Source organism: Rana temporaria, chromosome 1 (genome assembly GCF_905171775.1).
Source record: "Rana temporaria chromosome 1, aRanTem1.1, whole genome shotgun sequence".
Classification (NCBI taxonomy): Eukaryota; Metazoa; Chordata; class Amphibia; order Anura; family Ranidae; genus Rana; species Rana temporaria.
In genome coordinates this window covers 185,692,544-185,836,722 of record NC_053489.1, presented here as the reverse complement: position 1 = coordinate 185,836,722, position 144,179 = coordinate 185,692,544, and the positions used below count along the sequence as shown (strand labels likewise).

At 43.3% G+C, this 144,179-nt stretch overlaps 1 protein-coding gene across 1 annotated transcript; it reads right to left on the bottom strand.

The window, feature by feature from the left end:
• Window positions 1-31,171: 31,171 nt before the first annotated feature.
• RFLNA (refilin A) lies at window positions 31,172-115,983 on the bottom strand. Its single transcript, XM_040347346.1, has 4 exons — window positions 115,672-115,983; window positions 105,593-105,949; window positions 35,692-35,801; window positions 31,172-32,278 (listed from the first exon to the last, which is right to left on the bottom strand). Exons 2-4 carry the CDS (start codon window positions 105,809-105,811, stop codon window positions 31,945-31,947), a joined length of 663 nt encoding a protein of 220 aa, XP_040203280.1. The 5' UTR covers window positions 105,812-105,949; window positions 115,672-115,983; the 3' UTR covers window positions 31,172-31,944.
• Window positions 115,984-144,179: the final 28,196 nt, after the last annotated feature.

The following is a 144,179-nucleotide window of genomic DNA, read 5'->3' as shown; positions in this document are numbered from 1 at the left end:
GCTTTTTATCTTATTTTTGTGTAAGCATGAGCGGGTAGCAGGGGTTTTATGATTTAAATAAAAGGATTTTACACTATGCAAAGTCTCTCTTGCCTCCCTGCATGACTGCCAAGCTACACTGACTGAAGAGCATACGGATCATCACCATACACCAAAGGAGGAGAACCGATGAGTGATCACCACCAGTGGATGTATCCAATGCCTTTAAAGTACTACATTTTGGTGAGTACAATACCTTAGGGGGAAATCACAGACAGTCTCTATCAGCATTTGAACAGACAAACAGCTATACTGTGAAATTACTCCACACAAAGAACTGCATATCAGAGGAAGTGCACGGACTACTATTAATTGATTCACAAAGAGTGTGGACATATGTTACATAATACTTTTTATGCGATACATACATAGCCTCATAAACTTTTTCCTCAATTAACCATTGCAGTACATGAGTATTGGACTCATAAGCCATTGATAGGCTCTTTTTTTAGCGCTGTTAATGTTTTATTAATATTTTTTAATAATACATCGTTTTTTATGTCACTATTTTATTATAATAGCTGCTTTTCTACTGCACAAAACAATTATACATTTAACTTCCTTTCCATCGAGCGCTGGGATCAGAATAATCCGTAGGTTTTTTCTGATTGTAAAATCTTGCTTTTCTTTCTATTAAAATAACAAACATGTCATACTTACCTGCTCATTGCCATGGTTTTGCATAGGGCAGCCTGGATCCTCCTCTTCTTGGGTAACTGGCTGGAGCTCCTGGCCCCTCCATCCTGTTGAGTGCCCCCACAGCAAGCAGCTTGCTATGGGGGCACCCGAGCCGAGCAGTAGCTCCGTGTATACATTCAGCCGCGGCATCCTCTCTCTCTTGATTGGCTGCTGCTGTCTCTCAACCAATTAGGAGGGAGAGCTCTGGACATCCGAGGCACTCGTGCACGTTGCTGGATAGAAATGGGGCTTAGGTAAGTATTAGAAGGGGCTGCTGCACGCAGAAGGTTTTTTTTATCCTAATGCATAGAATGCATTAAGATAAAAAACCTTTTCCCTTCACAACCACTTTAAAGCTTTGTGGTCTGTATCTCGTCGTGCTTTACAATAAAAATGTGTAATAGCCCTTACAGTAGCTGCTTCTTTTGCAGTAAAGGGTTAAAGTCAAGTTCCACCAAACAATGAGAAGTCAGCATTTACTGGAATCTGGAGAGAAGTGCGCCAGACTTTCAGTGCAAGCAGGTGGTCTAGCAGTGGAAATATTGGTGAGGGTGAAATAATAACTACACTAAACATTTATAATAGGGAAGGACCAAAATCTTATGTGGAAGTTCTTGTGGTTACAGACAAGCAGTGTAGGTTTTAAGCTTTTAGACCACAATGGCTGCTCACTAAGGTAATTGCAGTGAATAAACCAGTTAGGAATTTCTAAGACAATGCAATTTCTGTTATGCAACTTCATGGTACAGAAATAGAACAGTAAAAACAATAGTTTATTTATAGCAGTAGACTGTACCAAGGTTTAGGCATTTTTATATATTTATGTGTGTCCAAAACAATTCAAGGATTGCCGGTGGTGTAAGGAGCATGCAAAAAAAAAAAAGAACAGAGTCTGCTTTCACCACATTGTTTGTTAAATGGCTTTAACGTGGATCTGAAACAAATGTACACGTTTCTTTATTTTGGACTGTAGCTTAGACATAACAAATAATGAGATTATAAAACAAAGTCATGTGAATTAAACAAAATAAAAATAATTAATTTGCAATATTAAAGGCCCCTTGAACCGCCTTTAGGGAAAAGGAGCCTTGACTGTTGGAAGCATGGCATCACTGTTGGTGTGAACCTAAAAGGGAAGTTAAGTAGCTCCCTTACGATTGGCTACAAAAACCTGAGGTGACTGGTTGGAACCTGAACTCTAGGAAAAGGCTATGGTGAGGCACATCTAACTGTTTTGTGAAGATTTAGCGGTCACAAGAGTAGAGCTGGCCTACCGGTTCGCCCGGCGGTCGTTTTGCGACGAACTTTAGTCGATCGCAGTCCGCCGAACCGGCGGACATCTGGCGATGTTCGCGGCGGTCCGCAATGTTACATGGGTAAGAACTTTGACCTATGACACATCCATCAGGTGGTGCAGGACAGCCAATTGAGACATTTCAGCACATGGACATACCCCCTACCTTATAAAAAGACCTGATCTGGCGGCCATCTTACATTCTGCTTTTTGTCAGTGTAGGGAGAGGGTGCTGTTTGGAGCAGGGACAGACTGTCTTCTATCAAATAGCTATCTAAAAGGTCCACAAAAGTATTTTTAAGGACTGGTATAGGTGTGCTACTTGCTCTAGTATATAGGTGTCTAATACATTCATATACTTTTTGTCAGTGTAGGGAGAGGTTGGCGTTTCCAGCAGGGACAGAGTTTAGCGACACGAATCGCTACCTAACAGGTCCACAAAAGTCCTTTCAAGCACTGGTATAGGTGTGCTACTTGCTCTGCAGTACATGATAGTGTGTAATACATTCATATACTTGTTGTCAGTGTAGGGCGAGGTTGGCGTTTCTAGCAGGGACAGAGTTTAGCGACACAAATCGCTACCTAACAGGTCCACAAAAGTCCTTTCAAGCACTGGTATAGGTGTGCTACTTGCTCTGCAGTATATAGGTGTAATATACACTTATAATATACTTTCGAATATACTGTAGAAAGCATATTATAGTGGATTTGTGTTGTGCAGCATTGTGACTGGTGGTGTATTTGGTTACTGATGGATTTTTGCCTCTTTCGTTGCGTTGCCTCTGCCACACACATTAAAAAAAAATCCTGAAAAAAAAGTTTCATAACTGGTGTGATAAACCAGTGGCCTCCCAAAACGACAGATTGAAGCAGGGTGTTATATACCTTCTTCCACATTAACTGCGCTTCTCTAGAGACTTTTGTTGTCACAGGGTCATTTAAAAAATGACAGGCAGAGGAAGAGGCAGGCCCTTCCGCAGGGGTGGTAGGGGTAGGGCAGGAGCACCAGGCCGGAGCCAAAGTGGGAAGTGGCACAAGGTGTGTTCGATTACGTCAAAGGATGCACCAGACTTGGTTGAGTGGCTAATGTACCACCAGCCACAGAATACAAAGTTGTTTGCCGTCCGGTGAACGCCTGTGGCCGTGCGTTAATTTTTCGGGCCTGTAAAGGCCGACACTTACTTCTGTATCCGTTGAATGGCTAATGTACCACCAGCCACAGAATACAAAGTTGTTTGCTGTCCGGTGAACGCCTGTGGCCATGGGCTAATTTTTGGGGCCTGTAATGGCCGACACTTACTTCTGTATCCGTTGAATGCCTAATGTACCACCAGCCACAGAATACAAAGTTGTTTGCTGTCCGGTGAACGCCTGTGGCCATGGGCTAATTTTTGGGGCCTGTAATGGCCGACACTTACTTCTGTATCCGGTGAATGCCTAATGTACCACCAGCCACTGAATACAAGGTTGTTTGCTGTCTGGTGAACGCCTGTGGCCGTGGGCTAATTTTTCGGGCCTGTAATGGCCGACACTTACTTCTGTATCCGGTGAATGCCTAATGTACCAGCAGCCACAGAATACAAAGTTGTTTGCTTTCCGGTGAACGCCTGTGGCCGTGCGTTAATTTTTGGGGCCTGTAATGGCCGACACTTACTTCTGTATCCGGTGAATGCCTAATGTACCACCAGCCACAGAATACAAGGTTGTTTGCTGTCAGGTGAACGCCTGTGGGCTAATTTTTGGGGCCTGTAATGGCCGACACTTACTTCTGTATCCGGTGAAAAGCTTAATGTACCTCCAGCCACAGAATACAAAGTTGTTTGCTGTCAAGTGAACGCCTGTCGGCTAATTTTTGGGGCTTGTAATGGCCGGCACTTACTTATGTATCTGTTTTTTCACTTAATACTTCTGGTAGGTCAGTGTCCATGTTGTGGGACTATTTGTGCACAGCTAGTAAGTATTTTGTGGCTGAAAATATGACCTGAAGGTTTTTAATATTCGCCTGCCATTAAAGTTAATGGGGCCCGCTGCGAACTTGCGGTTCGCGGACATTTGCGAAAGTTTGGGGTTAGCGTTCACGAACATTCCCGTCGGATGTTTGTCCATCACTACACAAGAGTTGCTAGGTGAGTATCCCTCCTCTGTTCCCAGGCCCCTCACTTCAAAAATCTCACAGGTGCTCTGATCCACCATACTGATTGATCCCCAGCCCCTGTAGGGTCCTTGGTACTTCAGTCAGACATTGGATTAGTACTGGAGCCACTGGTAATGAATTTGCTGGCTCCACTCCAACATTCCCCACTCTGCCCTCAGCTCTGCAGGATCAGATATAACAGATCATTTAGCCCTAACCTCTCCTTTAATTCATGGCCCCCTGTTGCTACCCACACCAGAGTGTCTTTCAGCCTTTACATCCCCTGAAAACTGCTGTTCTAACCAGAAAGTGTGTCTCGTTGACACCTAGGGGCAGGGATGGATTGGCCATAGGGACTACAGGGAGTTTCCCGGTGGGCCGATGGCTCAGTGGGCCGTTTTTTAAAACAGAGATGCTACTTGGAGGACTTTTTTTAACGCCCTGGCAGCGCCCCAGTGTGAAAGCACTCAGGCTTTCACACTGTGACTGCAGCGGAAGCGTTTTTCAGTCGCTTTACAGGCGCCCAAAAGCGCCTAAAAAATGCCTCAGTGTAAAAAGGGGTCCTACACTCACCCCCTCTCTTTTACACTCACTCTCTTTTTCTTACACTCACCCCCCTCTCTCACCCACCCCCTCTCACCCCCTTTCCCTCCTCCCTCTTTCTCTCATTCCCCTCTCTCTCACCCTCTCGTGATATACAATAATGGATGTAGGGGCCTTTTGATGGGCGTGATTTTTCGGGGGGTGGGGGCAGCATTTTATTGAATTAAAGTGGGCTGGTCTGGATGAAGTCCAGGGCCAAATTTTTGTCCCAGTCCAGCCATGCCTAGGGGCCTTTCCATATGTTCATTCCTGCATGGGATGAGGCCCTTCACCACAGCTACTAGTACTAATGGCGCTGGCTCATCTCCTACTTTCATCAATCAATCCTCTGCCCACACCCTGTGAAGACTTTTAATACAGCATTTGCCTCTGTTAATGGACACCGCCCTCCCCATCCTAGGATTCCCAGAGCACTGCCATCATATGTGAATGAAGACCTCAGACACGTGCAGCATCTCGCTTCCTGCATTCTGTCAGAGAGACTGAGTTCCCTGTGAAAATGATATATACTGTCAGCTCTCATCCCCTCCAGCATTTCACTCAGGTCCTCTCACTGTTTGTGTGAGGAATAAGGTTTCCATAGAGCAGGAGGCACTGATCATTAAAGTGGTTGTAAATCCTTACAGACCACTTGGACCTACAGGTAAGCCTAGATTAAGGCTTACCTGTAGGTGCAAGAAATATCTCCTAAATCTACACGTTTTAGGAGATATTTCCAAAAGACATGCACCAATGTCTATGGTGCATGCGCCGTAGACAACAGCGCGCAGGCGCACTGAGTGTGCAATTGCCAACGGCGTTCATGCCATTAGTGGCGGCACCCGCGCGCATGCGCGGGAATGATGTCGTTGCAGCTCCAGTCAGTCACAGCGCCGGAGGCGCGATACGAGGAAGACACTCTGGGAAAGATGGCGTCGATGGAGGAGAGGAATGAGCACCGCTGCGGGGGCTTCGATCTCAGGTAAGTAATACATAATGAGCTAGCATGCTATGCATGCTAGCTCATTATGCCTTTTTCTTGCAGGGTTTTTTTTTTCAGAAATTTTTTAAGAGGGTTTACTTCCTCATTAACTCTTTTCATCCCTGCCTCAGCCTGCATGCCAGTCAGCTCTCCTCTTCAGTGACATGTGATTTCAGTGTTACAGCCTCTGCAAGTGACATGCCTCAGATTCTCTGACATGGCTTCTTTGTCACTTGAGGCAGAAGGCTCAAAGGCTCAAAGACTTTTCTTTCCCTGCCGGCTTGTCAGTTAATGGTGGTATTGATCAGGAGAATTCCTGGGACCAATACTCCACTTTAGATACAGCACTTTCTTTAAGTTTTCTGGTGCTTCTACCCTTCTGGTGAAGGCTGACATAGAACCTGCCTTTTCCTTCTTTCCTGCACACTGCGACTGTTCCATCCCAACAACATGGAAGGTCCTGCACATCTTCTGTGCTTTTGGGCATTGAGATTGACATTGTGGGGATGGTCTGCCGACTTCCTGGGGTTAATTAGCTTCTTTCCTTGGTTAAATTCCTAAGGGACTCTAGGAAGCTATGGCTGAAGCAGCTTCAACCTTTTTGGCCCATCTTGTTTTCACATTCCACATACTTCTGATGGGCAGTGCCTTCTGTGGGTATCTATAAAATGTATATCAGATACATATCAGCTCCTATGTGTGATGACTTGGAAATGTGGTTGTCCTTCTTGCACTCCTCTAATGGTCATTCTTTGATGAATGGAGGAATTGTCGAACACACAGCTGGAGTTTTTACAGGGTTGCATTCAGTTCCTGTAGCTTTGGCATTTTATTCCAGGATGACTGGTCTGCCGTTGGCAGAATTCCTTGTTGCAGTTTTCATGGCCAACACTGGCCTCTGGTATTACCTGAGACGATTTGTTTTAGGCCCTTTCATTCTTATCATTCATGTATGGGGTAACACTGTAAGGCATTACCAGCCTGTAGATTCAATCAGCTCTATTAATGTTATTGCTCCAAGTTGTGCCAGTTTTACCAATCTATTGTTTGGTCCAACATTGTTCCCCTTTTCTGATTTTGACCTGTCACATACTTTGTTCTTGTTTCTAGTTCTTGTTTAGAGCTTTTTCGCCATAAGGTGAATGCCTAGGTTTTCAAATTTGCCCACAGGATTGGTGACATTGTTGTCTGCCACTGGGGTCTTGAGGGAGATAACAGGATTTATTAAGTACTGATGGGGTTAATTTAAATGATTGATCTAAAGATGTTAATTCTGCCCTATAATCTGGTGTCGTTCAGGTGCTGGCTGCGTGGGGCGCTCGTCAGTGTACCACTGACTTGCGTGTGGCAGTTTTGACCTTGACAACAATTAATGCTGCTTTATGGGCTATGCCCTCACGTTAAATTCTGGGGTCAGTCTAATGCCTGTCGGGCAGTGATGGTAAGGACAGGCCTCTTAGACTATGTGAGTTTATGGGTGATCATGGTATACTGTGACTGCCATTGTTTGGTACATTTGGAAAGTTGTACTTTTGAAAAGTTCCAACTTAATCAGCTTCCATGTCTTTTTTTTTTGGGGGGGGGGGGGGGGGTAATGGTTTATTAGTTGGTCATAAATGATCCTATGCTTCTCAACAGTCATGTATTTTTTTTTTTTATAAAACTGGTGAAAATGCAATATTGGACTTTTGTTTTGTAGGATATTTCTGTCAGTTGCTTTGGTTTGCCTTTTTCATGAGTACCTTTGTGTATAAGTCTCAATTCACAAAGCATTAGCACAAGATAAGGATCTTTATTTTAGCCATGTTAATATCATTTTCAAATTGAATTGGATTCGCCTGAAATAAACTGTCCTTTTTTTTAAAATAAAGATTCTTATCCTAGTGTGCTTTGTAAATCAATGCTTTTGTGTGTTACTTAAATATATGAAAGTTTACTATCACCGTTGATGTGAAAAAATCTTTCAGCAAATTTCAGGGAGATCACGTTATTTTTTCTTTGAGCTTTTACCATTACATTACAGGAAATTTTCAGAACAGAAAAGTTTTGCGATTCTAAGTCTAGCTGACATGATGGTGGGGTCTTAAGTGAAAATCTGAGTGGATGGAAACGTTAGGGCATTACCCATCTCAAACAGGTCTTCCAAAATGGTGCCCTCCGATCTTTTGAGGACCTGCAGACCACATTCCACCTCCCAGTTCTATAATTTCGAACTCCATCATGCTGTCCACACACAGGGCAAATTCACAGATTGATCTTTGTGTGCTCGGTCCAAGATACCAAAGGGTTCATTTACAGATGTTATACAATGTTACTCCCGTTATTTTAGATGACTATCCTTGCAATGCTAAAGAGAAATGGGATCAGGATATAGGCCCTGTGGAAGATGAACTTTGGGATAATTCTCTTGAATAAGTCGTACAAAGCTTGTTTAACATGCTACATACTACATACAACTATATCTATATATTGTTCTTTGGGCCCATTATACACCTGTGAAACTACATCGTATAGGGATCCTGCAGTCAGCCCTTTGCATTAAATGCACCAGCATGCCAGGTGATCTTATCCATCTTTTATGGCGATGTTCTAAACTACATCATTATTGGACTGGGGTGATCCACACCATTAATACGGTTTTTGACATCACTGTGCCAGTTGAGCCCTCTAGATGTATTCTAGGCATCCCGGATGACCTTTTGCTGACCAAGGCTCAGAAAACTGCTGTTAATAGAGCCCTATTTCAGGCCCGCAAACTCATTTTACAAAAATGGAAATCTGATAGGGTTCCCACTCAGGAAGAACAGGTACTTAGCATGGGTGATACTCTTAGGCCCAGATTCTCCAGATACGCCGTCGTATCTCTGCGTTGAGCCGTCATATCTATGCGACTGATTCTTAGAATCAGTTACGCATAGATATCCATTAGAACCGACAGGCGTAAGTCTCTTACGCCGTCGGATCTTAAAGTGGAGGTTCCCCTAAAAATAAACTTTTAAGATTAGATTCATGCTCATTTTGTCTAGGGGAATCGGCTATTTTTTTTTTAAAACTAAGCAGTACTTACTGTTTTAGAGAGCGATCTTCTCCGCCGCTTCCGGGTATGGTCTTCGGGTCTGGGCGTTCCTTTTTGATTGACAGGCTTCCGACAGGCTTCCGACGGTCGCATCTATCGCGTCACGATTTTCCGAAAGTAGCCGAACGTCGGTGCGCAGGCACCGTATAGAGCCGCACCGACCTTCGGCTTCTTTCGGCTACTCGTGACGCAATAGATGCGACCGTCGGAAGCCTGTCGGAAGCCTGTCAATCGAGAAGGAACGCCCAGACCCGAAGACCATACCCGGAAGCGGCGGAGAAGATCGCTCTCTAAAACGGTAAGTACTGCTTTGTTTTTAAAAAAAACTAGCCGATTCCCCTAGACAAAATGAGCATGAATCTAATCTTAAAAGTTTATTTTTAGGGGAACCTCCGTGAATGGGGCTGGACGTCATTTACGTTCACGTCGAAACCAATGACGTACTTGCGACGTCATTTGGAGCAATGCACACTGGGATATTTTACGGACGGCACATGCGCAGTTCGTTCGGCGCGGGGACTCGCTTCATTTAAATGATACACGCCCCCCTACCCGCCGAATTTGAATTCCGCCGGGTGATTTACGCTACGCCGCCGCAACTTACGGAGCAAGTGCTTTGAGAATACAGCACTTGCCCATGTAAGTTGCGGAGGCTTAACGTAAATGAGATACGTTACGCCCGCACAATTTTGCGACGATCTACGTGAATCTGCCCCTTAGACCCCATACGCACTAATCGATTTTCTGCAGATTTTTGTCTTCAGATTTACCAAAACCATATAATATGAGGTCAAACCTTAAGGCCGCGTACACACGGTCGGACCAAACCGATGAAAACGGACTGAGGTTCAGTTTCGTCGGTCCAAACCGACCGTGTGTACGGCCCATCGGACTTTTGTCCTTCAGACCAAAGTTTTAGAACTTGCGTTTAAATCAGACTGATGGACGCCTGACCGTCAGTCAAAACCGATGGTTAGTACACAAAAGCATCGGTTCAAAACCCGCGCATGCTCAAAATCAAGTCGACGCATGCTTGAAGGAATTGAACTTCGTTTTTTTCAGCACATCGTGTGTTTTACGTCACCGCGTTCTGACCCGATCGGTTTTTGAACTGATGGCACATAAGACCATCAGTCTGCTTCAGCGGTGAACCGATGAAAATGGTCCTTCGGATCCGACAGGTGTACGTCTTCTTACGCCTTCGGATCTAAGATGCAATACTTCGGTGTCCGCTGGGTGGCGTTCACGTCGTTTTCCGCGTCGGGTATGCAAACTAGCGATTTACGACGATCCACGAACGTACGGCTTTTTCCGACGTATAGTTAAAGCTGGTATTTTGCGGCGTATAGATAGAATTGCCATGTTAAGTATGGCCGTCGTTCCTGCATCGAAATTTGAATTTTTTTTTTTTTGCATAAGTCGTCCGTGAATAGGGATGGACGTAACTCACGTCTAAGTTAAAAAAATGACGTCGTTGCGACGTCATTTCACGCAAAGCACGGCGGGAAATTTCTGGACGACGCATTTGCATTTGATTCGGCGTGGGGACGCGCTTCATTTAAATGAAACCCGCCCTCAACCTGCCCAATTTGAAATCCGCCGCCAGAAATGCACTACGCCGACGTAACTTACGGCGCAAACTCGCTGAGGATTCGAATATGCGCCAGGTAAGGTACGGCAGCGTAGCGTATCTCTGATACGCTGCGCGGAACTAAATGTATGTGGATCTGGCCCTATATCTTTAGTTTGATTATGCTCTAAGAGTATGTAGCGGTCTTTTTTTCCCTGTATTATGTATGGGTGGCGGAGTTTGTCGATCCACATTACTGACCCTTATATGTTGGTTGTACTTGTATTCATTGGTAAAAATCAATAAACTTTATTTCTGATTTAAAAAAGAAAATCTGAGTGGAAGGAAATCTGAAATACATTTTGAAATGTGTATTTGATGAAACTTAATTTCATCTAACAGTAAAAAGCCATTATGTTACTTTCTCCTAAATGCTGAACTTTCACAGACCAGCTGTGTTGCACTAGTGTTCAAAATATACATGGTGATTGTTAATGTAAGCTATGAATAAGCACTAAAGTTTGGTCTGAAACGCGTCAGATTTTTACCCCGCTTGCTGTGGCATGTTTTTTGCGTGTTTTTTGATTTTAAAATAAAAGCTATTTATTTTTGGAGTGCGGCTGTCCAGAAAGTTTTTCCTTCATTTTGCGTGATTGTTAATGTACTCCTGCACTGGCTTTTAAATTACCTGTCTGTTTTAAAGAAACAATAATGCTTTGGCTAAATTACATTTTCTTTTTACATTCTCCGCATTCAATTCACAGGAGACAGTGGCAGGAGACTGTGACCAGCTCTCAATGGATTGCACAGGGATCCTGTGCGTCTTTAGCTCAGTTTCAGGTCCGATTTCAGGTAAAAATTTGAGCCTGATTTTCACCTGAAATGGAGAACAGGGACACACGGAACCAAGCCTAAAAGTAGAGACCTAGGGCCAGATCCACATACAATTGCATCGGCGTAGCGTATCAGAGATACACTACGCCGCCGTACCTTACCTGGCGTATATTCGAATCCTCAGCGAGTTCACGCCTTAAGTTACGGTGGCGTAGTGTATTTCTGGCGGCGGATTTGAAATTGGGTGGGTTGGGGGCGGGTTTCATTTAAATGAAGCGCGTCCCCGCGCCGAATGAACTGCGCATGCGTCGTCACGAAATTTACCGCCGTGCATTGCGCTAAATGACGTCGCTAGGACGTAATTTTTTTAACTTAGACGTGAGTTACGTCCATCCCTATTCACGGACGACTTACGCAAAAAAAATTTAAAAATTCAAATTTCGACGTGGGAACGACGGCCATACTTAACATGGCAATTCTATGTATACGCCGCAAAATACCAGCTTTAACTATACGCCGGAAAAACCCGACTACAGACGACGTTCGAAAATGCGACGGCCGCGCGTACGTTCGTGGATCGACGTAAATCGCTAATTTGCATACCCGACACGGAAAACGCCACCCAGCGGACGGCGAAGGATGGCATCTTAGATCCGAAGGCGTACGAAGAAGTACACCTGTAGGATCTAACCCAGAAGCTGTCGTATCTTGTTTTGAGGATTCAAAACACCGATACGACGCGGGAAATTTGAAATTACGCGGCGTATCAAAAGATACGCCGGCGTAATTTCTTTGTAACTCTGGCACTCACAATTCTGGGGTTCTATAGAAGGTGCCACAGAATTATTTTTTTGGTCAGGCTTCAACATGGTATGACAAAAAAAGTGAAATAACACTTTACAAAGCTGCACAGTTTTTTATTACCTACCGGGTCCTCTTGACTGCGTTGCCCATTTTTGAAAAGGTGAACTTAGCCTTTAAGGACTGTAAAATCAGTTCACTAAGCTGTAAAGGTTTTTATAGCTATTCTGTATAAAGGGCTCAAAAAAAATACATCACTCAGAAGCTTAGCCTAGTTCTGGGACTGAAAACTTGGGGCCAAATTCCCAAAAACGTAGCCTAACTTAAATTTCAGCAGTTAAGTTACACTGACTTAAAATCTCTACCTAAGTGCCCGATCTTCAAAGCACTTACCTAGAAATTTCAGGCCGTGTAACTTAAGTGCCGCCGTCGTAAGGCGGTTCTCCTCTCCTGGGGGCGTTTAAAATTTAAATGAGGCGCGCTCCCGCGCCGGCCGTACTGCGCATGCGTGTGACGTCATTTTCCCGACGTGCAGCGCGCGAACGTAATTAACGCCGGGCGGCTTTGAGAATTTCGACGGGACACTAAAGTTGCGACGGGTGAAAAAAAAAAGACGCGCCGGGAAAACAAATAATTATAAAAAAAAATGACAGCGTCGCTCAGCATGCATTCCTGAGAGGGAGAACTCCATGCCAATTTTCAAAGAAAAAACCGGCATGGGTTCCCCCCCCCAGGAGCATACCAGGCCCTTAGGTCTGGTATGGGTTGTAAGGAGACCCCCCCACGCCGAAAAATCGACGTAGGGGGTCCCCCTACAATCCATACCAGACCCGTATCCAAAGCACGCTACCCGGCCGGTCAGGAAGGGAGTGGGGACGAGCGAGCGCCCCCCCCCCCCTCCTGAGCCGTGCCAGGCCGCATGCCCTCAACATGGGGGGGTTGGGTGCTCTGGAGCAGGGGGGCGCACTGCGCACGACCTCTTCCCGACAACCCTTGCCGTTGGTTGTCGGGGTCTGCGGGAGGGGGCTTATCGGAATCTGGGAGTCCCCTTTAATAAGGGGGCCCCCAGATACTGGCCCCCCACCCTAAGTGAATGGATATGGGGTACATCGTACCCCTATCCATTCACCTGGAGGCAAAAAGTAAAAGTTAGTAAACACACAACACAAGGGTTTTTAAAATAATTTATTATTCTGCTCCGGAGGCCCCCCCTGTCTTCTTTATTAGCTCTATTACCAGGGGGGGCTTCTTCTTCCACTCTCCGGGGGTCTTCTTCCACTCTCCGGGGGTCTTCTTCCACTCTCCGGGGGGGTTTCTTCTTCCGCTCTCCGGGGGGGGCTTCTCCGCTCTCCGGGGGTCTTCTTCCATGTTCTCCCCTCTTCCGCTGTTGACTCGGCGAACCCCGGTTCTTCTGCAGATGTCCGGTGCCTTCTTCTTCAGCGCTGGCTGCCTGCTATCTTTGTGTGTTAGCTCAATTAGTAACAGGCAGCCGGCGCGGTCTTCTGTGACGTCAGGGTCTTCTCTTCTGTTCTTCTCCCCTCTTCCGATGTTGCCTCGTCGCCTCTTGTCGCTGTAATGATGGAAGCGCGCCTTGCATCCCATTTATATAGGCATCACCGTCCCATCATGCTCCGGTAGGTACCCACGTGGTGGGTGCACGTGGGTAGGCACCCACCACGTGGGTACCTGCCGGAGCATGATGGGACGGTGATGCCTATATAAATGGGATGCAAGGCGCGCTTCCATCATTACAGTGACAAGAGGCGACGAGGCAACATCGGAAGAGGGGAGAAGAAGAACCTGACGTCACAGAAGACCGCGCCGGGTGCCTGCTAGAAATTGAGCTAACACACAAAGATAGCAGGCAGCCAGCGCTGAAGAAGAAGGCACCGGACATCTGCAGAAGAACCGGGGTTCGCCGAGTCAACAGCGGAGAGCGGCGAAGAGAGATGAAGACCCCCGGTGAGCGGAGAAGCCCCCCCCGGAGAGCGGAGAAGCCCCCCCCCGGAGAGCGGAAGAAGAACCCCCCCCGGAGAGTGGAAGAAGACCCCCGGAGAGTGGAAGACCCCCGGAGAGTGGAAGAAGAAGCCCCCCCTGGTAATAGAGCTAATAAAGAAGACAGGGGGGGCCTCCGGAGCAGAATAATAAATTATTTTAAAAACCCTTGTGTTGTGTGTTTACTAACTTTTACTTTTTGCCTCCAGGTGAATGGATAGGGGTACGATGTACCCCATATCCATTCACTTAGGGTGGGGGGCCGGTATCTGGGGGCCACCTTATTAAAGGGGACTCCCAGATTCCGATAAGCCCCCGCCCGCAGACCCCGACAACCAACGGCAAGGGTTGTCGGGAAGAGGTCCTGTCCTCATCAACATGGGGACAGGGTGCTCTGGGGTGGGGGGGCCCGCAGTGCGCCCCCCTGCCCCAGAGCACCCAACCCCCCCATGTTGAGGGCATGCGGCCTGGCACGGCTCAGGAGGGGGGGGGGGGCGCTCGCTCGTCCCCACTCCCATTCCTGACCGGCCGGGTAGCGTGCTTTGGATACGGGTCTGGTATGGATTGTAGGGGGACCCCCTACGTCGATTTTTCGGTGGAGGGGGGGTCTCCTTACAACCCATACCAGACCTAAGGGCCTGGACCCCGACAACCAACGGCAGCTATGAGTGCCCATCAGTGCCAGCTATAAGTGCCCATCAGTGCCACCTATCAGTGCTGCCTATCAGTGCCGCCTATCAGTGCCCATCATCAGTGCCACCTTATCGGTGCCCGTCAGTTCCACCTTATCAGTGCCTGTCAGTGCCGCCTTATCAGTGCCCGTCAGTGCAGCCATAACAGTGCCCGTCATTGAAGAAGAAGAGGTACTTATTTACAAAATAAATAAACAGAAACAAAGAAAAACATATTTTTTTTCAAAATGTTTGCTTTTTTTATTTGTTGCGCAAAAAATTAAAATTGTAGCGGTGATCAAATACCACCAAAAGAAAGCTCTATTTGTGGGAACAAAATTATAAAAAATGTGTTAGGGTACAGTGTAGCATGACCGCACAATTGTCATTCAAATTGCGACAGCGCCAAAAGCTGAAATTGGCTTGGACAAGAAGGTGTATAAGTGCCTTGTATGGAAGTGGTTAAGGTTATTTGCGACAATATTAACTGCTTTGCAAAGTTTACCCCCCTTCCCATTTATATCGACTGAACTGAAAACTAGGTGAACCACATGATTGTGCTGCAGCTATACAAAATGTGTACAGTATGTCATCCCTTGTAATAATACAGTAAATATCTGGCTACTAAACACTGGTTTGACACGGTCATAACATATGTTGGATAGCATGAGTTAGCTACTGAAGCTGAAGGTTTTGGAGTCAGGTCAAAATGCTGCTAAAAAACATGAATCACTCGGCATCTAAGCAACAAAATAGCTGGAATTGCTATGACATAGTCTTCCACTTACTGCAATGCTTTCTTTGCTAGCAACAAAAAATGTCTGTATGGAAACCACAAGATCCCTTTTTTCACATAAGAATCAATTCAATCATGCACTACCATGTGAAAATAATGTAAAATTCACAAAGGTCTTATACGATAGGTTAGGTTCTATACAGCATTATTACAGCATTACTATATTCCCTTTTTTTTTTTTTACAGAGTAAAATTGAATTAGTAATCAAGGGCCTGATTCTCAAAAGAGATACGCAGACTTAACTGCTGTTCAGTCTGTGCCTAACTTTGGAAACGATTCTCAAAAGGCTTTTTCCAAAGTTAGGCAGAAAATCTGACATGTGTAAGACACTTACACGGTCAGATTTCAGGATGCAGTACCGCATCCGCCACTGGGGGCATTTCTCATTGAAATGTAGCTTTGCGTATGCAAATGAGGACTTAAGCAGATTCTCAAAGCATTTCATCATTGTGATTTCTGCGTAAGTTCCGAATTTGCCTGCGCAAAACTAGGGCTGGTTTTATAATGTGTAAAGTTAGTCACACCTTGTAAAGGCCCATTCAAGCGACGACATTTGGTATGCATTCCTGAGGGAGAACTCCACGGCAATTTTTAAATTCAAAACCGGCATGGGTTCCCCCCCAGCACTGCGGGCCCCCCCACCCCATAGCTGGCACTTATCAACGTACCCATCAGGGTTGAGCGAACCCGAACTGTAAAGTTCGGGTTCGGTACGGACTTTGGGTTTTTCCCGAACCCGGACCCGAACCCGAATAATTGAAAAAAGTTCGGGTCCGGGATCGGAGTTCGGGAAAAAAAATGCGCGGAGGTCCCCGCAAATTCAATAACCAGACCCTTTAGGTCTGGTATGGATATTAAGGGGAACCCCGCCGTCAATTAAAAAAAAAATGATGTGTGGTTCCCCCTAAATATCCATAAATATCCCTTCAGGTCTGGTATGGATATTCAGGGGAACCCCACCGTCAATTTAAAACAAAAATGACGTGCGGTTCCCCCTAAATATCCATAACCAGACCCGTTATCCGAGCACGTTGACCTGGCCGGCCGCAGAAAAGAGGGGGGGACAGAGTGCGCCCCCCCCTCTCCTGAACCGCACCAGGCCACATGCCCTCAACATGGGGAGGATGTCCCCATGTTGATGGGGACAAGGGTCTCATCCCCACAACCCTTGCCCGGTGGTTGTGGGGGTATGCGGGCGGGAGGTTTATCAGAATCTGGAAGACTCCTTTAACAAAGGGGACCCCCAGATCCTGACCCCCCCTGTGTGAAATGGTAATGAAGTACACTGTACCCCTACCATTTCACGAAGGAAGTGTAAAGTATTGCAAAAAAACACACACACACACACCGTAGAATAAAGTCCTTTATTTAAAAAAAAAACAAAAACCTCCAGCGGTGAGAAATCCACTCGTTCCCGGCTTTCTGCGTTGTCCTGATACTGCGACGGCTGCGGGTGATCTCCAGCGATGAGAAGATCCTGCGTCGGGTGATCTCCGCTCCAGCGCTGAGAAGATCCATCCAGCGCAGCAGCATCCCCGACCTCCTCTCACCGCTGGACACAGCCCAGCGAATGACGCGCTACCATTTCACACAGGGGGGGGTCAGGATCTGGGGGTCCCCTTTGTTAAAGGGGTCTTCCAGATTCTGATAAACCTCCCGCCCGCATACCCCCACAACCACCGTGCAAGGGTTGTGGGGATGAGACCCTTGTCCCCATCAACATGGGGACATCCTCCCCATGTTGAGGGCATGTGGCCTGGTGCGGTTCAGGAGAGGGGGGGCGCACTCTGTCCCCCCCTCTTTTTTGTGGCCGGCCAGGTCAACGTGCTCGGATAACGGTTCTGGTTATGGATATTTAGGGGGAACCGCACGTAATTTTTGTTTTAAATTGACGGTGGGGTTCCCCTGAATATCCATACCAGACCTGAAGGGTCTGGTTATGGATATTTAGGGGGAACCGCACGTAATTTTTTTTTTAATTGACGGCGGGGTTCCCCTTAATATCCATACCAGACCTAAAGGGTCTGGTTATTGAATTTGCGGGGACCTCCGCCCATTTTTTTTTCTAAAAGTCCGTGTCCCATTGACTACAATGGGGTTCGGAGTTCGGGTTCGGGTTCCCGAACCCGGACTTTTTTTTTAAAGTTCGGGTTCGGACCCAAACCCGAACATCCAGGTGTCCGCTCAACTCTATCAACGGCCCTTCCTGTTTACATCGTGATCAGCCGTGATTGGACACGGCTGATCACGTGGTAAAGAGCCTCCGCCGGAGGCTCTTTACTGAGATCGGTGTTGCGGTGTGTCAGACTGACACACCACACCACCGATTGCCGCGATGCGCGCCCCCACGGGCGCGCGGCGGCTGTTATCCTGCAGGACGTCAATAGACATCCAGTCAGGATAATACAACCACTTTCCGGACGTCAATATGCTATTGACCAGGCGGAAAGTGGTTAAAGTGGTTCTAAAGGCTGAAGTTTTTTTTTTTAAATCTTCAATGTGCAGCTCCCCCCAAAACCCCCTAATACTTACCTGATCTCGATCCAGTGATGTCTACAGGAGCAGGGGCTCAGGTCTTTCTCTCCTCATTGATTAATATGCAGCAGCAAGAGCCATTAGCTCCTGCTGCTATCAATCACAGCCGATGAGTAGGGAGCTGGGGGCAGGGTTGAGCCAAGCTCTCTGTGTATTATGAATACAGAGCAGGGCTCATGCTCGAGTGCCCCTATAGCAAGCAGCTTTCTATGGGGGCACTCAGCAGGGTAAAGGGTACCCGAGAAGAGGAGGATTGGGGCTGCTTTGTGCAAAACCATTACACAGAGCAGGTAAGTATAGCATATTTGGTATTTTATTCGTTATTTAAAACATTTCCATTACAAACACTTTAGGTTTCATGGTTTTGCCACAGAGAGTAGAGTGGACTATCTGACTATAGGACCACGGTGCTCGGTGCTCAATCAGGACCAAAAGCATCAAGATTTCATTAACTGTTTTAGCTCATGTGTGAAAGTAAAAGCAAACTTTAAATTTTATTTTCTAAATTTTTTTTTTTTAAACTGCAAACATTTACTTTTCATTAAAGAGTATCTTGCAAGATAAGGGGATTTCGTTTAGAAAAATATGTTTGGGTTGTAACATTTTACTATAGAAAACATGTAGCTTTGGGCTCCAAGATTATACAGACAGCCTGTCTGCACGCCAAAATATATCCACCTGCCTTTCTCCCGCTAAATCCTGATGCTAATAAAATTCAGGCAAAGCTTAATCCGAGTTACTCCTTCAACAGAACAAGATGTATAAATAGCAAAAAAAGACAATATCAATAGGCAGCTTAATACTTTGCCCTTCTCTGGACTGTTGTAGGCAAAAACAAGCTTTTCTGCTGGTGCTGGTTACCTGTTGTAACATCTCAGTGCAAGATCGCCCAATCCTTTATATCAGGGGTAGGCAACCTAGGCCCTCCAGCTGTTTTTGAAACTACAAATCCCATCATAACTCTGCCTCTAGAAGTCATGCCTGTGATTGTCAGGGTCTTGCAATGTCTCATGGGATTTGTAGTTTCAAAACAGCTGGAGGCTGCCTACCCCTGCTTTATATGGACCAGAAGAAAGTATCAAAGTCCCAGGTGTGCAATGTTGTTACTGCTGGCTAAGTGCAGATGTGGATTCCAGCTGAATATGGTCAAGATATCTCATCTATTATTATTATTATAAAATATGTATATGGCCTAAGTCTTCCAAATGCAGAAAAAATACCTTTTTCTATCTTATACATAGTTACATAATAGTTGAGGTTGAAAAAAAGTCCAAGGGGGATGGCGCGAGCATGCACGTGAGGACGCGCGCGCACTCGTAAGTGGGGGGAGTGAAGATCTCGGAGCCTGAGGAGGGATGAGGACGGATCGCGCTCAGAGAGGAGCCGACGGCCTCCGTCTGTTTGCCGCACGTGGGACGCGGCTCCCGTAAACCGGCTGCCTGGAGACCGCTGTAGCGGGGGAAGGGGGAAGGCTCCTCGCACAGATCGGATCCATACAGCGGGTAACACGCCATGGGGGCTGTAAGTGTGGAGGGCTGCAGCCGATGAGAGGCGGTGACGGACGGGGATGGAGGAGAGGAGAATGCTGCTGGAGGCTCGGATCCCCAGGGAAGCGGCAGAAACAGCTTAGTATACAAACCACCAGGAATAAGGTTGGATCTCATATTACAACACTGCTCTCTTTGTATGTTCCCTGCCCCATTAAGCACCGTGTGGAGAAGGTAGAGGTAAAGTTACGGACTGTTATGGGGATTAAATGTTTTAAAAGGTCAATGAGGTAAAGTACTACCAGAAACTGTGATGCTGTTTAGTTGCTGTTAATGAATGAACCAGAAGAAGAAATATCTGTGCAAAATGTTATTGGTATCAATGATAAGTGCCTATTAAAAATCCATCCAAGAGAGACTCCCTTACCCAAGGGGCGCTGCAAAAACTGACTTAAGGGGGCCACACTACCTTTTAATAGGGGATACCCCCCTACTAACATATAGAAGCATCTTATATGGGGCTGATAAGGAGATCAAAAGGAACTATATCCACATAAGAACGCCATAGACACCCCCCCATACCTGGCTGTTCAATGGTGCGCAGTGCGCCTGGCTGGGTACAGGCTCACAGCGGGTTAAAGAGGTGAAAATAGAGGGGTGAGGTGAAAACCGGGTCGTGCGACAGGGGAGCTGAACCAGCCCGAAGCACATGAAAGGACGGTAAATTTCTGTACCTGGGGAAAAAAAAAAAAAAAAAAATTTTCACCACTGCAGGGGACAAGGTTGGGTCTCCCCCCCCGCCTATATTGCTCACGATTATACCCGAAAGTACCCCCTGGAAAGGTGGACCCGCGGAAGGTGGGTAAAGGCAGCCTCTAGAGGGCCCTGGAAAACCGCAGTTGGAGGAAGCGCCGGGGGTCTTTTTCTGCAGGATACGAGGGGGAAAGCATAAGGCAGCCGCAGCCTTGTATGCCCCCCTTATTTATTTCTTTTTTATAGGGGATCTCCCGCTTATTCTTTCTATTAACCAATTAACCCCACGTTTTTGAAAGGGGCGAACCCACCTCTGATATAAACGGTCCTTTCTTCACTGAATACATAGAGAGACCTCTAGAGTCTTGAAAGGCGAACACTGAACAGGACCCTAAACTCTCAGAAGACTCCCCCAAATCTCCTAGACCTAGGCAGTAAATCAAACATACAAATACGGGAGGGATTACCCCCCCGGGTCAAGGAGAACTACAAAGTTGCTGGACCTACACCAAATCCGCACCTAGAGTAACTCGCTTATGGTTAGCAATCAAGGGCCACTTAGAAAACTTTGAAGGGCGGAAGGTTAAGGGAAAAGGGGAGAGAAGAAGGGAAGGAGTAAGGGAAGGAAAGGGGACGAGAAGAGAGCAGGCATTCCACCCAGTCTTTCCCTCCTCGCCATTTGGAGGGAAGGGGGGAACTGAGTGGGTGCAGAAAGGAGATTAGGGAGATAGGAGAAGAGGTAGCGGAGAGCCAAACTGGGGAAAAGAATCAGAAAAAGGGAAAAGAATATGAGCAGAATGACGAGCAGGTCTACAAGGGGGGGACCTCCAACAACCCCGAGCAACACATCAACAACAAGTTCTATTAGACCTTTCATGACCAAAGGAGCAAGCCCACAAACACAGGGAGCCCAGGGAGGAACAAAGCAACAACAACTTAATAGAGAACAAAAATCAGTAAATAAAAAACCCCAGGGGGGAAACACTAGTGAAATATCATTAGAATCTAGAGAAGAAAGCAATACAGAGCACGGACCTGAAGGAAGGGGGAACAAGGAACACCGATCAGACATACAGTCCCCGTTAAACGGGGAAATCGCAGAGATGCTGCGAAGGATGGAAATGGCGATTAAGGAGGAAATAAAAGGAGAAATTCAGAACTTACGCACAGACCTTGGACACTTTATGTCCAGAATAGTAACAATAGAAGAACGAACAGAGACGGTAGAACAAGAAGTCAAAGGACTAAAAGACCAGATAGACCAGACACAAAGACAGCAGAGACTTATCCTTTACAAAATAGAAGATCAAGAGAACAGATACCGAAGACAAAACCTGAGGATAAGGTCAATCCCAGAAGAAAGAGGAGAAGATCTCAGGAAAATAATGAGGAAGATTTTCAATCCCCTCTTGGAAAAACCAATAGAAGATCCCATCAGGATTGAAAGGGTCCATAGAGTTGGGAACCCACAAAGAGCCAGCTCAGAACGAACAAGAGATGTTATAGTCAGGTTCCGACTCTATGAGGACAAAGAAAAAGTGTGGAAGAAACTGAGGGGCCAACCCCCGATAACCCTCGAGGGGATTGAGTTACAGATTTTCTCGGACTTATCAGCTGAGACGCTAGCAAGACGACGAGTATTGAAACCACTGTTAAAGCAGATGATCGACCTAAATATAAAATACACTTGGGGTCACCCAGCATGCCTAATTGGCATAAAGGAAGGAAGATCGACGATACTTAGATTCTCGGAGGACCTAGAAGAGTTCTGTAGAAAATTGGGTATTCAGACCCCTGATTTACCAGGGTGGGAATAGAGGAGAGGGAGTAAGGGAGAGACAAGGATGAGGGAATTTGCAATGACCAGGTTTCTATTGAACTTGGTTCTTGATAAATGTTTTCTTCTTTTTTTTCTCCCCCCCCTTTTTACCTTCTTGATTTTTTGGTTTTTCCCTGGGGGGATCTCCGGTGGTTTGGAACCTATCCGTCCCCCCTCTCCCCCGCTCCAGAACTGGAGCGGGGGGAGGGTATCCCGGGACCCCACCTAGAGGAAACTGGACCAGACATGGAGGAAGGTCCAGTGGCCAACAATTGGCCGAAAGGGGAGAGAGGAGGGAGGGGGGAGGGAGTGGGGGGGAGGGGAGGGGATGGGGAGGGGAATGGAAGGGGAGGGGACCTATCTCACCAAAATAACCAGATAAAAGGAAAAAATCAAAGATGCCACAAATCAAATGTATATCTTATAATGTGAAAGGTCTCAATAGCCCAACTAAGAGACACAAGGTGCTCAAGGAATTGAAGGGATATAAAGCAGACATTGCCTTTCTCCAGGAAACACATATCACCCTAGGATCAAATATTAGACTACATGCTCCAGACCTCCCTATTTGGTACTATGGGGACACCATATCTAAAAGAGCTAGAGGGATAGCAATTGGAATATCTAAAAGGATACGGTTTGAAGTGGCCGATAGACTGACAGATCCAGAGGGAAGATTCCTTTTCCTGAGAGGGAGATTGGAGGAACTGGAATGTACCCTAGTAAATATTTACGCCCCGAATGTCTTGCCTATAAAATTCATGTTGGGAATACTAGGGAAACTAACAGATTTTAGGAGAGGAAGAGTAATTATGGGAGGAGACTTAAACATTTGTCTCAACCCAAAAATAGATAAGACATCCCAGACATCGAGTGTTCGGTGCACACAGTTAAGAAAGCTTAGGGAGGCTTTGTTTAGGAGTCAGTTGATTGACACGTGGAGAGTCTTTAACCCTGACCTACGGGACTATACATTCTATTCCCCGGTCCACGGGACATACTCAAGGATCGACCACATATTGGTGGATCACAGGACCTTAGATACAGTGGTAGAGACAAAAATAGAAACTATGACGATCTCTGACCATGCTCCAGTAAGTATCACAATAGACATCTCAGGAACCCCGAGACCTAAACAAAACTGGAGACTAGATGAACACTTATTGCTAGAGGAGACCAGTTTAACAAGGGTAAAAAAGGAGCTGGAAGAGTATTTCACGTTAAACGATATAGAGGGTCTGTCAGCGGCAACACTATGGGACGCCCACAAGGCAGTGATAAGAGGAACCTTGATCTCGGAAGGAGCAAGGAAAAAAAAAGAAAAGAATAGGAAAAAAGAAGAACTAATCAAAGAGATCCTCCTCATAGAACAGGAACACAAAAAAACAGGGAAACAACGCGATCTGCATTTGAAATTAGTCAACAAACGAAATGAACTAAAGGATATCATGGAACAAGAAACCCGAAAGGAATTTAAATTAATTGCTAAGGAAAGATATTTGTGGGGAAATAAAACTAATAAACATTTAGCAAGAATAGTTCAGAAAAAAAAATCAAAAAACTATATAGAAAAAATTAAAAATGAAAAAGGAGAGACGATGCATACAACAAAGGAAATTGCGGAGACCTTCAGGCTTTACTATGAGAGACTTTATTCGGTAGAACAAAAGGAGCAGGAGGGAGAAAAAATAGAGAAAACTGTAAATTTCCTGAGGAAAGCTAGACTGCCAAAAATAAACAGTAGTGAGGCATCTGTCATGGATAGACCAATAACGGAAAAAGAGATTAATACAGCACTAACCGGCACTGCAACAGGTAAAAGTCCGGGGCCTGACGGCTTTACTATCTTGTATTATAAAAAATGCAGGGAGATTCTTCTTCCAAAACTATGTAAATACTTCAATGGGCTGGGTAAAGATTTTTTATTAAGCCGAGAGGCATCAGAAGCTATTATAACCGTTATTCACAAGGAAGGCAAGGATAAAGGGGATTGTTCCGGGTATCGACCAATATCTCTGCTAAATACGGATGTGAAACTGTTTGCAAAGATATTGGCCGCAAGAATAAAACAAGAAATGGCAAAAATGATACACCCAGACCAGACAGGATTCATACAAGGAAGAGAGGGGAAGGATAATGGAGTCAGAGCACTGTTGATAATGCAAAAAATGAAAATGACCGGGGCCCCCAGTCTACTCCTGTCGATAGACGCGGAAAAGGCGTTCGACAGGGTAGACTGGGGATTCATGCTACGCACCCTGGAGGAAATGGGGTTCGGACAAAGGATGAGAGAGTGGATAACAACCCTCTACCAGGAACCGAGGGCAAAAATAAAAATAAATGGGAGTCTATCACAAGATCTGACAATGAAAAACGGCACTAGGCAGGGTTGTCCCCTGTCTCCACTCTTGTTTGTGCTCTCTCTGGAGCCACTATTATCCAGGATACGCAGGTGCTCAGACATAAGAGGAATCAAAATAGGGGAGGAAGAACACAAACTCTCGGCATTCGCCGATTATGTCCTCTTCTATCTGTCGGACCCTAAAACCTCAATACCAAATTTATTAGACCTATGCTCGTTATATGGGAAAATATCAAATTTTAAAATTAATGTTGCCAAAACCGAGATTTTAAGTTTCAATGTTGACAGACGAGAAGAAAGAGATCTAAAACAGAAATACAGATTCTCATGGGTAAAAGCACTCAGGTATCTGAGTATCTTCCTAGTAAAATCAACCAAAAAAATGTATGAGAAAAATTTTATCTCCTTGTTAAACGAAATCAGGGAGGAAATGGGGAGGATAAAAAATAGACCTTTATCCTGGATAGGACGAATACATTTCTGTAAAATGGTAATTCTACCAAAGATTACCTATAAATTCCAGATGATACCTATAAGTTTGCCTGGAATACTCTTCTCAGCTCTCAAAAAACAGATTATGAATTTTATTTGGAGAAATAAAAAACACAGAATATCATTCCAGATCCTAAGACAACCTAAAATAAAGGGAGGATTAGCAGTACCAGACATTAAAACATATTACGAGGCGGCGATCCTGTCAAGGGTTGTTGAGTGGGCTAGGGCCAGCAAGGAAAAGAGGTGGGTTAACATAGAAAATGAATTGTCAAAGGCAAGTCTAAATAAGATTATATGGAATCCCCCTCAATATAGGACACTTGATAAGAACACACATGAGATCACTAAAAATGCACTAAAAATCTGGGACATTAAGTATAAAAAAATTGAAAAGGAATTTAATTCACCACTATTAGCACTAAAAAATAACGACTATTTCGCACCGGGAAAAGCACAGGTTGGAGGAAACTGGATAAAAAAAGACACGACCCAATTAAGAGACGTAATAAAAGATGGGCACATTGCAACTCTGCAAGAATTAAAAGAGAAAAAAAAAATATTTTTAGAAATTGACGAGTGGAGATACCGGCAGCTGGCCCACTTTATACAAAGGCTCCCGCACCCATTGAGGTCAGGGGAGCGGCTTTCGAATTTAGAAAAATTATGTATATCAGAGAAGGTCAAGGGAACCATTTCAAAATTATACAAGATCTTATTAAAGGTGGACGAGCCGATGGTCCCTCCATTCGTCAAAAAATGGGAGAGGGAATTAGGATCAAAACGGGATAGGATCACAATAGAGAAAATGCTGACATTGACCCACTCCTCGGCAGTAGATTGCCGTACAGCTGAGATGAGCTATAAATCCTTGACTGGATGGTACATGACTCCGGATAAATTATCCAAATTCAAGGACGAACAAACGGGAGAGTGTTGGAGGGGATGCAGGACCCTGGGAACCATGGCTCATCTGTGGTGGAAATGCCCTAAAGTAGAGGAATTTTGGAGAAAAATCTTGGGATGCATCGAAGAGATCATAAAAGAGAAAATTAAATTCGATCCTTGGGTGGTACTGTTTCATGGGGGAGGGGAAAATATTAAAAATTACAAAAAAACCCTAGTCCCACATCTCTTAAATGCTGCCAAAAGGATAATACCGAGAAAATGGCAGGAGGTAGAATGCCCCTCAATCTGGGAATGGATTGACTCCGTAGAGGAGACCTATAGAATGGAAGACATGAGAGAAGGAATAGAAGGCAATAACATAGCTCAAGATAAGAAGTGGGATAACTGGAGGAATTTTAAGAGATCTTGGAGTTACGTAGAAAAACTTAGGGCTGAGACCTAAAGAAAATTCTAAAATCAGAAGATGGCATCAGGAGGTACTTTGGATGGTCTATGGTGAGATAGGGGGAGGGGGGGGAGGTTGGGAGGGGGGGGAGGAATTGGGTGATGGAATGGCAATATCACTTTGTGTTTTTCTTTTGGAACCAGACACTTAAAAAAAAAAAAAAAATAATAAAAATATGTAACCTATATATTTTTATAAGAGAAATGGTAACTCAAGAATAATGACCACACTAATGATGCGAAACCAGACTAGAGGCGCTAAGGGCTGGTAAACGGAACATGAGCGCACAAACGCACACTCTACGAGGTTGAAGTCTGAAGTGGAAAAAAAAAAAAAAAAAGTCCAACCTATGTGTGTGATTATATGTCAGTATTACGTTGTATATGCCTGTAGGTTGTGGTCGTTCAGGTGCTTATGTAATAGTTTTTTGAAACTATCAATGCTCCCTGCTGAAACCACCACCTGTGGAAGGGAATTCCACAAGCCTCTCTTACAGTAAAGAACCCTCTACACAGTCTAATCTTATCCCTATTGTGGGGTCACCAGTATGGTATTTGTAAATAGACATCATATCGCCTCTCAAGCGTCTCTTCTCCAGAGAGAATAAGTTCAGTGCTCGTAAACTTTCTTCATAACTAATATCCTCTAGTCCCTTTATTAGCTTTGTTGCACTACTCTGCACTCACTCTATTTCCAGCACATCCTTCCTGAGGACTGGTGCCCAGAACTGGACAGCATACTCCAGGTGAGGCTGGACCAGAGTCTTGTAGAGTCTTGTAGACTGGGAGAATTATTGCTTTTTCGAGTTAATCCCCTTTTTAATGCATGCTGATATTCTGTTTGCTTTGTTAGCAGCAGCTTGGTATTGCATGCCATTGCTGAGCCTACCATCTACTAGGACCATCAGGTCCTTTTCCATCCTTGAGTCCCCCAGAGGTTCTCCCCCAGAGTAGATTTCATTCATATTTTAGCCACCCAAATGCATTATTAAATTTGGAGTTAGTGTAGTCAACGGGGGGTGATACCGATGCAATACACGTTCCGGAACGTGTATTGCATCGGTATCACCCCCCGTTGACCACATTAACTCCAAACATATTGGAAGGGTTGTCTGGTTTGCTTACGACCAGAGCTCCAGACTGACAAGCCTTTTAAGCACTGCTACAATGTAAGTGTGTTTTTGTCTTTATTTTAATACATTTTATCTATGGTTTTACACTATTGCGGCCCTCCTTGTGTTTTCCATGTTACTCTGTAACCAAGTTTTCTACCTACTGGATTGAAATGGTGAATGGCATCAAGCTCAGTCCATATAGACCTCAACTCCTACAGTGTTAATCTACATGCTACCTGGGGTCCTCTTTTGGTTAAGGGACCGCTGGGAATCTGGTAAGCGGATTCATTACTCTAATAGTGGAGGTTCTCTTTCTATCGGATTGTCACTTCAGTCTATGATCAACAATTGTGGACTTTTTTTTCTTTCTATTCACTGGTGAAAGGATCTACGTTGTTCTTCTAAGGACTTTGATCACTTTTTTCCGTTTTCCTTGTTTTATGCATTATTCATGGACAATCATTAATACCATGAGTTTTGGGTACATTTATTTGTTTTTTAATAATCTTTAGCGCGTCTTGTTTTTTCTCTCCCTCTTTTACTGTTTATATACTTAAAGAATTTCTTGGGATTTTCTTTGCTCTCCTCCACTATGTGTTTTTCGTATTCTATCTTAGCCGCCCTAATTGCACCCTTACATTTCTTGTTGCATTCTTTGTAAAGTCTGAATGCTGATGATGACCCCTTGTATTTTTTGAAGGCCTTCTCCTTTGCTTTTATTTGCATTTTTACATTGGAGTTAAACTACCCTGGACTTTTATTAGCTCTTTTAAATGTATTCCCCAATGGGATGCACTGGCTAATGCCCTTATTTAATATGCTTTTAAAGCAAACCCATCTCTCCTCTGTGTTCTTTGTTCCTAAGATTTTATCCCAATTTATTTAGTCTAGCAAGGTTCGGAGTTTAGGGAAGTTGGCTTAAAATTCAATGTATTCCTCTTATGTTTCATATATGTGTGATTTATACTGAAGCTAATTGGCCATGTGATCGCTGTCTGCTGACCCATGAAATTGTCCTGCAAGACATTTCAGAACTGGCGAGCCATAGACGAATGCGCGGTTCCTTTTGCCCAGTCTATGTCTAGATAATTAAAATCCCTCATTATAATTACACTTCCCATTCTTACTACTAATCCAAATTGTGATAGGAGGTCCATCTCCCCCTCCTCCCTCAGGTTAGGGGGCCTATAGCATACTCCCAGTATTTTTTTTACCCCTAGTTTCATCCCTTTGGAGCTCTACCCATAAGGATTCCACCTGCTCCCTAGCACCCTTAAGTGATGTTATCTCTCACATTCACTTGTACATAATTCTTGATATACAGGCATACCCCTCCCCTATTTTTACCCTTTCTACCCCTGCGATAAAGGGAATACCTTTGAATAGTCACCAGCCAATCATGAGAGCTGTTGAACCAAGTCTCTGAAATTCCCACAAAATTTAAATCCTCTTCGTACAACAGTATCTTTAGTCCTCCCATCTTGTCCGCCAGGCTCCTGGCATTGGTGAACATGCCAAGTAGTTTAGACCGGTCGCATACTGCCCTCTTATTGGGTGTTTCGAGATTGCAAATAGGACTTGTTACTATACTTACCTCGGGTTTATGTGCTTTGGTGAACCTACCACTATTGCCCCCAATACTACCCTCTGGAATATGTTCCGTGCTGACTATCTCTACCTCTGGACCCTCCCCCAGTCACCTAGTTTAAAAGCCCCTCTAACTTTTTGACCATTTTTACTCTGTGATCTGATACATCTATGTACAGTATGTGGAAATCAAACATGATAAGCAAAAGGAAGCAAAGTCATTATAAACTGCAACAAATTTTATATAAAGCATCCATATCACAGTTAGAACAGCTTTAACATGCTTAGATTCTTCCAAAATGCAGACCAAAAATTACTAATTATTTGCAATGTATCCTAATATCAAAAATAGAAATGCATTTTAATCACATTTACCCCACATCCTACATATTTGTATTTTACAATATATTTTTTCCACTCGAGAATAAGGAAAATAGCGAACTGTAATTTTATATATGGTGCCTAATCTCACATACTTACAGTGGGATGTTTATCAAAGAATCAACCAAAAGTGCCATATATTCTATTTTTAGGGCACTGTCTACTTGCCTGGCATCACTCTGTGTTATGCTTACATAGGGATTTAAGCCATATAGGGGTTATCCCTTCTATGTACCTTGCAATCACTAAGACAATTGAAATGAAAAGTTCTGTATACACTGATGATATGAACTTCAAAAATGATTGCACACACTGGTTTCTGATGTTTCCAGATGACCAGTGATTAGAGACCTCATCTTGCCATCAACATCATAAATCTTTAAAGGGAAATGTGAGTCAATAATTGTTTACATTCTGTTACATTAATGCTCCACTACATAACCACTCACATTTGGAAAAATACTTATTTTACTCCCTTTGAACCTGAATAACATGATATGATATTATGTTATAGGATTTACCTAAAACATACAATAAAAGGAGTTTCACAAATTTGCCGCCTGCTTGAGCCTGTGTTCAGCCTCATTTATGCACATTACAAAGGACATCGATATTGTAAAGTCATTGACATTAGGCTGAGAAAGCTAATATAGAATTTATAAGCTCAACAATAAAATCTCGCAACAGGCATTTTCAGGAAGCTTCAAAAAGATAGAAAGCTTTAGAAAAATAGACATCAGCTGTATTTAAGGCACATTGGTAACCTTGCACCTAGGAATTTTTCAGCTGTGCACTTCAACCTTAGTGGAATTAAGTGCAGGCATAAAACCTGTACCAGAAGAAATTATTAATATGAAAATAACTATTGAGGTTGGCATAGGATTCAACTGTAAGGAGCTGTCATGACATCGTCCAGCAACCATTCTTCCTTTAGGCATAACATACTTATCTTTCTTATAAATGTTGGTGGTTGTTATATAGCCAAACCACCCATTGCACAGATCCCTCTGTATAAGAGCTGACCACCCGACCTGCTTCTCTGTTACACAATTAAAGGCCCCAAAATAGAACAAAGATTAGCCATACTTTCTGTTTCGGGCATATCTGTTCTTGTGTTATCGATGCTTTAATGTTATCCATGTGTTATCCACTGTTGGATCTGTAATTACCAACAACTCTAACTCTCCAGGTAGGTTAACACATTCACAATTCATGAGACATTAATAGCAGATGATTGATACATTTTCATTTTAGCTAAATATTTTTATGTTAGCCATACATGGCAAGATCTTTTTTTATTTGCAGTTCTTCATCTTGACAGACAAGCATTGGAAATGCTTTGTCTAAATCAAATTATTTTAGCTGCATTATTTTCCTGGAACACAGTTTTTTGATCCAATGAGTGATGTTGCAATCAATGTAACAACAGCTACTGGGGCCATGGTCCTGGAGAGCCCAATTGTAAATCATTCTCACTGCACCAACTGATAGGGTCCAAGGTATCTCTGCTGCACTTCTGAGGCCGCGCACACACGGTCGGTCCAAACCGATGAAAACGGCCTGAAGTCCAGTTTCATCGGTCCAAACCGACCGTGTGTACGGCCCATTGGTCTGTTGTCCTTCGGACAAAAATTATAGAACTTGCTTTAAAATCGAACCGATGGACGGCTGACCATCGGTCAAAACCGATGGTTAGTACACAAAAGCATCGGTTCAAAACCTGTGCATGCTTAGAAGTCGACGCATGCTTGGAAGCATTGAACTTCGTTTTTTTCAGCACGTCGATTGGGTTTTGAACTGATGGTGTGTACGCACATCAGACCATTGGTCTGCTTCAGCGGTGAACCAATGAAAACGGTCCGTCGGACCATTCTCATCGAATGGATCGTCCGTGTGTACGCGGCCTTAGGCAAACATTTGTTATTTTTGCCTCTGCAATGAATCATTTCTGTTTATTAGATATTTTATTTTGAATTGGTATTGTTCTTGAACAATAGATTTTTCCGTGCTATACATTTTCATTGTTTCAATACCATGCTACCATGAAGTGTTAAAGCATTTAAATTAGGGTGATACTCTACCTCAGGGTTGTGCAGACTTATAAAAAAATATATATAGACACAACTAGGTGCCAGCACTTAATTCATGTGCTTACTTTTCAGTGTAATTTTCTAAAGGTATATTTTAGGCCAATGATTTAGTCATTTTCTAAAGGTATACTTTAGGTCAATGATTTAAAGTGATGCTTGAATCTTCATTGCATTGAATAAAGCACTGGATAGTGCCTAGCCAGCTTTAGCTAACATGAGAAAAAGTTACAACAATAAATTTGATAGTGAACTCTCTTGAAACTCTTCCACTTAACAAAAGTATGTACAAAAAAGCATAAAACAAACATGGCATTGTAGCGAACAGATACAATATTCACATAAACGCACTGGAAATCCCAGTGTAGTATACAAGTCTTTCAATCATAAACAGTCAATTTTTAATAATGTTAGTTTTGGGGGATCCAAACCACTTAAGCTGTAGATCCGCCATCTCATATTTGTAAGCCCAAGTGCATTGTGTGTTCTTCAGTAAGGTGGGCATAGTCCTTGATCAGGTTTATAGGGTGTCGGTATATATAATACATGGGCTTGTTTCTTCACACAGTTCCAGTTGCACACTTGATGCAAACCATTTCTTGGCTCCTCCACAATTGTAATTGAGTGTTGTTCTGTAAATGTTCTTGGCATGTTTGGGGAATATGATGGTTGTGCTTTGAAACCTTAAGGGTTTGTTGCGAGGTTCAAAGAGCAGCTGAGATTTGTAATTCCTCCACGTGCAGTTTGGAGTGGAGATTATGGTCTCACTGTAGGAAGTGATGGTAGGAACTGGGGCATAGAATACATGATCTCGGTAATGCTTCTCTGAATCATATTTGATCTCAGAATTGCACCTGTAAGGGAAGTTTAAGAAATTACAAATTTGATTAGTACAGCGGTAAAATTATTTAAACTTGTCATCCACAAATTCAAAGATTAAAAAGTTGTTTGGTATACAATTTGACCAAATACAATATAAGCTTATTTATGAATTGCTGTATACTTTGTAGCATATGGACAGCACTGGGGCTATTGCTTTTGTCCTGCAGTACTGAGGTCCTCAGTTCGAATTCTATCAAACCCACTAGCTACATGACATTTGCATGTTTTCTCTGTGCTTGCATGGGTTTCCCCTAGGTACTCTGGTTTCTTCACATGCACCAAAGGCATGCAGGTAAGTTAATTAGCATCTGTCTAAATTGGCAATAGTATGTCTGTGAGATAGGGACCTTACATTGTAAGCTCTTTGAGAGCAGTGACTGATTTGAATCAATAATATGTAACCAATAATACTATATAAACACCTTAAATAAATGTATTGCTTGATATGTCATGCAAATAAAACTATATATTATTTACTAACTTTTCTGATGATTTTCTCTAATTTTCCAATACAAGCTACACTGTCCATTAAGTTGAAAATCATTCTCTCAATATGTTTGCTAACATTTTATTTATGGGCTTCTTAAACAATTTTGCTACTGTTGCTTTTTAAAATGAGCACTCATGAATATGTGGATTTTGTTACATACTTGCTTTTTCTAGCCATAGACTAAGCTTCTGCTGGTGGACATATTTTAACTTAACACCTAATCTATTTTTTTTTATCAAACTTAGTTTGACTGTTTGAGTCCTTGAGGAGGTAGCACCATAATATACCCATTAAATAATTGTGTTACTTGCAAATAAAGCATTTTGTCAGCATTAGTAGATCTCTAATTAACCTGACCCGATTTGATTGCTATTGTCACATGAACACCTACAACCCTGAATTAGTTATATCTATATATTCCTCCGTAATAGCCACACTGTGCACATCACCACCACCTTATACAGATAAATGACCAAAATCTTTTAGTATTTCCCTAAAATTTGAGGATGAAGGCAAATTTGGGGCACAACCTCCAATGCAGGTGGAACTAATTTTAAATGACTAATGCTATAGTCTGTGGTAGCATCTTGTATGACTTGAGCAATCTCTGGACATAGCTCAAACTGCTTTCGTGGTGTTTCCACAGTACTAGGTTTTCAATGCACCTGGTGAGAGTGTTCTTAAACAAAGATTTCAAATCACATATCATGTTATCATGGGGTTGTTTTACTATAGATGGAGAGTGCAAAATCAGGCTCACTTCTGCACAAAAACCAATGAGCTTCTAACCCCAGCTTGTTTGATTAAGCTTTGGTAATAAAATCTGGAAGCCCACCGATTTCTATGCAGAAGTGAGCCTGATTTTTCACTCTCCAGCTATAGTAAATAAGCCCCATTGTGTACTTAAAAGTGGAGTATGCCTGTAAACCATATCAGGTACTTGGGGGTAAGCTTTACCAAATGTATTAAGAGGTTAGAATCAATTATACAAGTTATTCAAGCCCTAATTAAGGGGAAACCTTTAACCACTTGCTTACCGGGCACATATACCCCCCTCCTGCCCAGGTGAAATTTCAGCTTCCGGCACTGCGTCGCTTTAACTGACAATTGCGCGGTCATGCGACGTAGCTCTCAAACAAAATTGACGCCCTTTTTTTCCCCACAAATAGAGCTTTCTTTTGGTGGTATTTGATCACCTCTGCGGTTTTTATTTTTTGCGCTATAAACAAAAAAAAAGCAACAATTTTGAAAAAAAAATACAATATTTTTTACTTGTTGCTATAATAAATAGCCCAATTTTTTTTTCCAAAAAAACATTTTTTCTACGTTTAGGTCGATACGTATTCTTCTACATATTTTTGGTAAAAAAAAAAAAAAAATCGCAATAAGCGCTTACAAAATATGGGGCAGAATTATTATTATTATTATTTTTTTTACTAGTAATGGCGGTGATCTGCGTTTTTTTTATTGGGACTGCGACATTATGGCGGACACATCGGACACTTTTGACACATTTTTGGCGCCATTCACATTTATACAGCGATCAGTGCTATAAATATGCACTAATTACTGTATAAATGTGACTGGCATTGAAGGGGTTAACACTAGGGGGTGAGGAAGGGGTTAAATGTATACCTGTATTGTGTTCTAACTGTGGGGGGAGGGGGGTGACTGGGGGAGGTGACCGATGCTGTGTCTCTATGTACAAGAGACACAGATCGGTCTCCTCTCTCCCCTGACAGGACGTGGAGCTCTGTGTTTACACACAGAGCTCCACGTCCCTGCTCTGTCATTACCGATCGCGGGTAGCTGGCGGACATCGCGACCACCAGGCACGCGCATCGGCATCTCGGGGACGCGCCGGGCGCGTGTGCACGCCCCCCAGTGGCCGGAGGAATCCAGGACGTCAATAGACCTGTTGGTCCCGTGAAGCTGTCATTTTACAATGACCCGGGGCTCAAGTGGTTAAGCCCCCTGGAAATCATTGGATTGTCCTCTTTGTTGTATTTGGACTTTTGATTTTAAAACAATACACTTTGCATGTTAAAGCATTGCCTAGCCATAGTCATTGCACTCCATCTAATTATCTTCAGATTAGGGAGCTAAATCTATTTCAAATCCAGCGCCACCCACCTTCATGTTTTGCAAGGGAAAAAAAAGCCTGGCAGGGTCTCAATCTATTTTCAACTGTCTACAACAAGAAAAATAAGTTTGGGCTGGAGTGAACAATTACATTTCTTAAAATTAAACTGTTCATCTATGTGCAACAAAATGCTAAGATCAAAATTATTCAATATTCTGTCAGGCTAAATGAAAGTGCTAAAAGCTGACCTCGGTTTGGCTGCTTTCATTATAGCATGCCCCTTTTTTTAGAACTGGGTAACTAATCAGTTAATGCTTTACAAATATAGTTTTATAGTAACAAATTATCTATTTTGAAAAAAGACACATGCAACAGAATCAGTATTTCACAACTTTATCAGTTGTGGTCAAGAGGAAGTCAATATATCCTTCTCCTTGGACTGTCCTAAAAAGGATTGCTTTTTCCTTATATTTGGCGAGAACCTACTATTTGGGTCAGAATAGCCCCTAACTCCTGATCACAGGGAGGTTGAAAGACCTGGACCATGGTCAGTTACAGTCCTATTTTCTTAAATGTGCTGGGCAAAATTATGGGCCTCTTATTTGATACATTAATAATATCAACTGATTAAAAAATGAACACTTGCATTGTTTCAATTTTTTTACATGTAACAGCATAGACATGTATAAAAACTCCCACAAATAAGTAAATTCCATGAAGCAATTCAAATTGCTTCATGGATAAGGTGCAGTTCAGTAAAGTACACTAAACTGGTAGCTTCCAAAGTTGGACATCTCAAAGATCTCATTTACCTGATTTCTTGTACTGGCTCAGGATTCACTTCAATACTCTCTCCAAACACAACTGGTTGCATCCTTGGCCGCACTTCTGGCATGGAGTTGTTGAGGAGGAGGTAAGGGATCTGTAAGGGGGAACACATATTTTTTATGCTCAGCACATATCAGCAAATAAATAAAATCATAAGGGTTTTATTCAGTTACTCATGTTAATTAAAAAAATGAAAAGGAGCTGCGGTGGCTCAACGCGATTGGCACTGCGCTGACAAGCCATTCGCCTCTGCAGCTAGGGGTTCGGATCCCAGTCTCAGCTACATGTGAATTGAGTTTGGTGGTCTCAGCCCGGCTCCCGGTGGGTGTGCTATGCGAGGTAAGCCTGCGCTTAGTACGCCCACCCCCTCCCACAAAAACCACCACACTTACACGCACTCGAAATTGGGTTAACATGCACGCACTTTGACCACGCAGTCTCTAAAAAGAGAGGCGAAGGACTAACGGGCTGGTTGAGCGGGCTAGATCCTCTCACTCCCTTATAGGGAGTCCCTCTGCCCCGTTGGGCTTCAAAGCGGAGCAGGTAGGGCGGGCTGTGTGGGAGGACCCCCTCACACACCCACCATTGCCACCCGGGGCATGGAGAAAGGTGGCAGATTGCCTCTGGGGGAAGCCTGCCTACTCCCAACTCCTGCAGTCCAGCTCCTCTCTCGAGTACACGCACAAAATACACTTAAAAAAAAAAAAAAAAAAAAAAAGAACTGGCATCTAGTGATGAGCTCTCAGCTCTGAACCTAGTTTAAGAAATTTAAGGAAAAATAAAAAATTTAAAAAATGAAAACCAGGCAGTAAATCTGTGGAAAATCATAAACTGTAATTTATGCACCACAATTTCCTTGATTCCTTAATTAAATAGTAATGTTCCGATCAAGTAGATATGCATGCAAATATCCAACCCTTAGTACTTTTGTTTGCAGCCTTTGAAGTACACTCTAATGTACACTTACTAGTAGTCTTGCTGACAACTAGTACTTTTTGAGACACAGACCCAGAAGAACCATAAATATTAGAAAAGTGACAGGCATGTCAGAGTTCCAAATATGCATACTTGTTATAGAGACTGGAAAAGTAGCAAAGCCATTGGTTCATTGTTATGTGTAGGGAACCAGTATTTTCATTGGCGGATGTCAAAAATTACAGACTCCTTACTTCATCAGTACAGGCTTCCTATAAATGTGACTTTTATTACCTGAAATTGAACATTTCCATTAAGAAAATATAAAAACAATGATTGACACCAAACACTGGTAATTATTAATACTTCAGGTTCCCCCACATCTGAATGGGTTAAGTCTTTCTAATTGAAGGCAAGCAGTAGCAGCTTAGTTTAATGACAGACGCTGCTCTAAATAACTGTATGCATAAATTTCAGGCTAACTTCTTTCAGAGTGACAGTTTGAGTTATAGTCTGCTTTTCCACATTCAAAATTACTGCCAAAAGATTTATAACATAACTAAACTAACATAATAATGGTTGACACTCACTTTGCCGAAAATTACATTTATCTATTTTAACTGCTCAAGCATGAAATATGGTACATAAGCCTCCAATAATGGTGGTTTAAGACAGAAACGGCGATCTACACCCTTGTTGTAATTTTCTTATTAGAACATTACTGATGTTCTAAGCTTTCCATTATAAAATATGATAGAGAAAGTAAAAATGGCTATATTTCATAACTACCTGACATAGCTCCTAAGAGATTACGAAGATATTTTATAAAAATAAAAGAAACAAAATGAGCCTGTGTGAACCAGATTCCATCAACCGGTACTACAGTGCAGCTAGAAATTGAAGGTCATTAAGTGACTGACTTGTATGGACAACAATTTTATGTCCCATTAGAAAGATGTCAATAACACTCGTATGGTATTTCTTTCAATCAAATATTAAATATTACTTCCAATTATTATGAATATTACTATTGAAAAATTATACTTTCATATTCATTGTAATCATTTATTTTTATTTTTTAATTACTGTGTCCAGGTTTTCTTTTAAATATTTTTTAAATACAAGACTCTTTTTAAGCTGGCCGTAGGTGGATTGAAATTCAATCGGTTCAGTAGGTACCAGCTGAAATTTGATCCATATCTGACCATTTCTGTTCCAATGACTTCTCTCGAACTAGCTGGCTGGAAAATTCTCTATTGATCAGCACTGCAGCCAGTACCCAGCCCAGCCCTGTTTTCTCAAGTGGGTTTTTTTAAACTTCCGTTACTGAACAGACTTCATCATAGAGAAATCAAAATATGCCTTTTGGCTCCTGCTCTTTGAAGAGTGATTGGTCAGTTACCTGCACCAAAATACACAACTTGCTTGACCCAAAGCAGTATTTTTCCAACCTTTGGTTTGATAAGACTGCTTGAGATAAAACTGCAAAGTGCCCAGGACAGCACTGGATTTCTAGCATGATCACCAGATATTTGTTTTCAATTACAGATATAAACTAACAGCATTTCCATTATATATTTAATGAACAGAAGGGAGCAAAGAAAATACGTTTATTTTTTGGATTTACATACACTTTAACCATGTGACCACCTATTCCATCTCTGCACAGAAATCACCATAATGTACTGTCGTTTTCACCAGTATCATTATACCCCTAAAAAAATTCTGACTGTATACTGCTGTATACTAAAAGTCACAATTAGATGAAGGACAAATGTAACTGCCAAAAGATTTATCAACTAAGCATACCTACAGTATACTGTATACCAAAGGTTTATGTACTGTATGTCAATGAGGCCAACTGTGCCAGTCTTTGGGGGAACATCTGGAAGATATCTGCCCTGGCTGTAGGTGACTTGTAGACATCCTTATTACTTTACAAACATGTATACAAAATGTAGGTTTTGCAAAACGTATGTGAAATCTAGATATGCTAGGTAGTAATTAGCCTTGCTAATTGGTAGTTTTATCCACTGACTTTCTGCTCTAAACCTGAATGCAGTGCATTTTTCTCTTCTGTCAATAGGTGGCACTGCTGCATTTGGCATTAGAAGGACAATACCACAGTGAGTTCAGGTTGGGAATAGACATAACTTCTCAGCTAATCATATTTGTGGCTAATCATGCTGGAACAGTCTATTTAAGAGGAATGAGTCAGGTGATCACTGTTTTTTTAGCTGAGGCCTGGGGGCTGTATGTGAAGCAGCAGTTGAAGGTTAGGTCTAAGCCTGAAGCTTAGCTACGTGTGTAGAGGCTCAGCCTGAGGGGAGCCTGATCGTTGCAGAGGTTTAGCCAAACCGAGTGTTGCCAGAGGTGAAGGAGAAGCAGTTGCCACATGGGACGACCACTCATGTTACCAAAGGTAAGTGAGAACCAAAGGTCAGAGATAAAGGGGACAACGTCACCAGTAGGGGACAACTACTCATGTTATCAGAGGCCAGGTTTGTGAAGTCCGAAGAAGTAACAGAGCAGCCTTTTTCACTAGCCGGGGATGGTGAACAAGTTGGGAAAGCTTCAGCATTCAAGGCAGGGACCCAGCGCGTGAGCGTGGGTGACACTTGGAGTGTATATAGGGTTAGCTGTAGATGTGGAAGAGCTCAGGGGATCCAGCGGGCGGCCTGATGGTCTGGTGAGAATACTGGGAGCTCAGCGAGAAAAGCTACAGCTGTGAGATGGAGGCCAGATCCTACACAACAGGGATACCAAGTCTGATATGTGTACAGATCTGTGTTGAAGTTAACCTACATCTTCAGTTGCCATAGGAGACCGCAGTTTTACAAATAGTGCTGCAAACAGCTTAAAGGCCCTCAATCTGTATATCTGTCTGCCAATGTTGTCTCAGAGTCTGCCAATTGCTATTGCATCTGGCTAAAGGGGTTGCAAAGGTACATTTTTTTTTCTAAATAGCTTCCTTTACCTTAGTGCAGTCCTCCTTCACTTACTTCATCCTTCGATTTTGCTTTTAAATGTCCTTATTTCTTCTGAGAAATTCTCACTTCCTGTTCTTCTGTCTGTAACTCCACACAGTAATGCAAGGCTTTCTCCCTGGTGTGGAGTGTCACGCTCCCCCCTCCCTTGGACTACATAAGAGTCAGCACGCTCTCTATGTTTCAGATATAGAAAGGAGCTGTTTGTTAGTGGGCGTCCTGACTCTCCTGTAGTCCAAGGGAGGGGGCGAGCATGACACTCCACACCAGGGAGAAAGCCTTGCATTACTGTGTGAAGTTACAGACAGAAGAACAGGAAGTGAGGATTTCTCAGAAGAAACAAGGACATTTAAAAGCAAAATGGAAGGATGAGGTAAGTGAAGGAGGACTGCACTAAGGAAAAGGAGGCTATTTAGGAAAAAAATTGTACCTTTACAACCCCTTAAGGGTGTTCAGGCCCCAACCCTCTCTCCCCCAGTTCTTGTTAAGAGACAATAAATATCTTGCATTACACCCACTATGCATAGTAACCCACTCTACAAACAAGGATGTCAGCTCCCCCTGACTCTGGAGGTCACCATTAGGCCTCTAGGGTCTGGGCCCTTGCTACACACTTAACCAAGAACACTGGAAATTCTTTAGAATAAATTGTTAAATTGGCCATAGACAGATCAAAATCCATCCAGTTCAGCAGAGAGCGGTTGAATTTTAATTTGTACGTTGCGAGGGGGATTTCTCTATCCACCATCTATGGCCAGCTTTACTGTACCAGTATAAAAAAGCAATGTGTGCAAACATATATGCAGTATTTACTGGATGTGATATGTATCTGGCACAGAATTACCATTTCGTTTAACTCACATACAAGGACCAGTTTTTCACTCAATTATCTTCAGCATATTTTCTCTAACAAGCAGAAGTCTAGATAAAATCATTTCAGGATTTCAGTTTTATGCTCCTATACATGGTCCACCATAAACTGGATGCAAATTATAATTATTGGGTTTATGTATACTTTAAAGGGGTTGTAAAGGTTCGTCTTTTATTTTCTAAATTGGTTCCTTTAAGCTAGTGCATTGTTGGTTCACTTACCTTTTCCTTCGATTTCCCTTCTAAATGTTTTTATTCTTTGTTTGAATTTCTCACTACCTGTTTCTCCTCAGTAAGCTTTCCACCATCATCCGAGCGGTGGAAAGTCATTTAGAACAGCTTAAAGCGGGGGTTCACCCTAAAAAAAAAAAAAAAATTCTAGCATGCCATCAAGCATACTAGCGCGATCTACAGTATGCCTTTATTTTATTTTTTGGCGCCGTACTCACAGTTTACTGCCGTAGTGAAGTTTCAGACTCTTCGCGGGGAATGGGCGTTCCTATGCAGAGGGAAGGTGAGTGACGGCTGGCTATTGCGCGTCACGCTTCCCGAAGATAGCCGAAATAGGACTTGCCTCTTCACGGCGCCTGCGCAGTCAGCTTCGATGTCTGTGCGCAGGCGCCGTATAGCGCCGTGAAGAGGCAAGTCCTATTTCGGCTATCTTCGGGAAGCGTGACGCGCCATAGCCGGCCGTCAATCATCTTCCCTCTGCATAGGAACGCCCATTTCCCGCGGGGAGTCTGAAACTTAACTACGGGATTAAACTGTGAGTACGGCGGAAAAAAAAAGAAAGGCATACTGTAGCTCGTGCTAGTATGCTTGATGGCATGCTAGAAACTTGTTTTTTAGGGTGAAACACCGCTTTAATGAACACCTTACTGAGGAGGAAAAGGAAGTGAGAAATTCAGACAAAGAAAACAAATAAAAAAATCCATTTAGAAGGGAAATGAAAGGAAAAGGTAGGTGAACCAACAATGCACTAGCTTAAAGGAACCTATTTAGAAAATAAAAAACAAACCTTTACAACCCCTTTAATCTTACACCTGCAAGCATCTTCTGAAACCGTGGTAAAATTTCTTTCCCATCTCCCTTGTTAATATAGGAAAAAAATGGCCTAAACGTTGCTAACCTATATACCTTTCCACCATCAGCCTGTAATTGGACATCATCCCTGCACTCTCCCCTCCTACATATTCAGTGTTACAGGAAATCCAATTGATGCTGAGCAGGAGGATTACAGGAAACATATATCAAGGTAGATCCAGGTACAACATTTAACTGTATGTGAAAATATATTTAAAGATTTTTATAACTTCTTTAAACCTAGCGTCTTTTCCTTCTGTTCGTTCCTTGAAGTGGACCTTTCACCTAAAATGATATACTTTCTTTTTTGTTTCTTCCTCCCTCTGCAGTACTAAAAATCAAACCTGTTTTATAATTCAGGGCTTGTAAATCCTATAATCTTTTTGTTGCCCTCACCTTTCTCAGTTCTTGCCTAGGCAACATTTCATGATACTGCAGCCTGCCAAGATACCCACATCTCATATATCAGGAGGCAGCAGTTTCATTCAGCTGCAGAACTCTCTCTTGTTTGAAGACAATGACAATATAAACTATAAGTCCCGCCACCAAATCTGGAGCTACATTATCACCCACACATTACCAGACACACAGCAGCAGAAGACAATTTAGATTAGAGACCAAATGGATCCCCTGAGCTTGTAACTATGCTTTTTCGGGCAAAAATGGTAAAAGAAGAACTGAAAAAATGTTACCGCTGGACACAGAAGGTCCTCTGACATTAAGTCCATAGCCTTTTAATTTTTGAAGATGTGTTGGTTCTAAATTTTATAAATGTCTGCATTTGTAGTCAACCCTAACTAATTATACTTACTTACTTTGGGAATAGATAGAGTTTCCCAACAAATTTTGCGTAGATATATTTTTATTTCTTATGCCGCGTACACACGACCATTTTTCAGGTTCTAAAAAATTAATTTTTTTTTATGTCATTAAAAACGATCGTGTGTGGGCTCCAGAGCATTTTTCACAATGTAAAAATTGGGCATTAAAAAATTTCAAACATGCTCTATTTTTTCACAAAGTTTTTTACGTTGTAAAAAATGGTCGTGTGTGGTCTTTAATGATGTGAAAATGCTCAGAAGCAAGTTATGAGACGGGAGCGCTCGTTCTGGTAAAACTAGCGTTTGTAATGGAGTAAGCACATTCATCACGCTGTAACAGACTGAAAAGCGCAAATCGTCCTTTACTAACACGGAATCAGCTAAAGCAGCTCAAAGGGTAGTTCCATCCGCATGGAACTTCCCCTTTTTAGTGCCGTCGTACGTGTTGTACGTCGCCACGCTTTGCTAGAGCATTTTTTTTTCACGATCGTGTGTAAGCAAGGCTGTTTTAATGATTGGGTTGAAAAAAACTTTGTTTTTTCTAGACCCTTAAAAACGTCATTTTTTACAACCCGAAAAACAGTCATGTGTACGCGGCATCCCTAATTTGACCAACATCAGAAATTTAGCATAGGATATAAGTAAAAACCTCATCCGACAAAAAAATATGTCAAATACATTTAGTATAGCTGAATAATAAAGCTTAAAGGTAAAGTATGCCTTTTACAGTAGAAAAGTTTTTTGTCACAGCTTTTTTTTGGTGACACAGACAGGGTGGGCTTAGTGCTAGACCATAGTTATTACTGACAGCTGATATTTAAACAAATAACCCCTACTGGGATCCACCTGCTGAGACTGGGTGCTATTTTAAATTGATGCAGGGGCAAATAAAAGTAATCGCAATACTGCTTTAAAATGGTACCCAGGGCTCAAATGGTTAGTGAGTGCATAACTGGATTAAATGGTGTTTTTAAAGTATATGTCTGAATCACTACTTTAAATTTTATGCAATGCTAACTTTAAAATTCTTGCATGTGAAAAAAAAAATGGGGGTTACACTATTAATACACCATGCTTTCCTGCAGTTTTAATTCAAAAGAAACAAACATGTTCAGCTCCTTGTTGCTTGTAGTTGAAAAAAAGCTTCAAGTCCAGACAATTCCCATGTCTGTACAGTTCAGAAATTAGAACCAGGCTGACATGTTTTAGCATTTCAATGTTCTTGAACCAGCACACATCAGTGGCCTCCAGCCTATCTTGCAAAACATCCATACAAATGAATGCAGTGTTTCATGGTGACTTGGCTCACATGGAAGGAAATGCCGCTAGCTCTGTTTGTCAAAGAGAGATGTGCTGCAACAAAATGAGTAACCACGCCTTGGGCAATAATGACTGGAGGAATAACATACGGTTTGGTACATGAATGGTATCCTATAGAAATCAATCAGAATTTTCAAGTTCTGAGAATTTACAACATGGGACATTCTTGGTTAATTGGTTGCTGGAAATTATTTTACTTTGCATTTTGCTCTTTTGCCTAAAAGAAAGATGTTTAAAGCTCCAGGCAGATATAAAAAAAAAACACCTACTGTATTAACCTGTTAGCGCTGTAATTATTAATACATCATTAAATCTATTTTAAATACAAGCAGTACAAGTACCTGAACTCAACCTGCTATCAACCTTTATCCCTTTATCCCGAAAGAGGACATTGCAGTCGTGGTGGGAACAATCATCAATTCCAGACTCGACTACGCAAATGCCCTCTATCTAGGACTCCCCAAATACCAAATCACTCGTCTGCAAGTCGTTAAAAATACGGCCGCCAGATTAGTGACTGGAAAAAAACCATGGGAATCAATCTCACCTTCACTGAGATCCCTTCATTGGTTGCCAGTAAAAGACAGAATCACTTTCAAGGCACTCTGCCTAATACATAAGTGTATTCAAGGAAACGCCCCCCAATATCTATGCGAAAAAATAAAAGCCCATAACCCCAATCGCATTCTGCGATCCACCAATCAAAACCTCCTCCAGATACCCAAGGCCAGATACAAGTCCAAAGGAGATCGAAGATTTGCAGTCCAGGGACCTCGCCTGTGGAATGCACTACCAACCACCATCCGACTGGAGTCGGACCACTTGGCCTTCAGGAGAAAGATTAAAACCCATCTCTTCTGAGGTCAAGGGGTTCCTTACCCATGAAATGGATACAGCGCCCAGAGGCGATTCAGTTCGCATGCGTTGTGCTTTACAAGTCTCTCACTTACTCACTCAACCTCTTGCAGTCCCTGTACAGCAGATCTGGAGTGTAATAGGAAGGAGCAGTACAAGCAACCAATCAGTTCATGTGCTGACAGAAGCAATCTGATAGGAGGAGAGAACAAAATACGTTCACTGTGCTGCTTTTCCTTTCACGGTTCTGTCCCAGGCTGGAGGTGGGTCCACCTACTTGTGCTCTCCTGTGACCCAGAATCATCTGACAGTGGGCAGCAGCTAACTCAGCCTCTCAGTGCCCTGCTCTACAGCCTGAAGCTCTAGTGAGCGTGGAAGGGGCAGAGCACAGAGTGATGACTTACAGTCACTGATCTCAGCTCTGCACAGACTGAGAACTATGTGATCAGCGGTCATGTGATCGCTCAGTTCTCGGGCTTGGAGTCGACTGGGCACAGGGAAGTGAGTATGTTTTTTTCTTCCCACACATCTTTAACCACTTGCCGACCAGCGCACGCACATTTACGCCGGCAGAATGACACGGACAGGTAAATGGTCGTATATATACGTCCCTTTAAATTTGCCGCCATGTGGGCAAATTTGGATATTCCTGCGGGACGCGCGGACTCGATGTCTGCCGGTGTCCAGCAATCATGTCACAGAGTTGCAGAACGGGGGGAAGTCTGTGTAAACAAGGCATCTCCCTGTTCTGCCTAGTGACAGGACACTGATTGTCTGCTCCCTGTCATCGGGAGCAGCGATCAGTGTCGTGTCACAGTAAGCCCAGCCACCACACAGTTAGAATTACTCCCTAGGACACACTTAACCCCTTCCTAGCCCCCTAGTGGTTAACCCCTTCCCTGCCAGTGTCATTTACACAGTAATCAGTGCATTTTTATAGCACTGATCGCTGTATAAATGACAATGGTCCCAAAATAGCATCAAAAGTGTTCGATGTGTCCGCCATAATGTCGCAATCACGATAAAAATCGCTCATCGCCACCATTACTAGTAATAAAAAAAACTATTAATAAAAATGCCATAAAACTATCCCCTATTTTGTAGACACTATGGCCCAGATTCACAAAGCACTTACACCGACGTATAACAAGATACGCCAACGTAAGTGCAAATGTGCGCCGTCGTATCTGTGTGGCGGACCCACAAACTAAGATGCGCCTAAAAACAGACTAAGTCCCGCCGACGTAACTTGCCTACGCCGGCGTAGGGTGTGCGCACATTTAGGCTGGGTGCATGGTGCCGCTCCCATTGATTAGCCATTCAAATATGCAAATGAGTGAAATACGGCGATTCACAAACATACGTGCGCCCGACGCAGTTCGCGTAAGTTGTACGTCCGGCGTAAAGTTATTCCCCATAAAGGAGGTGTAACCCAGCAGCAGACATGCAAAGGTCTGTGCCAGGGAACACAAGCCGGCGGATTTTACGTTGGACGTGTCTGGCTGGGCGTAGGTTACGTTCACGCCGTATGCAGTGATCCGGCGTAGTTTAGGCAGTTTTTCCGACATGGTTGTGAGCATGCGCAGGGGGATGCGTCCACGTCTCGGCGCATGCGCAGTTCGAGATACGTATCTGTCTGGCGCTCGGCCCATCATTTGCATGGGGTTACGCCTCATTTGCATGGCTCACGCTCACTTCCACCTATGCCGGCGTACGCCTTCGGAACCCAGCTCAGCGTTGGGAGCACTGGCTTGGTGAATTCCATGCTTGCCTCTCTGCGCTGTGTTGGCGTAGCGTACATTGTTTGTGCTACGGTTGTGTAATGTGCGCCCGCTCTCTGTGAATCTGGGCCTATAACTTTTGTGCAAACCAATCAATAAGCGCTTATTGCGATTTTTTTTTACCAAAAATATGTAGAAGAATACGTATGGGGCTTAAACTGAGGAAAATTGAATATATTTTTTGGGGTTTTAAGTATAGCAAAAAGTAAAAAATATTGCTTTTTTTTCAAAATTGTCGCTCTATTTTTGTTTATAGCGCACGTCGCACGACTGCGCAATTGTCAGTTAAAGCGACGCAGTGCCGAATCGCAAAAAGTGGCCCGGTCATTTGGCAGCCAAATCCTCCTGGGCTGAAGTGGTTAATAGATGCCTAAACACCCTGAAGAAATACAGCATCAAGAACCTTCAGACAGAACACAACATCACGTCTTACTGTACATGAATTACTACATTGTTATACAGATCATATCAGTATACTGTGTGAATATAGGCAGTAACAATTATTTTCCTGTGTAGAATGTATTGCAGAACCTTTTGAGCCCATAAGTATGCACATTAAAATTTACACTGCCCAATCTGTTGAAGGAAAGAGGTGTTTTGTTAAGCCAAAAGAAACTCTGCATGAAAACTTTCACTCCACATTTGCATACTGTTATTCTCAATTTAAAATCAGCAGGGTTTATGGCATGAGAAACTGCCAGTTTTTTTTCTCTTTTATTTAAAGTGGGCAATAGGTCTCTTGGTGACAGCCAAGAAAGAAAATGTCTTGGCACTGAAAATTCACTTTCCAACCAGAATGGAACTGTAGCTCTTGTGAGGTGTCACATTTCTCCTGAAATCAGCAATACACCTCGAAATTGTAACATTTGGTTCCTCCAGGCTTTTCTTTCAAGATACAAATAATATGGAGAGGGGAGAGGATGGATGTGGCAGCACAAAGGATTTCATTTATCAAAGTATCTAAATGAATACATTAATGACTTGCCTATAATCCCCAATCAGATTTATACTATCTTTTTCCAATATAGATGTGCAAATGAAATGAAAGGCTGTGTACAACACTGTGGTTTTAGACACGTGTATAAATGCAGCCTTTGTCTGTCATTTCTTTGACCACTTATGTTTGGAATTTTGGGAAGACAATTATTCAGTTAGGGTTTGCAAAGGCTTAAAGGGGTTGTAAAGGATCCCCCCCCCCTAAATAGCTTCCTTTACCTTAGTGCAGTCCTCCTTCACTTACCTCATCCTTCGATTTTGCTTTTAAATGTCCTTATTTCTTCTGAGAAATCCTCACTTCCTGTTCTTCTGTCTGTAACTCCACACAGTAATGCAAGGCTTTCTCCCTGGTGTGATGAAAGCCTCTTGAGGGGGTGAGCAGGCAAGTCAGGACACTCTCTACTTTGCAGATAGAGAAAGGAGCTGTGTGTTAGTGGGCGTCCTGACACTCCTGCTTGCCCCCTTCCCCCTCAAGAGGCTTTCTCCACACCAGGAAGAAAGCCTCGCATTACGGTGTGTAGTTACAGACAGAAGAACAGGAAGTGAGCATTTCTCAGAAGAAATGAATGAGGACATTTAAAAGCAAAATGGAAGGATGAGGTAAGTGAAGGAGGACTGCACTATGGTAAAGGAAGCTATTTTGGCAAAAAAAATGTTGGCGAGAAATGCTGATGTACAGAATAGAAAAATTTCCCAAAATAAGGAAAAAAGTTCTTCCTAACTCTGAATGACAAACCCTGGTTTACAAATCACAGGTGGGATGTTTCAAAAACTCTGCATGATGTTACTATATTGCAAACAAGGAGAAAGCTGGAGAACATATTGTACAAGCTCACATCAGGGATGGTTCAGGCAATCTTAAAGTAGTGCTAATTAAAGGGTCACTAAAGGAATTTTTTTTTTTAGCTAAATAGCTTCCTTTACCTTACTGCAGCACTGGTTTCATGTCCTTATTGTTCGTTTTTGCTTTGAAGTTGCTGTAATTCTGCTGTGATCTCCACACTTCCTGCTTGTCTGGCTCCTTATAACCACAGTACTGGGAGCTTTTCACAGTGGTCTGAGCTGTCATTACTATGTGTCTAAAACTTAACAGAACCAAATAGATTCATTTTAAAAACAAAACACTGCCCTGGATTTGTTTGTTTTTGTTCTGTGTGTCTCTCTAGTTCACAGGAACATGAAACCAGTTTAAAACCGAAAGTGAAACTAGAGGCACATTATATGATTGAATTTAATCTATTTTTAATCATTTTTAAAAGGAATCAGTTAACTTTTATGTCTCTATACCCTGTAAACAGTCATTTCAGCAAAAAAAAAAATTTCCTTTAGTGACCCTTTAAAGTGTCTACTTTTTTCAACACGACACCGCTTAGGGAGCCTATAAAACAGCCTGCGGAACATATTTTCTTGATTTGTGTTACAAAATAATTTTTTTCTTTCTTTATTGCTGCTGGCTCCAAGTCTAAGAGCACTGCTTCTCTGAACTTCCATATAGAGGAGCGCACACCATGATTTCATTACAACATCCCTTTACTAGGGACAGCGAAGGCTAAAGCTGCACTGTCAATCGCTCGCTGGGAGGAGGAATGAGCAGGGGAGTGGTTTTACACCTTATGGATGCAACTAGGTGATGGAAAGGAGTGTGCATGCAAAGGTGTCACCTATGCAACTCTGTTGTAAGAAACAACATTGTATGGATGAAAGACGCAAAGGATTCATGGTATTTGCTGAGGCTAGCAGCACTATTATGCAATTTATTTTGAGGGTTTTATCACTTTAAAGGAATTTTGTGGGCTCAGGCTCCTTGATAAATTGGCCACAAGCAACTGGAAAATGCATTTTTTTATGATCACACCTTGACCCAGCTCCTCCTATCCTCACTCCTTCCTATTGGCCAGTAAGACTGTCTAATGACCTTTAGTAGTCACAGGGAAGTTGCATGCTGTGGAACAGATTAGGTCACTATTTCCATACCAGAGTGCCCCAGTTTGGAGGGTAAGGGGCACTCTGAAAGCACTCTGAAAGCAGAAAGAAACTGCTATGGCCTTGGAGCAATATATATGGAAGATTACATTTGCTGTATGGGAAACAGTACTGGCATGAACGTCCGCAGGTAGGGGCAAGGGGGGTCAAGTGCCCCCCCTGGAATCAGGGATCAATTTGGCACATTCAGCACAGTGGCATTGCTATGGGGGTGCAGGCAGCCAGCAGGGTGACACCATCAAGGTGCTGTCAACCCCCCCCCCCTCCTCAGTGTAGTGTGACTGCGGGCTCTTTTCCCTGCTCAGTCCAGCAGAGAACTTGGCGGCGCTGTTTTAGGAGAAAGGCAAGCTGCGGGCTGTCAGAGGTTGCCCCCACTTGCCCCCCTTTCTTCGATCAGGGAGAAGAGACGGCGGCTTTCACCAGGTTCCCCACCCAGCTTCCTGCCCGCTCCGTTCCTTCCCCATTGGCCATACCTGAGGGCCAATCAAAGGAGACTAGAAGAGGAGAGCATCATGGGACATGTAGTCCCAAAGATTGGCGGCCCCATTTTCCACAGGAAGGAGGCCTCAGCTCGATCAAGAGAGAGACTGCAGCCTGGAAAAAAGCTGAGGGAGTGAGTGTTACAGGACAAAGAAAGAGGCGTGTGCTGGGTGGAAGCCAGAGAGAAAGCCACGCTGCCCAGCGCCACCAGAGAGAGCCACGCTACCCAGCACCACCAGAGAGAGAAAGACTGAGCCACTGCCAGGGTACAGACATGCTACACTACTGACCAGAATTGCCCCCAGGGAACCCAGAGTGAGCGATCGGCCAGCCGGAGGGATCACTGCTGTAGTTTCGCTGAGTCTGGTAAGAGGGCTTGTCGGCCATTATCCATTACTTATCCTAGGGACTGTACTATGTCTGCAGTCTCTGACCATGATAATGATGAAAAGGGGCAGCACATAGGTGGCTCTAAAATGATGCCCTCCCCTGAAAAAAGTTCTGCGGACGGCCATGAGTACAGGTATTTTTTTAAGTGACAGTTTCCTGAAAAACCAAAACACCACACTTTGGCAGTATCATTTAATCTGTGATGGCAGCTTTCAGAATATAGGGAAAAGGAGCGCAGGTAAGGTTTGCACAACTACTTGTGCTCATTGATGTATATGTACACATATTTAGCCTGTGTCATGATGTTCACCTATTTCTCTATGATCACACATTTGTGAAAAGGGTTGAAAATACACTGTATTAAAAGAAAAAAAAAACAGTCTCAGTCAAAACGGCTACTGTGGTGTGATGATAGCCATAACATCCAGTATATCAGGCAATGGAAGTAGGTGTCAGTGGTGGCACTAGATGTCTGCTGCTTGCCTTATTTGCCTTGAAATACTAGATGTCTTGCTACTTTAACCATCCTGTTTATGCAAACATGGCTAAGTGAGCAATATTTGAACAGTGACGTCAGTGCTGGATTAGAAAACAATTCCTCTAATATCAAATTAATATTTTGCTCTGTCAATTGCATGTGTACCAACGATGAATAATTATCATTGATATAAAACAGCAGGTTCATCACTATCAACAGTGGTACGTAAAGTACACAGCATAAATGGTTGCTGGATGTTTTAAATATCTCTGCAAATAATGTAACATAGTCAAGTCTCTTTATGCCCAAAGCCAGTATATCTTTCATACAGCTCTGGGCAAATAATGTGCTACGACAATCCTGCTATCAACCAACAAGTGAAACCAATTAGTATAAAGCAGGAGTCTCTAAAACTGCAGCCAAATATGGCACAAGGTTTTATTTTAAAGTAAAATGGGACTCTGATGTAAGGGGGGATTTTGATGGGGACTCTGATGTATGGGGGTTCTGATGGGGTCTCTGATGTGAAGAGAACTCTGAAGGATATTCTGATGTAAGGGGACTCTGTTGTACAGTATGGGGGTTCTGATGGGGACTCTGATGTAAAGAGAACTCTGAAGGATATTCTGATGTAAGGGGACTCTGATGTACAGTATGTGGGTTCTGATGGGGACTCTGATGTAAAGAGAACTCTGAAGGATATTCTGATGTAAGGGGACTCTGATGTACAGTATGGGGGTTCTGATGGGGACTCTGATGTAAAGAGAACTCTGAAGGATATTCTGATGTAAGGGGACTCTGATGTGTAAGGAATGTGAAATAATGGAATATTATATGTCTGACATTATCTACTCCATTTTAGATCTAGGATTCCATTTTATATAACATAGGTCTCTGTAGAGACATTTCAATATGTACTTTTTGTTTTGCTTTTATTCTATCATTTAAGTTTTGCGGTTTTTCATAAAAATACAAATAGATTTTGTGCTAAATGGCTAGTTCCGGCACAGACATCCTGTGTGCAAGTAGCTTGTAAGAATGAAACTTGTTAAAAGAGGAACATCTGAATCTGTATAAAATACTCTGAACAATATAGACAATTTGCAATCTTTAATACAGCATATATCGTGTCTGTGTTATAATTGACCGACCGGTGTGGGGGTTAAAATATCCAACTGTCCAAGGTCCAGCCTAGGCAACAGAACCAGAACCGAACCTAACAGAACTGGTACCAGAAAGCGGGGTACTGATTGACCAGGTAAGGCCACACTTATTCTCGAATTTTACATTTGGGTGTTTTTGTGTTCTTTGCCTGGCTCAGTAGAACCTCGGATAATTTTAATTTTTAATTTTAAAATTCTGTTGTGCGTATTGCAGAGGTTGCGGTTATAAAGGATAGGGAGAGTCCGACGGAGTGTCTGACTATAAACTAACAGAGTCGACGGGTTTGTCTGACTTTAAACTATTGTAAGAATATTTCAGGGTAGCAGCAGATTGCTCCCTGAAGAAGGACGGACAGAGTGGAGCCCCAAGTACAAAAGAGCTCATTTCTTGTTTTGTATTGTCTGAAATTGATGTGATTTAATCTGTTACAACCTTTTGATTGATATAGAACACAATGTATTGTATAATATAAGATTGATGGTTGTTGTTTTTGTGACAAGTGATTGCATGTCATACTCTGTGCCAAAGACCTCCTGTAGTGAGTGCAAAACAGGTTTAACTTTCTTGGCAGACGGGTCAAAGTTATCCCTAATCTCTGTATGGCCGGGAGGACATAGAAATCCAACCCAACTAGGCAACAGGAGATTTTACCCGTTAGGCTTCATTTCCACTGGCGTTTTTACAGCCACTGTTGTTAGGCTTTTTTACAGCTTAAAAACGCCTGTCCATGTTTATTTTGTAAAAAAAAAAAAAAAAAAAAAAAAATTTTTTTTGTGAGCTGCAGCTTTAAAAATGCCGCGGTCGCGTTTTTGAGCGTTTTTGAGCGTTTTTGCGCGTTTTTGAGCGCTTTTGAGCGTTTTTTAACGTCTGGCGTTTTTACAGCTCTACTCTGGAGCTTCAGAACGCCCTGGTCCCGCGTTTTTTTTACAGCTCAAAAACGTCTATGCCACTTGCAGCTCAAAAACGCCTATGTGGGAATGAAGCCATAGAATAATATGGACAGGCGTTTTTAAGCTGTAAAAAACGCTCAGAAACGTGGCTGTAAAAACGCCAGTGGAAATGAGGCCTTTAATCCCAAAAAAAACAGTCCCCCTGCACTAGAGTGCACCGAGTAAATATATATACAATCAAATACCGTTCACCCCGCAGGAAGGTCTTAGAGAAGGCCTGTCCCCGGACGAAGTGAAGGAGATTGTGCAAAGGACAGGACAAACTTTAGTTGTCTGTCCCTTTTCTTTACCAGTGTCCCAAATATTTTAAGGAGGACTTGAAATACAGAGTACCGACATGGGTAATAAATTTGGGAAGGAGTGTTCAGAAGGTAAGCTGAAGCAACCCTCCCCTATAGAGTTTGTTAAGAATGAAATACCAATTGTATATTGTGATCCTTTTTGGGATTTGATAATGAAACAAAGCCATCAATTGCATATGTCAGGATACAGTCCAGTGGGTCCTGTGAATAGGGTATGAGGTAGAGAAGATGTGTGGAATAGGAAAGAACATATATCCACCAGGAGATTGGGATACGGAGTATATGAAAAAAAATGTTGTAAGAAGTGGAGGCCTTTAGTGGAAAAATATGAAAAGAAATATGCGGAGTTGGACCAAGGTACTGCCCTTCCTAGGGAGGTTCCTCCACCTTATACCAGGCGCCCACCCCCAGTTCCAACCGCGCCAACTCCACCATCCTATGTTTTTGTTAAAGAGGAAGCCCCTCGCAGAAAATTATACCCCGTTCTTTCAAATCCTCAAGTTGCAATCATGGCCTATGGCTCTGCAACTGACCAGCAAAAACGGCAATGGGAAGGTAGAGCCAAAGAGGAGGCAGATAAGAGGGCATTTGAAGAAGACAGGAAAATAAGAGAAGCCCAGACAATAGCGGATACACTAAGAGAGCTTGGGGAGTTGCAAAGGGACTTAGAGGAGATAGAAGAATCGAGACGCATCCAAGAACAGCATAGAGAAATAAGATTAAAACGTGAACAAATGAGTGAGCATAAACAAACTCTTGATGAGCAAGCCCGGGAAATGAGTAATCTTAGGAAAAAACTTAGGAGGGATGAGGAGGAAATATTAGCACTTTAGATTTCAAATGTTCGAGTCCCATAGACTTTAACAGGTCTTTTTGAGGCAAAAGGAGGATTGTTCCCAGCTTTAACGGGAGAGCCCATGCTGGAGGAAACACCCCTGTTGGCGGCACAAATGCCCTACCAACAACAGAATCAGTATCCTAGTGATAATCAGTATCCTCCACGCTCTGTGCCATACCCTCGCCAGGGCCCACAAAATGATCAAGCATGTTTCCATTGTGGTGGCTTTGGCCACTGGAGGGCTAACTGCCCACAAGGGAGACAAAGTCATTGAGGTAAAAAGGGAAACAGGGGAGCTTATAGAGGTCAAAACCCTAACTGGAATGACAATAGACAGATAGCCCAGTACCCACAGTGGAACCAACAGGCACAATCTCAGTCCCGTCCTTAGTTCTTTGCTCTTGTTCTGGCATTTGGCAGGCTTTACCTACTTGAAACCTTGTTGTAGAGGGGGAAGACACCTCCGTTCCGGTTGACACAGGGAATTAATGGGATACCAACACCACATGACATAACATCAGACTTAGAAATATGTAACCAGGATGGCAAGTTTCTATGTAAATGCAGTTTTGCTCTGTTACTTACTTGCCCAGTCTCTCTAGCTGGTAGAGACTTACTGTCCAAATTACGGATCAAAATAATTTTTGAGCCCAATGGCACCGTGTCAGTTAAATCACCAGACTGTGATGTGTCAGTGCAGAAACGGGTGGACATCAGATCTTTCTTTGTGGCTCTACCCCCACCAGTAGGTCAGCATAAAATATGGGCAGAGTCCAAAGATTCTGTGGGTTTCCTAAATTGCACACCCTACCGGCCGACAATCAGACAGGGATGTCTCCCCATTTTTCAGAAACAATATCCCCTGTCTGAGGAGAAGTTGAATGGTATAGACCCACAGATAGAATTATTTTTACAAAAGGGCATACTGACTCCAGTCATCAGTCCTTGGAACACACCCATTAACCCCGTAAGAAAGGCAAACGGAACATGGCGCTTGGTACAAGATTTAAGACCCTTGAACAAATGCATTACACCTCTACCTCCCCTCGTTGCAGATATTGGCACCATCTTTGCTCCTCTGACACCAGAACATAAATGGTATACGGTGATAGACCTTGCCAATGTATTTTTTAGTGTGCCCGTTGATGCTGCTAGTCAGCCCCTCTTTAGTTTTTCATGGAAACGCGACCGACTGACATGGACCAGGTTACTGCAGGGCTTTGTGGATAGTCCGGCCGCCTTCAGCATGGTGTTAAATCAATCCCTGACTGACTGGGTGCCTGAACATGGTTCAGTTCTGATCCAATACGTGGACGATCTTCTAATAGGAAATGGGACAGAAATTGGCTGTAGTAATGACTCTGTGCATCTGTTAGACCACCTCGCTGACAAGGGTCACTTAGCGTCTTTCAAGAAGGTGCAGTGGTGCTCGTCTCGGGTGGAATACTTGGGAGCGGTCATCTCGGAAGGTGCCAGGCTGGTATCCCCTGCCAGAGTAGAGGCCATATCGGCACTGAGCAGACCGAGCGACAAGCGCTCACTGCTGTCTTTCCTAGGCTCAATAGTGTACTGTAGGCAATGGATTCCAGACTGTTCATTTCATGACTCAGTCCTTAGGAAGGCTACACTCGCCACAGCCCCCAAACAAATTAACTGGACCCATGAGATGGTCACTGCCTATGACACACTGGTGCGTTCACTTTGTAATGCACCCGCTTTGGGGCTGATACAACATGGTAGGCCTTTTTCACTGTATTGTCTCGTTGTGGGGAATGCCATGGCTACTGTTCTGACTCAGGAGCATGGTGGTAAGCAAAGACCTGTAACGTATATTTCAAAAAAAAAAAAACTGCCTCTTCAGGTTCAGGGTATGCCCGCTTGTCTTCAAGCACTGGCCGCCTGTGCCTTAGCAGTACAGGCGACAGAGAAACTTGTTCTGGCATCACCCATGACCCTTTTCACAACTCACAGTGTCACACAACTGATGCAAAACATGAACACGCAACATATGACAGCTCAAAGGTTAAGTGGGTACGAGATAATTCTCTTAAACACACAAAATTTAGAGATGAAAACTTGTCCATCCACTACTCCTATAGTACGGTTTCTGCACTCCCTCATTAAAACTAATGCCTGAATCAGAGCCAGTGCCCGAGCATAATTGCGAAGACCTAATTTCCCAAACAACCTCCCCAAGAGCTGATTTAAATGAGAAACCCCGAGAAGGGGGCATTGACATATATGTGGACGGTAGCTGTACACGTCCCGATGATAAAACCTACCGTACTGGTTATGCAGTTGTCCAACTTCCTGACATTATTCATGAATCAAAACCCTTAGTCGCAAAATCTGCGCAAGAGGCTGAACTTACTGCTTTAATACGTGCCTGTCAGCTGTTTGCAAACCCTTATTGAAACATTACTAGATGCCATACACCTGCCTAAAGCAATTGCAGTGATTGAAGTGAAAGCTCATACTACGAGTAGGACCACGGAAGCACTTGGCAATGCACTTGCTGACAAAGTAACCAAACAAGCAGTGGATACTATCGCTGCACATGATTTGCCCCCTCCATTAGGACCTCTTACAGACAAATAGACTTTACACATATGCCAAAACAGAAAGGAAATGTAAAATATCTTTTGGTAATTGTGGAACGAATGAATAGAAACATTATCTTCCAGGTGTACTTTACCAGATAAGGGTCACTCCTAATTCTAGAGGGTATTCCCCTTTTGAGATACTCATGGGACATCCTCCAGCTGAGAATAGTGTAGGAAAGGATAATGATTTGTTTTCTCAACAGGAGACTTGGATGAAACATCTGGTGAGTACTATCCAACATACCCAAGAAGGAGTTGCTGTCACCCTTTCTCCTCTTTCCACAGATCCAACTCACCCCTTTATACCTGAGATGAGGTATTGGTTAAGCAATTGGCCGTAAGGAGAAAGACAGGCCCCATTTACCAAGGTCCATATACGGTGGAAAAGGTCCCTTGAAGATAAAGACCCCAGAAGCCCCGATGGCTCCCCCCTTGGAGCGAGGGCTCAAGAACAAGGAGGACGCAAAGCTAGAGACCCTGATGGCTCCCTCCATAGAGCAAGGGTCCGGGAAAACCAGCACTTAACTGCCAATCAGGTGTACAATAGAACGATACAAGGAGGGAAATATTGTGGACTATTGCTTATACTGTTTGTGGTGACCGCTTTTGTGGTTTGCTACTTCACCCCAAGTTGATACATAAGATAGGAAAAGGCCAAGACCCAAAATTAGTCATAGTAAGGAAAAGATTCATACCATTTAGATGGCGAACCAAATTTGGTATAGTGAGTGATCCCAAGAAAGTAAACATTCTTTGGGATCAGAGGAGGGATGTAAGGAATGTGAAATAATGGAATATTATATGTCTGACATTATCTACTCCATTTTAGATCTAGGATTCCATTTTATATAACATAGGTCTCTGTAGAGACATTTCAATATGTACTTTTTGTTTTGCTTTTATTCTATCATTTAAGTTTTGCGGTTTTTCATAAAAATACAAATAGATTTTGTGCTAAATGGCTAGTTCCGGCACAGACATCCTGTGTGCAAGTAGCTTGTAAGAATGAAACTTGTTAAAAGAGGAACATCTGAATCTGTATAAAATACTCTGAACAATATAGACAATTTGCAATCTTTAATACAGCATATATCGTGTCTGTGTTATAATTGACCGACCGGTGTGGGGGTTAAAATATCCAACTGTCCAAGGTCCAGCCTAGGCAACAGAACCAGAACCGAACCTAACATGATGTATGGGGGTTCTGATGGGGACTCTGATGTAAAGAGAACTCTGAAGGATATTCTGATGTAAGGGGACTCTGATGTATGGGGGTTCTGATAGGGACTGTGATGTAAAGAGATTTCTGAAGGGTATTCAGATTTAAGAGATCACGATTCTCACGGCGTAACAACATCTTTTTTACATTCTACAAAAAAATTGGGCTTACTTTACTGTTTAGCTTTTTTAAACTCATTAAAGTGTATTTAAAAAAAAAATGCATTTGAAAGACCGCTGCACAACTACAGTGTGACATGAAATATTGCAACAACCCCCATTTTATTCTCTAGGGTCTCTGCTAAAAAAAATATATATTGTTTGGGGGTTCTAAATCATTTTCTGGTCTGTTGGACCCAACAACATCTCTATATCGACCAGTAGCTCACAAATTGGGAAATTCCAGCAACCCAAATCAGACACTCTGGCAATTTTGTTTTTAAACGATGTATTATGTAATATACAAAAACCGATTCTTCTTGAGGTTTTAAATAAATTGTTATAAAAAACTTTAATTTTCTGATATTGTTTATGTCTAAGCACCGTCAACATCCCATTTGCTCCAATACTATTTTCTACTATACCGGGGATGAGGTGCGACCTTTGTATCTGTGCTTGATTGGATCACAATCCTTTTTCTCCTTGTAAGCAACAAGTGTCAGAAAAAGGTTTAGTCTTTTAAGAGGTTAAATGACCCTCATTTATAGACCGAAGTTCATCCCTTTGATCTAAAAGAACTATATGTTACAATGTTTGTTGTGAGAAACTTGGCAGGCTGCCTGTTTTTTTTTTTTTTTTTTGACAGCTGTCGGCTTGAGCAGAGAAATCTCTTTACTGAATCGAGGAAATGCTTTTTTAAGATTGGGAGGGGGGTAGATCTCGATTCTTTAACGATTATTCATGCAACTGTACTCTGATGTAAGGAGAACGCTGAAGGATATTTTGATGTAAGAGGACTCTGATGTAAGGGGAACTCTGATGAGTACTCTGATGTAAGAGGGACTTCGATATGAGGGGGAACTATGATGGGCTCAAGCTTATTTGGAATGTCTTTGCTTTGTTTTACTTAAAGTTTTTCTCTTTTGATGAATTCATATCATACTCATATAGTGAAAATTACTAATCACAATTTATAATGTTATATCTTCAGATGACTAAGGAATAAAGCTCAGTTTCCATGATGCACTGGGACTTTCCCTTGGACCATACGTAAAGTCACCTGTCACTTAGCCGGTTGTAGTGCCGAGGTGGATACACACATTGGCCCGGATTCAGATAGAGATACGACGGCGTATCTCCTGATACGCCGTCGTATCTCTGAGTCCGGCCGTCGTATCTATGCGGCTGATTCATATAATCAGGTTCCGCATAGATCTCCCTAAGATCCGACAGGTGTAAGTGACTTACACCGTCGGATCTTAGGCTGCAATCTCCCGCTGGCCGCTAGGTGGCGTTTCTTTTTTTTTTATACGCAACGAATATGCAAATGAGGAGTTCCGCCGATTCAGAAACGAACGCCCGCCCGTCGCTTTTTTTTTTTACGTCGTTTGCGTTCGGCTTTTTCCGGCGTATAGTTACCCCTGCTATGTGAGGGGTATCCTATGTTAAGTATGGCCGTCGTTCCCGCGCGAGTTTTGAATTTTTACGTCGTTTGCGTAAGTCGATTCAGAATACGGCTGGACGCAAGTTACTCTCACGCCGAAACCAATGACGTCCTAGCGACGTCATTTGGAGCAATGCACGCTGGGAAATTTAGCCAGCGGCGCATGCGCAGTTAAATCGGCGTGGGGACGCGCCTGATTTAAATAGTACACTCCCCCTAGCCGCGGAATTTAAATTCCGCCGGGGGATTTATGATACGCCGCCGCAAGTTTTGAGGTTAGTGCTTTCTGAATACAGCACTAGCCTCAAAAACTTGCGCCGGCGGATCGTAAATCAGATAGATTGCGCGGATCTAAAGATCCGCTAATCTATCTGAATCTACCCCATTAAGTTTGAGGGTGCCTTGTTGTTGAAATACATATAGGATGCTTCTCTGTTGCCAGGAAATTATGTAAATGTATCTAGTGTGTTCACTTCATACTTTCAGCAGTTCCTTATTTCTGAACAACAGTCTGTTTTTTTTTTTAAAATGATGCCGAGACTCTCTTTAAATGACCACAAATATTCACATAATGCACTGGCCAAGATATCTGTATTTTTAAAAGCTTTGATAAAGGTATTTTCCCACACCTGTTAACAACAGAGATTCCTCTATAATGTGGATGGAAGTCTATTTTTTTATTTTCACATACATGTTTATTCCTTTTGTTTCCATAGCCTGATCTTGCTCTTTGCCCATAGGGACCAATCAGATACAGCTTTCATCAATCTAGTCCAGCATAACACTTTAAAACAGTCAGCAGGCATTGAATCATATTACTAATTAACTGTCAAAGCACATGTGTTATAATATAGGAATATAGGGGTCACAATTGCTGACCTCCTGAAAATTGTAGGTGCTTGGCTGTAATGTTAACCAAATAACTTCTTTACATGCTGAGTTGCTGACCTAGAACCAGTAAGCAGATGGGAGGAGTTGTAGAAAACCCAGAAATCCGTATCTGTATATCTGAATGAAGCCCAAGGGTCAGCAACAAGGGAGAAAAGGGAATATTTAGCCCAGGAGTCCATTCATCTTCTGGTCATCAAGCATTAAGCCAGCATACTATGGAATGGATACTATGGGTTAATATAAATAGATTTTTGCACTCCAAGAAGCTAGTAAATATATTCAATTTATAAAGTCATGTAATGTGTTTTACATACAACTAGTGTAAGTGCCTGAATTTCTGTTGAAAACCTCCTGTAATCCTCCTTAGGCTCCATTCAGACTTGTGCGACTTGTCATGCCACTTTGGACATAAATCTTGTATGACAAGTTGTTCTCCATGTTTTCCAATGATACCCATTCATATATGCACAACTTAAAGCGGAGTTCCACTAAAAAGTGGAACTTCCGCTTATCCGTCTCCTCCCCTATTCCGTTGCCACATTTGGCACCTTTCAGGGGGAGGGGAGAACGGGTATCTGTTTTTGACAGGTACCGTTCCCCACTTCTGGGAGACGTGCCACCGCACGGTCTCTCAGATGTTCTGCCCCCTCCTCCTCCTCCGCCGGACCAATTAGAAAGCGCAGCACGCTTCCCGCATGTGCAGTAGGGAACCGGCTGTGAAGCCGAAAGGCTTCACTGCTGGGTTCCCTTGCCAGGAATGTAGCTGAATGTAGCTGCTGACTTAAGGTTTTTTCGTAGGGGGGCGGGGCTCCTCTTTAAACTTGCAGCAAATTCAAAGTAATTCATGCACTACTTTGGTCTGACTTTCATGCAACTTGAGGGCCTATAGACTTTAATGTTAACTCTCAGAAGTTGCATGAAAGTTGTACCTGAATGTAATACAATGCAACTTGTGTGCAACAGTTGTCCATTTTCACTGATCAAAGTCCTATCCAATTTGCACCCATCCAAATTTGGGTAAAAGTTGCGTCAAAGTTGAACAAGTGTGAATGGAGCCTTATGCCCTGTACACATGATCGGTTCGTCTGATGAAAACGTACCGATGGATTTTTTTATCAGATATCCGATGAAGCTGACTTTCATCAGTCTTGACTACACACCATTGGTTAAAAATCTGATCGTGTCCAACGCGGTGACATAAAACACAACGACGTGCTGAGAAAAATAAAGTTCAATGCTTCGGGGCATGCGTCGACTTGATTCTGAGCATGCGTGGATTTTTGACCGATGGATTTCCCCACAGACTATCGTTTTTTTCTGTCGGTTTTCTAACCATACGAAAATTTTAAAAACGGTTCTATTTTTTTTCACCGATGGGAAAAAAACTGTTGGGGCCCACACACGATCGGTCCGTTTTCATCAGACGAACCGATCGTGTGTACAGGGCATTACAGTAGCACTCAGACTAGGAAAGGGAGGTGTGAATCAGGCTCTGCTGAAATGCACATGTGCTGACTGGAAGACAGAAAGATGAAAAGAGGGATGTCCTTATCAGTGTGTTGCTGCTCCTTTATTGCACAAGCAGAATGCAGGTGTGTACTCTGTGTTACAGTGAAGTTTAAGATGTGTTATAGTAAAGGTCAAGTGCCTGGCTAAGTTGTGGCTGAACAAACTAATAAATCCTTTGTCAGGTTCTCAAATATGTATTTCAGATGTTTATTTAGCTGGCTGCCAGATGTTTAGCTTTACAGAGGAATCAAAATTAAAAAAGTTCCATTTTTTTAAATGACTGCTAATAACATAGCTATGAATGTAGGTACCCCAACCTGCACAAAAACATATATTTGGCATTTTGAGAACGTGGCTAAAAAAGATGCCCCTAAAGAGATGTTTGGAGAGAAGAGATAGGAGATCTACCTGAACAATATGAAAGAGATCAAAGATCACCAGGGTTTGACACCCTTTTTAAATTAAACAAAATTTACCAGCAAGGTCTAACTAAATAGTAAGTTAAACTTAGAGAAATATAATAAAATAACCACCACTGAAAAAATATAAACTTGGCCTACCTTAAAAGTGGACAGTGTCAGTCAGTAGAGTAGTAGACCATGTCAGTAGGGCAGTGGATGGTATGTGGACAGTGTCAGGAGGACAGTGGACATTGTCAGTAAACAGTGTCAGTAGGGCAGTGGATAGTGACAGGGCAGAGAATGGTGTCAGTAAGACATTAGACAGTGTCAGTCAGAGCAGTGGACAGTGTCAGTAGGGTAGTGGATAATGTCAGTAGGGCGGTGGATGGTGTGTAGACAGTATCAGTAGGGCAGTGGATGGTGTGTGGACAGTATCAGTAGGTCAGAGAACAGTGTCAGTAGAGCAGAGGATGGAGTCAGTAGGGCAGTGAATGGTGTCTGGATGTTGTCAGTAGGGAAGTGGATGATGTCAGTAGAGCAGTGTGGATGGTGCCAGTAGGAGAGAAACTGTTGACAGTAGGGCAGTGGATAGTGTCAGTCAGTAGAGCAGTTGGCAGTGTCAGGGCATTGGATGGTCTGTGGACAGTGTTGATAGGGCAGAGGAAGGTGCCAGTAGGGCAGTGGATGGTGTGTAGACTGTGTCAGTAGAGCAGTGTGGATGGTGTCAGTAGGAGAGAAACTGGTGTCAGTAGGGCAGTGGATAGTGTCAGTCAGTAGAGAAGTTGGCAGTGTCAGTAGGGCATTGGATGGTCTGTGGACAGTGTTGATAGGGCAGAGGAAGGTGCCAGTAGGGCAGTGGATGGTGTGTAGACTGTGTCAGTAGAGCAGTGTGGATGGTGCCAGTAGGAGAGAAACTGGTGCCAGTAGGGCAGTGGATAGTGTCAGTCAGTAGAGCAGTTGGCAGTGTCAGCAGGGCATTGAATGGTCTGTGGACAGTGTTGATAGGGCAGAGGAAGGTGCCAGTAGGGCAGTGGATGGTGTGTAGACTGTGTCAGTAGTGCAGTGGATTGTGTCGGTAGAGCAGTGTGGGCAGTGTTCGTAGGGCGGTGGATGATGTAAGTTAGACAGTGGACAGTGTAGGTCAGAAGGGTTGTGGATGGTGTGTGGACAGTATCAGTAGGGCAGAGAACAGTGTCAGTAGGGCAGAGGACGGTATCAGTAGGGCAGTGGATGGTGTGTGGACTGTGTCAGTAGGGCAGAGGACAGTGTCAGTAGGGTAGTGGATGGTGTGTGGACTGTGTCAGTAGGGCGGAGGACAGTATCAGTAGGGCAGTGGATGGTGTCAGCAGGGGAGTGGGCGATGTCAATAGGGCAGTGGGTGGACGGTGTCAGTAGGACAGAGGCTGATTGTTAGTAGGGCAGTGGACGGTGTCTGTCGTTATTTATTTGTAATATGTTATGTTATTTATTTTTTATTTATATTTTACAATATTATTTTTTATTTTTTTATTTTAGGAGCACCGTTGGGGGCTTTAGTGAAATATCAGGGGTTTAAACATACCCCTGATGTCTCACGTTTGAGACAGAAAAGGGACTAAGATTCCCTTGTCCCCTTCTCTGCAGCCTCAGCTGCACTGGAAAGTGAATGAACGGGAAGTGCTCTGTGCTGAGCGGCTTCCTGTTCATTAACAAAGTGAAGCAAAGTAAACACTGTTTACTATGCTTCAGTTATGAATGGACACTGTCAGAACATATTTCGATTTTTTAAATGTCATTTTGAATTTTGTATTTTTCAAGATTAAAAATGTCATTAAATAAAATCTATAAATGTAATTTTGAAATGTTATCGCTTTCTTTTGTACCATATTTATGTTCAACATCTACTGTTGTCTAAATTTCACGAAAATGTTCCAATTATATCTAACTGATATTAGTCAATCGTTCACGGAACTATATCCTTGTTAATGTCTATGCTGATAATTTCTTCTTTGTTTTTCTTGACCTAGATAGTAGATTGTATGGCCTTGTGGATGAAACTGTCCTAGGCTAGTCCATTTGAGTTCTCAGATCCTTAAGATGTTGATGTTTAAATAATCCATTTCCATCTTCATTGTGTCTTGGTTACCTTAATTCAATACCTTAACTCTGCATGTTTCCAGATCCTATGATGAGTCTGTTTTTAAAGCTTTGGATTTTATTTTATCACTTGGCAACATCAGTGGCTAGACAACTAAAAGGTTTTAGTCTAGTCACATCATTCACACCAGCTGTAATTTGAAAAATACTTAGCCCTTCCTCAGTAATATATTCAGTGCCCTCTGACCCAAGGGGCCCATCTTCTGGCACTATATAGACATTCATTCTATTGTATCTATCCATATCGTTTGTTTTGTTAAGTCCAAAAGTGGTTTACCATTGACTTCTTCTGTGCAGTATGCATTAATGTCTTTGCTGTTGTCACTTCTTTGGTCATCCACCATTGACACTGTCCTTTACTGCTGATGCCCAGTATTGGGGGTGGGTTTTAGTCTGGCATCTCTACTAAAACCTGTCTACTGTAGGTGACCTAACAGGAGTTGAAACTCATAACAGCATATAGCCAGATTCAGAAACACGTACGACGGCGTATCAGTAGATACGCCGTCGTAAGTCCGAATGCTGCGCCGTCGTATCTATAAGCGTAGTCTCAAACTGAGATACGCTTCTCTGTTGCTAAGATACGACCGGCGTAAGTCTCCTACGCCGTCGTATCTTAGCTGCATATTTACGCTGGCCGCTAGGGGCATGTACGCTGATTTACGCCTAGAATATGTAAATGAGCAAGATACGCCTATTCACGAACGTAGTTGCGCCCGATACGCTGTTTACGTAAGACGTTTTTCTGGCGTAAAGATAAACCACCAAAAAGATGGCGCAGCCAATGTTAAGTATGGACGTCGGAACAGCTGTCGAATTTCACGTCGTTTACGTTGTTTGCGTAAGTCGTACGTGAATGGGGCTGGGCGTAGGTTACGTTCACGTCGAAAGCATTGACTATTTGCGACGTGATTTTGAGCAAGCGCACTGGGATACGTCCATGGATGGCGCATGCGCCGTTCGTTAGGCGCGTCATAATGTGGGGTCACGATTCATTAGCATACAACACGCCCACTACCAGCCTACTTTGAATTACGCGGGCTTACGCCGGCCCATTTACACTACGCCGCCGTAACTTAGGACGCAAGTTATTTGTGAATACGGTACCTGCCTCTTTAAGTTACGGCGGCGTAGTGTATCTGAGAAAATTAAGCCAGTCTTTCTGAATGTGTTTAGCTTTTCTGATGCATATAAGCCCGCTCAACTTGACAAGGCAACTTGCCATGAGAAGGCCATGAATGTTACATTTACATAAACCAGCTTATAATTCACGCTCAATGATGTGAATGTCACCTTCCAGCCAAAACTTAATATTCATACGAGGAAATAATTTTCCTTTCAACTATAGTTCAAACGCCTTACTTCGCATCATAACAGGCCATTATTTGTAGCGCAGGGCAAATTTTTGTATTAGCTTCTGGCATACCCATGTACAGTATTACTGGTAGAACAGTGGTTCTCAATTGTTGTCCTCAGAGCCCACTAACAGGCCAGGTTTGCAAGACAATTGAAATACATCACAGGTGATATCATTTGCTGCTCAGTAATTGCAGTATTCTAGTCTGCATCTCCCTAAGGTAATACTTAACAGCTGGCCTGTTAGTGGGTCCTGAGGACACGAGTTGAGAACCACTGTGGTAGAAAGAAGCACATCAATGTAAACCAATTAGACACTACTGCATCGCATAATGCTGTTAGTTTAATGTTGGGTGCTTGCTGACCAGGCTATGCTCTATTTTGTTACTTAGAAACATAGAAAAGTGATGGCAGAAAAAGACTGAGTAGTCCATCTTGTCTGCCCATTTTTTTTTTTTTCATTAATCTTGTTGTCTGACTATAGATCTATGTTTATCCCATGCATGTTTGAAGCCATTTACTGTTGACTGTCTCACTACCTCTGTTGGTAGTTTATTCCAATCACCAACTACCCTTTCGGAAAAATAATATTTTCTAAGATTCGTTTTGAACTTTCCTTTAGTTAGTTTGGTCTTGATTTTGTTTTTATATTAACCACTTGCTTACTGGGCACATAAACCCCCTTCGTTCCCAGGCGAAATCTCAGCGTCCGGCACTGCGTCGCTTTAACTGACAATTGCGCGGTCGTGCGACGTGGCTCCCAAACAAAATTGGCGTCCTTTTTTCCCCACAAATAGAGCTTTCTTTTGGTGGTATTTGATCACCTCTGCGGTTTTTATTTTTTGCGCTATAAACAAAAAAAGAGCAACAATTTAAAAAAAATATATATTTTTTTTACTTGTTGCTATAATAAATATCCCAATTTTTTTTTAAAAAACTATTTTTTTTCTCAGTTAAGGCCGATACGTATTTTTCGACGTATTTTTGTAAAAAAAAAAAAAAAATCACAATAAGCGACTGGTTTGCGCAAAAGTTATAGCGCCTACAAAATGGGGAACAGAATTATGATTTTTTTTATTATTTTTTTTTTTACTAGTAATGGCGGCGATCTGCGATTTTTATTGGGACTGGGATATTGCGGCGGACGTATCGGACACTTTTGACACAAATTTGGCGCCATTCACATTTATACGGCGATCAGTGCTATAAAAATGCACTAATTACTGTATAAATGTGACTGGCAGTGAAGGGGTTAACACTAGGGGGTGAGGAAGGGGTTAAATGTGTAGCCTGGGTGTGTTATAACTGTGTGGGGGGAGGGGGGTGACTGGGGGAGGGGACCGATGCTGTGTCTCTATGTACAAGAGACACAGATCGGTCTCCTCTCCTCTGACAGCACGTGGAGCTCTGTGTTTACACACAGAGCTCCACGTCCCTGCTGTCACCTGCCGTGTCACCGACGATCGCGTGTACCCGGCGGACATTCTTTCCTCCAGGCTGTACATATTAACTTCCTGAAGTCGCTCTCGATATGTTTTATCCCCCACACCTTTCACCATTTTTGTTACCCGTCTCTGGACTCGTTCTATCTTATTTATATCTTTCTGTAAGTGAGGTCTCCAGAACTGGACACAGTATTCTAAATGTGCTCTCACTAAAGCAGTATTTGACAAATTTGCTTGGAATCTAGGAGCCAGCTAAAAAAGTTAGGAGCCAGAAACGCACCCCGTCACACCGAGCACGCGCAGAAGCCAAAGCATACATGAGTAGCGCCCGCATATGAAAGCTGTGTTCAAACCACACATGTGAGGTATTGCCGCAATTGGTAGAGGGAGAGACATAATTCTAGCCGTAAACCTCCTCTGTAACTTAAAACATGCAACCTGTAGAATTTTCTAAACGTCGAGATTTTAAAGGGTAAAAAAATTTCGCCATTCCACGAGCGGACGCAATTTTGAAGCATGACATGTTGGGTATCAATTTACTCGGCGTAACATTATCTTTCAGAATATAAAGAAAAATTGGGCTAACTTTACTGTTGTCTTATTTTTTAATTAAAAAAAGTTTTTCCCAAAAAAGTGCGCGTGTAAAAACCGCTGTACAAATACGGTGTGATAGAAAGTATTGCAACGACCGCCATTTTATTCTCTAGGGTGTTAGAATAAAAAATATATATAATGTTTGGAGGTTCTAATTAGAGGGAAGGAGATGGCAGTGAAAACATAGGGAAAGCTCCATTAGCATTGCTGGTTGTCTTGTCATGCCAACGGCCACCACAAGATGGCGCCAGATCACAGAAGGAAGCAAAGGCCTGCAGAAGGCCGCGGCCTCAAATACCGGCCGGCGCGGCCCGACGCCACTGCACGGTGGGGGAGGTGGGGGCGCACAGAGAAACAGGATGGGGTATCCTGTGTCTTCGTGTGCCCCCACCTCCCCCGCCGCACGAACGCGTCGGGCCACGCCAGCCGGTAATTGAGGCCGCAACCTTGCGGCCTTCTACAGGCCTATGCTTCCTTCCACAGGCGCCAGGTTGCTAATTCTAGTTGCAATTGCGTCCTGGCGCCCGGATTTTGTCAAACCCTGCATTAAAGATCTACATAGGGGAATGAGGACCTCCTTCCTCTTGCTGGTGATCCCTCTATTGATCTATCGTAGTATTCTATTTGCTTTTCCCACTGCCTGCTCACACTGTTTGCTCATTTTGCAATAATCTTAAATAAGCACCCCCAAATCATTTTCTTCTTTTGTGCATGGGATTCTTTTTCCCCAGGTGCATTATTTTACATTTAGAAATATTAAACTGCAGTCTCCAATGCTTTGATCAATCTTCCAGCAATGCCAAATCATGTTCCATGTTACAGACACCTCCAGGGATATCAACTCTATTACACACCTTTGTATCATCAGCAAAAATACATACCTTACCCAACAAACTTTTAGTTATATTACTCACATATAGGTTAATTTGAACAGGACCCAGTACAGAGCCTTGTGGTACACCACTAGTGACTGGTCTCTGTTCTGAGTGCACCCCATTTACAAACACACTCTGGTATCTATCCTTTAGCCAACTACTTATCCACTGAACCACCCAATAGTTAAGTCCTAGCTTGTAAAACTTTTGTATAAGATTGTTATGTGAAACTGTATCAAATGCCTTCAAATGCCTGAAATCAAGATATGCCCACAGCACCACCCTGGTCCAAAACACTGGTAATATAGTAAAAAAAATCAATCAGATTAATCTGACATGATCTGCCCTCAGTAAAGCCATGCTGCTTTGGGTCCAGCAAGCTGTGTATTTTTAGGTGATCAATGATCCTTCTTTTCAGGAATGATTCCATTAACGTGACTACAATTGATGCTAAACTCACTGGTCTGTAATTGACAGCTTCTACCTTGCTGCCCTTCTTGTGGCTTGGTACAATATTAGCTGTCTGCCAATCACTGGGAACTTCTCTTGTTAGAATAGATTGATTACAAAGATCTGTTAATGGTCCAACAACTATATCTTGAAGTTCTCTTAGAACTCTGGGATGAATACGATCAGGACCCATTGCTTTATTTAGCTTTAATTACTTCTGACCACTGATGCAGGGGCATTTCTACTTCTACCGCCACAAGGGGCATCTTCTACCTTCACTGATGCATGAAATGTTGTACCTCTGCGGATCACCAATGCAGGGTCATTTTTACTCCTACTGATCACTGATGCAGGAACATTGGGGCAGATTCACGTAGAAATCTGTTACGCTGCGGCGGCGTAACGTATCCCATTTACGTTACACCGCCGCAGGTTTACAGCGTAAGTGCCTGATTCACAAAGCACTTACCTGTAAACTTGCGGCGGCGTATCGTAAATCCGCTCGGCGCAAGCCCGCCTAATTCAAATGGGACGGGCACCATTTAAATTAGGCGCGTTCCCGCGCCGAACGTACTGCGCATGCTCCGTCCCTAAAATTTCCCGACGTGCATTGCGCTAAATGACGTCGCAAGGACGTCATTGGTTTCGACGTTAACGTAAATGGCGTCCAGCGCCATTCACGGACGACTTACGCAAACGACGTGAAATTTAAAAATTTGACGCGGGAACGACGGCCATATTTAACATTGCTTAGAGGGCATGCTTAGTTTTACGCGATGTATCTCTACGGAAACAACGTAAATTTAGATAGACGGGCAAAGCGGACGTTCGTGAATCGGCGTAACTAGTCATTTGCATATTCTACGCCGACCGCAATGGAATCGCCACCTAGCGGCCGGCCTAGAATTGCAGCCTAAGATCCGACGGTGTAACACAGTTACACCTGTCGGATCTTAGGGCTATCTATGCGTAACCTGATTCTATGAATCAGGCGCATAGATACGACAATCGTATCTCAGAGATACGACGGCGTATCAGGAGATACGCCGTCGTATCTCTTTTGTGAATCTGGCCCATTGTTACTCCCATTGACCACTGGCTCATGGCCATTTATTACTTCTACTGAACACTGTTGCAGAAGCATTTTGTTATCCCACTGACCAATGATGTAGAGGCATTGTTTACTCCCACTGATCACTGAGGCCTAGGCATTTATTACTTGTACTGACCACTATTACAGAGACATTTTCTAATCCCACTAGCCAATGATGTAGGTGCAGTTTGTACTCCCACAAGTCTCTATTACCTGGGCATTTTTTTTTTACACCTACTGAAAACCCCCCAAAAACCTCAAGACAAATCAACATTAAAGGGGTTGTAAAGGTTTGCTTTTTATTTTCTAAATAGGTTCCTTTAATTAGTGCATTGTTGGTTCACTTACCTTTTCCTTTGATTTTCTTTCTAAACGTTTTTTTTCTTTGTCTGAATTTCTCACTTCCTGTTTCTCCTTAGTAAGCTTGCACCCTATCATCCGAGCCGTTCTGGCTGGGGGTTAGTCAGAGTGCTCGCCCCCTCCCTTGGGACTACATCCCTGCGGGGAGACACTGTGAACACCCACAGGGATGTAGTCCCAAGGGAGGGTGCGAGCACGCTGACAAACCCCCAGCCAGAACGGCTCGGATGATGGGGGCAAGCTTACTGAGGAGAAACAGGAAGTGAGAAATTCAGACAAACAAAAAAAAACATTTAGAAGGGAAATTGAAGGAAAAGATAAGTGAACCAACAATGCACTAGCTTAAAGGAACCTATTTAGAAAATAAAAAACGAACATTTACAACCCCTTTAAAGGAGTTGTAAAGGAAAAAAAATGTTTTGCCTAAAATTAATGTCTGCAAGGTAGACAGACAGAATAGTGTAATGATTCTGTTAAAAAATGAGTAAATACCTATTAAATTCCTTCATCTATATCACCTCCGCCATTCTAGTTTCTGTTCTCTCATTCACTTCCTGGTTTGCGGCACTCGTTCATGTAAGAACTACATTTCCCAGTATGCATTGCGGCACGCCGAATAATTCACACCTCCTTGAAGACTCTAACACGTAGAGAGCGTCCTGCCGCACAGATGTAGTTCCCAGGAGGGGGCGAGCACGTCACTGACCACCGCAGTAAAGCCTCCCTTCACGGTGGTGAGTAACAATCAGACAAGCAGGAAGTGAACAGAACAGAGAAGAAATAGAGCAACTTCTGAGCTAAAACGAACAATGAGAAAGTGAAAGGAGGAATGTCTGCAGGTAAAGGATGCTTATTATGAAAAAAAAAAATGTTTCCTTTACAACCCCTTTAACTACCCTGTCAAAAATATATAATTAATTCAAATATTGTCATGACATTATATATCTCATTTAGTTTTCATGCTCAGCTTGTAAACACATCTTTGGCTCCACGAGGTCTAGTATAGAAGCACTTGTCAAAAATTACCCATCTTCTTTAAAAAGTGATTGCCATAGAAAGATGATCCTTCTTATACAAAATCTTGTTCTTACACTCCTTCCATCACACTGTATAGACAGGCTTAATAGCCACGGATTAAATTTACATGGAGAGAATAATCATTAGCTTCTGTGTTCTAGCTTCTATTTACCAAGGTGTGAGACATAGGGTGAGCAAAGTATAATAAACTTCACAGTGGAATTGAAAGTGTCAGCCTGCCATGCACACTTCCTCATTAAAGTGGAGTTCCACCCATTTTTTTATGTTTGTCTGTGCTGCATGCTCTAATCTCATAGTGTTCAGAATGGGCAATTTTTATTTAATTTGTTGCTTGTAAATACCTTTATTTTGTAGTCCTTCATTACTTCCTCCTCCTTATTAGCCTAGGCTATTTGCAAGGGTTTCTGGGATAGGCATCATGTTTCCCAGTAGTCCTTGCAAACCTGACTGAAACCTATTACATTGCTTGTGCACTGAGCATGTGCGAGATATGCAAAGCTGAAATCCAGGAAGTCATACAGTCTGGCTTCATGATGCCCACACTTAAGATGGCCACGGTCTATTTCTAGATTATAAACTATCTAAATGCTGTAACAACCTAACAAAACAGACCTTAGTTTACAGACTAACTTTACTAGAATACATTAAGCTTGTGTATTACAGGGGTATTTATATTTAAAACGTTAAATTGTGGGTGGAACTCCCCTTTAAGTTATTGTGCTGTCTATCAGGCCTGCGAATGCTTTCTGCAGACCTAATGGAAAGCCCATTGATCAACTAGAGCAGTTCACACAGCAGGCTAAGAATGCTGTTGCAAATTGTGAGGCAGCAGCTTAGTGTTGTCAGCCTGCAAGAAGTGCTGTTACTGGCAGAATTTCCAGTTAAGAACCTTTTTTCTATTCAGTAAAAGTATGTGCCTAGGAAAGCTGCACAGTATTCAGTGAGGCATGATGCCAAACATAGTGTAAATATATATATTCTGCAAAGATAAATCACTTTAAAGCAGAGTTCTACCCAAAAGTGGAACTTCCGCTCATTTGTCGACTCCCCCCTCCGGTGCCACATTTGACATTTCGGGAGGGGGATACCCATCTCTGACAGGTATCCTGTTCCCACTTCTCGGCTCCCTCCTTCTTCCCCCACCGCCGGGCCAGTACGAGAGCACAGCGGTGCCTCGCACATGCACAGTAGGGACCCGGCATGAAGTCCTTATGTTCCCTTACTGGCAATAGCAGCGGCAGCACCCGACAGCTGATGGAAATATCATCTGCGGTGCCACAATCGCTGCAGTCCAGCACAGGTAAGTGTCTTATTATTCAAAGTCAGCAGCTGCAGTATGTGTAGCTGCTGGTTTTTAATTTTTACGGGGTTGGGCGGACTTCCGCTTTAAGGTCTCATGCACACTGGAGATTTTTGCTATCTCCTCTAGATCAGGGTTTCTCAACTCCAGTCCTCAAGGTGCTCCGCCAGGTCATGTTTTCAGGCTATCCATTATTTTGCATAGGTGATTTGATCAGTTTCACTGCCTTGTAATTACCACAGCTGTTTCATCTGAGGGAAATCCTGAAAACATGACCTGTTGGGGCGCCTTGAAGACTGGATTTGAGAAACACTGCTCTAGATACCTCTCCACCTGTCAGTGGTGTTTTGGCAAACACTTGACGTTTGCAAATGTGTGTATCGCATTTAGGCGCACCAAGCGCTTGGGCGTTACTTAATTTAATTGGTTAGAATAATATGCGAGCTCATACAGACCCATATTTGTTTTATTAGACAGAAACATTCACAGCAGTGCAGTCCTTTCTTTTTTTTCAGTAGAATTTGTATCAATGTTTTTCCAGGGAGTGCTAGGCTTTCTTATTAGATTCAATGGGACTGTAGGCCATACACTCCACCCAACAACCATACTCCAGGTACAAACATAAATAAATACACTGACCCATCATTGGCGAATAAAGGCCGCGGTAATTTTATTGGTTTAAACACAAAATAATTTCAAATCATCATATCAATTTTATTCCATAACTTCAACATCAAAAATTGCCATTAATAAAGCAAAACCAAATAAGTGCAACTGCTCAGTTTTTGTCACTCAAGCAGCATTTAACTCATTAATTGACATATCACGTCCCCCCTGGATCCCAAGGTGACGCCTACCACATAAATTTACCGCGACAGGGGAGGAGGGAGGGAGTTCTTCAGCTGCTGCTGCCAGGGGAAAATAGGGAGATTCCCAGCCCAGCCAAACCTTTTATAGCCTCTGCTGCTCCCAGAAGCTTCCGACACCTTCCATTGGCTGGCTGATGGTCCCAAATTTAAAGGCACAGTACATAGGAATTACAAGGCAAACATTAACCAATTACAAGCTAACTTCAGCACTTAATCACCTATTAACCCCGTGCTGGCCACAATCCCACTCAAGTGGGCTCCTAATGTGCCCCCTTTCTTATGGGACTGTAGGCCATACACTCCACCCAACAACCATACTCCAGGTACAAACATAAATAAATACACTGACCCATCATTGGCGAATAAAGGCCGCGGTAATTTTATTGGTTTAAACACAAAATAATTTCAAATCATCATATCAATTTTATTCCATAACTTCAACATCAAAAATTGCCATTAATAAAGCAAAACCAAATAAGTGCAACTGCTCAGTTTTTGTCACTCAAGCAGCATTTAACTCATTAATTGACATATCACGTCCCACAAGCCGGGCATGAGCATCATGCCCGGCCCCACCCCACCTCCGCGGCCTGCTCAATACCGTACTGCAAATTAAATATATCAATCCCCACGTCCGAGAGGTGGACGTCATCCTGCCTGTATAACCCGGTAAAACCCCCTTCTAGATCCACATGTCTGTATGCCAGACCACCCAGCTGGGGCATGAACTTGCTCATGGCCCGATTTATACGCTTCCTCATCTTCTCCATGGCCCTCCTCTGAGTAGAGGAGAGCCATGAGAGGCGCGGAACGATTTCTGAGAAAATCAAAATTGTACCTGGAGAGGCTAGTGAAAACCGCTGCAAATCCCTTTGAATCATAAATAACAAATCCAAAGTCCTTACTTTACCCAAATCATTCCCACCTGCGTGAATTAATAATACATCCGGCTTAGGCCATCGCTGACTAAGCCCACTTAAGTGAAAATAAAGTTGATGCCACTGAAGTCCCCGTACACCTTTCCAATAAACCTGGAATGATTCCGGACGAAAAGATAAATTAGTTGAATACCTACGCAAGGCCGCTCTCTTATGCGCCCAGTGAATATAGGAGTGTCCCAGAATCCAAACTGTGCGGGGCTGACCTGAAAAATTTAAATAAACAGGTTAGGGCGAACGTAAATCCTAAAACAATTTGATTTCCACCTCCCCATCTCTTTAATGGCCGATTCACACACCCCTCTCCGGGCCGCCTCTGATGCAGCGCCTATCCTAAATGAGTGGGAGGATATACGCATGTTCTGCAAACCCAAATTTTTTAGACACTTATGCAGCACTGCATCAAATTGGTATTTGGTAAGTGGCCCTCCATCCTGGTGGACTAAGAACAAACCCGGAACCGGGGGCCTAATGCTTAAAAATTGAGACACCGTGTCCACGGGGCAAATCGACTTATCGTTGTTCGCCGCCAACCGAATCCCAACGCCTTTACCCAACGCGTCGGTCTTGGAGCGACTTAACCACAACTGAATTCCCGTGGGGTCTACCCTTACGTGATCGACTAAAATTCCCGACCCACCCCGTTTAGATTTTGGGAGTAGCTCTGATATCCGTAAAGCCCCATGAAAAGCGAGCACGAACGCCGTTCTAAAAAGCAGGGATTCAAAACCCGAAAAGCAAACGGACGACGCTATCTCGCACAGTTTACCCAAAAGATCCAGTGAAATCGGCCTTCTGTCATCTGGAACGAAATGAGCCCTCTTGTACCCTTTTAAGGCCTGTTTCACTGAAAAGTAAGCCGTGCACTGCGGAAAACCCCGCAGCCGGCAAAAAAAGGATATTCCCGCCAAGGTTTTTGAGATATGGCTAAAAGAAAAACTTTGCTCCATAAGGGAAGCCACAAACGCCAATAATGACCCCTCGGAAGGGCGGCCATCACTAACTCCTAACCCTTCTGCAAATGACAACCAGCTCTTCCAAGAAGCAGCATAGCACAACCATGTCTTGGGTGCCACCGAACCCTGTATTGCTCTTGAAACTATGTCCAGATTAGGTCCCACAGATATTCCGGGCAACGAATCCCTTCCACATCCGCATCTGGCAGCAGCTGGCGAAAACGGTCCATCTGAAACCGAGATAACGCATCGGCAAGATTATTTTGCACTCCCGGCGTGTGCTTGGCTTTCAGCCACACATTAAAGTGTAAACAAAGAAACACAACCTGCCGTAAGATCTTGACCACCAGCAAAGACTTTGATGAAAGGCAATTTATGGCAAAGAGGACCCCTTTATTGTCTGTTTCCACCAGAATCCTTTTGTTTGCAAACTGAGCTCCCCACAAAGTTAACGCCACTAATATCGGGAACAGCTCTAACAGAACGATGTTTCTTGTAACCTCCTGAACCACCCAAGATTCTGGCCATGCTGCGCAGCACCAGTGCGTTCCCCATATTGCAGCAAAGCCCTTGGACCCCGCCGCGTCCGTGAATAACCTGAAATCCGGCGCCGCCACAAACTCCTCCTGAAAAAACGATCTCCCATTATACGTCTCGAGGAAACGTGCCCAGACCAACAAATCCGCCTTAATCGAACTAGTCAGCCTAACGTGGGCAAACGGCGACTTTAAACCCGCTATTGCCAAGTACAGACGACGCGAAAAAATCCGCCAAACGGGCATAATCCTGCCAGCAAACGCCAGGACGCCCAACAGTGACTGCATCTCCTTGAGCAGCACTTTCTTTCTTGACAGAAAGGAAGATATTAATGAATTTAATTTCACCAATTTTGCCTCCGGCAAACGAAACTCCATCCTACATGTGTCTATGCAAATGCCTAAGAACTCAAGCGATGTCACCGGGGTACATGTCTTCTCCTCCGCCAGCGGAACGCCAAACTGCGCCGGAAGACAGTGAATCCATAATAGCATTTAAAGTCTGCAGCTGCACACACTCACCCACTGCTGGAGGCTGTGCATTGATGGCTGGACCAGGCTCCTCTCTCAGCATGCCTGCTGCAGGCTCCTGCCTGATAGGTGAGATGTGCTGCTCCTGTCCCCAGACGGAGACCTGTGGCTGCCTAGGTGAACGTGGGGGGAGCGGACGCCCCCTCCCCACTCTTGCTGCGGGCTGCACCGCTCTTCCTCTCCTGGCGTTTCCCCTAGCAGGGGACTGGGACATGTTCCTCTTCTGCCGTACCGAACGGCGCACGTTTGTGGGACCGCCCCCGCCATCTTCCTCCTCACACGCGCCGCGTCTTCTCTCCGCCTCCTCAGCTTGCTGGGATTCCCCTGCACGCTCCGGAGGCTGGCTCCTCCGCGCTCTGACAGGGGAAACCCCACTCACTGACGCGCTCTCCCTCTGCTGTTCTGAGGGAGACACAGACCCAAAGCCTGTAGCCCTTTCAGCTGGCTGGTCTTCAGGGACAATGTCCCCCATAACTAAGCAGCGCTTCAGCCACTCTTCACCCCCCTCACTGCCTGCCTTCTCCAAAAGCTTCTTAAAAAGAGACTCCATACTTTACCAAGAGAAGGGGGGCAGCAGGAACCAAAAGTCCTAGTTCTTCAGCTGCTGCTGCCAGGGGAAAAGAGGGAGATTCCCAGCCCAGCCAAACCTTTTATAGCCTCTGCTGCTCCCAGAAGCTTCCGACACCTTCCATTGGCTGGCTGATGGTCCCAAATTTAAAGGCACAGTACATAGGAATTACAAGGCAAACATTAACCAATTACAAGCTAACTTCAGCACTTAATCACCTATTAACCCCGTGCTGGCCACAATCCCACTCAAGTGGGCTCCTAATGTGCCCCCTTTCTTATTAGATTAGCATGCCCTGTGACCTAAATGTCTGAAAGCTTCCTGTTTGAATTTTTTTATTTATTTTTTGCAAAATGTATATTATAGTCATAGAATAATATATTCAATGTAAAATAACAGTAGATCAAATTTGTAAATATTCACTAATTGCATGACCGAACAAACAGGAAACATGGAAAAGTATCTCCTTCCGGTAAGTTCCATGCAACCTCACATTTGAGCATACTGCGGTAATAAATGAGCTAAAAAATATATAGAACTCATATTAATTTTTTATTATTTTTGGGCGTGGTGGCAAACAATGCACCCACAGACACCCCCCCAGGTCAGTCGGTCGGGTCAGCCGCAACCCCCAACCCCGGTTGTTCGCCATCTCCACACATACTCCATCTAGGTCGCGGGCAGCGCTTCCTCCGGGCGTGGGGGCTTCCCCTACATCTCCCCCTCCTCAACATTACGGCAACTTCCGCTGTGCATCTCTTTTCTCCTCCTCCTAGATGGCCAATAGGATCGCTTCTCCTCTCGGCCAATTGGGTGACGGGTCTCAGGACCTGCTTCCTGATTGGGAGGAGAATCAGGAAGACAATAGCGAATATTAATTTGCTATTGTCACACAACTAGGTGGGCTCTGTGCGCAGTGCTCTGAGCCCCGAGCCCACCCTTTTTTAAAGTCAATTAGAGCCTTAGGCTCTAATATTGTGCTTCTAAAAAATAACAATAAATAAATAAGACCCCATTGGAATCCATGTGTCCAGCACCCTGCATGTAGATTAGGGGCCGGGCCGTGTGTCTTCTCCTTTATTCACCTTTCCTTCCCAAACATCTACAACTCTTCACATGTGAAAACCAAAAGAAACTCATATAGTGTCATATTTTATAAATAAATGGACACCAATATATCTATATTGTGCTCACATGTAATACCAACACCAGTGCACCACCAGTAATAAAGTGCTCCACATGCCATTTGTGCAGCCTCTTACAAAATAATCAAATTAAACTGCATATCATTCCATTCCAGGTAGATCAGCGGATCAACATCCCTTGGTATAACTCAAACGAAAATTACTCAAATTAGTGTATTACTGTAAAGATTAACACTACAAACCAAATGAATATATGAACTATGCTCACATTTATATCAATAATAAAATGCAGACCTGTGATTCCCACAACACATGCCAGCTTAAAGTGGATGTAAACCCGAAAATGTTTTATTTATTTTTTTGATGTCACAATGTACAGTATAAGATTTCCTATCATCTGGGCCCAGTCTTGCCACACAGAGTTAATCCAGCTCTGAGCAATCCTCTTATTGTTCAGTGAAATAAAACGGACATACAGAGAAAAATCTTAGTCCGTTCCGCCCCCTTGCTGTGAGTGACAGGTTATTTACATATCTCATGCACTAGCCTGGAGACAGGCATTATTTTTTAATTCCCACCCCCCCTTTTTCTGAAGTCATGTGGTTAATTTTCTGGATTTTGACTGAATGTTGGTGATCATAGCAGAATTTAGTGTAAGGAATAACAGGAAAAAATGCATGTTGACAAGTGAAGTGTAGGGCGGGGAGTCTACTGACATCACGACTCCACCCACCGAGCTCCAGACAACAGATCCACCCACAGAATCTGCAGTTTTTTAGTTCTTATAACAGACAGAGGGGAGACATTTGACAGGTAAGGATCTATATCCTTATAGATCAGCACTATGGCAGTAGTTTAGAAAGGATGAGAGTGTGTTTACATCCACTTTAATGTGTACTAACCCCTTACCAGAGGTAGGTAATTTAAAGCACACAATATGTTAATCTTAGATCTCTCTTCCAATCTTTTCAACATTAATACCAGCCATAAAGTGCAAATTCATGATTCTCATAACGACTTCCAGCTTTATATGAGCTAAACAAATTGGGGCAGATCCACAAAGATCTGCCCCGGCGCATCGTATCCGAGATACACTACGCCGCCGTACCTTACCTGGCTTTAAATCGAATCCATAAAGAATTTGCGCCGAAAGTTACGGCGGCGTAGTGTATCTCAAGCGGCGTAAGGGCGCCTAATTCAAATCGGCGATTAGGGGGCGTGTTTCATTTAAATGAAGTGCGTCCCCGCGCTGAATGAACTGCGCATGCGCCGTCCCTAAATTTCCCGCCGTGCATTGCGCTAAATGACGTCGCTAGGGCGTAATTTTTTTTAACTTAGACGTGAATTACGTCCATCCCGATTCACGGACGACTTACGAAAAAAAAAATTCAAATTTCGACGCGGGAATGACGGCCATACTTAACATGGCAAATCTAACTATACGCCGCAAAACACCAGCTTTAACTATACGCCGGAAAAAGCCGACTAGAGACGACGTAAGAGAATGCGATGGCCACGCGTACGTTCGTGGATCGTCGGAAATAGCTAATTTGCATATTTGACGCGGAAAACGGCGCAAACTCCACCCAGTGGGCGCCGAAGTATTGCATCTACGATCCGAAGGCGTACGAAGCCGTACGCCTGTCGGATCGAACCCAGATGCCGTCGTATCTTGGTTTGAGGATTCAAACTAAAGATACGATGCGCGAAATTTGAAAGTACGCCGGCGTATCAGTAGATACGCCGGCGTACTCTCTCTGTGGATCTGGCCCATTTAGGGCACAAGGTATGGTAATCTAAGCTTCTCTCCTGGTTTTAACCCCATAGATCAATAGTTAAGGGATATGGAGAAAGCAAAGAGTTTATAGTGCAGAAAATCCCAGAAAAATAACTTTATTCCCCACCAATATGCTTAAATGTATACAGACATCTAACACTCAAAATGGCTGCCTGAATACTTTGACTTCCAGAGTCTCACATCACTTCTCATGTTTTATCCGCAGAATTTGTCAAAGGAATATAACATCAAAGGAGAAGAAGTTTATTGAACCCATTTGGCATAAATGGATTGGAAATCTGGTAAGAGGCTTCAAAAGTCTTCTGCAGGATAATACTCCCTTTTTATTTGTTCCTGAAGCGCTGGACATTCCTATGGATTTTTGAACTGAGTACGCTAGGGGGAGTGGGTGATCTGTCCGGCTGTATGGCAAATGTTAGTCTGGGTAAGCAACCCTATGGTTTATCTTACACTAGGGTGACCAGACATCCCTGGCTTCCGGGGATAGTCCCCGGATTGAGGACACTGTCCCCGGACCAAGTCTGTCCCCCGTTTTGTCCCAGGATTGGATTTGAACAGGGGCTGGGGCAATTTCAAAGAAAGTCAGAGCAGAATAAAAAAAAAAAATCTGAATTACACACCCCTGTTTCGCCGCTCCTACTAGCTTAGAGGGTGTATTTTTTTTCCTTTATCTGTGCCCATTTCTGATGATCATATGCAGTGGCGGCTGGTGCTCAAAGTTTTTGGGGGGGGCGCAAACGAAAAAAAAAAAATTGCAGCCTCACTGTGCCCATCACATGCAGCCACTGTGCCATCAAACGCAGCCACTGTGCCATGCCACCAAATGCAGCCACTGTGCCATCAATTGTCACCACTGTGCCATGCCATCAAACGCAGCCACTGTGCCATCAATTGTCACCACTGTGCCATGCCATCAAACGCAACCACTGTGCCATCAATTGTCACCACTGTGCCATGCCATCAAACGCAGCCACTGTGCCATCAATTGTCACCACTGTGCCATGCAACACAGCAACTGTGCCATCAATTGTCACCACTGTGCCATGCCATCAAACGCAGCCACTGTGCCATCAATTGTCACCACTGTGCCATACCATCAAACGCAGTCACTGTGCCATCAATTGTCACCACTGTGCCATGCCATCAAACACAGCCACTGTGCCCCTCAACTGTTGCCACTGTGCCAATTGTCACCACTGTGCCCTTTAATTGTCACCACTGTGCCCCATGATGCCACTGTGCCCATTGTCACCACTGTGCCCCATGATGCCACTGTGCCCATTGTCACCACTGTGCCCCATGATGCCACTGTGCCCATTGTCACCACTGTGCCCCATGATGCCACTGTGCCCATTGTCACTCACCACTGTGCCCCATGATGCCACTGTGCCCATTGTCACCTCTGTGCCCTTTGTCACCACTGTGCCCCATGATGCCACTGTGCCAATTGTCACCTCTGTGCCCTTTGTCACCACTGTGCCCCATGATGTCACTGTGCCCCTTTCCCTGTAAAAAGCACTTACCTGAGGATTCCATGTGCTCCCTTGATGTATTCTGCCGCTGTGGTGAAGCTTCAGCCAATCAGGTTCCTGATAACCAGAATCCGGGAACCTGATTGGCTGAAACGGCCGTTTGTCTTATACAATGAGCGCAGATTGCCTGCGCTCAGAGTATAGACAGCTGAGAGCCGGAGAAAAGCCTATCAGAGCCGCTGGCTTTGATAGGCAGTTCCCCTCAGCCAACCAGCTGCCGCTATTCGGGTAACCGGCGTCCCGCATCCGGTTATCTGAATAGACCAGGCAGCGCTGGCAACCAACAATAACATACATTTGTGCATTTATGCACGAATGTGTGTTATTTGCGAGAGGGGGTGGCGCTGCAGCGTCCTCTATAGACGGCCGCCAGAACTGCGGCTAAAATGTCAAAATGACATTTTAGCCGAATAAAAGTTCTTAAAGGGCCCGTTTTTTTTTTTTTGTGACTGTGGGAGGGGGGGCGGCGCCTGTGCGTCCCTATGGACGGGCCGCCACTGATCATATGCCAGTTGGAGTGGAGGAAATATTTCTTCAGTTTCGGGTGCATGCCCATCCAGCTCCGCTTGCATGTTCTTCTGCCTTGGCTCAAGTCTCGGCTAGCCGCCTGCCTGCTTACCTCCGCTCCCCACCCAGTAGTAGCCGGGGCCCGGAGAGTAAGACTAGACAGGCTGTGAGGAGGACGGCGGCATCGACGGGCATTAAGTCGCTGATTGCCGCCATTACTAGTAAAAAAAAATATGTCCCCGGATTTCATTATAAAAATCTGTTCACCTTATCTTACACAGCTGCCCTTTTCTGTATGGTTTTGCAATAATTAGTTGTCAGGAACAATAACAGCAGATCAGGAAACGAAAGCCTACTTCGGGCATAAAATATTCTTGAAAAAAACGCCAGAAGCAACTCAAGGTAGCACAAAATAATAAGAGAAATGCATTCAACACATTTAATTAGTTCTAAATTACGCCTTGTGTGGTTTTGTTTCTCAGAAGTGACCCACATAAAGACTGCCAATAATGTTGAAACAATTGATGGAAATCTAATCCACTAGATTTAAATATCATCTGTCTGTGTTTGCTATCAAGATCACATGCTTCTCATATTTTCACCTTACAGCTTCTTCCTGTTTTTCCATTATCCAAGATGACAGTGCATAGAGAAGGCCAAAGTGTATGCTGGCAAAAGATCTACAATCTGCATGGTACAACATCGCCTTAGAAATAATCAATATCTGAGTCGTAACATTAAACTTCTATCTGGTCACCACACAACCAGAACATATGCAATGTCTATTCAAACAAATTATCCCTAGTTGATTTGCAAAGGAAGGAAATTTGCAAAACACTTACTAATATAACTTTCTTCCATAAATAAATGAAATAGGATCTTTGGTTTCTGCTTTTGATATCAGGAAAATTGGAGAGATTTTGTCTGGCCTTTTCTTCAACTTCAGACCACCAAAATAATGTCACATGTGCACAATACAGCTGTAGTGCTGGTATACTGCTACATCTATTTTAGGGTTTTTCACTTAGTAGAACTATATATTACTGGTAGTACAAATCTGAAATTTACAGTAAGACTTAAGACAGACAGGGGCCAATCAAATTTCGATACATGTATGGGCTGGTTGTGCAGAAGTCGATCTACCAATTGACTTCTGTACAACCAGCCAGTTGGGTTTTTCCCAAATGATCAGTACCGCCGGCTATAGCCAACAGCACTGATCACTGTGTTCTGATGGAGTGAAAGTCTCAGCATAGCGGGAGGGATTCCCACATCCATATTGAAGGTGAATCGGGTCATATTATTTTTTTAGCCAGCTGGCCAGCTTTAGGATTTGATACACTTCAGATTTGCACTAGATGTGCACTTCCTAGAAGTTAATATCTTCTGTTTTTAAACACTGTATCTTTAGAACACACATTTTCTGACAGAATATACTTCGGGAAGCTTGAATATTATAATTTGCATTGGGACTATGCCTGTACTGAAAGGTCTCCTTTATATCTAGGGGACTTGTTAAAGTAGATTTACTTATCTGATCCTCTGCTCCTTCACAGTGCTAGACCCGTTCCTGCAAAGTCTTCTTCCCTATGCTCCAGCAGTCTAACATCCTGTTGTCATTAAGTTAGGTCTATGGATATCTATAAAAATGCATTTTTAAACTGTAAAAAGTGCATACTTATACGCAACTTTTCATCCATTTAAGGAAAAGTATTGGTCAAAAGTTTGCACTTAAATGTTTGGGTTTATATATTTTTAATGGTCCGCATATACAGGACATGTCTTATTTCTACATACACTTTGCTAAAAGGTTTCCCTCTTTCTCATCTCAGAAAGTTGAGAGGCATGAGTTGATCAGTAACCTAGATCCATTAAATTTAAAGCTGAGACAGCAAAATCTAAAAACAGCAGCAGCATTAGCAGGTACATCAGGTCATGTATTTCTAATTCTGTTCTTTACAGGCTGCTTGCATAGCACAATAATGCGACCGGAGGGTTCAGTCTGGTATCACTACCTATCTGACTTACATACAGTATATTACCATATGCCGATACATTCATTTTTGTTTTGCTTTGCATATTAAAAGTCTAACTATTTTTTTCTTTTTTGTGATCATTAAAAGGCCAAAAAAACTTTAGAAGCCTTTATAAAAGATATAGTAATAGCATTGACGAGTATACGTGTTAACACTATACAGGCATACCCCACTTTTAAGTACACAATGGGACCAGAGCATGTACGTAAAACGAAAATGTACTTAAAGTGAAACAATACCTTTTTTCACTTCTAGGGTGTAGTAGGGGGTCAGAGGCTGTATATGGGGTGTCAGGAGCTGTAGTTGAGGTCTCAGGGGCTGTAGTGGGGGTGTCAGGGGCACACTGGAACAGGGCGGGCTATGCTCTCGAAGCTTCAGCTTCTTCTACTGCCGCTGCAAAATATCTGTACAGTACTTGTAAGGCACTTTACATACACTCGCAGGTATGTCCTTACTCGCGAGTGTATGTAAAGTGAGTGTACTTAAAGCGGGGTATGCCTGATAGCTTGAGAGAGGCCAAAAACTAATTCTACAATAGCAACCCATTTCTTATTTTTGTCAGAAAAATCTGTTAAATCCATTCAGCCCTTTCCACAAATATAAAATTCAAATATACAGATTATTAATATAGTGATATATACAGTGAGGAAAATAAGTATTTGAACACCATGCTATTTTGCAAGTTCTCCCACTTGGAAATCATGGAGGGGTCTGAAATTGTCATCGTAGGTGCATGTCCACTGTGAGAGACATAATCCAAAAAAAAAAATTCCAGAAATCACAATTTATGATTTTTTAACTATTTATTTGTATGATACAGCTGCAAATAAGTATTTGAACACCTGTCTATCAGCTAGAATTCTGACCCTCAAAGACCTGTTAGTCTGCCTTTAAAATGTCCACCTCCACTCCATTTATTATCCTAAATTAGATGCACCTGTTTGAGGTCATTAGCTGCATAAAGACACCTGTCCACCCCATACAATCAGTAAGAATCCAACTACTAACATGGCCAAGACCAAAGAGCTGTCCAAAGACACTAGAGACAAAATTGTACACCTCCACAAGGCTGGAAAGGGCTACAGGGAAATTGCCAAGCAGCTTGGTGAAAAAAGGTCCACTGTTGGAGCAATCATTAGAAAATGGAAGAAGCTAAACATGACTGTCAATCTGCCTCGGACTGGGGCTCCATGCAAAATCTCACCTCGTGGAGTCTCAATGATCCTAAGAAAGGTGAGAAATCAGCCCAGGACTACACAGGAGGAGCTGGTCAATGACCTGAAAAGAGCTGGGACCATCGTTTCCAAGGTTACTGTTGGTAATACACTAAGACGTCATGGTTTGAAATCATGCATGGCACGGAAGGTTCCCCTGCTTAAACCAGCACATGTCAAGGCCCGTCTTAAGTTTGCCAATGACCATTTGGATGATCCAGAGGAGTCATGGGAGAAAGTCATGTGGTCAGATGAGACCAAAATAGAACTTTTTGGTCATAATTCCACTAACCGTGTTTGGAGGAAGAAGAATGATGAGTACCATCCCAAGAACACCATCCCTACTGTGAAGCATGGGGGTGGTAGCATCATGCTTTGGGGGTGTTTTTCTGCACATGGGACAGGGCGACTGCACTGTATTAAGGAGAGGGTGACCGGGGCCATGTATTGCGAGATTTTGGGCAACAACCTCCTTCCCTCAGTTAGAGCTTTGAAGATGGGTCGAGGCTGGGTCTTCCAACATGACAATGACCCGAAGCACACAGCCAGGATAACCAAGGAGTGGCTCTGTAAGAAGCATATCAAGGTTCTGGCATGGCCTAGCCAGTCTCCAGACCTAAACCCAATAGAGAATCTTTGGAGGGAGCTCAAACTCCGTGTTTCTCAGCGACAGCCCAGAAACCTGACTGATCTAGAGAAGATCTGTGTGGAGGAGTGGTCCAAAATCCCTCCTCCAGTGTGTGAAAACCTGGTGAAAAACTACAAGAAACGTTTGACCTCTGTAATTGCAAACAAAGGCTACTGTACCAAATATTAACATTGATTTTCTCAGGTGTTCAAATACTTATTTGCAGCTGTATCATACAAATAAATAGTTTAAAAAATCATACATTGTGATTTCTGGATTTTTTTTTTTGATTATGTCTCTCACAGTGGACATGCACCTATGATAACAATTTCAGACCCCTCCATGATTTCCAAGTGGGAGAACTTGCAAAATAGCAGGGTGTTCAAATACTTATTTTCATCACTGTATATATATATATATATATATATATATATATATATATATATATATAATTTGTATACCCAATCATGGTTCTGCCCTGTTGCCAATTAACCTAATTAGTTGAACAATGTTTTTCTATCTCTTTCACTTACTTTTCCAGCTTTTTGTTGCCCTGCCCCAACTTTTTTGAGAAGTGTTGCTGCCATCAATTTCAAAATGACTTTTTCTTAAAATGGCACGTTTTCTCAGTTTATACATTTGATATATTTTCTATTGTAACTAAATATGGGGTTATGAGATTTGCAAATCATTGCATTCTGTTTTTATATGGATTTTACACACCATCCCAACTTTTTATTAAATTGGGGTTGTAAATAAAAATCATTGGTGAGGTAAAATTCATAGGTGGCTTTGTGCTCAACAGGTCTTCCAACCTTTTGCTCCAAAATGGGCTGATGACGTATAGCAATCAGTTACACTGGGCTACAGCACATAGGAAGTATTAGGGCTGAAATATTTTTCCGCTGTGGTGTATTGTTATCAGTTAAACTGTGTTTCTTTACAAAATATTATTTTTTTTTCCTTTTTGAGTAGAAATCAGAAACCATACTTATGAGATGAGAACGAAAGTTGGTAATGCCATTGTGGGTGTCAGGCCTCGTACACACGACCGAGAATCTCGTTGTTAAAGAAACGTTGTTTTTCTCGACGAGATTCTTGTCAAGCTTGAAGAGGTTCTTGTCAAGCTTTCCTTGCATACACACTGTCAAGACAAAATATCGTCGTTCTCAAACGCGGTGACGTACAACGCGTACGATGGCACTATAAAGGGGAAGTTTGATTCCACTGGCGCCACCCTTTGGGCTGCTTTCACTAATCTTGTGTTACCGCGTGTTAGTAAAAGTTTGGTGAGAGACGATTCGTGCTTTTCAGTCTGTTGCAGCAGGAAGAAAGTGATATCTCCATTACGAATGATACTTTTACCGAAGGTGCGCTCCCGTCTCATACTTTTTTCTGAGAATGCGCGGGTTTCTAGGCACACTCTTCTCGTCATAAACCAGCCCGACGAGAAACACAACAAGAAAATTGAGACTCCCGACAAGAAAAAAGAGAGCATGTTCTCTTTTTTTTTTGTCGAGATCCACGACAGTTTTCTCGACGAAAAACATACACACAACCGTTTTTCTCTTCAAAAAAGCTCTGCCAGCAGTTTTCTTGATGGTTTTTGCAGAGAAAACCGGTCGTGTGTACAAAGCTTGAGTAGTCCCTAACTGCTGATAGGCCACAAACACAAAGGAGACCCTGAGGCCTCGTACACACGACCGAGGAACTCGGTGGTCGAAACGCATCGTTTTCCTTTGCCGGGGTTTCCTCGGCAAAAAATCTCTCCCACCAAGTTTCTTGATGGATTCTGGAAAACGGTTGTGTGTACGAGACCTAAGAAAGGAGATGTTTCTCTATCAGTTCAGAGAAGTAAGCCAAATGTCCAGGCATACTCCACTGGTTGCAATCATTTTCCCTTTTAATATTGCAGGGCTTTTCCACATTTCTGCTGAGGGTAAGATATAAAAACTGTGGTATTTTTCCACCCACAAAATAAATATATGTTTGAGCCTGTAAAGAATCATATACGAAGGCCCTTAATCCCAGTATATTACTTAAAGCTTTTGCTATACACCTGCACAGTCTGTGGTCATGTGGGCTTTATGTATAATCTCCAATGATCAATGGTGAACAGTATCAAATAACAAATAATACTATATCTGATTTCAGCAACCTAATTTAATGACACACATCATCTGACTCAATGGTTTGCACATTACTGCCCTCAGGTTTATCTTATTCAAGCTGAATTCCAGGTAGAAAAATATTATTCCAGTTATGTATAAATGAAATATCATAAGTATAAGCTTCCCACAATCCCTTGCCTAGTAGACTTGGATGGAGAGGACCTGAACTTTGAGCAATTCAGACTCTAATGTATTCCATTATCAATCCTGCACTAGAGTTTGCTAACAGGAGAAGAGAGCAGAGTCATCAGAATAAAGGCATGTTCAGTCAGATAATGCTGCAACACGGTACAATCAGCTGTCAGTAAAAGAACAAAAACTCTATTCTGCACTTAAATATGCATCCAAGAATGGAGGTAGATGGCCTCTAATTCTGGTTTATCTGTTCCATAGAAACGTCACCAAGCCTCAAGTAGCTACTATGCCTTACAGCCCTCCTCACACTAAGGGGGTTTCAAAAATACTATTTAATACTCACAACCAAACAAGCATTAAACATTAAAGTGAAGAAACACCTTGCAGTGTCCGGTATCCCCAAGACCCAGTTTTACTTACCTGAGCCCCGAATTTCCGTGGGCGCGATCCCGCGTCGCTCTCTTCTAGGTTTCTCGGCTCTTCATTGGATAGATTGATAGCAGCGCAGCCATTGGCTCCCGCTGTTGTCAATCAAATCCAATGACACGGCTGTCGGGAGGGGGGGGGGGACGAGTCATAGACTCAGCGGCTATGGACGCCGAGTGTATGACAGGGAGCGTGCCCACAGGATATCCCCCTTGGGAGAGAGCTTCCCAGATGTTGTTATCTATTGCAGGATAGAGCCGTGAGAGCCGCCGTGGGACCCCAGGACAGGAGGATTTGGGCCACGCTGTGCAAAACGAACTGCACAGTGGAGGTAAGTATTACATGTTTGTTATTTTAAAGAAAAAAAAACTGAACCTTTACAACCAATTTAAAAAAGCTGAAAAACTTAGCTATTATACGTTTATCAGCGTTTTTGAGCCATAAGCTTTTGTGGGAGTATAAAAACACTGCAAAACCCATTCTACAGCTTTATACAGCTAACGCTACTGGTGTTTTTATAACGTCCAGTGAGCATGAGGCCTAAATGCATGAAACGGGTTGGAACCAGAATCTTTTAGCTCACAAAGGGTATGTCTTTAGTGCAGGGGTTCTGTAAGAAATGGGTATTAAAACAAGGAATTATGTTTAAAAATGTATTATAGAAAAAAGTTTACTGGGGTATAAGCTAAGTACCAATAAGGTACCTCTAATGATTAGCGCCCCACTGGTGATTGCTGCTTCTTTCCTATAAAATGTTACTCAAATTTTACTTACATTCAGTCTTTGACAGTGATGCTACCACTAAAGTTCCACTTCAAGACTTAGGCCTCATGCACACTGGACGTTAAAATAACGTTATAAAAACGCCAGTAGCTTTGCAGTGAGTTTTTCAACTTTTTCAACTTTTTTTAGCTTTTTTCAACATTTTTCAATAGTGTTTTTTAGCTTTTTTCCATGTTAGCGTTTTTTTAGCGTTTTTTTGTTGAAGACATTTTTTAATTTTTTTTCCAATGGATCAAAAACGTTAAAGAATGCTGGTGAGTGACATTTTTGAGCGTTTATCGGCGTTTATCAGCGTTAGAGCGATTTTACAGCTGACAAACGTCTCTCAGAACCCACTAGTTTTGGGTTTTTTTTATTGCTCAAAAACGCCACAGCCCAAAACTGCTGATAACAGCCTATGTGTGCATGGACACATAGGATAACATGATGTAGATTTTATTGACTGTATAAAAAAAAAGTCTACTGCCAAAAACAGCTGCTGTAAAAATGTCCAAGTGTGCATGAGGCCTTAAGGGGTTGTAAAGGAAATGTTTTTTTTCCCTAAATGGCTTCCTTTACCTTAGTGCAGTCCCCCTTCACTTACCTCATCCTTCCATTTTGCTTTTAAATGTCCTTATTTCTTCTGAGAAATCCTCACTTCCTGTTCTTCTGTCTGTAACTCCACACAGTAATGCAAGGCTTTCTCCCTGGTGTGGAGAAAGCCTCTTGAGGGGGGAGGGGGCGAGCAGGCAAGTCAGGACACTCTCTACTTTGCAGATAGAGAAAGGAGCTGTGTGTTAGTGGGTGTCCTGACATTCCTGCTCGCCCCCCTGGTCATTGGTGAAGAAATGACCCCCTTCAGAAAGCTAAAAATGTCAATGGTGTCAATGGGAACTTATCTCAATGCTCAATCAACCCCTAGCAACCTCTGGAGGAACCCTAGTTGAGAAACCCTGGATTGGAGAGAATAAAGGCAGGGCTTCACTTTTTGTCCTGCTGCTGAAGGAATTAATAAATATTTTACATTGAAAAGATGTTCAGTTCAGTCTGTTTTTCGTTTTTGGACATTCTGTCTGCAATAAAATTACTGTTATATAAACTTAGTCGTTTACTAAAGGTAAGCCAGGCCATGAGCAGAATTTGTTCCTGCTTACAAAACACTACTGTTAGCGCTAAGGAATTCATCCCCTAAAATATCCAAAAGTAAAATGCATCTACTCTGTGTCATCTGTTAGAAACCATATGATTGATTGAATATCATAGTTGAAGAACAGAAGTCACACATACACATACAATGGCCCGGATTCAGATAGAATGCTCTATCTATCTGCGGGCGTAACGTATCTTAGATACGTTACGCCGCTGTAACTTTGGGCGCAAGTTCTGTATGCAGAAAGAACTTGCGCCCTTAGTTACGGCGGCGTAACGTATGTGTGGCGGCGTAAGCCCGCCTAATTCAAATGGGGATGTTGTGGGCGTGTTTTATTTAAATTTAAGATGACCCCGCGTTTTTGACGGGTTTTTTTGAACGGTGCATGTGCCGTCCGTGAAATATCCCAGTGTGCATTGCTCCAAAGTACGCCGCAAGGACGTATTGGATTCGACGTGAACGTAAATGACGTAAAATTTTCAAAACTCGGCGCGGGAACGACGTCCATACTTAACATTAGCTACGCCTCATATAGCAGGGGTAACTATACGCCGAAAAAAACCTAACGTAAACGATGTAAAAAAATGCTCAGGCGGGACGTACATTTCTGAATCGGTGTAAATACCTAATTAGCATATTCCTTGTGTAACTATACGGAAGCGCCACCTAGCGGCCAGCGTAAATATGCAGCCTAAGATACGACGGTGTAAGACACTTACGCCGGTCAGATCTTAGGGAAATCTATGCGTAACTGATTCTATGAATCAGGCGCATAGATACGACGGCCTGCACTCAGAGATACGACGGCGTATCAGGAGATACGCCGTCGTATCTCCTATCTGAATCCGGGCCAATGTTTCTTAATTTTTTATTTAACAGTGGAACTTTAGTCAGAAAATTAAGTTATGCTAGATCACTTCAGGCTGGCCCCTTTTGCAGGTATAGCTATGTAAAACACTAAAAGTAAGTGTCTATATTATTTAAAATCCAGCAATGCACTCATTGTTGCATGTAAATGGAGTTAATCCGCGCTATCCCCAAAGAGGGAGGTGTATGGTAGTGCCACAAAGTGCAAAAGGTTCCACCTAGAAAATGTAAGTGTTACTGTTCCTGTTAGGACACAATACTAAAATGTGACATAAAAATATGACAAGGTGCTGCAATCATAAATTAGTTGGAATAGTAAATGAAAAAATATGTGATAGAGTAAGAAATGATGCGCAACCTGAAAAATCGCATTAATTAGTGACTGAAACAATCGCCCAATCAGCGACTAAACATTTGTGAGTATATATGTGTGTGAGAGTAAGTAAACTTAGAACAAAATCAATATCAATATGATCTCAATAAAAACATATATAATGAAAACAAGCAGCCGCGTGATTAAACAAAATGCCGCACACCCTCAGTGATCCTGAGTGGTCATTCAAGTCCAAACAGATAATAAAATAAAATAAAAAATGGGAATCCAAAAAAGTAACAAGTGACCACTTGGAAGTCCAGAAAAATATGTAGCAAAAAAAATGATGTAGCAAAAAAACTGCAGGTATTCAATCAAACAACACAGGAGCAGGGATATGAATCTTTAGTATTAAGCTTCCATCAAATAAGGTAGATAAATGGCTGCTTACCGACTCAGATGGACCTCTATTACGGAGATCATACGAGCTCAGCACACAAGGATAGGTTCACCAGGCTCCGGACATGGAAGTCAATCCACAGCAGAAAATCCTCTTCACCTCTCCATAGAACACCCAACACTTCCTTATATCAGCTGGATCTTTATCTTAGCGCATATATACACGTCTCCTCTCAGGACAGTGAAGAGGGGCGTTCAGTGAGCAGTTTGGGTTATAATAAAAAAGAGGAAAACTTCATGGTGCAGTATGTAAAAAACAGGTACCCTTTGTTATATAAAGCGGGTTACTGACATCCAAAAAGATAAAAACGAATCTAAAAACAGACTACCAGCGGCTGCTCACGCCAAACCAGCTGGAGTGTGATGACGTCAGAGTCCTTAGCTCTATATCCAGCTGATATAAGGAAGTGTTCGGTGTTCTATGGAGAGGTGAAGAGGATTTTCTGCTGTGGATTGACTTCCATGTCCGGAGCCTTGTGAACCTATCCTAGGGGCAGATCCACATACAATCAGATGGGCGCAGCGTATGTGAGATACGTTACGCCGCTGTAACTTACTTTTGGCAGCTTTGAATACACAAAGAATTCACGCCGTAAGTTACGGCGGTGTAGTGTATCTCATGCAGCGTAACGGCGCCTAATTCAAATCGGCGAGTAGGGGGCACGTTTCATTTAAATGAAGCACGTCCCCGCGCCGAACGAACTGCGCATGCGCCGTCCCTAAATTTCCGGCCATGCATTGCGCTAAATGACGTCGCAAGGACGTCATTGGTTTTGACCTGGACGTAAATTATGTCCATCCCGATTCACGAACAACTTACGCAAACAAGAAAAAAAAATTCAAATTTTGACGCGGGAATGACGGCCATACTTAACATGGCAAGTCTAACTGTACGCCGCAAAAAAGCAGCTTTAACTTTACGCCGGAAAAAGCCGACTAGAGACGACGTAAGAGAATGCGACGTGGATCGTCGAAATAGCTAATTTGCATACTCGACGCAGAAAACGACGAGGACTCCACCCAGCGGACGCCGAAGTATTGCATCTAAGATCCGAAGGCGTACGAAGCCATACGCCTGTCGGATCTAACCCAGATGCCGTTGTATATTGGTTTGAGGATTCAAACCAAAGATACGACGCGGGAAATTTGAAAGTACGCTGGCGTATCAGTAGATACGCCGGCGTACTCTCTCTGTGGACCTGCCCCCTTGTGTGCTGAGCTCGTATGATCTCCGCAATAGAGGTCCATCGTCCATAGTCGGTAAGCGGCCATTTATCTACCTTATTTGATGGAAGCATAATACTGAAGATTCATATCCCTGCTCCTCTGTTGTTTGATTGAATACCTGCAGTTTTTTGCTACATCATTTTTTTTGCTACATTTTTTTCTGGACATCCAAGTGGTCACTTGTTACTTTTTTGAATTCCCATTTTTTATTTTATTTTCTGTTTGGACAAATGTTTAGTCGCTGATTGGGCGATTGTTTCAGTCGCTAATTCATGCGATTTTTCAGGTTGCGCATCATTTCTTACTCTAGCACTCATTGTTGCATGTCTAATCCGGCTCTACACATGCTCAGTTGCTCTCTATTCTCTGCACTGTTAGAGCCACTATAGGCTGATCAGCTGACAGTATTCAGATTTACTGTTGCTAAAGGGGGAAACAACAGGAATAACACAGACTGCACCGAGGGAACAAAAAAACACTAGGCTTGTAAATATCTGTTTAGAGCTATCTACAAAGACACAGATATAGAGCTGACAGGCAGGTAGGATGGGGTGAGGGGAAAGAGGAGAGCAGAGCAGGGCTGCGGATGATGGAAAGACGTACACCGACCGCAGCTCTGATTTGCACGGTTAGCGCAGAGAGGGGGATACATGAAGTGGTTTAGGGAGTTTTTTTTTACAGTTTAGAGGGGAGGGGGGGGGGGCAGATTACACAGCACAAGCACTGTGCTGTTTAATCTGTTTTAAGGGACCAGAATCTGGATTTATTTTGTTTTTTGAGGATTAACAAACACTTTAAGTTCAGTGGATAGGTAAACTTAAAGGAGAACTCCATGATAAACCTGATTTAGCAATAGTCAATTGCAGATTTCCTAATATATACTGTATAATAATATTTAAAATGCTTACTGCACTCATTTACTATTTTGCCTCAGGATATACAAATGAGTGATTCTTTTGGCTCCTGGTTGTCATGTGAGTCACTAAATGTTCCTTTTTTCAGGAAGTTTGATTGGCAGAATAACTGAAACCAGGAAGCCTGACTCACCATTATTTCAGTTAAGTACACCAATAAGTCAGTCACACAAAATTCAGGATGACCATTACATTCTCATGGCATTACAAAGATGAGGCTCCTTTCTTCAAAACTGGGCACAGCAGGAAAATTTAAAGAGTAATATCTCACACTTTCTTGTTTTCGTCCTGTATTGCCATTTATTATGATTTTTAACAAGTTTTTAGGACGACTTCAGAGGCGACCTGCAAAAAGACTTCTGTATAGAAGTCAATGCAGGTCGCCCCGAGCCGCCCCCGAAGTCGTACAGGAACCTCTTTCTAAGTCGGAGTGACTTGCGTCGCTCCTATTAGAATGGTTCCATTGCCTGTTTTTTTTCTCCTTGCACTGGGCCTGACGAGTCGCCCCAGTGTGAACCGACTCTTAAATGCCATTTTCTGGCAATACGCCCACTGTCCTGCTCCAGTGCTCCATGCTGGCATGTTTGAGTAAAGGGGCATTCCCCTCATCACAAGCATCTTACAGACATTTAGCGCTGAGGATAAAGCTGGCCATGCACTAGTAGATTTTCGATTGAAACCGTTCGTTTCAGGACTGTAAACAAGTTTTTCTTTGTTTCTGTTCCAAAATTTGCTAATAATTAATCTTTCTTCATAAATGTAGGTAAAAATGTATTCTGCTACATTTCTTTGGTGAAAATAACCCAAAGCAGTGTATATTATTTAGTCTGTAGGAAAGTTATGGAGTCCACAAACTATAGTATATATCTTAAAATTTATCAATTATGATGTACTGACACCCTATCTCGTTCCCCATCTCACCCCAAATGATCCTTTTTTGGAAAGTACGGTATACAATACAAGGTATTTAGTAAAGCATGGCGAGTTTTTGAAGTTGTAATTTTTTGTAACTAGTATTTTTTTTTTTGCATACTGTGACCAGTACAGTACAGCGTCATCATATAACTGGTGTGGCAGTAATCAGGGTGATTTTTGACATTTAAAAAAAAAAAATATATATATATATTTTTTTTTAATTAAAAAAATAAATAAAAAATTCTAACACACCGTGACCAGAGCAACACAGTGTTACTATAGTAACACTGTACTACTCTGGGGTAGTGATAACCTTTTTTTTCTTTTTTACACATCCATATTCCAATGAATTTCATTGATATAAGCAACAATTTTTACTGTATGAAATTAGTTCATTCAGTGTCTTTTGTTGTGATTAGCTGTGATTGGTCAAAGCTAATCACATGGTGCAGATGGGCTGTGATTGGCCCTGTCTGGAGCATGTGTTCACTGTGACCAATCACAGCTAGCAACACAATTGTATACAATGGATGATATGAAAGGATAGCCATCCATTGTTTACAATTGTTATATGATCTGCTGTGATTAGTCACAGCGATCACATGACACTGGCAGCAGGCTGGTGCAGTGATAAGTCATTGGCTGTGTCCGGTGGGCACAGCCAGTGACAGATTGCACGTTCTGGGAAGGCGTCATATGATGTCCTCCCAGAACAACAGGGCTTAGTGTCAAAACATACACTGAAATTAGAAGCACCAGATTCTGAGTGCACTAGTTTTGGTAAATCTCCCCCTGAGCCCACGTTCACATTGGGCCGATTTGACATGCGATTTGATATGTCAAATTGCATGCCAAATCAGAGCTTATTGTCGGCAACGGCAACGGCACCGTCCGAGTTTCTGCACTACTTTTGGTGACATCCGTGCATGAACCCACACAGATGTCTTTCAAATCGCCCCGATCGTGTCCAATCAAATCAGATTGAAATGCGGGTTTGAAATCATGCGAGTTCAGCTGCACTTGCACGATTTCAAACCCGCCCTGAGGCCTCGTACACACGACTGAGTTTCTCGGCAAAAACCAGCAAGAACCTTGCTGGGAGATATTTTTTTGCCGAGGAAACCGGTCGCGTGTACATTTTCGTCTAGGAAACTGTCGAGAAACTCAACGAGCCAAAAAGAGAGCAAGTTCTCTATTTTCTCGACGGGAGTCTGATTTGGCTCGTCGAGGATCTCAACGGGCTAGTTTTCAACGAGAAACTCGGACGTCTGTATGCTAAGAAACCTGTGCTTTCTCAGATTAAAGTATGAGACGGGAGTAAAAGTAAGGATTTACAACCACTTTAAATCTGGCTTGAATGGGATTAACCCCCTTAGCGGTAAACCCAAGCGTGACTCGGGGTGGGTTTCCAATGTTAGGATCGGTATCCCCGAGTCACGCTCTGGGTGGACGTGCAGAGTGTGCAGCGGCGCGGCTTACCTTCTCGCTGGATCCACAGGCAAGTTACTTACCTTGTCCCTGGATCCAGCGATGCCACCCCGCTGTGTGAGCGAGCGGGTCCTCCTCGCTCGATTCACAGTCTCCCCGTGTGCCACCGATCTCTGTTCCCTGCGACGTTACGACGCACGGGGGCGGAGAACGGTGCCAAATTCAAAAAAGTAAACAAACACAATACATACAGTATACTATAATCTTATAGATTACAGTACTGTATGTAAAAAATACACACCCCCCTTGTCCCTAGTGGTCTGCCCAGTGCCCTACATGTACTTTTATATAATAAAAACTGTTCTTTCTGCCTGCAAACTGTAGATTGTCCAAAAGTGTCCCTTTATGTCAAAAATGGTTTTAGATCTGCTAGAAAACAGCGATAATAAATTATAATCACTTGCAGAAATGTGCGATAGCGATTTGTGGGGAAATTCGTCATAAAAAAAAAAAATAATGACAGCGACAATTCTGCAACTGAGCAAATTTCAGTGATTTTGATTTGATTACATTATTAAATCATTTTTATTATAATTATAGTATTATTTGTTATAATTATTTATAATTATTTATTATATTATAATTTATAATTTTTTTTTTTTTTAAATGTCATACCCGGGATGCCTACAAGATTCTTGTTTGGTCAGATTTAAGTGAGTTATTCCTAAAAATTACAGGCCTACAGTATAAAACGCCAAATTTCCTTGCAAAATAATTGTACAGCTTTTGGTACGTAATTCCAGACAGAATCATACCGCCAGGGAGGTTAAAGTACACTAGGTTCAACTTTTTTTTTCTAAAGACAGGCATCAACCTGACCCTGCTGTCAGATACAGAAGTAGAATTATATTACACAGATAAGCTGGGAACATAAACAGTTTCTATGTACCCCATATTAGACGAGCAGTTCTTTTTCATCTAGTGTATCAGGGACATCTGTAAACAATTACCATTAACCATGTCTGCATTAAACACTGCATGATGTCCGCTATGGGCACTGTTACCTGTTTCACATTTGTAGGTTTGAAAAAGAAGTCAAAAGGCATGAGTTGGCAATTTCAGTTTAACTCTCAGAAAGGCAAGACCTGGACTTCAAAGCCAAGTGCAGTCAGCACTGAATATGTACAGATGTTGACAATGTCATTGAAATACAGTTTGACAGCATATGGTACACAAGAGCCATGCTTGGCGCATACAGCCTGCTCTGTCCACAACAGCTGTAAAAACAAGAAAACCCTATTTCATCTTTGACTTTAAGCTCAGGTTAGCCTTGTATTATTCCTGGAATTTGATTGTTATTTTTTGTGATTTCTATGCAGAAATCAAGCACATGCAACAAAGAGTGTAGATGAACAGAATTGACGCTATGAGGTTGATTTACTAAAGGCAAATAGACTTTGCAAAGTGCAGTTGCACCCGGCAAGCGCAGTTTCTCCAGAGCATGGTAAACAAGGTAAAGCTTAAATTTGCAAAAAGTACCCAATCACATGCAAGGAAAAAAAAACCACTGCATTTTTGCTTGCACATGATTGGATGATGGAAGTCAGCAGAGCTTCTGCTCATTTACTAATTTCTGGAGCAACTGCAGGGTGCACAGTCTATTTTCCTTTAGTAAATCAACCCCTATGCCCCACATAAGCCAAGTTTATTACTTCTCTAACATGCTTTCAATATAAGTGAACAGCATTGGTTGTTGTGAGCAACACTTACTATTAGACCCCTTTCACACTAGGGCGGTATTTAGGCGCTTTAGCACTGGAAATAGCCTCTGCTAAGCACCTGAAAACCGCCTTCCATTCATTTCAGTATGACTTTTCACACTCGAGCGGTGCGCTTGCGGTACGTTCCGAAAAGTCCTGCAAACAGCATCTTTGGGGTGGGTTGGGAGCACTGTATTTATCGCTCCCAAAATGCCCTGCTCATTGGAATGAATGGAATGGGCAGCATTTTCAAAGCGCTGCCCATTCCAAAGCGCTGCCTGAAAGGCTCTTTGAAATCGCTGCAAAGCGGGAGCTTTCAACCCTTTTTTTGGTTAAAAGTGCCCCACTAGTGGTTGGAAAGCAGCGCACCGCTAAAACGAGCAGCGCTTTAGCGCTAACGGCTGGCGCTTGCAGTGTGAAAGCAGTCTTAGTTACAGTTTCTTTGTGCTTCTAATGCCTGCCAGAGAATGATGCAGGCCATACGGTAAGGGCCTCACTTGGATATTCTGTAAACTTTTTAAATCATCCTCCAAAACTGTTAATGATGTTACTCACTCCTTCTCCTAATTGGAGATTTTGGCCCCATGTTTTCTCAGCTTTCTTAAGCTCTCAATCACTAACTACACAGACCTCACTGCTTAAACATTTTTGTGGTTACTGATTTAGGGCTCTTTCGCACTGGCGACCGGAGAGCACAAAAAAAAAAAAGAAGGTTACTATTCCTGGCTGCCCATCGGAATTCTAACATTACAGCCTGATAGCAGGCTGTATTGCAATTGAGCTTCCAGATAGCAAACAACTGAGCTGCAAGTTTGAAAATGACTTGCTAAACTATTGCCAGACTTGCCAAGTTTATTGCATACTGGCATCAAGTCTGCATTGCATGACTCCATGACTCAACATTCTTTATAAACTTCCTACAAGTCTGCTGCAAGTTACGGTTCAGTTATGTTGTGCAATAGTCATCCCACCACAGGGGTCACTGTGGCTGAATTTTCAGGCTGTAGACTTGCAGAGCTCTTGCTGTAAACTCACCACTGCAACTTTGCTCTTGCTAGAGACTTTCCATGCAAATTTTCTACATATTGGAAAAGTGTCAACTAGAACTTGTGTTTCAAGTTTTCTGCAAGTGTACAACTTTCCATTCAAAGCTGCCGCAAAATTTGTGGCAAGTTATTCACGCTATCTGGGCTGTATGCAGCAATTTTAACACGGGCTGCAGAGTTTTACAGACGGCTTCTGCTCATTTACTGAGCTCTGAAAAAAAAAAAAAAAAAAACTTTACTTCTCTTTTAAGTAGAATTAGGTAGATTCAGAAAGAGTTAGGCTGGCTTATCAGTAGATAAGCCGCCCTAACTCAGAATCTACGCCGACTTATGTTTAAGCGTATGCTCAAACAGATACGCTTAAACATATCTAAGATACGACGGCTTGCGCCGTCCTATCTTAGATTGCAATATTTTGGATGGCCGCTAGGTGGCACTTCCATTGCAGTCGGCGTAGAATATGTAAATGAGGAGATACGCTGATTCACGAACGTACGCCCGGCCGACGAAATACTTTTATGCCGTTTACGTAAGAGATAGGCCGCGTAAAGTTAGAGCTAGGCCCTATTGGAATAATGATGTCAAGTATGGCCGCCGTTCCCGTGTCGAACGAAATTTACGTCGTTTGCGTAAGTCGTCCGTGAATCGGGATTTACGTCGTTTACGTCCACATCAAAATCAATAGGCCCGTGCGGCGTACTTAGCCGCAATGCACACTGGGAAATGTAGGTGCCCGGCGCATTCGCAGTTCGCAAAAAACGTAAAAAACGTAAGGTCAAGCACTATTAACATAAAACACGCCCCCCCAAACACATTTGAATTAGGCGCCCTTACGCCCACCAATTTAGGCTACGCCGCCGTAACTTAGCAGGCAAGTACATTGTGAATCATGTACTTGCCTAGCTAACTTACGGCGGCGTAGCCTAAACACACTAAGCTACGCCGCCGCAAGTTTACACCATTGTGTGTGAATCTACCTAAATGTCAAAAAGAGGTGGAAGCAGAATTAACATGACAGGTCACTGCTGCAATATTACAGCATCACATCTACCGTATTCATCGGCGTAAACCGCGCACTTTTTTCCCCTTAAAATAAGGGGAAAATCGTGGGTGCGCGATATACGCCGATACCCGCTTCCCGCGCTGTGTTTGAATGCCTGCGCCGATGTATACCGAGTGCAGTACACTCGGCTACATTCGGCCAGGCTCGGCTTAGCTCGTGCTCACGCATAAACGTCACAGAGCGTGAGCACGAGCGAAGCCGAGCCTGGCCGAATGTAGACGAGTGTACTGCACTCGGTATACGTCGGTGGAGGCGTTCAAACTGAGCGCGGGAAGCGGCGATTCGACGGGGAGACAGCGCGGGAGAAGCCGGGAGGACACCACCGAAGCCGCAGACGGACGCCGGACCCGAAGAGGCCGCCGCGCAAGACACCAAAACTGTAAGTACTAAAAAAATGTTTTTATAGGAATTGCGGGTCCACATTAGGGGTGCACGCTATACGCCGGATCGCGCAATACCCCGATAAATACGGTATTTTTTTTTGTTTGTTTTTTTACATCACTGTCACATTTCTTGGCCTAAAGTACAACTAAATGCAAAACATTTTTTTTCCTTTTAGGCTAGAATAAGAGAAGGTTTTTAACCCCTGTCAGTTTTATTTTTTTTGCAATAAGTGGGTAGATTTTCATTCACTTCCTGTAGCATTTCCAAAACAGGAAGTGAGAGGCAATCCCTCCAAAGTGAAGGAATTCCTGGCAGTCACCAGAACTAGTGTTCCCTATGGAATATTTTCCCTCTATTCCTGTTCTGTTAACAATCCAAAAGTTTGGATTTTTTTTTCACTTTCACTATTGGTGATAACGGAAAACAGGACAAATAGGGAGGATGAATCTCCCTAACAAGGATACAGACAGCAATGAAAGCCTGACAGGTGTTTTAATCGCTCTCTGAAATCAAGCTTTAGGCTGGGTTCACATGTGTGCGATGCAGGAATGTACACAAAATTGTGGGTGTTCACGCAACGCACAAAAAACACATCCCTTTTGTAGGTGTACGGCAGTACCATTTATTCTTAATGGCCCTAAATTAATTCTTAATGGCCCCTCAATGAACTTTGCTAAAGTGTGCAAAATCACACACCAAAACGCATGGTATTAGTTATACTTCAAGTTTTGGTACTTTTTGGTAGAAGTTGCTCACACTTGTCATATGTTTGCCAAAATATTTCTAGCCCACAATAAGATTACCTCAGTACAATACAGAGGAAAGAGGTAACCAACACAGCAATAACACTTGACCGATTTCCACCTAGTTGACATATTTTGCAATCAAAACCAAATTAACAAACACTTGACTGTAAGTCATTGTGATATTTTGTTTTTGCAGATGTCAATTAGCCATGCGTTGCTAAATACTTCAAAGGTAACAATCACATAATAGAAATGAAATTCGAGATGTCACACAGCACAGATTATAGAAGTTTGGGGTTATAAAAAAAACGTACATACTCTTCTCTATGCTGCAGCATCGGTGTGATGCTGCAGCTGTCCTACGTCAGCCATAAGACTGAGAACTGAGCGATCACATGACTGCTCGGAACAGAGAGCACTGAATATCAGTCATCACTCTCCACTCTGCCCCTCTCCTGGAAAGTAGGCGAGTGCAGCTGGTGTAGATGTGATGGCTGCATTTGTTTTCTTTTTAGTTTTGTTTTTTCACCTGGTGATCCAGCCAGTAAGAACTTTTCACCCTCCTTTACCTTCTTTTAAAACTGTCAGAGGGTTGAGATAAACCATTTAACACTGGCCCAAAGGGAACAAAATGAAGCTATAACTGCTTAAAAAGTATAAGCTGAAGTTTGCCTTTTAATTTGTTAGTGAAATCTATCTACATCTGCTTGTGCATCGAACACTATCCTCTCCCCAGGCTGACAAGGCCATTGTCCAAAAAAGTCTCTGTTGCTGTTTCATTCAGACTGGAGACACCTTAAAGCCGTTACATGCCACAGTTTTTGTGCTGGATTGCACACAAAAAAATGACAGCTCTGGTTGGAGCTGCTGTGATAACCATGCAAGGTTAGTTCAGCGATCTCCCCCGCTGAGCTGTTGTGTTCTGACAGGGGGCAGTCCCTCCGCCAGAACACCCCATTCAGCGCTTTCTGCCCTTGCTTTGCAGATAGAGAAAGGAGCTCTGTGTTAGTGGGCGTCCTGACACTCCTGCTCGCCCCCTCCCCCCTCAAGAGGCTGTCTGCACACCAGGGAGAAAGCCTTGCATTACTGTGTGGAGTTACAGACAGAAGAACAGGAAGTGAGGATTTCTCAGAAGAAATAAGGACATTTAAAAGCAAAATCAAAGGATGAGGTAACTGAAGGAGGACTGCACTAAGGTAAAGGAAGCTATTTAGGGAAAAAAATATTTCCTTTATAACCCCTTTAAGGTTGTGCACACAGCCTTCTCTCATTTGCAGCACTTTCCAAAATTTCCATTTGGAAAGCGTGCATAGAATGATCACCTAACTCGCTGATATCAGGTCTGGATGTCCCATGATTATTTGATCGCGGGTCAGGCAAGCAGCTGTCAATGAAAAGTTGGTGGGCGAAAAGCCATCTTGTGCAGGAACCTTGTGTCAGGGAGACCCCAAAAGGCAGTGCAGCCACCCCATAGAAGGAAGTGTTCCATATCAGCTCTTGAATTGCCCTGATAAGAATGTAATGTAGCATTTCTTGCATCATTCAAGTGTTTCTTTCAGACTACAAATTATGTGTAATGGATTTAATAACACTTATATTGACAAGATTATTTAATAGATCTCCCTTACTGTCACTGCATTAATGTAAATTAGCTTTCAGATATTTAGGCTTTAAGTAAATGGTATAAGGCAATGTGCAACAATGTGCAGGAATCTAAAGCAACCAATGAGAATTTTTCAATTATTGTGCCTAAACTAAACTGCATAATTCTGGTACCACCATTTATATTATAAACCATGCCTTTTGCATTATGGTTTACCTAAGCCCTTAAAACAAGTTATATAAAAAATTGAAACTTTTGGAAAACTCAGTAGTAACTTATGCTTTTATCAAAGCAAAGATGTCCAGGAATAATTCTTCGGGTGAATAACGACTTATTACACGATACAATTATTCTGGTATAAAGAAAAATATTATTAAAGCAAAGACTGAAATGAGTGCTTATTTGGGGGAGGCTGCTGACATGTAAAAGTGGTTCTATCAAACAATAAAATACTATAAGATGCAGTTAACTATAACAACGTTTGTTTTGCATGCCAGCAGCGGCAGCATCTGAATCCTGATTAGTAATCTGAAGATAAAATGTCAAACAAATGAAACATACAGAGAATTAAATGATGGAAATTTGGGGTTTATTTGAAAAAGAGAGGTGAAGAACAACCATGAGCTGCATAACAACCAATCAGACTTTAGATTACTCTCTCTAGTCAACTCTGACATGATTTTTGATTGGTTACTAAGGGTTTCTTCATCAGTGTTGTTTACGCTGCCTTACTGAACACATACATTAGAGTTATGTAATGTAATGCACACTGCACTGGTTCCCAACAACCGATTAATGGACAGCTATTGACCCACAGACTAAGGCCTCGTACACACGACCGATAAACTCGACGGGCGAAACACATCGAGTTCTTCGTCGAGTTCCTTGTTAGGCTTGTCGAGGAACTCGACAAGCTTGCTTTGCGTACACACAGTCAAGCCAAAATCTCCTCGTTCTCAAACGCAGTGACATACAACACATAAAACGGCAGGGGAAGTTCGATTCCACTGGCTAAACTCTTGGGGCTGCTTTTGCTAATTTCATGTGTTTGCGTGTTAAATAAAAGTTTGTTAAGAGATAATTTGCACTTTTCAGTCTGTTACAGCTTTAAAAATGTGCTATCTCCATTACAAATGCTACTTTTACTCCCGTCTCATACTTTAATCTGAGCAAGTGCGGGTTTCTTAGCATACAGACGTCCGAGTTTCTCGTTGAAAACCAGCCCGTCGAGATCCTCGACGAGCCAAATCAGACTCCTGTCGAGAAAATAGAGAACTTGCTCTCTTTTTGGCTCGTCGAGGTTCTCGACAGTTTCCTCAACGACAATGTACACACGACTGGTTTCCTCGGCAAAAAAATATCTCCCAGCAAGGTTCTTGCTGGTTTTTGCCGAGAAACTCGGTCGTGTGTACGAGGCCTCACCCGCTGCTGGATGCTGGTCACCAAACCAGCCACAAGAGGAATCAATATCGAAATATAAATCACAAACATTCTGTTTAGTATTTCTGTACATTGAAAGCAGGTACTTTTATGCCCACAAATAACAGAGAACCACAAGGGAAAGCCAAAAGCACTGCATTACAGATTCAGATCTAAGGATCACAGGTGGTAACAGAAATGATAACAAATGTGGATTGATGAGCTTATTGTAATCAGCAATTTTATAAATATACAAAGTGCTAGTTGTACATTGTCCTCTGCACAAATCTGCACAACATTGTTTTAACTCCATTTTGAAAAACCCCCAGATTACAGTCAAATGCGCATTGCCTGCACATTATTTTAAAATGTTTTATGTACAAAATCTGTGGAGAGCTGGGGGCACACAGTCTAAGTGGGACATCTCTTTCTACACATCTGATTTTGAACATGCTTACAAGATATTACCAAAAATGTTGAATAGATCATTTTCTTCTGAGAGTATTTCTTGTAAACACTCTACCCTGGGAATACCTTTGCAACAACCTATGATTATTAGAGCATTATACTGTGTATAAGACCCCACCCTATCCCTATTAACATGCTCTAATGCAATGAATACACAATGGAATAACACCTAAAATGTCAAGAACATGTTAACACAAGACACATTCTAATTATGCGGAAGGAATAGAGAAATGCAGGTACGACCCAGTAAATAGGCAATATATAAAGGCAGGAATAAAGTACTTACCACTTTGCCCTCTTTGACTTCCTTCTTGTAGGCATATCCAGGGTAATGTGTTGGGGTGGTGCTGCCCTCAGCTCTGCTGTCAGAGATGCCTGGGGAAATAGAGTAAAAAGGAGGGCTGGGGCTCGGTGGGAGTCCAGAATCAGGACTGTCCAATAACCCTTCCCGATTCTTGTCCTTTAAGCTGTCTTCCATGCCTTGAAGATTCAGATGTCCTACCATGTCTGGCAGAGCCTTGGTCAACTCCCAGAAAAACCTGATCTGTTGGCTGTTTATTTCTTCCACACGTCCGACTTGCAGATCACACACAAATCTGGGAACCTCCTACTGTGCACATGCAGAACACCCTCGGATGAAGCCCTAGGTTTAGGAATACATTAACATTAATAAGGTAGCTACAATATTAGCAATGCTATTGTTTATATTCATTTCTACAAATCTCAGGATCCTGTGATGCTCTCCATAACAATAACATATGATTTTACGCAGTAGGCATGGTAATACATAAATCAGCTGTAAGGGGAGCTGTGATGCTTTGTACACTTGAGTAAGCATCCTCTGCCTGAATATTGTGTATAGAACTGTTCCATTAGAAACAGAAGTTTCCTAAAAGGTTCCTTAAAGTCACCCACTCATACATCTCCCCTTCCGGAAAACAGTGCACATCTAGCCATACATCTCCCCTTCTGGAAAACAGTGCACATCCAGCCATACATCTCCCCTTCTGGAAAACAGTGCACATCCAGCCATACATCCCCCAACTGGAAAACAGTGCACATCCAGCCATACATCTCCCCTTCTGGAAAACAGTGCACATTCAGCCATACATCTCCCCTTCTGGAAAACAGTGCACATCCAGCCATACATCTCCCTAACTGGAAAACTGTGCACATCCAGCCATACATCTCCCCTTCTGGAAAACAGTGCACATCCAGCCATACATCTCCCCAACTGGAAAACAGTGCACATCCAGCCATACATCTCCCCAACTGGAAAACAGTTCACATCCAGGCATACATCTCCCCAACAGGAAAACAGTGCACATCCAGCCATAATTCTCCCCTTCCTGAAAACAGTGCACATCCAGCCATACATCTCCCCTTCCGGAAAACAGTGCACATCCAGCCATACATCTCCCCAACTGGAAAACAGTGCACATCCAGCCATACATCTCCCCTTCCTGAAAACAGTGCACATCCAGCCATACATCTCCCCTTCCGGAAAACAGTGCACATCCAGCCATACATCCCCCCAACTGGAAAGCAGTGGACATCCAGCCATACATCTCTGCAACTGGAAAGAAATGAAGATCAAACTTTAGGTGTCATTTGCCATCTTAGTGTAAACTGTATAAAAGTTGCACAGCGGTCTTCTGCGTGGGAATCTGGACTTTGCAAGAGTGGTAGCAAGCTATTAATACCAATGTCAATACTTTAGCTCTACTTAACGGTAAATAAACGGATCAAGAAACCTTCCATTTCCAGTCCAAGGAACTACCCTCCATTTGCAGTTAGTTAGGGGATTTGTGATTGGTTGCTATGAGTTACTACACTTTGCTCCTTGGTTATCGAATAAGCCTGGTAAGTGTTTTGAGCAACCTAGTGATTCTTTTCTCAGCATGAAAATAATCTGCTACCCTGTAATAGTATCCAAGAATAGTATCCAAGAGAGAGGTCAAATTCATTTCTCTGGGTTCTTCATTACAATAAAGTCGTATAACCCTGGCTGTCACAATTATGTGGAAGTCACTTGGGAGGAAGCAGCATATTGAAAGAGATTTTCTTTATCCATAGAAAAATAAGCAAAGCTACATGCTTCAAGTCTTTGTTCTAGCTTTTGGAATGTGCAGTAAAGCAAGTTGCGGGAACCGATAGAGCCTGGGGTGGGATACAATGGCACAAATAAACAAATGTAACACTGTACTGCTCTTTCGTGTTATCAATGCATTTTAACAAGATTTTGCACAGGATGATAAAAAACAAATACAAATTAAATACATAACTCCTGCAACTAGAGATTGACACCAAAATAGCTGTACAATAAACTTCTATACTGACGTGGTTATAGAGTATTTAGTACTTCTAGTACCAGGACTTCTGGTGCACTTTTAGAAAGTGAATCAAAACCACAAGACATAATAGAAGTCGATGACAAAGCACAGCTAATGCACATCAAAACTGCGGGTACACTGCACTGTGGCCAATGTTCAGCAGCTCAGTGCGAAGCTGCCCTAACTCTTCTGTCGCCCATGTCACCAAATGCTGTTCCATTCCAAAGAAATCTCCAGTTAAAATATTCTCAAGAAACTGAAATGTTGATCTCCAGGCCCCTTGAGGTGCTCAATGGTTCCTCCCACTGACCTCCACTTTACTATAGGATACAGTAATGATGTGGAGGTCAGTGGGTGGGGCCAGGCCCGTCGGAACAAGACAGGCAAAACAAGCAACTGCTTGGGGCCCCAAGCTGGCCTGGGGCCCCAGCAGGGCTGCAGCCTGTAGCGTGGCCGAGCTCCTCTTCCTAGTTCCTCCTGCAGTCCGGCCCGGGTACCTTAAACCGCGCGGTACAGGAGATTCAGTCTTCTGTTCCCGGCCGGACTGACAGGAAGTGCACATACTCGGTGCTCACTTATTTTCAGTCCGGCCAGGAACAGCAAAACTGAATCTCCTGCTGCGCAGTATGCAGTAGGGAGGGGGGGGGGGGGAAAAAAACATGGGGGGGAGACAGTTAGAAGTACTACCCGACGTTTATCAGAAGAAGTACTACCCTTTCGGCGGCAGCAGCGCACCCCCCCCCACACTTATCAGCACTACCCGGTTAATGATGCTTGCACAGCGACAACCCCCCGACTCCTCCCCCTCACCCCACCCCCGCTTATCAAATTGCAATGACAGAAGAAGTGGAGAAGTACTTCTCTGTGACCGGCGGCAGCTGCATCTGTCCCCCACCAACCCAACCCCCCCCCCGCTTCTCAACTTGAAGCTCAGCAACACCCCGTCACTTCTTGCTTGGGGCCCCCAAATTCCTTCAAACGGCCCTGGGTGGGGCCACTAAGTGCTCCAGGAGACCTGAAGATTGGCACTCAAGAAAGTGTTGGTTTGTAAAGAAAACTAAAAATAGTAATTTGCCTTGATTAGATGGCAGGAAAGGCACTTTTCACTTTCTTTCTTTTAGGTGCCACTTTTAGGGACAATTTTAGTTTTGTAACAGGGTCATTTTAAAGCCTGAATCCAAACAAAATCCTCAAGGTCCCCCTTTCAACTTGAGTAAGACTTTAAAGCTTCTATTGAAAAGTTAACTGGGAATACCTACACTTTACATATTTAGATCTGGCACTTGTTGAGTATATATTGCAAAGTCAAATCACAGTCAACAAATTGGGGAGAACTTTGCACCCCTGCCTCAGTCTATGTGGTACCCAGTATGTATATATTAAGGGAACCTGTACTTAATTTTAAACTTTTCCAAGTAAAATATGTGCCACAGAGCCTACAATGCAAGATGACTGCAATTATCTTGCTGAGTTTGTTTACTTTATTACTGAGCCGTACTTCACGGTTAAACCCTGGTAACTCTCATCCAAACGTCCAATGTTCCTTCCTCATAATGGTGTGTATTTTTTTTTCTCCGTTGTCCAATGAGCCTGCCTCAGTGGCCAGTAAAGGCATTCTAATTGCACATGGAGCTGGCAATTGGCCTTGAAGTCTAGGAAAATAAAGTCTCAGTAACAAGTAAAAATTAAATCATAAAATCGAAGGGCTTTTCTGGCTAAAAAGTAACAGCAGGAATCTTGGGGCATTTGCTCTAAAGCAGGACTTGGTGGAAGCTAATTTACTATTTCTGCTCTAGGCACTGCTCACTTTCAATACCTAATCCGTGTAAAGAAAATGTCTGTTTTCTGGGTGATCAATGCACACTGCAGAGATGTTAACAAACTTTGTTACAGGCTCCTATCCTTTACTGTTTTAAGAATGGAGGGCCAGATCCTCAAAAGGGATACGCCGGCGTATCTACTGATACGCCGTCGTATCCCTGTTTCTATCTTTGGAACTGATCCACAGAATCAGTTTCCAAAAGATAGGCAGAAGATCCGACATGTGTAAGGGACTTACACTGCCGGATCTTAGGATGCAGTACCGCATCCGCCGCTGGGGGCATTTCGAGTCGAAATGCCGCTTCGGGTATGCAAATTAGCACTTACGGAGATCCACAAAGCTTTTACGCTTCGTTTTTTCTCCGTAAGTATTAAGTTGCATGTGTAAAATTAGGGCTGCTTTTACAAAGTGTAAACTGTTTACACCTTGTAAAAGTAGACCCTTCTTACCCGCGACGCTGTTATTTTTTTTTTTTTTTATTTTTTTTTTTTCCGCCGTATCTTTTTTTTTTCCCGACGCAACTTTTTTGACCCGGAGCGATTCACGAAGCTCGGCGTAACGTAATTTCGCGCTATGCACGTCGGGAAAATGACGTCACAAGCATGCGCAGTACGTCCGGCGCGGGAGCGCGCCTAATTTAAATGGGACTCGCCCCCATTTGAATAGGAACGCCTTGCGCCGGCGGAATTTAAGTTACACACCCGAAAATTTCTAGGTAAGTGCTTTGTGGATCGGGCGCTTAGGTAGAAATTTTAAGGCAGTGTAACTTAAATGGGAAAAGATAAGTTACGGCGGCTGGCTGTGGATCTGGCCCGGGAGGTTTAGTCATTGTTACAACCACCTAAGCAAATCTCTAATAAGGGAAGCTGCAGTGTCAGTAGACAAGCATTTTGAAGTATCTCACCAAAAATGTAAGTCGAAGGAGAAAGAGTGGAAAGGGGTAAAAACGGGTCCACATTTTTACTACCCCCTGACCGCTTACTTACAATGTGACAAGGTGGCCACTTGGGTGTGTTCACACTGCCAAGGCCACGGTTCAATACTTCACAGTGCTGCAATTTTACTTTGGCATGTTGAGTTTGGCAAGTGGTACCATTTGCCATACTCACCCATTAAAGTCTTTGGGTGGCACGTGGTTGCGGCACAGTCCCATTGACTTTAATGTAGCGCTGTAGTTTAATGTGAGATCTCGCTTGGGATAAAAAAAACATGCATTCTGGAGATGTGAAAGAAGCCTTAGTACTAATAAAATCATTGAACCAGTCACAGAAGCAGTAAATGACATTTCTTGGGGCTTTCTTTACACCAGTCGTGTACAGGTTACATTACGTTACATTGAATATTTTGACACTTTAGAACAGGGGTGTCAAATTCCATTTCCATCAGCATTATGGTTGCCCTCAAAGGGCCGGTTGTATCAGCACCCCACCCACCTTACATCAAGTGTCAAGAGCCCCCCACTATCAGAATTCGAGCATCCCCCCCCACTATCCCTTACATCAGTGCACCCCCTTGCCTTGTGCTGCTGCCAGGAGGGCTGGACAGAGAAGTGCAGGATCTGGTGGAGTCCTGTCTTCTCTGCTGCTGACTGCTGAGACCAGGTGGGGGCGGAGACAAGGGGGGGGGGGTGAGGGCCACATTAAAAATGTCTGGAGGGCCAGATTCAGCCCGCGGGCCTTGTGTTTGACACCTGTGCTTTAGAAGATTACAGGAGCTGCAGACTAAAATGGAAAGATAACTTTTAAGAACATTAAAGTGGTTGTAAAGATTGATGTTTTTTGACCTTCATGCAATTTATGAAGAAAAACTTCTGTATCCAGCTCCGCCCTCCCCAAAGCACTCCCTTATAAATAAGGATACATGAAAGCAGGGGCTCTCTCTGCTCTGTCCCTCGTCACAGGACAAATCCATAGCAGCCATAGCCATTGGCTCCCACTCCTGTCAATCATACTCTGACGAGGAAGAGAGGGGCAGGGACAGTGTCTGCTTCTATGGATGCAGGTAGCAGGGCTCGGTAGCGAGCCCATGCGAGAGCCCCCATAGGAAGCAACTTCCTATGGGGGCACTGGATAAAAAGGAGAAGCCAGGAACGCCAGCGTGGGAACAGAGAAGAGGAGGATCTGGGCTGCTCTGTGCAAAACCACCACACAGAGCAGGTAAGTATAACATGTTTGTTATTTTTGTAAAAATAAAAGTTACCTTTGGAAACTTTAAAGTAGGAGGAAAGGCAGCACAATAACTCACCAGTTAAATGTTTCCCCCCCTTAGCTCTTATCTGTCCTGTAAAAAAAACTATAATAAGTCTCTTCTGGTATACTGTTTTTCTTTCCTGCAGTCACATGAGCGCAAAGCTCCAGCACTCCAGCTTGTGACCAAATTTCTCTGTGGCTGGTGGACGGGAACTCTTCTCTGGGCTGACAACACTTGGCAACCCTGAGAGCTGTGGATGCTGGAGGGATGATGTTACAGCTCCTTGATACTGTTAATGGCTCCTTTACTGTACAGAGAAGCATTGCAACTTTACAGTCATGTGACCACACAGGAAAACGTAAAAAAAATAAAAAATATTTAGGAAGCATTTTATTACAAACTGTATACAGGATGGATCAAAGCTAAGGGGGTGAAAAATGTAACTGGTAAGTTATTATGCCTGACCTTCAAGTTTTATTTGCAAAATGGCTCATGTAGTAGTTTTATATGCTACATTTATTTTTTAGCAAACGCAGGCTTTTCCTTTAAATATATAACAAAGTTGAATTAGTACTCCTGTCATTTAATGCCTAATTTTAATAAAAATATTTTAATATTTACAAAAAAGCTTACCAATAATGTGTCACATTTTTGGAAACCCACGCATAGCAAAATAATATTCAGACAGCGGGGGTTATTTATTAATGGCAAATACACTTTGCACTACAAGTGCAAACACTGGGGCAGATCCACAAAGCGAGTACGCCGGCGTATCTACTGATACGCCGGCGTACTTTCAAATTTCCCGCGTCGTATCTTTGTTTTGAATCCTCAAAACAAAATACGCCGGCATCTGGGTTAGATCCGACAGGCGTACATCTTCGTACGCCTTTGGATCTAAGATGCAATTCTTCGGCGTCCGCTGGGTGGCGTTCCCGTCGTAATCTGCGTCGAGTATGCAAATTAGCTATTTCCGACGAACGTACGAGCGGCCGTCGCATTCTTTTACGTCGTCTCTAGTCGGCTTTTTCCGGCGTATAGTTAAAGCTGCTGTTTGGTGGCGTATAGTTAAACCTGCTATGTTAAATATGGCCGTCGTTCCCGCGTTTAATTTGAAAAAAAAAAATTTTGTTTGCGTAAGTCGTTCGTGAATCGGGATGGACGTAATTTATGTCCACGTCAAAACAATGACGTCCTTGCGACGTCATTTAGCGCAATGCACGGCGGGAAATATAGGGACGGCGCATGCGCAGTTCGTTCGGCGCGGGGAGGCGCTTCATTTAAATGAAACACGCCCCCCTACTCGCCGATTTGAATTAAGCGCTGTTACGCCACGAGAAATACACTAAGCCGCCGTAACTTACGGTGCAAATTCGTTCAGGATTCAAACAAAACAAAGTAAGTTACGGCGGCGTAGCGTATCTCAGATACGCTGCGCCGGGGCAGATCTTTGTGAATCTGCCCCTAAATGTGCAAAGTGCACTTGAAATTGCACTGAAAGTGCACTTGGAAGTGCAGTCGCTGTAGATCCGAGGGGGACATGCAAGGAAAATAAAAAACAGCATTTTAGCTTGCACATGATTGGAGAAAAAAATCAGCAGAGCTTCCCCTCAATTCAGATCTACCCCTCAGATCTACAGCGACTGCACTTTCAGTGCAATTTTAAGTGCATTTTGCACTTGTAGTGCAAAGTGGATTTGCCTTTAATAAATAACCCCTCAATGTAGTTAAACACTATTAATAAAAGTGGGCATGTAATACATGTCTGCTTTCATACAGTGCTGTGGAATGTCACTGTTTTAAAAATAAAAGATCATAATATTATTAATAATAGGAACAAAAGGAATATCTCTTGTCAGTTAAATACAGGTTTACCATTCTCACTGCCATATTACTAAATCAGGTTTCTGTTGGGCTTATTTTATAACGAGGTGCAGAAAGAAGCGGTGGACAGTAACCTACCAATCAGGAATCATCTTTTATCAGCAAGAACACGCTAAGCACCTAAAAGCGATTTCTGATTTGCTGCCATTAACTAACTGCATACTACTGAAACTATAACCATAGACTAAAGATCTATAGACTTTGCATTAATGATTATGGTATTGCTGTTGAAGGCTGGAAATCTGGCACCAGAACAGACAAAGTTCTTCCACTTGTTGTAGGTGCATTACTACCACCGCATTTAGAAGTAGCCTGCAAAGCTGCAACTCCACCTACCAGGCTAGGAAGAGGTTAACTTTGTATAATATCTCTATGGCTGGTAACCTGAGCTTGTGAAATGTTAGGGAGGCACTTTACTGTAAACATAGGTAGACCAAATGGGAATTCCAGCCTGGGATCAATGCCCCCATTCTACTCTTTAACACAAACTGCCTTTACATCAATTCAAACCATATGAAACAGAATATCACTGTATCCATTGCTTAACCCCTAAACTGCCAACAAAACCGAAATATTCGAAGTGTGCCTGCGCTTCTGATGATTACCAACAGTACACTGTCCATTGTATAAACCCCTATTCACTATCATAGCCTGATGTCCTTTACCTGTGGATCTGAGGTCTGTAAACAGAATGTCACTGTATCCATTGCTTAACCCCTAAACTGCCAACAAAAAAAATAGTTTCACCAAATATTCTAAGTTTGCCTGCGGTTCTGATGATTACCAAAAGTACACTCTATCCATTGTATAAACCCCTATTCACTATCATAGCCTGATGTCCTTTACCTGTACTGGACCTGAGGTCTGTAAAGAAAATGCTGCGTCCTAGAGGTGAGAACACCATAGTACATAGCTGGGGTCACTATTATCAATGCCTCCAATAACATTATAAGAAAGTAGGAGCTAGAACAGCTGAAAATACAATAAAAAACATTTGAAAAGAAAGTAGGAGCTAGTGAAAGTGAGTATGAACACTACAGAGTGAAAGAAACGTATGCAAAATAAATAGTATAATAACTCAAGTATGAAGACGCTTCTGCCAGGCTGCTGTTATTGAGATATATATATATATATATATATATATATATATATATATATATATATATATTTATATTTATATACACACACACACACACATACATATATATATATATATATATATATATATATATATATACTTAAAAAATATTTTGAAAAAAAAAAAAGTGCCTATACTATTGTACCGTTTTTCAATAAATACATATTTAATAAAAAACAAAACAAAAGCACCAAGCAGACGCTAAAGGTAGCCAAACAGTATATGATGCAAAAAAAAATCTGATTGTATTAATATACAAATGATTAAAACATATTAAAACCACAGCACTATGCTACTTCAATATATATTGAGAGCGTATCGCACCCCAAGTGTAGGTATTTTATAAGTTTTAATCATTTGCATTTATTATTTAATCAAATCTAATGTTTATATACGATATAATGTCTGGGTATCATAAAAGTGTGCTTTTGTTTTATTAACTTTTTTCAGTCAGTAGATTATTACTGGCTGCATATGCAGCTATACTGTATATTTTTTATATATATATATATATATATATATATATATATATATATATATATATATATATATAAAATATACAGTATAGCTGCATATGCAGCCAGTAATAAAAAAAAAGTAAATAAAACAAAAGCACACTTTTATGATATATATATATATATATATATATATATATATATATATATATATATATATATATATATATATATATATATAATCAGAATTTAATGTATTATAAATATATATACAAAACAAAAACTGGTCCAAAACGATCCGTACACACCCACTCTTCAAGTACCACCACTGCGCCAAAAGTAACCTAAATGTGTATATATATATATATATATATATATATACAGTATATATATATATATATATATATATATATATATATATATATATATATATATATATATATATATATATATATATATAATAAAGTACAGTAAGTTAAATGTGATTGCAGTCATATATGTTTTAAAATGTGATGTAGCCAGTGCTCCCCATTGATAACTTACCTCCCAGCTGGTGATGATGTTAGGCAGGGATGTGAAGCAGAAGTAAGAGGGAGTTGTGAGCTCCTTGCACCCCAGCCTTTAGTCTCTGCACAGAGGGGTAGTCTAGGGTGACTTCTAGGGGTGCCTCCACAGTGGTAGATCCTTCCAGGGGACGTTAATGGGCTCTGCTAAGGATTCTAGTAGAAGCTGAGCTCCCTGGAGCTGATTCACGGAGATCTGGAGGGAATCCAGCCCATCCAGCACACAGAGCTGCCTATTCTTTTTTTTTTTTTTTCATTCAAAGCAGCAGAGGGAGGGACAGAGGTGGAGGGAGAGCACACAGCTGATCTGCAAATGTCAAACTGAGCTGTAGAAAAAGCACACTGTCACCAGTGAAGGTGGGCTGTGCAGGGGAAGATAGCTCCTGTCCCCTGTCTGATCTTTTGCAACACATCCTGACAGTGACAACATACTCAGACATGAGACTCACTCTCTTCTCCCTGGGCTTACACATTAGGTTATATTATAATGAGAAATGGAGGACAGCTTTCTGAGTTCTGCATCCACACTGTACAAATTTCATATATACTGGCTACAGTTATCACTGTTAAATTGTATTTAATTTTTTCTTTATGTTCTAGAGCAGCTTTTCTCAGCTTTTTTTTTTTTTTTTAAATAAGGACTTCTGAAATAACTTTCTGTCTCAGGAAACCCTGCTAATAATTACTGTATTTACAGTTCAGGATACATTAACCTAAGTGTGAGTGGGAAAAATCCTCCTTCCATTGTTCAGGGGCAAGAATACTACTTCAACTGGTGGTCAATGAGAAGAATACTCTTTCCATTGGTGGTAATGCGAAGATTACCCTACCATTGGTGGCCAGTGGGAAGAATACCCCTTCCATTGGTGACCAGTGGGAAGAATATCCCTTCCATTGATGGTCAGTGGAAAGAATACCCCTTCCACTGACTGGTGGTCAGTGGGAAGATAACCCCCTCCAATGGTGGTCAGTGCGAAGAATAGTCCTTCAGTTGACGGTCAGTGGAAAGAATACTTATTTTGTTCGTAGTCAGTGGAGAAAATACTCCGTTTGCTAATGGTCAGTGAGAAGAAGAATTCTTCCGTTGGTTGTCCGTTGATGGTCATTGGGAAGAATATTTCTTCCATTGGTGGCCAGTGATTACTGTATTAACAGTTCAAAATACATTAACCTAAGGGTGAGTGGGAAAAATCCTCCTTCCATTGGTCAGGGGGAAGAATACTACTTCCACTGGTGGTCAGTGAGAAGAATACTCCTTCTATTTGTGGTAATGCGAAGATTACCCTTCCATTGGTGGCCAGTGGGAAAAATACCCCTTCCACTGGTGGCCAGTGGGAAGAATACCTCTTTCACTGGTGACCAGTTGGAAGAATACCCCTTCCCCTGGTGGTCAGTGGGAAGAATACCCCTTCCAATGGTGGTCAGTGGGAAGAATACCCCTTCCAATGGTGGTCAGTGGAAAGAAAACTCCTTTTGTTTGTGTTCAACGGGGAAAATACTCCTTCTATTGAGGGTCAGTGGGAAGAATACTCCTTCCATTGGTGGTCATGGGAAGATTACCCCTTCCATTGGTGGCCAGTGGGAAGAATACCCCTTCTATTGGTGGCCAGTGGGAAGAATACCCCCTCCAATGGTGGTCAGTGGGAAAATATCCCTTTCAATGTTGGTCAGTGGGAACAATACCCTTCCATTGGTGGTCAGTGGGAAGATAAACCCTTCCAATGGTGGTCAGTGGGAAGAATATTCCTTCAGTTGATGGTCAGTGGAAAGAATCATTCTTCCATTTGTAGTCAGTGAGAGAAAATGCTCCTTCTGCTAATGGTTAGTGGGAAGAATACTTCTTCTGTTGATTGTATGTTGATGGTCATTGGGAAGAATATTTATTCCATTGGTGGCCAGTGGGAAGAATACCCCTTACACTGGTGGTAAGTGGGAAGAATACCCTTTTTAATTGTGGTCAGTGGAAAGAAAACTCCTGTTTGTGGTCAGTGGGGAAAATACTTTTTTTTAGCTGAGGGTCAGTGGGAAGAATACTTCTTCTGTTGGTAGTCTGTTGATGGTCATTGGGAAGAATACTCCTTCCATTGGTGGTAATTGGGAAGAGGATTTATTCAGTCGGTGGGAAGAAAACTCCTTCTGTTGGTGGTCAGTGAGAAGAATGATCTTCCATTAGTGGTTATTGGCAAAAATACTCTTTTCATTGGTAATCATTAGGAAGAATATTCCTTCCCTTGATTGACAATGGGAGGTATAGCCCCCTGTGCCAGTGAGCACATGAAAACACCAGGATTGGATGCATATCAGCTAAACGGCCACTGTGCATGTGGGCTAAATGGTAAAAGACTTCATTTACACCATATGCAGCCAAATGTGTTTATTAATGCAGTATGAACACATATACAAGAAAAATGTGTTTATTTCAATGGGCCTAGTTTCACATGCATTTGATGAGACTAGCTTTCAAATGCTTTTATTAAAAGTACAGCATGCTGCATTTTTTCACACTGGAACATACCACAAATACATGTAAATGTTATTTAATTAGAAACAGCCCAAAAATGTGTAGCGATGCGGACTACCAGCATAAAGCACCATACCTTTGGATGTTTCTAGACATCGTTTGTCCCTTGGAGACTCGGTGACCTCATATCTGTGTGCCCAACAAAGTGGATTGTGGGATGAATAGTCCTCTTTCAGATATTTTCTTTGCAATAATGTACCCTAAGACTACACATCCCAGGGGTCCTTGCTGTAACCTGAATATTGCTGGGAGTGGCTATAAAATGAGCTAAAAGCCAGCGCGACGGTCTCGTCATCCTGGTTCTGATGCAAGATGGACCTCTCAGTGCCACAGGGAGAAAGGTCACGACCTACCACGCGCGGTCTACTTCCAACCGGAGGCCTAAGGGGCCTAGCTCTGCCATCCGCTGTTGGACACCCTGTCATCATATGCGGATCGGCACACCATGTGATCCGCGGAGCTCCGCTGCTGCCTCAGCCATAGAAAAAGGCCACGGCTACGGCCTAGCTCCTGGAGTGGAGACTATCTTGGTTCATCCGGTGGCGGCCTAGGTGAGCCTAGAGTGGCGTGCTGACATCATCACCTGGCCTCAACTGCTCCTGTTCGGCCGGCTTCACTGGTAAGACTAAGCAAGCTCTAATCTTCCTATACAGTGGGGGAGATGTGGACCATATTACAGTGGGGGAGATGACTGTGGATATTACAGTGGGGGAGATGTCTGTGGATTACAGTGGGGGAGATGTCTGTGGATATTACAGTGGGGGAGATTGTGGATATTACAGTGGGGGAGATGTCTGTGGATATTACAGTGTGGAGATGTCTGTGGATATTACAGTGGGGGAGATTGTGGATATTACAGTGGGGGAGATGTCTGTGGATATTACAGTGGGGGAGATGTCTGTGGATATTACAGTGGGGGAGATGTCTGTGGATATTACAGTGTGGAGATGTCTGTGGATATTACAGTGGGGGAGATGTCTGTGGATATTACAGTAGGGGAGATGTCTGTGGATATTACAGTGGGGGAGATGTCTGTGAATAATACAGTGCGTGAGATGTCTGTGGATATTACAGTGGGGAGATGTCTGTGGATATTACAGTGGGGGAGATGTCTGTGGATATTACAGTGGAGAGTTGTCTGTGGATATTACAGTGGGGAGATGTCTGTGGATATTACAGTGGGGGAGATGTCTGTGGATATTACAGTGGGGGAGATGTCTGTGGATTCTACAGTGGTGAGATGTCTCTGGATATTACAGTGGGGGGAGATGTCTGTGAATATTACAGTGGGTGAGATGTCTGTGGATATTACAGTGGGGACTATATATGGTGGTGATCCAAAAAATGTATGTGCGTTATAATTAATTCGAAATTAGTCGATTAACCGATTTTAAAAAAATGTTTTAATCAGTAACAGCCCTGGTATATATATATTGGGCCAAATCCTCAAAAGAGATACGACGGAGTAACTGCTGTTACTCCGTCGTATCCCTGGTCCTAACTATGGAACTGATCCACAGAATCAGTTTCCCATAGTTAGGACGAAGATCCGACATGTGTAATTGAATTACACTGTCGGATCTTAGGATGCAGTACCGCATCCGCCGCTGGGGGCATTTTGCGCCGAAATGCCGCCTCGGGTATGCAAATTAGGACTTACGGAGATCCACGAAGCTTTTCAGCTTCGTTTCTTCTCCGTAAGTTTTATTTTGCAAACGCAAAATTAGGGCTGCTTTTACAAGGTGTAAACTGTTTACACCTTGTAAAAACAGACCTTTCTTGCTAGCGACGCGATTTTTTTTTAATTTTACATTTTTTTTTGGCGCCGTATCTTTTTTTTTTACCCGACGCAACTTTATTGTCCCGAGCATGCGCAGTACGGCCGGCGTGGGAGCGCGCCTCATTTTAATGGGAATCGCCCCCTGGAGAAGAGGAACGCCTTGCGCCGGCCGGATTTAAGTTACACCGCTCAAAATTTCTAGGTAAGTGCTTTGTGGATCGGGCACTTAGGACGAAATTTTGCGGCGGTGTAACTTAAATAGGAAAAATTACGTTGCGCCGCTTCTTTGTGGATTACCCCCATAGTGTAATAGTGTTGTTGCTGAACATTATTTTGTGTCTTTGGAAGGGGCTGGTTTGCTGAGTTGGCGCTGTTGTCTTGTTTTGGGAGAATATCACCTCCCTCTCTAAAATAACTTCTCTTATTGGTTCAAGTAAAATATTTCAGAACCTATTTATACTGAGTTGTTTGATTATTACCACACAGTGCTACATGGATGTCTGAACCCAGAGTGTCGGGTGGGTTAGAAGGTTCACTTGGTCATGGCAATGCAGATGAGCAGGTAATTCTCAGCAGTCCTCTAGGTGGCTGTGCTACAAATGCATTGCAAATCCATTACAATTGCATGTAAATGTGCATATGGACATGCACACTGAACACAGGGGTTCTGGTGTAAACAAGCCCTTAATCACACTAAGGATTTACCTGCATTAAGGGATTATTCACAGGGCTGCAGAAACCTGTACAGCATGTAGAAGGGCTCAGACAGTATATGCATCTAGAAAGCACATGTGTTTCATACAGCCATGGCCTGCAGCAGCCTGTTAAAAATCAATGATAGTCTGATCACTTTATACAGCAGTTGTACAGATTGATATTCCCACACATCAGGTTGTTTACATCTGTACAGGAATGGATGCACAGCGCAGTCGTTTATCATCAGATGTGCAGGAAGATCCATATAGTTTCTGCATCTGTTAGCCTGCCATTGATTTTAACAGTCTGGTGGCCACGGCTGTACAGAACACATGTGCTTCCCAGGAGCATAAACACGGCTCTTGTGCATGCTATTTGAGCTGTATAGGTATGAACGAGCCCGCTAGGTGCATTCAGTTTAGCTGCGTTTAGAGAAAATAGAATTCTATGCATCTAGGAAGATTAGGTACTTGGAATGCATCTGAATGCATGTAAACGCAAGTACACCTAAATAGAGGGAAACCTGATCTGTATACTTCCCAGGGAATTTCTCCTGCATGTCTCCTGCATTAAAAAATAAAACAAATGCAGGATTGTAATGTGAACCTTACAAATAGCTAAAAAGATCATTGGTGTCAGTGTTTACGTGTAGCGCCTTGTAGGGTGACCACGTGTCCCGGATTGCCCGGGACAGTCCCACATTTTGCAGGTCTGTCCCGGGCACCTTCATTCCAGGACAATACAGTGTCCCGGAAATGAAACTCACATAGCCATGCCCCCCGGGGGGCAATCTGATGTCCCCAAAAAAGGCCGCCACATCACTGCTTTACTCACTGACAGTACTTGTCCTGGCCGGGAATGCCTGGAGGAGCACAATCCCCACCCCCCTTGTGATTGGAGAAATCATAAATCCCGCCTCTTGTGTCCAATCAGTGTGCTGTGATTCGTTACAGTACAAGCTGATTTTTGGGAAGGCGGGTGTCCCTGAATGGTAGTTTGGAAATGTGGTCACCCTAGCGCCCTGCTCCTGTTGAAGAGACGCTACTTTAAATTTAGTGGTCGTCTGGGCTGTTATTTGGCTCAGACCAGAGTGATCAAGGGCAATTTAGCCTCTGTTCCAACCCTGGCTGTGCTGGGAGTATCCACAATTGCTCGCCTGCGGGTGTTATTACCACCCTAGGCCAAGGGTGTCAGCAGCGGAGTCAAGGCACATTGGGTGTCCCCCTCAGCAGTTAATCAGTGGGAGTGGTTGCCCCGCTGTGCATGCTGGGGAGGGGTACTTAAGGGACAGACGCCATTGGTGTAGGGTCCGTCCGTTCGTGCCTCGTGGCCTGCCTGGCCTGAGGTGCGTGTTTTAAATCCTGGTTCCGGGACCACGTTGGCCCGGGGTTGCGGCTTCGTCTGGTGGGCCCAGTTGTCTGGCTGGGACCTGTACCGCAAAGGTGATCCTGTGCTGTCCATCCTGCAGGAGGAAGCCACTTGATGAAGGAAGCCAGGGGAGGACCTATCCTGGAGAGGGCCATGCAAGAGGCTGGTACCTTTTGAGAAAGCCTGGAAACTTCATCAAAGTATGCACCGTACACCGAGAGGCTTGACAGTGTCGCCTGTCGGATCTAAAAGTTCTAGTGAAGCAAAGCTAAAGAGATCCGGGTGCTGAATCCTGTGGCAGAGGATTTCGGACCAAAGTGTCTCATCAAGAAAGGAAGGTCTGTGGCAGAGACTGTACTTTACTTTGTGCGCCATCCCGGCTGCTAGGCCAGTGAGAGGGACCTATCTAGGTGAGCAATACCCACTTTGGCTAGAGTGGCGACGAGAACTGTTTGCTGGAGGCAGGAGTGTTTCCTTATTCGTGATTGTCCACCTGAACCTACCTACCCTTCCACCCTTCCACCCCTCACTTCTCTTTTCTAACTAAAGTTCCCCTGAATAAATCCAGGAAAAAGAAGTGTATTGTGTGGACATTGAAATTCTTCAGAGTCTCCTTTCACCATGGACAGCGAGAATATAGAGGTAACATGCCACCCAAAACATAACCAGCAGCTCCTGCGGGGGTAGTGCTACATACGTATTTGAGAGTCAGAAAAAACTGACTGATCAAGGAACCCCCAGCAAACTCTGGAGGAAACCTGGCTGAGAAAGGCTGTTCTACAACATTTTTGTTTCATAGGATTTTCATACCAACTTGAAGATAATTGGATAAGCAGGTTAAACAGATGTCCATGTAAATGAATGTAATGCAGAATTCTTGTTTGTCAGGTACAGGTCGTTGGAACTATCTCATGGAGAGCATCTTATAATAAGCAAAAAGCATAAGGGCGTTAGTTCAAGTGGCTGTCACTAGGCAGATGTCAGGCAAGATAAGGGTTTAAATACAATGGGGTGGAGCCTTCAGGGTGATAACAACATACACCACATTCTAAATTAGTGTGCAGCTTAAATTCATATTTGAGCAGGAAAACAGTAGATCTTTATTCAAACAGTGCCTACAGAAAACTGCAATGGACTTTATTAAGAACACAAGGACAATTTGTCTTTTCAGTCATATGTTCAGCAAAAATGTGATAGATGTAATGATGTACTGTGAAAAAAATCAAAAAAATCAAAAGCTGGTATTGCTCCCTTTAGCAGAAAGTACTTCTTGTAGGCATTTTGCATAACTACCCTCTAGTCTCTGTCGTCAGCTCTGTGCATTCTATGCATTAAAGCGGAGCTCCACCCAAAAGGGGAAGTTTCACTTTAAGGCAGGGGTGGCAAACTCAAATTCATCGGGGGCCGCATTAGCAGTATGGTTGCCCTCAAAGGGCCGGTTGTATCTGTAAGACTATGTGTCCACTATTATCATAAATAATTGTCACTGCATTTGTTTATTACTGGTTTTATGGAGCGCAGGGTTCAGGAGTTTACTGCGTACGAAATGCAGGATACAGGAGTATGCTATAGACCGTGTGCAATATCTGACCTCTGCACCCTCCACTCTCCTTCCATCCACCCTGGGATGGGATGGGGTGGGATGAGATGGGATGGGGTGGGGGGGGTGCTGTAGGAAGGGATGGGGTGGTATAGGATGGCATGGGGTGGGGGTGGAGTGGGATGGGATTGGGTAGGATGGGATGGGGGTGGGGTAGGATGGGATGGAATGAGATGGGATGGGGTATGGTGGGGTGGGATAGGATGGGATGGGCTACCTGACATACATGGACCTACCTGACATACATGGACCTACCTGACATACACAATGACTTCACCTACCTGACATACACTGACCTCACCTACCTCACATACATAGACCTACCTGACATACATGGACCTACCTGACATACATGGACCTACCTGATATACACTGACTTCACCTACCTGACATACACTGACCTCACATACCTGACACACATGGACCTACCTGACATACATGGACCTACCTGACATACACTGACTTCACCTACCTGACATACACTGACCTCACCTACCTGACATACACTGACCTCACCTACCTGACATACATGGACCTACCTGACATACACAATGACTTCACCTACCTGACATACATGTAATATGGACCTACCTGACATACACCCATCATGTGTCACGGCAGCCAGCCAGCCAGAAAGGAGGGGAGGAGAGAAGAGCCGCCCGCCCGAGCCGGTGTGTTGTCATTTTCTGCTCCCTAGTGCATGGTGTCGAGGAAGCTTGTAATTGTCGCCTTCTGGAGTCGCGGGCGCCTATGATGGACGTCACACGTCCCGCCGTCCTGGGATTGGATCTCCGGGACGTCCATCATAGGAGCCGGGTGTACCAAGATGGCCGACCGCTCCGGAGCTAGGCCGAAGCCGCGGCCTTTCCTAAGGCCGAGGCAGCGGTGCGCTCCACGGATCACGGATCGGTCACGATCCGTTGCATCACTAGTGGCAACGGACGGCCTGTTGCGCAGGCCACATGGCAAGGTCTCGGCCCGCGGGCCTTGTGTTTGCCACCCCTGCTTTAAGGCCTCCTCCCGCCTCCTGTTTGTGAAACAGAGCCGATTTTGACAGGTACCCATTCCCACTTCTGCTCCGGTTATCTTAGGTGATCTGAAGCAGAAGTTCTCCTTTCCTAAGTCTTCTGGGACCTATGACATCAGGACCAGTCACAGAGAGCAGCCCCACTTGTGCATGTGCAGTGACCTGGCTGTGAAGTCGCAAGCTGTCACAGGCGGGTGCCCATAGTAAAGATGCCGGCGCTGCCAAGGGAGGACATAGGGTGAAAACGGCTGGGGTGAGTGCACCACTGGATCGTGGGACAGGTGAGTGGCTGTTTATTAAAAGTTATCACCTATACTTTTTGTAGCTGATGACTTTTAATAAACACATAATGTAAATAGTCTGTCTGACTTTTTCCATCGGAAATTCCGATCGTGTGTATGGGGCATTACATTCAGCAGCCCTCAGGCTCCCATTCATTTTTTGCATTCTCCGTCATACTCTTAATGACCTCTGGCAATAGGTGTTGTTGGGTGTCGTTTCACACTTGAAGCCACAAGAAAACTGTACAGTTTTGTTGTGGGATTACATTAGTAATACAGTATTGTCATTTGTAAAAATAATCTTATTTCCAGGAAAATGTAAAAGCCCCCTTGCACCCGGCCTCCTTCAGAGCCCCTGAGCTCCCCTACTCTACAGTAGGGTGACCAGACACCCCCAGTTTTTGGGGACAGTCCCCAGGGGGTGGGGGGTGTATTTATTCCATTATCTGTGCCCCTTTCTGATGATCATGTGCTGGTCAGAGCCGAGGGACCATTTCTTCAGTTTCGGGCGCATGCCCATTCAGCTCTGCTTGCATGTTCTTCTGCCTTGGCTCAAGTCCCAGACAGCCGCTTGACTGCTTATCTCCTTGCCTTCCCCGATGGAGTGATTTTCCTCCACTCCCCACCCAGTAGTAGCCGGGGGCCTGAAAAGTGAGACTTGAGAGGCTGTGAGGCGGGCAGCGGCAGCAACGGGCAGAGAGAGGCAACTGAGCTCAGCTGACGGTGTCCATCAGCAGGAACAGAGGGGAAGCAGATCCGATGGTGGGGCTGCCAGTGACTTAGAGCAGTGTTTCCCAACTCCAGTCCTCAAGGCACACCAAGAGGTCATGTTTTCAGGCTTTCCATTATTTTGCACAGGTGATTTGATCAGTTTCACTGCCTTAGTAATTACCACAGCCGTTTCATCTGAGGGAAATCCTGAAAACATGACCTGTTGGTGTGCCTTGAGGACTGGAGTTGGGAAACACTGACTTAGAGGCTTCAACACAGGAGTGCTTTGGGGGTGTCTGTGAATAGACTACATTGCACTTTGTCTGTCTCTCTGGCATAATGGAAGGTATCATAACTCACAGGCAGCGGGCACTTATTGGCCATAAGTTAACAAAATCAGCAGCCAGCAGCCATGTTATGTGACACACTATGACAGAGCCAGCCAGAGCCATGATAGAGTGCCTGCTGTCTGTGAGTTATCATAATGCTGATGATCTTAACCAGTTGCTGATCGCCTAATTATTATTATTATACAGGATTTATATATCGCCAACAGTTTGCGCAGCGCTTAACATCAGGGAAGAATAGCAGATTTACTGCTACAGGGCGGTCGCGCTGCACAGGATCACGTATATACGTGATTGTGCATTTATGGGTATGGGAGCCAATCAGCGGTTCCAGCAGACTCAATGTCCGCCGGTACCCACTGATCGTTATGTATATAGGCAGAACGGTGGTCTGTCTATGTAAACCAGGCAGATTGCCGTTCTGTCACTAAGGAAGATATTGATCCTATGTTCCTGCAAAGCAGGTACAGGGATCTATGCCTTCCCTTAGTAAAAAACACCTCCCCACAGTAAGAAAACACTTGTTAGGCACACATTTAACCCTCTGATTGCCCTAGATCAGGTGTGTTCAAACTTTTTTCAAAGAGGGCCAGATTTGATGAAGTGTGCGTGAGGGCCGACCATTTTGCCTGACATTCTTTGAACCATTAAAATTTGGTCTAAGTGTGTTCGTTCGAGGAACTAATACACTGCTCGACAAGACTTCTCTCTGTCTCTGCCTCTGCTTTTGTGTCTGTGTGTGAGTAAAGTGATGAGCTCAGGCGTATTATTTGGATATATCATATTTATTGGAGTATAAAATGCACCTTCACTTTAAGAGCGACGTTTCAGGGAAAAAAAGTATGACATTTTAAATAAAGAACTGTGAAGCAAAAAAAGGGTCAGTGCCCATCTTCAGCCTCACAAGTGCCCATCTGCAGACCCACCATTGCCAGTATTGCAGCACCCACCATTGCTAGAAATGCACCCACCATTGCCAGAAATGCAGCCTCTTTAATAGAAAGTACTGCCTCTTTTATTGGTCAGAACAGTCCTCCAATGGCAGCGCCGAAGACGGTACACCCTATTACAGAGGCCGCCCGTAAACAGGAAATTCTCCTGTGTGTGTACGCCACTCGTCCCACCTCCTCCCTGTCCCCTCCAAGGCAGCCAGCATATACATCGTTTGTGGCTCCGGCGCTAGGAGACCGTCGGGGGGCCACAAAAGATATAAATGTCCAAATAACCAGACGGGCCGTTTAAAACCGGAACGTGGGCCTGCCTGCCCTAGATGTTATCTTCTTCCCAGCCAGTGTCATTAGTACAGGGAAAGTGCATATTTTTAGTACTGATCAGTTTATTAGTGTCACTGGTTCCCACAAAGTGTCACTTAGTGTCCGATTTGTCCGCCGCAATATCGTAGTCCAGCTATGAGTCGCTGATTGTCACCATTACTAGTAAAAGAAAATGTCCCCGGATTTAATTTAAAAAATATGGTCACCTTACCCTACAGCCACACAGGGCCAACTAGTTTAGTGTACCCCAAAGAGCTCAGCTCCTCAGCCTCCCAGCCCACCTTCTTCCTTGACACCGATGCAACAGAATTCTTTGCCCCCACTGACGCAGCAGAATTTTTTTTCTACCACTGACACAGTGGCGCGTTTTATTCTTGTGCTGACATCACAAAAAGCAATGACATTTTTTCCTCCCACTGGGCATGGTAATTTTGCTGTAATGCTGAACAGCCATTGTATATTCTGTCCCCCCATTCTCAGGTCTGCTGTTTTTAGAAAGTTTCCAGGTATGGTCATTGTACATCCTGGCAAAATGCAAGGAGTGGTTTTGATGTCTGGCCTACAGGTAGGTATGCATAACTTCTGTGGGGATTCCCTATATGAAACTATTTAATTACTGATTTGGGGTGGGCTGTCACATAGAACCCCCACTGGCTATATACAAGAATTTGTTTGTGATTCCACCACATTTTCATGATCATGGAAAATTCTATGACACCTGAATGACTGGCTGTGACCTGTTCAAACAGGAAACATAAGTAAAAAAGACATTCCATCTAAATGGAAAATGTGTTGGTGATAATCCTTTTCTTTTTTTATAACATGTAAATAATTTTAATTGAAATTGCCCCCAGTCACCCAAATTATTGTTACACGCATGGTAGACCATGAACCCAGTCAGTTGCAGTTTCCATTGATTTTATTTCATTCATCCAGTAAGATAACAAGCTATAAAGAATACTACTAGAAGATTAACTTGTAAGTGATGTGGGACAACTGGAGCATCAGACTTGTCTCTGCTTTTGAACTTGGCAGTAAACACATTTTTATTGAATCTGCATCCTCCTGGCATGTCTGCTGGCAGCTTATCAGAGGTCTCCTTGTTTTCACCCTCTGGCTCTGCCATGTAACTTGTCACATCATTTTTTAGACTCAAGGAGCAACTGTGGCAGCTAGACCACACAGGAGTTCCCTGCATAGCTGTGCATGCTCATTGTGAAGGTGGAAAGCAGGTGGTGTCCCTAGGATAACATTGCATGTGCAATGTCTGAACAGCCCAGCATTTGGCCTTACCAAGGGATTGGGAAGCTGCTACAGGTGTGTGCATGTATGCAGGCACTTTTAGGTAGATTCACAGAGAAAGGCTTAAACTTGCGGTGGCGTAGCTTAGCCTGTTTAGGCTACGCAGCCGTAAGTTAGCTAGGCAAGTACATGGGGCCAGATCCTCAAAAAACGGGCTTAACTTAAATATTCCGATTTAAGTTACACCGCCGCAAAATTTCTACCTAAGTGCCCGATCCACAAAGCACTTACCTAGAATTTTTGAGTGGAGTAACTTAAATCGGGCCGGCGCAAGGCGTTCCTCATCATCAGGGGGCGAATTCCATTTAAATGAGGCGCGCTCCCGCGCCGGCCGTACTGCGCATGCTCGTGACATCATTTTCCCGCATAGCGCGAAATTACGTTACGTCGGGCTTTGTGGATCGCGACGGGTCAATAAAGTTGCGTCGGGAAAAAAAAAAGATACGGCGGCAAAAAAAAAAATCGAAATCGAAAAAAAAGCGCGGCGCGAGGAAGAAGGGTCTGCTTTTACATGGTGTAAACAGTTTACACTTTGTAAAAGCAGCCCTAATTTTGCACTTGCAAACTAAAACTTACGGCGACAAAACGAAGCGTAATAGCTTCGTGGATCGCCGTAAGTCCTAATTTGCATACCCGAAGCGGCATTTCGACGCAAAATGCCCCCAGCGGCGGATGCGGTACTGCATCCTAAGATCCGGCAGTGTAATTCAATTACACCTGTCGGATCTTCGTCCTAACTATGGGAAACTGATTCTGTGGATCAGTTACATAGTTAGGACAAGGGATACGATGGAGTAACAGCAGTTACTCCGTCGTATCTCTTTTGAGGATCTGGCCCATGATTCTCAATGTACTTGCCTGCTAATATACGGCGGCGTAGCCTAAAGCGGGCGGGCGTAAGGGCGCCAAATTCAAATGTGTTGGAGGGGGCGTGTTTTATGGTAACGAGGCTTGACCTCACGTTTTTTCCTTTTTTTTTTTAAGGCGCATGCGCCGGGCGCCTACATTTCCCAGTGTGCATTGCGGCTAAGTACGCCGCACGGGCCTATTGATTTCGACGTGGACGTAAACTACGTAAATCCCGATTCGCGGATGACTTACGCAAACGACGTTAAAAATTTGAATCTCGCGGCGGGAACGGTGGCCATACTTTAACATTGTTATTCCACCTAATAGATGGAATAACTTTAGGCCTGCTAATGCCTTACGGAAACGGCGTAAAACTACTGCGGCGGCCGGGCGTACGTTCGTGAATCGGCGTATCAACTCATTTACATATTCTACGCCGACCGCAATAGAAGCGCCACCTAGCGGCCATCCGAAAAATTGCAACCTAAGATAGGACGGCGCAAGCCGTCTTATCTTAGATATGTTTAAGCGTATCTCTGTTTGAGCATACGCTTAAACATAAGTCGGCGTAGATTCTGAGTTAGGTCGGCTTATCTACTGATAAGTCGGCCGAACTCTTACTGAATCTACCTATATTTATATCTGCACCAGTATTGTTTTTTGTTCCCTACTACACAGTCTCTTTGAAGTAAAGAGCCAGAGAGACAAAAAAAAAAAAAAAAAGAAAGAAAATTCATTGTAGTATTATACCCTCTGTGTTTTTTTTTTTTTTTTTAGCTTAAAACACTTAGCACAATAAAATAATAATTTCCCAGTAAACTGTTTGTTAAAATTCTTACCCTAGACCTTGCAGTTTACAACTTTTAATGCTGGCACCTGCTCTCTTGGTGCGGCTTTCCTAAACTTGAATTTTTCACAGAATAGAGTTAACAGTGCAGTCTGGAGTCACCTAGGAGAAGCAATGGGGGGGGGGGGGGTGTCTATGGGGCATTCTATTGATGCACACAGTGTTGGGAGAGACAACTCTAGTCCTTGCATGACAGTTTGACTCCATAGGAACCTGCAAGAGAAAGGAGCCGCCAGGTGCATATCATAAAATCAGTGGGCTGTGTGCAAGATTTAAAGTTGGACCCATTGATAGATAAATAAATAAATAAATGTGGAGTGCTTATCATGCTGCGGCGAGAAGTGGGCGTGGTATAATTTGCGCTACATATTGGGCATGGCTTAAATGGTGTGTGGTTAAATAGAGCCTGAGATTACTTACATAGTGCAGAATGTGGTAATGTTGAATAGGAATTGTACAGTGCGAAGTGTACAGCGGTGGGTAGTATGTGCAGGACAGGAGTGCAGAGTGTACAGTGGTGGGTAGTATGTGCAGGGAGAGGAGTGTATGGCGGTGGGTAGTACTTGCAGGAGAGAAGTGTAGAGTGTATGGCAGCGGGTAGTATGTGCAGGAGAGGTGTATGGGGTGTATGGAGGTGGGTAGTAATGGCAGGTAAGGAGAGCAGAGTGTACGGCGGTGGATAGTATGTGCAGGAGAAGGGTGTGGAGTGTACACAGGTGGGTAGTATGTGCAGGGAGAGGAGTGCAGAGTGTATGGAGTTGGGTTCTACTTAATATCCATACCAGACCTGAAGGGCCAACTGTCCTCTTCCCCTCTCCAAGCATTGTGAAAAAAGTAATAAGAAAATACATGTAAAAAATAAAAAATAATAAAAATAAAAAAAATACTGACACTGCATTTCTCTACTGACTCTACTGTTCTCCGAACTGGCGAACAGCCAATGTTCGAGTCGAACTCAAGTTCGACTCGAACTAGAAGCTCATCCCTAGTGGTGGGTAGCATGTGCAGGGGAGGAGTGCGGAGTGTATGGCGGTGGGTAGAATGTGCAGGTGAGGAGTGCAGATTGTATAGAGTTGGGTAGTATGTGCAGGATGGTGTCAGTAGGGCAGTGGACAGTGTCAGTAGTTCTTCATTTTTATTATTTTATAAAAAAAAAAAATTTCTTAGTTACATTTTTTAATATTTTTATTTTTAATTATTCAAAATGCTTTTTGAGGGCCAGTGGGTGATGTCAGTAGAGCAATGCAGTGTCAGGATTTTTTTTATTTATTTTTTTACATTGTATTTTTTTATTACTTTTTTTCACAATGCTTGGAGATGGGAATTGGACAGTTGGACTGTGTCAGTAGCTTTTTGTTTTTATTATTTTATTCTCTATTATTTTTTACAATTTTACTTTCTATTATTTTTTTTAATACATTTTATTTATTATTTTATTTCACAGTGCTTTTGGGGGGGATGCTTAAGTTATGAAAAAGCAATCTGCTCATTCAGAAAAGGAAGGGGCAGTATATTTATGGGCCCCTTCCTCCACTATCTACTATTCTAACAGTTCCCTGCAGCAGCCGGTGGGAGAGGAGAGGAGGACAAGGGGGGGGGGGGCACTGTGAGGGGACAAGGGAAGGAAAGAGGAGGACACAGGGGGGGGGGGCAGAGGACACAGGGGGACCGGAGGAGGAAACAGGGGGGCCAGAGGAAGACACAGGGGGACTGTCAGGGATGATCGGTGCAGTGGTGGTGCGATGGGTGCCCCCACTATTGCACGATCATCCCTGACTGTCAACCAGGGACAGATCATCTATGGGTGTAGTGTAGGTCAGAGAACAGTGGGCTCCCTACCTGCAGCCCGTGTTCAGTGAACACCCTGCAACAATGGTTGATACGCCACTGGGAGCCACCCTGGAACAGGAAACCTGGGTCAGCAGTCATGTCACCAATTTGAAGAGGCGCTTCAGTAAAATGTGCAAACATTTAAAATCAGCAGTTACAAAAACTGTAGCTGTTGACTTTTAAAAAACAGTCACTCACCTATCCAAGGATTCAGCATTGTCCTTACCCTTACAGTTTCTCCATCGGTTTTTGGTCCCCGGTGCCAGTATGTTAACTGTGGGCAGCCGGCTGTGACTCCCTGTGGCTTCACAACTGGCTTCCCACTGCACAATCTGTGCTGTGTAAATTGTCCCACATCTTTATGGGACCAGTGACGTGTTCCAGAAGGTTGCGGGCAGGAAGGGGTTGAAGCGAACTGAAAACTAGGTACCCCCTCAAAAGAAATGTTCCAAATATGACAGAGGAGGAGGAAGAGTAGAACTTCCCTTTAGGAAGTTTGCTATATAGGTCTTGCACCTCTTCTCTCCCATTTGTGCATTAGATGGAGCTTCCCCTCCAGATCATCCAGCAACATTCCATACTTAGTTAGATCAGACTTTTCCTCATTAGTGTTGGGATACCCATACACAGGCCCGGATTTCCCACAAGGCCACCAAGGCCAGGCCTCGGGGCGGCAGGGCACCATAGGGCGGCAGCGGCATGGAGTCCCCCGATGGTCCAAACATACAGTTAAGGGCGGTAAGTTGCTTTCTAGCAGAACTAAATGTAGTGTGTGGGGAATCCGCTCGCTCGTTAAGTGATTGCGGTGCCAAAATCACTTGTAAAATGTGTGCTGCCATCCGTCCTCCCCTCTCTCTCCCCCCACATACCTCTCTCTGCTGGCTCTGTCTTCGGGACTCCATCCTCCCCCCCAGCCGCCGAGTCTGTCTCCCGTCCCTGCCGCTGCTGTACACAGTGAGAGGGGTGAGCTGTGTTCTTCCCATCTCAGCTGTGACAGGAGTTCTAGCACAGTGCTAGGACTCCTGTTTTGGATTTGACAGGGTCAATAAACAGAACCTGTCACCTCCAATTGCTATCACACAGGGAATTGTTTTCTCCTGTGTGATAGCAATAAAGTTAAGTGGAAAAAAAATGATTAAAAAAATAATAAGAAATAATAATTCAATTATTAAAATATAAAAGTAATTAAAAAGTAAATAATAACAAAAATAATATAACAAAATAAGAAAATTATATAAAAATTAAAAAAATAAACGACAAGCTACAAATAAAAAAAAGTGATAAAAAGTAAAAAAAAAAATATATATATATTTGAACTAACTGTGCCACCCCTGCCACCCGGTTGCCATTCTCAATTGATTTGGGGGAGTGATTCGGTTGGCGGGGAGGGGGTGCATTGTGGAACCTGGCCTTGGGGCGGCAGGGAAAGCAAATCCGGCCCTGCCCATACACCTAAGGTTGTGTTCATTTTTGATCCTACTGTCTACCTGTTATACTGATTGTGTTATATCTTATGCCTTGTACACACAACCAGTTTTCCCGTTGGTAAAACTGCAGTGACAGCTTTTGACCGGGAAAACTGGCCATGTGTATGCTCTATGGCAGTCTTCCCCGGACATGTTCTCTTTTTTCCTGCCGTGATTCCCGGCGGTCTTTTTCCCGGCGGTCTTTTTCCCAGCAGTTTTCCTATGGCAAACACTGCGGTGGAGCATACACATAGCCGGGTTTCCCGGCCAAAGCTCTCTTGGCAGTTTTCCTGCCAGGAAAACTGGCCGTGTGTAGGGGGAAAAAGCTGCTGAGCCGGTTCTCGGCTTTCCCCCTCTGGTTTCCCGGTGGTAAAAAGTCAGCCGGGAAACCTGATCGTGTGTCCGAGGCATGACATAATTAGGCAGCTTTTACAGATGGCATATATTATGAGCGCTGTTGATCCTGTGGAGGTTAACATGGGGTCTTACTTTTTTTAGTTTACATTTTTATAGGGAAACATGTATAGCACCCCTCCTACATGTGGTAGAGGAGGTGACTCATCTTCAGCAGGGAGAAGGCTAGCATATACCTTAGGGTCGATCCATGGCCACAGTGGAGAGCATCATATGACAATGAAGGGCACCAGTCACTTTAGTCTTTTCAAGTTTTATTGCTCCAGCTTCACAGGGAGAGAGACTTAAAGCGGGAGTTCACCCAATTATGTTTTTTTTTATGTTTTCCCCTTAGATGGATGCTCGTTTTGTCTAGGGGAATCGGCTAGTTGTTTTAAAATATGATCCGTACTTACCGTTTTCGAGATGCATCTCCTCCGTCGCTTCCGGGTATGGGTCTTCGGGATCAGGCGTTCCTTCTTGATTGACAGTCTTCCGAGAGGCTTCCGACGGTCGCATCCATCGCGTCACTAGTAGCCGAAAGAAGCCGAACGTCGGTGCGGCTCTATACTGCGCCTGCGCACCGACGTTCGGCTTCTTTCGGAAAATCGTGACGCGATGGATGCGACCGTCGGAAGCCTCTCGGAAGACTGTCAATCAAATTAGGAACGCCCAGTCCCGCAGCCCATACCCGGAAGCGGCGGAGAAGATGCATCTCGTAAACGGTAAGTACGGATCATATTTTAAAACAACTAGCCGATTCCCCTAGACAAAACGAGCATCCATCTAGGGGGAAATAGTGTCATGTGCGGGTGAACCTCCGCTTTAAGGTTAGGTCTCCATTAGTAATGAGGGCTAGGACACTTTGAGGGCAGACACTGGTCCCCCTTCAACAGACATCCATATCAAAAGCTGGGATAGCTTGGAAATTCTCCTTTGTCAGGCAGGGCAGATTGAAGATTCCTGTGCTAGGCCCTATAGGACTCAGTCCCTTACAGCACAAGTACTTGTACATATCCTCTCCAGACCAAAGCTGGAGAAAAGAAAGCTCACCAGGCCACTCCTCAAACTTGTATAGCCTCCCCCATCATGTACCACTGCAGTAAGCTACTATTGGTAGAGAGAATGCATATAAAGACGTAATAGAACAACATTTGCTACAGTCCTTATAACTATAGCTCTAAGTACCAGTGATACCTAGTGGTGGCAGAAGGGGACGTCAGCAATTCTAGAACATAGGAACGAAGCCAAATGAGAGGCTACAAATTGTCCCAGGCAACTACTTCCCAGGAAAGGAAAATTTACTAGACACCCCCTGAATACAGGGTGGCTACATGTGCACACCTGAGGCTGTCAGTCACATTCTGTGTGCTGAAATAGGGGTCAGGGCCTTCTCTCGAGATTCTGTGGTGTTAGAAAAACCTGTCAGAAGATACTAATGAAGAAAGCAGAGGGTAGAGATTGGAGATAAAAATCACACTCAGTGCATTGGATTAAGACTAGTGCACACAATAGAAGGATATGCTCTGTTCACTTTTTTTTTTTTCAATACAGCAGCTGAAACGGCTTTTAAAGAGTTCAATATAACTTTAAAGCAGTTGTATAGGTAATTTTTTAACTTTTACCTACCGGTAAGCCTATAATAAGGCTTACCTGTAGGTAAAAAAAAAATATCTCCTAAACCTTTACGGTTTAGGAGATATTCCCCTCGCAATGAGCCGCTGAATGCAGCAGCGCATGCGCACAGGGGATTTTCGGCTTACGGCCCGCCAGCTGCCGGACCTTGCTGGAAAAAAGTCTCCTGCGCGCATGCATGCACGCATGCACGGGAGTGACGACATCACTCCTCCAGCCACTTAGAGCGCTGGAGCCGCGATACCCGAAAGACATGTCGGCTACCTCGGCAGGGACCAGGTAAGTTACAAACGCCTCGTTCTAAGGTAAGTATTTCATAATGAGCTAGTATGCGGTGCATACTAGCTCATTATGTCTTTTACTTTGCAGGGTTACAAAAAACAATAATGTTCAGCGGGTTTACTACCGCTTTAAGGTGATGCTTTTCTGTGCAGTTTTTCAGATTTTGTATATTTTTCAATGCAATTCGTTACCGATGTTTATCCTTCATTTTATAAACTGGTAAAAAGTGAGCACTATTATTAGGTGAAATGTGGCAAAACAAAAAAACAACTGTGCTGCTAACCTTTATGAGTAGTTAGTGATGCAGGTTTACCTTTCATCCAGGATAATCAGATTTATTAAACTAGACAAATAAAGGATCGCAGAGCCTTGCAAACTATATAAGGGTAGTCATTGTGGAATGTGGTACGTCTGAATGCCATACAAACTTTACTCACACTGTTTGAAGACGATCCTATTATGAGGGTGGGGCATACTGACCTACAGCTAAATGTTTGGAATGTAAGCAAGATGTATGTAAATATTTATGCAAGTAAGTTATTAGATCTGCTTTCTGTAGAGTATTCCAATAAAAACATGCTGGTGTTATTTTGCAGTCCAACCTTTAAATGCAGCTTTATAGAATCAGTGATTTTATATTAGAAGGTACCCATCTATGTATGCTTCTGATTTTCTACCAGGAAAGATCAGACCCTCTCAGGCAAATGCCAGACAGGCCATTTTTCTGCTAGAGACAAATCACCAGTGGTAGGATGGCTAAAAAGGTTGCCTATGTATCACTTTACCCTCTTTGTAGCCAGAAGTGCTTACCAAATGCTGCTAAATCTTGATCTTAAACTATGGGAGTGACGTTACGTTGCCTCAGTAGAGGGAATGATTTCATGGGGACAAAAAGGATCCTTTTAGAAATCCTGCTGCTGGAGATTTCAACAAATAGTCAGTGGCTCTCAGCTGCTTGTGCACGCTGTGAATGGCCATGTATCATGTAATTGCCTTGACCAATCACATCGATCACAGTAAATGGTAGTAAGCAATGGCTGTCTTTGTGATGCCATTGTTTACTACTGTGATTGATTGCAGTGATCACTTGGTACAGGGCCTATCATGGTGGCCCTGTACCATGGTATAGCTGTGGCCAATCACAGTATTTCTCAATAGCTGCATGAATGCAGCCAAACACCATCAGAAACAATTGCTTATATAGACAAAAGAAATCCTGATCACCTACCCACCCCCAGAAGAGTACAGTGTCACTATGGTGACACTGCACTGCTCTGGTGACACTATGTAAAATATTGTGTTTGTTTTTTACATACTGTCAACCGAGCAAGTGCAGTGTCACTATAGTGACAACGTATTGCTATGGCAGTAATCATTTATAATGGCTGATATTAATATATGTTAGTGCAGCCATCTATTGTCTCTGATCACCACCACAGCAGTACAATGTCATCAGACCAGTGCTGCCAGTCAGTATCCCTTATCACCACCACACCAGTCAGTGCCCCTAATCACTGCCACCCACTACCAGCATTCCTAATCACTGCCGCACCAGTCCAAGTGACCATGATCACTGCTACACCAGTAATATTGTCCGTTATCACGACAAACACCAATCATATTGTCCCTAATCAACTCCACACCAATTACACTAGTCTCAGTGTCCCTGATCACCACCACATCAGTCTTATTATCCCTTAGCACTCCCACATCAGTAGCGGTATCCTTGATCACTGCCACACTTTTGCTTTTTGCCTTTAATCACTGCTACACCACTTACAATGTGTAACAGCTTTGGTGAACGGGAGTGAACCACAACTGCGGTTAGCAAGGATTTCAATGCAGGACCCCAGGCGTCACTCCAAACAGAACAGGAGTTTGGGGGTTCTCTACATCATCTCTCTCTCACATAAAGGAATTCATTGAGCTACTAGGGGTGGACGTATTACAACATGCGACCAAACCCTAGTGTTAAAAAAATACCATACACGTGAAGATTCCAATGCACCTCTGTATGCAAGAGATTATCAGTACCGGACCCCAGGCGTCACTCCAAACAGAACAGGAGTTTGGGTGTTCTCTACATCATATCACTTAAACATAAAGAAGTGCATTAGGCCACTAAGGGAGTAGGTATAAAATACCTTTAACCCTCAGCATAGAAAAGTAAAGGGGAACATGTTCAGCAGGAGCCCATAAACAAGTAACAACTTATGTCAAGCACGTAGTAATTAAGGAAGGTGTAGGCAACTGATAGTTGCGTAAGAGAGGCAAATATAGCTCAGGTAATTTGAGAGTGTATGTCCCTTTAAGATACTCCACAGTAAGCAGTCGAGAACACAACAGACAATCTCAAGCAGTATGTTAATACTTAGTAAGCCAGAGTTGATTACAGCAATTGATTAGATGCAATTTATGTAGCAGATGATTCTGAAGCACTACAAGTGAAACAATGGCTACTTATCCATTTGCAGAGGTTGTTATTCAGCAGCAATGGAATTCCGTAGTGTAGGGACCCTGGGTGGAAGATATCTTCAGGGTGTCCCAAGGAATGTCAGCAGAAATCAGTAAGGCATTAACTAGAGGAGATGGCATTCCGTCCTGGCTTGATGTTCAGCAAGGGGAACGATGGTAGCGGTATTGTAGCATGGCCGAGCTACGGCTGACAATAATAGAACGGCATGTATAATACTGTTGTCTGTTTGTACTAAGGCAGCATGTGTGCTGAATGCAGAGCTAATTGCATTCGGCACTTTCGCGTTCGAGGCTGAAACACACGCGGCGCCGGGTGATGACGTCATCGCGCGGTCACGGCGCTGCGTCCCAGCGTGGAACACATGGCGGCACCAGGCGCTGATTACAGTACCCCCCCTCTTAAGGGATACCCTCCTGGGGATCTTAGTAGGTGAAGGCTTATGAGGGTATGTAGAATTAAATTGACTACATAAGGTGGGTGCATGCACTTCATCTGAATCTTCCCAAGAATCTTCTTGCATACCATAACCCTTCCATCTAATCAAGTATTGTAGACGTCCTCATCTTTTCCTAGAGTCTAGAATATGTTCAACCTCATATTGTTCTTCACCCTGAACTAGGATAGGGGGTGCGGGAGGAGGATTCCTACCAAAAAATTGGTTGGGTCGGTAGGGTTTGAGGAGAGACACATGAAATGAGGAATAAATCCTCAGTTCCGGAGGGAGGGAGGAAGAGTTGCATGGTATTTTGATTGATAGTTTTAGAGATTAAGAACAGACCAAAAAACTGTTTGGCCAGTTTCCTCGCCTGTAAATGCAAACTTAACTTTTTTGCAGAGAGCCATACTTGATCCCCAACTTTGTAAGATGGTGAAGGTCTATGCCTAAGATCATAATAGATTTTTTGACGATCTTGCGCACGTTTGAGATTTTGTTTCAAAACTTACAGATGAAAGGGTAGACCAATAATCATTCATTGAGGGTACGTTTGTAAGTAATGGAGACTCCGGTAGAATATTGGGATGAAACCCATAGTTTGCATAAAAAGGGGAGTAGCGAGTAGAACAGTGGTTCTCAACCTGGGGGTCAAATGATGATTTGCCAAGGGTCACCAAATCCTGGGCTGTTTCTGAAACCCGTACCGCTCTTCCAACCTTTTCATGGCTGCCCATCAGGGCTGTCCCTGGAACCCGCAGCCACCTGCTCAGCCACTTCACAGCATGGGTGGGGGGCACAAACTATAGGTCAGCTGACTGGTGAGGAATGTGACGTGGGAGGGGCTGGAGGAGACCCCATATCCTGATTTGGGCATAGGTGTCATTGCTGTGAGACACCACAGAGCTGGAGACACAGTGAGTAACAGCACTGCCACTCATCCCATTCCCCCCCAACCAAGGAGTAAGAAAAGGAATAAAAATAGAGAATACACAGAAGGAAGATGAAAAGAGGGGGAGGAAAAAGAAGGGAGAGAAAGAATAAGAGAAAGAGCTAGAAAGACGGCTGGAGAGAGGGATGGGGAAAAAAGAAAAACAAGAAATTAGGATAGAGAGAGATAAAAGAGAAAGAAAGGAGAAGAAAGACAAAGAGCGGTAAATCCTAAAATGTACCATAAGTGTTTTTAATACTGTACAAGAGGAAAGGACTAAATATCCGTGGGTTAGGGGCGCAAATTACTCATCTTGCCCTGGGTACTGACAACCCACGCTACGAAAATAATTTTACTGTTAGGGGTCCCCACAACTTGGGAAATTTTATTAAGGGGTCCCAACCCTAAAAAGGTTGAGAACCACTGGAGTAGAAGAACTAGTTGAATTATTGTAGGAAAATTCAGCGAGAGGAAGGCCCCATACACACCATAGAATCTATCCGCAGATACAGTAAATCCCATCAAATGGGTTTCTGCGGATAGATTCTATGGTGTGTACACTCCGTCGGATATCTATCCGCAGATAAATCTCCCCTGGGATGGATTTCCAGCAGATGGATATTTGCTGACATGCTCAACAAATCCATCTGCTGGAATCCATTCCAACGGATGGATCCGCTCGTCTGTACAGACTTACCGGATCCATCCGTCCAAAGGGATTCCCTGCACGCGTCGTAATGATTTGACGCATGCGTGGAATTCCTTATATGACAGCGTCGCGCCCGTCGCCGCGTCATAATAGCGGCGACGGCGCGACACGTCATCGGCAGAGGATTTCAGCTGGGATTTCAATGCGATGCACTTTCAAAGCACTTTTTAATTGTTTCAATCATTTTATTGCATGGGACTTTTTTTGCATAAAGACTGTTTACTTACAGTATGAATACTGTTTGTTGAAAGCACATTGCACTATATATATTTTTATTGATTCACTCAACTTTTGCATGAAGCAGAGAAGGAATGAGATTTTAGCACTGGAACACTTTTTTGATTTGATTTTATTTGTTTTTTGTTTTTTGGATCACCACGCAACTTTGATTTGATTTTATTTGTTTTTTGGTTTTTGGATCACCACGTAACATTTTTTGGTTTTGGTTTTCTGTTTTATTATATCACTTATACAATATTAATTATTAATTGACATCAGTCTACATTCTACACTTTAGGTTGGCGCCACCACCTGCTTTTTATTATTTTCTCATACTTTTCTCCATTTTTGTGGGGATTTTTGCAGGGGCAGCCACTCACACTAATTATACTATATACTATATATATATATATATCTTCCTACTACCTGAGTTCCTTATTAATAATTTGAAAATATTCTGTAGCGCAGATTCACATTTTCCTTTCTGATGGTGTGTACACGCCATCGCATAGAAATCTTCTGAAATCCTCGAGAGGATTTATCCGCGGATACGGTCCGCTGGACCGTATCTGCGGATAAATCCTCTCGTGTGTATGGGGCTGAAGAAGGGTAGACCAGTTATCCTGAAGATGAGTACAATAACATCTGAGATATTGTTCAAGACACTGGTTTACTCGTTCTGTCTGTCCATTTGTTTGAGGATGGTAGCCACTGGAGTATCTATGATCTATTTGCAGAATATGACATAGAGCCTTCCAGAATTTCGAAACAAATTGGGAACCTCTGTCAGAAACCAGACATGAAGGAACACCATGTAATTTAATAACCTGATCAAATAGGGTTTGCGTTGTTTCTTTAGAAGAAGGTAATTTCTTAAAAGGAACAAAATGAGCCATTTTAGTAAGCATATCACCTGTTACCATGATGGTGTTATATCCATTGGAAGGAGGCAATTCAACAATGAAATCCAAGGACAATGCTTCCCAAGGTTTTGTAGGAATAGGTAAGGACATCAGCAATCCATAAGGTGGTCTTCTCTCATGTTTGGATCTTGTACAGACCTCACAGGTCGATACGTAATCTTTTATGGTGCTAGTCATATTGGGCCACCAGAAATAACGTTGGATAAGGTCAGTGGTTTTATCTATTCCAGGATGGCCAGCTAGGGGAGTATCATGTAGGACTTTTAGTATATGGATAACCATAGAAGGAGGAACAAAAAGTTGAGTATGCTTATAAAAGAAACCTTCTTCATCTTGCGTTAAGCCTTGAGGAATAGTAGTATCTTGCATATTCAAACTTTGTTTAAGTTACTGTTTTAGATTGAGATTAGCAAGTATAAACTTATGAGACAGAATAAGAAGGGATGGAGGAGGAAGTTCTTCAACAGGTTCTGAAAGTCTAGAAAGAGAATCTGCTTTTCCATTTTTTGCACCTGGCCTGTAGGTAATCAAAAAATCAAATCTATCAAAAAATAGACTCCAACGTAGCTGTCTAGAGGAGAGGGTTTTGTTAGACTTGAGTTATTGTAGATTACGATGATCAGTATAAATCATCATGGGATGTGTTGATCCTTCTAGTAAGTGTCGCCAGTTCTCTAAGGCACATTTAATTGCAAGCAATTCTTTTTCACCAATAGGATAGTTACATTCAGCTGGATTCAAAGTCGCATTGTGAAGTATCGACTTCCAATACAAAATGATAATTGGGATTGGGAAGTTGAAGAATTGGGGCTGTGGTAAAACGATGTTTTAATTGTTGAAAGGCGGTTTGGGCAGCCTTTGACCAGGTGAATTTTACCAATGAGCTGTTAAGTTGGGTAAGTGGCTTCACCAGTAAGGAATTTTTTTTTTTATGAACTTTCTGTAGAAGTTAGCGAAGCCAAAAAAACTCTGTATAGCCTTTCTACAAGTAGGTGTAGGCCAATTCAAAATGCAAGTCACTTTGGACTGATCCATCTGTATTCCTTTTGGAGAAATGACAAAGCCAAGGAAGGAAATAGTGGTTTGTTCAAAGACACATTTCTCCAGTTTGGCGTATAAAGAATGAGCTCTAAGTTTTGCAAGTAAATGAGTAAATGAGTAAATGAGTATGTCATCCAAGTATACAACTACGCATATGTCGAGGAGGTCTCTGAAAATATCATTCACAAAGCTTTGGAAGGTTGCTGGAGCATTACACAAGCCAAAGGGCATAACAGTGTATTCGAACAGTCCATAACGTGTGCGGAAGGCAGTCTTCCATTCATCACCTGACTTAATACGAATCAAATTATAAGCACCTCTGAGATCGAGTTTAGTAAATAGGGTAGAAGCCTGTAGTCTTTCAATCAATTCAGGAATGAGTGGAAGAGGATAGCGATTCTTCACTGTGACTTTATTCAAGGCTCGATAGTCTATAATAGGTCTGAGACTACCATCTTTGTTTGTAACAAATAACATACTGGCAGGAGAAGTAGAAGTTTTAACCACTTAAGACCCGGACCTTTAGGCAGCTAAAGGACCCGGCCAGTTTTTGCGATTCGGCACTGCGTCGCTTTAACTGACAATTGCGCGGTCGTGCGACGTGTCTCCCAAACAAAATTGGCGTCCTTTTTTTCCCACAAATGGAGCTTTCTTTTGGTGGTATTTGATCACCTCTGCGGTTTTTAATTTTTGCACTATAAACAAAAATAGAGCGACAATTTTGAAAAAAATGCAATATTTTTTACTTTTTGCTATAATAAATATCCCCCAAAAATATATAAAAAACATTTTTTTCCTCAGTTTAGGCTGATACGTATTCTTCTACCTATTTTTGGTAAAAAAAATCGCAATAAGCGTTTATCGGTTGGTTTGCGCAAAATTTATAGCGTTTACAAAATAGGGGATAGTTTTATTGCATTTTTCTAAAAAAAATTTTTTTTTGCTACTAATGGCGGTGATCAGCGATTGTTTTCATGACTGCGACATTATGGCGGACACTTCGGACAATTTTGACACATTTTTGGGACCATTGTCATTTTCACAGCAAAAAATGCATTTAAAATGCATTTTTTACTGTGAAAATGACATTTGCAGTTTGGGAGTTAACCACAAGGGGGCTCTGATGGGGTTATGTATGATCTCATCTATATAAGGGAACACATGATCAAAGACGGCGCCACAGTGAAGAACGGGGAAGCTGTGTTTACACACAGCTCTCCCAGTTCTTTAACTCCGGGGACCGATCGTGGGACTCCAGCGGTGATCGGGTCCGCAGGTCCCGCGGTCACGGAGCTTCGGACCAGGGTGCGGGGAGCGCGCCGCGGGTGCGCGCCCGCGACCCACGGCTGGGCACTTTAAGAGGACGTACCTGTACGTGCTTGTGCCCAGCCGTGCCATTCTGCCGACGTATATGTGCAGGAGGCGGTCCTTAAGTGGTTAATGAAACCCTTTTTTAGATTATCCTGTAAATATTTCTTTAAATGTTGAAGTTCAGGTTGGGAAAGATGTTCTCTACATCATATCACTTAAACATAAAGAAGTGCGTT

Excerpts from the sequence above, each read along its gene's own strand:
- RFLNA (XM_040347346.1), bottom strand. The coding sequence starts at position 105,811 with ATGGTAGGACATCTGAATCTTCAAGGCATGGAAGACAGCTTAAAGGAC. Across the intron at positions 35,802-105,592 it reads AAGTCAAAGAGGGCAAAGTG|ATCCCTTACCTCCTCCTCAA; the intron begins GTAAGTACTTTA and ends TCCCCCTTACAG. Across the intron at positions 32,279-35,691 it reads GAGCCAGTACAAGAAATCAG|GTGCAATTCTGAGATCAAAT; the intron begins GTAAATGAGATC and ends CTTCCCTTACAG.